Source organism: Pleurodeles waltl, chromosome 11 (assembly GCF_031143425.1).
Source record: "Pleurodeles waltl isolate 20211129_DDA chromosome 11, aPleWal1.hap1.20221129, whole genome shotgun sequence".
Taxonomy (NCBI): Eukaryota; Metazoa; Chordata; class Amphibia; order Caudata; family Salamandridae; genus Pleurodeles; species Pleurodeles waltl.
Window position 1 is genome coordinate 222,435,254 of NC_090450.1, and position 144,179 is coordinate 222,579,432.

Consider the following 144,179-nt stretch of genomic DNA (forward strand, 5'->3'; position numbering starts at 1 on the left):
AAGGTGTGCCAGATCATCGTGGCCTGCTGTATGCTTCACAACTTGGCTTTGCGACGCCAGGTGCCTTTTCTGCAGGAGGATGGTAAAGATGGCGGTGTTGTTGCAGCTGTGGAGCCTGTGGACAGTGATGAGGAAGAAGCAGAGGAAGAAGACATGCACAACAGGGACTCAGTGATCCAGCAATATTTCCAGTGAGACACAGGTAAGAATACAATCCTGCCTACTACATGTACTTATACACTACTACCTCTCTCCTGTCTGTCGTTTTCACCCAGTGTATGGTCACTGAGTTGTCACTTTCCCTTACGGTTTCACAGATGTGGGTCCCACTGTGTGACATCTGCTTAGATTCCTCATGGACTAGAGCTGTGTGACATAGGTATGTTGACATTACTATTTCAAAAACATTTTGTCACTGTAATTGCTAATACACTATTTCGAAATCACAGACAGACTCCAGATCATTTTGTGCTTTAGGTGTGTTTATTTAAATGCTAAATATTGGAGGGTAGTGAAATGGTGAGTGGTGATGGCGGAGGAGTGGCCATGGCAGAGTCCAGTCTATTATTCTCACAGGTGCATTGCCCAAATGGGCATAGGAAGTGGAGCTGGGGCAGTTTAATTATGAACAGGGTAACAAAGTGGGACAGTAGGATGACAATCAGGGTGGTCTCATTTCTTGGCGTGGGTCTTGGCATCATTCTCTGTCTTGTTCCTGTATCTTAGGGACTGTTTGTGGGGTGGTTCTCCCTCTGCAGGGGGTGGGGTGCTGGTGTGGTGGTCCTGTGGTGGGGCGTCCTGTCCACTAGCACCGTAGGAGGTGGTGGCCAGTTCATCGTCCATGCTAGTGTCAGGGGCCCCTTGTAGTGCCACAGTGTCCCTCCTGGTGTTGAGTACTTCCTTCAGCACCCCTACGATGGTGCCCAGGGTGGAGCTGATGGTTCTGAGTTCCTCCCTGAAGCCCATATACTGTTCCTCCTGCATGCGCTGGGTCTCCTGAAACTTGGCCAGTACCATTGCCATCGTCTCCTCGGAGTGGTGGTATGCTCCCATGATGGAGGAGAGGGCCTCGTGGAGAGTGGGTTCCCTTGGCCTGTCCGCCCCCTGTTGCACGGCAGCGCTCCCAGTTCCCCTGTGTTCCAGTGCCTCCATCCCCTGGACCGTGTGCCCACTACCACTGCCCCCAGGTCCCTGTTGTTTTTGGGGTGGTGGGTTATCCTGGGTTCCCTGTAGTGGTGGACACACAGCTGATTGACGTGTCCTGGGGACGGGGGTATGGGCCCGCTGGGTGGGTGCTGTGCTGGTGTTTCCAGATGGGGGAAGGTCTGTGGTGGCCTGTGCCTGTGTGAGGGGAACCGACTGTCCAGAGGTCCCCAATGGTCCGGGCTGGTCATCTAGATCCAGCTGGACAGAGGTGCTGTCATCACTGTGGGCCTCTTCTGTTGGTGGTGTGGACATGTGTGGACCCTCCTGTCCGGTGACGTTGGGTAGGGGTCCTGCAGGGGTATAAAAGGATGTTTGTTAAATCTGTGTGTGTAATGGTGTGCAATGGGTGGGTGAGCGTGTACCCCAGTGCTAGCATTCCTGTGTGGGAGCTTGTGTGATGGTGGTTTAGGGGGGCGCATGGGTATCTGCAGTGGCCATGCTTTGGTGATGGGTGTCCATGCTTTGTAGTTGCATGCAGGGCTGGTGTTGGGATGGGTGGTTTGTGATGTTGGGACATTTGTGAGGAGTTGGGGTGCTGGATGTGAGGGTGGGGGTATGTGATAGTCCATTCCTCCACCTACTCCTGCGAGGCCCTCAGGATGCAGAATCGCCAAGACCTGCTCCTCCCATGTTGTTAGTTGTGGGTGAGGAGGTGGGGGTCCGACGCCAGTCTGCTGAACCGCCAGGTGGTGTCTTGAGACCACGGAACGCACCTTCCCCCGTAGGTCGTTCCACCTCTTCCTGATGTCCTCGCGATTTCTTGGGTGTTGTCCCACTGCGTTGACCCTTTCCACTATTCTGCGCCATAGCTCCATCTTCCTAGCTATGGAGGTGTGCTGCACCTGTGCTCCAAATAGCTGTGGCTCTACCCGGACGATTTCCTCCACCATGACCCTGAGCTCCTCCTCCGAGAACCTGGGGTGTCTTTGCCGTGCCATGGGGTGGTGTAGGTGATGTGTGGGGTGGAGTGTGTGGTGATAAGTGTGGTGATATGTAGTGGTGTGTTGTGTGAGGTGCGTGGAAGTTGTGTGGGTGATGGTGTTGTGTGCCTGTGGATGTTGTTGTTCTTGCTGGTGGTGTCTCTCTCTGGCCTTCTTTTGGAATTTTTTGTCACGGGGGTTTGTGGGTGATGTGGGTGTGTGTTTTATATTGTAATGGGTGTGTGGGAGTGGTGTGTGTATGTGTCTCAGTTGTGTGTATTTTGAATTGTCCGATGTGGGAATGTTTTGTAAGAGTGTGTGTATTTTGAGCGCAGAGGAGTGTACCGCCAATGGAATACCGCGGATTAAAGACCGCCACGTGGATTCGTGTGTCATGATAGTGTGGGTGTATATCTGTTGCCGTGACGGTGGAGGTTTTGTTTTTGCCAGTTTATCACTGACCTTTGGTGTGGCGGACTTGTGTGGGTGTCTGACTTTTGGCGGATTCCGAGATGTGGGTCATAATAGCTGTGGCGGAATTCCTCGGCAGCGGCGGTGTGTTGGCGGTCTTCTGCGCGGCGGTAAGCGGCTTTTACAGCCAATGTTGTAATGACCGCCTATATTTTTATCTTTAAACTGACAAAAAAACTAATACAATCGGATAAGGGGAGCCGGAGATATGAATTTTTAAAGAATTATTGTTTTCTAGTGCCTAGAAACAAAAAGCGCCAATCTGGTCATCTGGTTGCACCTCGACCGGGACAAAGTCAAAGTTTAAGGCCGACCGCAATGGAGCCCGGCTCGGCTACAGCCCGCGGGAGGCCTCGGCCAAAAGTTTATCTTCGCACTTAATCATTTTTCTGAAGATTTTCTTCAGCGGGACGAACTTGCCAGTCCAATCCGACCTCCTGGAACTCTTCTCCGGATACTCGTCGAGGAGCTCTCGTGGAGATTTTTACCTTTGGACTTAGTCGTTTTTTCGAGGTGAAAATCCTTGGACCGGTGTAAACCTGGATCTTGATCTAAAGTCCTTGGAGCCCTCCTCGGATACTCTGGCTGGGAGGTCCCGGTCTACTTTCTAAGTTCTGACTTAGTCTCTTTTTTGGAAATTTTCTTCACCGGGACGAACCTGCAAATCAGGCAGGGTCGCGGTTGAGGCAAGCTGGCTAGAGTTGCCGCGGCGGGTCGTTCCCTCTATGGAGCTTTTTTTCAAACGTTCTCCAAACTCCTCCAAACTTCTGGATTTTCTCCCAAATGTTCCTAAGCTGTCACCAGTGTCAACATCATGGACACACCAATTGGTGAGTGCAGGGGTCAGGAAGAACAGACTAGCAAACTGCTCCAAAACTTGTCTGCAGTCTTTTTGTTGCTGGTCTGTCAACTTGGGAGAGATTTCACTCCCTCCACTGACCCATCTTGTTCATTTGAGGACAGGAGGTCTGGCAGAGGTTCACTCTCCTCCTCCTTCCCTTCATCAGTGACCATCAGCATGGTCATGTCTGCCCTGTCCTGGAGGGGTTTCAACCTATTGACATGCAGGATCCTATGAGGATTCCTGGGGGTGCCAAGGTCCACCAACTAGGTGACCTCACCCTTTTTTTAAACAATTGGATAGGGTCCAGTCCATTTGGCCTGAAGTGCCCTAGGAGCCATGGGCACCAAAACCCACACCAGCTGTCCTGGGTGATACTCAGGCGTGGTAGCCTTCTGGTCATTCCAGAGCTTCATGAGCTCTTGGCTGGCCTCCAGGTTTCTACTTGCCTTCTTTGTGTACTCAGCCATGCGTGACCGCAGGCCCAGCACATAATCCAGCACATTCTGCTTGGACTCTTTGAGCGGCTTCTCCCAAGACTCTCTCACCAAGCACAATGGGCCTCTTACAGGGTGCCCAAAATAGTAACTCAAAGGGGCTGAATCCAACCCCCTTCTGTAGCACCTCTCTGTAGGCAAACAGAAGGCATGGGAGGAGAATGTGCCATCTCTGTAGGAGGCTGGCCTGGCTTACAGTGGGTACCTTGTGGTACTTACAACGTGTGCCAGGTCCAGTTATCCCTTATTAGTAGAATAGAGGTGTTTCTAGTAGCTTAGGCTGATAGAAAGTAGCTATGGCAAAGCAGCTTAGGCTGAACTAGGAGACATGCAAAGCTCCTACTATACCACTTATATCAAATAGCACAATATCATAAGAAAACACAATACTCAGAGTTACCAAAAATAAAGGTACTTTATTTAAGTGACAATATGCCAAAAGTATCTCAGAGGATACCCTCACTTAGGAGGTAAGTAATATACACAAATTATATGTACACAAACCTAAAACAGGTAAGTAACAGTAAGAATCCTGGACCTGAGGACCTGTAAAAGAAGGGGACCGTGTCCAAGAGTCATGCAAGTGTCCCGGGGGGGCAGGAGCCCACTATACCCCAGATGAAGGTACAAAAGGGCTGCCTCCGGGTAGAAGAAGTCAAAGATTCTGCAACAATGGATGGTGCCAGGAACATCCCCTTTGGTGAGAAGATGTCCCACAGCATGCTGGGGGTTGCAGAAATGTTTCCACGCAGAAATACCACAAACAAGCCTTGCTAGCTGCAAGAGTTCCAGTTGAGGATTTTGGGTGCTGCTGGTGACCAGGAAGGACCAGGATGTCGCCCCTTGGAGGAGGAGACCGAGGGGGCACTCAGCAACTCAGAGAGCCCCTGCAGAAGCAGGCAGCACCCGTAGAAGTACCATAACAGGCACTTAGAAGATCTGAGGACAGCGGTCGACTCAGAGTCACAAAGGAGGGTCCAATGACGTCGGAGTCCAACTCAGCGAGTTGGGCAATGCAGGACGGATTGCTGGGGACACAGGCTTGGCTGTGCACAAAGGAAGTCCTGGAAAAGTGCACAGAGGCTGGAGCAGCTGCAAATCACGCAGTGTACAGGTTTGCTATCTGGCGTGGGGAGGCAAGGACTTACCTCCACCAAATTTAGACAGAAGGGCCACTGGACTGTGGGAGACACCTGGACCTAGCTCCTGTGTTCCAGGGCCCATGCTCGCCAGGATGAGAGGGGACCCAGAGAACCGGTGATGCAGAAGTTTGGTGCCTGCATTGGCAGGGGGAAGATTCCGTCGACCCACTGGAGATTTCTTCTTGGCTTCCAGTGCAGGGTGAAGGCAGACAGCCTTCAGAGCATGCACCACCAGTAAACAGTCGAGAAAGCCGGCAGGATGAGGCGCTACTTTGTTGCAGTTTTGCAGGCATCCTGGAGCAGTCAGGGGTCGCTCCTTGGCAGAGGTCGAAGAGCGAAGTGCAGAGGAACTCTGGTGAGCTCTTGCATTTGTTATCTGAGGAATAGCCCAGAGGAGAGACCCTAAATAGCCAGAAAAGGAGGTTTGGCTACTAAGAAAGGAGGCTTGGCTACTGAAAGAGGTAAGGACCTATCAGGAGGGGTCTCTGACGTCACCTGCTGGCACTGGCCACTCAGAGCAGTCCATTGTGCCCCAACACCTCTGAATCCAAGACGGCAGAGGTCTGGGACACACTGGAGGAGCTCTGGGTACCTCCCCTGGGAGGTACTGGTCAGGGGAGTGGTCACTCCCCTTTCTTTTGTCCAGTTTTGCGCCAGAGCTGGGCTGGGGGATCCCTGAACCCGTGTAGACTGGTTTATGCAGAAATGGGCACCATCTGTGCCCATCAAAGCATTTCCAGAGGCTGGGGGAGGCTACTCCTCCCCAGCCCTTCACACCTATTTCCAAAGAGAGAGGGTGTAACACCCTCTCTCAGAGGAAATCCTTTGTTCTGCCTTCCTGGGACTGGGCTGCCTAGACCCCAGGGGGGCAGAAACCTGTCTGAGGGGTTGGCAGCAGCAGCAGCTGCAGTGGAGACCCCAGAAAAGCAGCTTGGCAGTACCCGGGTTCTGTGCTAGAGACCCGGGGATGCATGGAATTGTCCCCCCAATACCAGAATGGTATTAGGGTGACAATTCCATGATCCTAGATATACGATCTCCTGAAACCCCAATACCCTGGGTACCTAGGTACCATATAAAAGGGAATTATAAGGGTGTTCCAGTGTGCCAATGAGAATTGGTGAAGATAGTTACTAGCCTGCTGTGACAATTATGAAAAGCAGAGAGAGCATAAACACTGGGGTTCTGGTTAGCAGAGCCTCAGTGACACAGTTAGGCACCACACAGGGAACACATACAGGGCATACATTATGAGCACTGGGGTCCTGCCTGGCAGGATCCCATTGACACATGGCCAAAAACAAACATACATACAGTGAAAATGGGGGTAACATGCCAGGCAAGATGGTACTTTCCTACAATCTCCTCCTGAGTTTTTCAGACAAACCCATGATCATACCCTTCAGGGTCTTATTAAATCTTTCCACCAGACCATTGGTCTGTGCATGATAGGGGGTGGTGAACTAATAAGTAACACCACACTCATCCCACATGGCTTTCAGATAGGCAGACATAAAATATGTGCCCCTTTCTGAGATCACCTCCTTTGGGAATCCTATTCTGGTGAACACACCAAGTAGGGCCCTGGCCACTGTGGGAGCAGTGACTGTCCGGAGGGGTATTGCCTCAGGGTACCTGGTGGCATGGTCCACAACCACCAAAATGTACCTGTTGCCTGAGGCAGTTGGTGGGTCTAGGGGACCAACAATGTCAATCCCCACCCTCGCAAAGGGAGTCCCAACCACTGGCAGTGGTATCAAGGGAGCCTTTGGCTTGCCCCCTGCTTTGCCACTGGCTTGGCAGGTAACACAGGAGCTGCAAAACTCCCTGACTTTTTCTGACATTTAGGGCCAATAAAAATGGTTGGCTAGCTTGTTCCAGATCTTGGTCTGTCCCAAATGTCCAGCTAAAGGAATATCATGGCTTAAAGTGAGGAGGAATTCTCTATACTTCTGGGGGACCGCTACTCTCCTGGTTGCCCCTGGTTTGGGGTCCCTTGCCTCGGTGTAGAGAACTCCATCCTCCCAGTAAACCTTGTGGGTCCCACTGATATACCCTTGTTCTTGCCTGGCAGCAGTCTGCCTTAGGCCCTCAAGAGTGGGACACTCTCTTTGTCCCTGGTACAAATCTTCTCTGGTGGGCCCACCTGCCCCTTGCAGTTCTGCCAAGTCAGGCAGAGCTTGCAGGGGAAGTGGCCCGCCCTCAGAAGTCAGATCCTCCCCCTCAGGTTTGGATTCCTCCTGATCCTCTGTACTTGTGGGGGCTGGCAGGCCAGACCCAGTGCCCTTTCTTTTCTTCTTGGTGGCATGGCCCATTGTTCCAGGGTCCAAGTGTCCAGCGCTTCCCTGTTGTGCTGCTTGTGACCTGGTCACAGCACACACCCATTCAGGGAGGTCCAGCATCTGTGCATGGACCCTTCTCTCCACCTCTGACCATTCAGATGCTTCAAAATCATTTCCCAGCAGACAGTCTACTGGGAGGGCAGGAGCTACGGCTACCTTCTTCGGGCCAGTCACACCTCCCCATTCCAGGCTCACCATGGCCATGGGATGGAGTTGAGTTCCTCTATCTGCATAAGTCACTTGGTGGAACACACCAGGTAAGACCTGTTCTGGAGAAACCAGCTTCTCTGTGACCATTGTCACACTGGCTCCTGTATCTCTCAGAGCTTCCACCTCAGTCCCATTGACTTTAGGCCTCTGCCTATACCTCTACATGCTGGGAGGTAAGGTGGCCATAGTTGCAATGTCCACCCCACCCACGGATACTAAGGTGAGCTCTGTGTACCCTGATCCCAGCCCTGGGCCAACTTCAACCCCCATCCCTACACAAGCAATCCCCTGGGATTGCCCACCAGTGGGGTGCTTCTTGGAGCAGATAGCATCTCCTCTTTTGTGTCCAGGTTGATGACACTCAAAACACTTGCCAGCCTTAGCAAGCTCCTGAAACTTTCCTGTTTTAACAGGATCATAATGCTTCCCCTGATACCCTTTCCCCTTAGAAGTGGAATGGCTCGGGGCTCCCCCACCCTGAGAAGTATTTGGGGACTCTTGTGCGGACTCCTTGGGCTTTTTATCATCTTCCCCTTGGTTCTTCCCCTGAGAAGAACCATGTCCTCACTTTTTCTGATCATCCCCTGGGGGTTTCTGGTTAACCCTAGTTCTTAACCAGTCATCTGCTGCCTCCACAGCTCTCTGGGGTTGGTCAACTTAGAGTCAACTAGATACTGGCGGAGCTTCTCTTGGACACAATTGGTTAGAAGGTGCTCCCTCATAATCAAATTGTACAGACCCCTCAAAGGTACTTACCTTGTTGCCCTGTATCCAGCCCTCTAGTGCTTTAACTGAGATGTCCACAAAGGACTGGGTGCTTGTCTTTTGGGTGTCCCTAAACTTGAGCCTATACTGCTCTGGGGTCAGACCAAACGTTTTAGTCAAGCATCTCTTCATACTGGGGTATGAATCTGCCTCCTCCCCCTCAAGGTTAGGAGCCTATCCCTCCCAGAGTTGGGGACCAACTCCCAAAGAAGTGAACCCCAGTACTGAGGCTTGACTCTCCTCATCTGGAGGGCCCTCTCCAAAGGCCCTCAGCCACTTATCTATGTCATCCCCCTCTACATTAGCAGGAACCACCCCCTTGGGTAATCTGGGGCAAACAAAACCACCCATGGACACCTCAGTTCTCTATCTCTGCCACCATCTCTTTTCTCTTCCCTTGCCCACGTTTTCTTTTCTAGGGCCAGCTTTTCTGCCTCCAAAGCTATAAATGCTAGCTGGGCCTCCAGCTCTCTTTCCCTGAGGGACAGATCCTCTCCTCCTGAAGGGACCCTCTTCCCCCAACTAGCTTTGGGTATGACCCTAGTGACTGTGTGCAGTGAGGACTGGTCTTCCTCCTCCTCACTTAGGCTCAGATGCCCTCCCTCCACTGAGTGGTTGGAGCTAGCATCCTCCCCTGCTTCTTCCTCCTCTGGAGCTTCCTCTGAGTCTACCTCTTGGACCTCAGCCCATGCTGTCAGGGATTTAATCAGGACATGCTTCCTGAGGTCAGTGGTTGCAGGCAACCCTCTTTCAGTACACAACCAACTAAGCTGCACTACTGTCAGTGTGGGTAGGCTAGCCAGATCAAGCTCCATGGTTCCCTAATTTTGTGTCAACAAAAACTTTTTGCAAAAATTGAAAACAAGAATTTAGAAAAATCACAAAAATTCAATAATTGAAATTATTCCAAATTAAAAATTAAAAACAATGTTTGCACTAGGACAATTTAAAGGATTTTTAATTTGTTTTACATAAAACTATAATGTGATACTGAACACAAGAACAGGATCCCACCACTGCGCACAAAATATGTTGGAAAAAGGGCTATTGGTAAGGGCAGATAGGTACGTACACTTAGCAATAGGCCACTAACTTCCACTTAGGTCCAGTTAAGTCTCAGTAAATTAAACCCAGCTCAACCCTTCGTAGCTTGGCAACGAGCGACAAGGCTTAGCTTAGGAGACAGAGTGTAAAGAATTCAAATATCGCAAAACAGTAATTAAATAAAACACAAGAAACTGTTTAAAAATCCAAAACCAATTTATAACAATTGGTTATATTTTTATCTTTAAAATGACACAAAAACGAATACAATCGGATAAGGGGAACCGGAGATATGCATTTTTAAAGAATTGTTGTTTTCTAGCACCTAGAAACAAAAAACGCCAATTTGGTCATCTGATTGCACCTCGACCAGGGCAAAGTCAAAGTTTAAGGCCGACCGCGATGAAGCCTTTCTCGGCTACAGCCCGCGGGAGGCCTCAGTCAAAAGTTTACCTTCGCACTTAGTCGTTTTTCTGAAGATTTTCTTCAGCGGGACGAACCTGCCAGTCCAATCTGACCTCCTGGAACTCTTCTCCAGATAGGTGTCGCGGGAGCCCTCGGTGGAGACTTTTACCTTCGGACTTAGTCGTTTTTGCGAGGTCAAAATCCTCGGACCGGGGTAAACCTGGATCTTGATCCGACGTCCTTGGAGCCCTCCTTGGATACGGTGGCTGGAAGGTCCCGGTCAACTTTCTACATTCGGACTTAGTCCCTTTTTTGGAGATTTTCTTCACCGGGATGAACCTGCAAATCAGGCAGGGTCGCGGTGGAGGCAAGCCGGCTAGAGTTGCTGAAGCGGGTGGGTCCCTCTATGGAGCTTTTTTTTAAAAGTTCTCCAAACTCCTCCAAACTTCTGGATCTTCTCCCAGATGTTCCTTTAAGGTTCTTTTGGGGTCCACAGCTCACCTCAAGGTTCCAGAAGCTCTGAGATGATCCTTGGGGGTGTGGACTACAACTCCCAGAATGCACCTGGCGCAAACTTTGTTTTGGCCACTGGACAGTTGCCAGCTGGTTGATTTCTTCAGGAGTTGGTGCAGGGGACTCTGGTTAGCAATTTTTTACCTGTAGCAAACAGGGAGTCCCTCCTTGAACCAGTTGAAGCCAGGCAAAGTCCTTCTTGTGGTGAAGCCCAAGTGTGCAGCTGGTGCAGTCCTTCAGAGTGCAGGGTCTAGGTGCAGGCCAGGGGTCCAGCAGGGCAGTCCTTCTTCTTCTGTGGTTCTTCCTTGTTGGAATCTGATGGGGATCTCAGGTGTGGGTGCAGGTCTGCCAGTTTTATCCTTGCTCCTGGGTGAAAAACATCGGGGATCCTGGCTCTCCAATCAGGTGTAGGGTCCTTCCCCCTGTGATGACCACTTCCTGGGAAGTGTGGCAAAAATCAATCCCAGGAGGCAACATTCCTCAAAAATCCATCATGGATGAAAGTGATTTTTGGAGGTTACATCTGGCTGAACCCACCCACTGGTATGGCCAACAATCTTAAACACACCACTCTCCTGCCCTCTCCTAATCTAATCAAGGGGGCACCTAGTTGTCTGGGTTTGCAAGATATGGGGGTGTTGCTGGGTTGCTCCAAATGTCCTTATCTGCCTTTGAAGACCAGTTTGGCAGCCCTACCTCTTCCTGCCTCACCATCTGCTGAGGGGAGATCTCCTCCAACAGGCACATCTCTTTGTGTGAAGCCATGCCACTTCAAACCTCATCAAGGCACACAAGAGGCTAGCCAATCAGAACACAGCAGCAAAAACAATGCAGGGCTGAAGTTGGCAACTTTTCAGGTAAAGTTTAAAACTCTTTACCTGAACAAGTTATATTAAATCCAACAACTGGAAGTTGTGGGATTTATCATAGCAATTAATTTGATACCAAACTCTTTGTTTCTGTCACTTAAGGGGACTTTTAAAATTAAAATAAAGTCTCCCCATTCTAGCCTATGAAGGCCATTCACTACAATGAGGGAAAAACGAATTTGGCTTTTTTTACCTCACCAGGGCCTATAAAACTATTTCTATAAGGTCCCGGCTTATAGATACATGGCACCCAGCCCTAGGGGCACATAGGGCACACCTTAGGGGTGACTTATATGTAAAAATAAGGTAGTTTAAGACTTTGGAACTACTTTTAATTCCAAAGTTGAATTTGCATATAACTTCAATTTAAAAGCAGCCAGCAAGGCAGGCCTGCCTTTAAAATGACACTGGGCACCTCAGCAGTGCACCTATGGGTGCACTACCTATGCTGTGGTCCCCAAACCTACATGCCCTACCATATACTAGGGACTTATAGGTAGGTTGACTTAGCCAATTATAATTAGCCTAATTTGCATATCCACCTTACACAGAGCACTGGGCCTGGGACAGGTAAGTAGTACCCAGGGCACAGCCAAGAGTCAGTAACCACCAGTACCTGTCCAAAAAGTGTGGGGTGACCAAGGCGAAAAGGAGGACTTTCCTACAGAGCCCATTGCCTCTCACTTGCATTAGGGCATTCCGCCATTCAGTCACAATCAGCTACACAAAGAGAAAGGGGACTACACTGCCCGTTGTGGTTTTGGGGTACTGTACCACTAATGGGCTGAGAAATGTGCTTGCCAATGAAAATCCTATGACAACACCACAAAGGTGGGCACAGGCCAGCACAGCCGATCCAGCTATCCAGGCCACTTAACAAAGATCAGTGAACAGTATGGAGGAATCCCTCCTTACTCCAAATGTGAACTGGTTACTTCAGGCTACCATAAACTCTTACTGAGAAGCATACACAAATTGAAAAGGTAGATTCCAGTCCATGTGTGTCTCCCACACACCTAGAGCAAAGAGATGTTGCATCTAACTGTTGTCTCAACAGGTTGCCCCTTAAGTCTATCACAAACAACAAAGGGTCACTGGAGGGATGGATATGAACCACCTTAAAGGTACTTGTTCAACAACAATATTAGTCACTCAGTGACAACACACACTGACTCTTTGTTAAGCGTTGAAAACTTGTTCGATTGCTATTTCCCTAGATCAATATTACATTTTATCTATGTCTCTACAAATACAGACAGATTTTACGTAACGAACAAATAGGAAACCTACGACACTGGAAATATATTGTTTGTCGCACATTTATTGATGTATCCTTCCCTCTTTCAAATTTCCCATATGTTTAATTGAAAAACATAGCCGTGTCATATATAACAAGTTGGGTGCCTGATATAGTAAATTGCCCGTAGTAAACCCATATTAGGCAAGAAGATGGTGGGAGAATAGTTACATTGCCTTGTTTCCTCCTTGATGAAATTAGTGTAAAAGTTTTCCACTGGGTGGACTCCTCTGTAAGGGAGTCGAAGCGTTTCGGCCAGGAAATTAACAGCCTCATCAGGACAATAACAAGGAAATGTGCTAACTCCGGTCCACTTTCAAGAGGAAGTGAAATCCTGGGGCTACAGTAATTAGAATCGCATTACTATGTTGAAGCGTTACTTTTGTGGCGTGACGTGGAGTAACTTAAAAGGCATCTTATTTTTATGCCCGTGCATCACTTAACTTTTAACTTAAAAATGGCGTCTTTAGACACATCCCGGGAAACTTCCCAAGTGAAGGAAGAATTGGGGCTGCGAGCTCTAGCTCATCCTAAAGCTGCGAGCCCCCTTACTGCTATCGGCCAGGGCTCCTGCTCCACAGCACCAGCTAAAGAGCTGGTCCACCTCTTTTACTCGAGTTCTGACCCAGCGAACAGACTAGCGGTAGCTCAGGATAGAGAGGAGTCGAGGCCCCTCTCCACGCAGGGACCCACTAAGGAAGCAAATTCTGTGATGAGGAGTGGGCAGTTGATCAATTCCTATTAGTCTTCTTCTCAGTCAATTAAGCAACTTTCAAGCAGTCACGCTTTCTCCTCACCAGTCAGAAAATGATTCTAACATGCTGACTCTCGGAGGGCAGAGTTTCTAGTTCCTCTGCACTATTTTCAAAACGAGATCTGACAGCAGTTTCGCCAGAACACAGTGTAACTATATCTCTGCCACCTTAATGGCCAACAAAGTCAGATAGGATTCACCCTCTTTCATTAGGCACAATGAAGGCCTGGAACAATATGCAAACACCTACCCAGGGCATGCTACAATTGGAGAGGGAGCTGACTCCTGACAGCAATCTGCCTGGGGCAGTCAATCAGGTGGGAGACCGGGTGGGCAGACACCACCAAGGAAACTCCACTTCTCATCCTGTATTAGGAAGAGGGTGAACTTGATTGGGCACCAATATCCTAATTAAAGTTCTACAAAAGGAACAGGTACTAAGACCCCGTTGATATCTAATGTCAGATGATCTAGTAGTGGCATGTAAACAGTCAAGAAAAATGGGGAGCCCCATAACAGAACCATGATGATGATGTCAATTGGATGGTGGTTTCTTTCCATCTCTGGCATTCTATCTGTGGAACTTTCAAACAGCATGAGAAGAAGGGGGCATTTTAGAAATTTTCCAACCGGGATCTATTCTATTCTCAAGGGACCTTGATAGGGAGAGGACCATACTAAAGTTTCTGTTCCTCAGTGATGAGGTTTTCTAACCCAGCATCGATCCTGCCGAAGGATGCAAAGGAAAGACTTGCACATCCTTCAAACTCCATACAGCTCGCACCTACGGATGTGTTTACTAAAACAGTTAAATCATCTACTTGTTTACACACCGCTCTGGGAGAATCTGTAAACCCCCAGAGAAGACCCGCAGGGTGGGAGTCATAGAAGGGATTGTGTATTCATCCAGGATAGTGGACACCGAATAAAGACCTTGCCCCAACAACTGTTTTTACATTTTTTCCATGGCTGGTCCCTTTGTTTCTTTGGAACTGATTGAGGTTCACCGATCCCCAGAACAAGCTATTGGTTTGGGACTCTTTGTTGTCTGCAACCTGTAATCCACCCAACAGACAGAGTGATGACACATAAAATCCTGTTTCCACAGACAGGCTTGGGGTATATCTAGTAAATTATCAGGATATAGCGGTATTTTCTTGAAGCGATTGTTTCAGGAATTCGAGTATTTCTGCTTGATGAACGGAAATGTTTTCTAAATGCATTCATTACTGGTGCAAAACAATCACTATTTTCTACTCTAATTCTAACATGGACATAGCTTGCATTTTAAAAAATAGGTTTAATAGTAGTTTGAATATTTTGTTTATATTTCTGTGAAATCCCACTACTCCTGGAGAGTAGGTTGTATTTTTATAGCTGGCAGGACGGGACAGTGGATTGTACACTGGCTGATACAAACACGGAGTGTACAGATCACAAGTTTAAATCGAGCCAAGCTCAGACATCCATCCTTCTGAGGTTGCTAAGTGAATTACTATCATATTAGATTATAATTACCCCTGTTTTTTTCACAATTTAGAAATGACAGAAGTGTGCTGTAAGGCACTATAAAAAAAAAAAAACAATATATTACAATATATATACATATATATACATACACCAACACACACACACACACACACACATATATATATATATACATATATATATATATATATATATGTATATATGTATATAGTTTTTTGTTTTTCTAATAACTTTGGTGCCGTTTGATGAATCTTCATTAATTTTTTCAAGAAAATGCGACGCTTCAGCTGCTGTCTGGAAAGTTTTGGGGTGATCTGTCAAGTGTGGGCCAAGAAAAAGAGGGGCCCCAAAACACATTCTCCTCATTCATGTTTCTATAGGGATTTTGAACAGCGATATCGCCCGAACCACTGGACGGAATTACACCAAATTTGACAGAAAGGTAGCCCTTGGTCCCGAAGGTGACCTTTTTGTTATATTGTGTAAATCCTTTCAGTAGTTTTTAAGAAATTAAAGAAAATCCAGATTTGTATAAATAGGGATCAAAGGGTCTTCAAACCCTCCCGATCTCCTACTGAGATCTGATTGGCTGTCAACACTTTAATAAGGACTTGTCGGCAGCCATGCTGGAACTCGGCTTCAGCTGAGTCTGAGAAAAAAGTGTGTAAAAACCAAAAGGGGCCAGGGGAGAGTCACCCTGACCCCATAGCTCTGGTGCTGGAGTCCCAAAAGGACCCCACCAGAGTTAAAAACCTTTTTTTATTTTCACCGTGATTCAAGTAGGATCTGCGGATCCAAGGAAATTAAAAAAAAAAAAATAAGTACGGACTCCCCCAGTTGTTTAACTATAGTCCCTGGGTGGGTCAAGTCCCAACGGCATTCATATTTTAATGCAGAGGGCCCGCCTGCCCCCCTGCTGCCCCGGGGACCACCAACTCATTGTGACAAATAAAAGTATGTGTGTAGGGGGCCACCCAGCCCCCGGTAGCCACGGGGATTGCTACCTCCCGGGGCTTAAATACAATTAAAAACAGGGTGCCATGTGGCCCCCCCCCCCACAGTCCCAGGGACTGCCACCTCCCCGGAGCTATAATAAAAATGGATGTGGAGGGACTGCCCAGCCCCCATGCAGCCCCGGGGACCACTACTCCCCCAGGACTATAATCAAATGGATGCAGGGACGCCATCCACCTCCCGCAGCCCTGTGGACTGCCTCCTCCCCGGCCTATATTTAAATAGAGTGCAGGGGTGGACCCGCACCCCCCACACACACCTCCAGGGACCACCAACTCCCCGGGGCTATATGTAAATAGAGTGTGGGGACGTGAGCCCCCGCAGCCTCAGGGACCACCACCTTCCTGGGGCTACATTTAAATAGAGTGCAGGGATGCGGGCCCCCGCACAGCCCCAGGAACCACCACCTCCTGAGGCTATAAGAAAAAGAATGATAGGAGGTCTGTTTCGGACCTACGCAGCCTTGGGGACCACCACCTCCCCAGGGCTATACTTGTTGGAGGAGGGCTGTGTGACCCAAACTCGTGTGACCCCACCTCGTGGAGCCATTGATGACCGTGGCACTGCCCTGCTATGTCCTATACACATATATATCCTGTTTTAGTTTTCTATTGCACAAAATGCAGTAAATACAATTCTACAGCAACAGAATTATTTTTATTCTTTTGCTGTAGAAGCAACATTTTTGGTAAAAACTTCAGATGTTCAAATTATGTGATGAAATATGTGGTAAATGTAGAAATCCATAGATATGAAGTAAACATTGCAGTCACAGAATTGCCCAAACTCTCTGACCTCTTCATTGCCCATTGTTGTATTAACAAATTATACAAAAAATGTAAGTCTAAATATTCTAATGCCAATTGGTATTTATTGATTAATGGGGATGGTATTTACCATGGGGGTCTGACTGATACCATTTAGATGAGAGAGAAGATTGAGTTATCTACAATGTAAATGATGTCACTCAGAACCCATGTAATTTTGTGAGTTGTATGGCCACAAAATTCCTCTGCTTTTAACTGATAGGAGGAGGAACAGGAATAAAGAGGGGCCCACACATAATATGTCTTCCTCTCACTGTTCACTATGTAGAAGAAAATATCTGGCCTTCTGCCACCCATCCCCACCAATCCCTGTGCATTCCCTTGCCTCCTCTCCAGAAGCTCTGATGCCTGTTTCCCAGTGCTGCTCTGACACGCTTTAGGGGAGCCCAGCCAAAGCATCTGGGATTCTTCCATTACATAGTTACAGTGATTAACAATGTCTGTTACTGAGAGTAGCTATATCATATCAGTGAATTACTGGATTTAGATTCCAGTTATTCACTCTAATGGCTCTCCTGATGTTTCTGATGTCCCCAGAACTCCTCAATAGCAATATTAGAACATATTAAAGAGTTTCATGTAGTGTATCTCTCTCTTTTATTGTAGATGCAACATGGCAGTCAACATTAATGTGGCCCAATAACGTTGTTTGGAGCAACTGCATTACTATACACACAGTCACACATTCAACGCTATAGTGCCTTTGAGTTTAATGCGATTGTACAGGGAAACTGACATGAAATAAATAATTGCTGCCTCACAAATTGCAGGCAACAATTACTTTACACAGGGAAACTATTCTCTTAATAGTCACCGTATGCTAGAGAGTGAGTGTACCTTGCTGCATAAACGTAACGACACCTTGCGTCCTATTTTTCTTTATGTACTCTTGCTAAAACAAATACACACAAAACATGCCGTTACGTAAACTATACATGCAGATGCACAGAGTAATGTGTTATTAATTACCATTGCTGAGGGAGAGATGGGGGAGCATGACTCTCGGGAAGCTTCAGCTCTTGTGAGGTACTGTCCCTCCTGGGGCGGGGTGTGTGTGTGTTTTGAAAAACAATTAATAATGTGTCTTCTCCAAGGAAGTTAGACATCAGGAGTGGGGTTGAAGTGGCTGGTATTGGCTATGGAAAGCTTATAAATGTGAACATTAGTATGATATCAATATGTGCTCTTAGAAAACCACAAGTAAAAACTCTCGGAAGGGTATTTGTTGTGGCCTCCCTATCAAATCAATAAAGGTGGATGCTACAAAGTACTGCTGCATCATATACATCTACTTGCTAAACATCGAGTCCTTAACAATGTGGATTGCAGGTGAGATGTCAAGAACCGGAATGATAAAAAGGTTGGGGTACAATCAAAGCTCCATAGGTCAAGGCTTCTGAGATTAAAGAGACATAAAATAAAATCTCCACAAAAACTACACATGGATAATAAAACTTGTCAGTCAAGCCTAAAAAGAGTAATATTATTCTAAAACGCTCAAGTGCCACGGATGACTTCCCCCAAAAAATGTTCATTGGTATAAAAAAGTATAATTTGAGATTCACCAATGACAGAGGAAGGATTATGAATGAAGTCTGCGCATCTCTTTCACCAAAGTGTATCAGGGTGACAACTCCAAAAGTATGGTACCAAATTGTTGTGGCCTAAATAGTGACTGACAAAATTATAGTGTCCTAAATATTGTTTTCCGAAATATCCCCATATTGGAGTTACCATAAGGAAATCTACACCCAATGGAACAATATTGTTGTAAATGATATTTATAACCTATATTTATGTTATTTTATATTTTTGAAATAAAGCTGGCACCCTGCCACCCCCACGACCCGATATTCTGGTTAAACTCTTAAGAACACTGACCTTAAATTTTGTTTTGAAGTACTAAATCATTTAATGTTAGGGATCTGGATCACTTATCCAGCAACTACCTGAACTCTAACTTTAGAGTTACTAGACACGCGAGTCTCTGTGGAGTACAGTATTTAGCATATAGAAATTACCACAGACTAGAATGAAGTTGTGCTGAAGCTTGTGTTAAAAAATTGAATCACCGGAATTCTGCGGACGTCTCTGTACTGTCTATAGTCAGCCCTCCTTTAAAATGTTTTGCAAGAATACTTTTAAACATATTTGATTTTAAAATTAAGGTCAAGACAGTCTTTCTTCTACCGTAGACCATGTGACTTGTGCTTGTAAGGCATTGGGTGCAAATGCAGGAACTCTGCATTCTTGATATCAACTTGACCAGTCCATTTGACTTGGTTGATTGTGTATTGTTAAGAATTAAACATGCTCAATTTGAGTTGTCATTTTTGATGCTTAACGTACTGAGGGGACCTATTAATTTGTGATACCCGCAGAAATATTAGTAGTGCGATGTTTATCAGACCAGGTAAGTACCAGGGGCAAGTGATTTTGGAATTCTGCTGAATTTCAGCTGCTCACATCTACCAGAAATTAACAGGAATGCCATGTGATTACTAGGACATGTGGAATTTGGTGAGGAATAGGCGCTATTTTTTTACATCCTCTATGTTCCAAACCTTGGGGTGTTGGTTTTTATTGAGTAAGACGAATACAGACTATCTTAGTAGGGCATAAAATCTAATGAAGTATGAATAGCCCTGCACACTCATAATATTGGCTTTGCGTATAGGGTGAATCCTTGCACAATCTTTATTTAACAAATATATTTCGGTGTCCTTTGTCTCTTGTTAAAGGTGACAAATAATGTTTCTCTTAAGATGGGCTCCATACGATCCTGTTCACTTTACAATGCTGATGTATTTCCTGTAGATCAGGCCTCAGTAACCCTCAGTGGTGTAACACACCCCATGAAGCCTCTGATGCACAGAGGAGTCCCCATCCCTTCATGGCCCCCAACCCTTCAGCGGGGCACTATTCAGGACAAGGTTAATGAATATCTGTGAGGTATGGGAAAACTCGGCCGCATTAAATTCTGCAAGGTGAGGTAGGAACCATCATTTTGAGTTACGCCATTGGTCTCACTACAGTGATCGATTAACACTACTGCCATGGGTGCTGCAAGTAACCAAATCCTGATAAACCAACAAAAAAAAGCTCACGTCAAGGTATTTGAAAGAGCACGACCAGGAGCTTGGGGAAAGGATTGCTTCAAGTTGTTGATGAGTACAATCTTGGGGTCCATTTTCATTCCAAGTTAGCCTGAACACATTGTCTGGCAAGGAATAACAAGTAGGTACAAAGCCTGTGTTGGTGTAATGATTCAAGTACTTTCTGGTAATTACACCACTCTGAGAAAATGTTGGAAAATAAGTCCCTAGTTGGCAGCGGTATACACCCTGTCCAAGTAGGGACCACAATCCTAGTAAGGGTTTAACCACAACACAACCCAAATTATCCTGTGCTCACCCTCTGGTAGCTTGGCACAGAGCAGGCAGGCTTAGCTTAGAAGTCAATGTGTAAAGTATTTGTGCAATAACTCATACAGTAACACAGTGAAAATACAACAAAAATACACCACACACAGGTTTAGAAAAATAGACAATATTTATCTGAACGAAATAAGTTGAAAACAATGAAAATCCAATATGCCCAAGTTGAGACATCACTTGTTAAAGGTTTAAAAGAGTCTCAATGCATAAGAATCAGTAGTTGTATCTTTGTAACACACAGTACCTGGGATGCATAAAAAATAACGCCCCCTGAAGGCCACAGAGAAGGAGATGGGTTAAAAAATAAGGTGCTGTGTCAGATTTTCTGGGGTGGCACAGATGATGCAACGTTTCATTCCATACTGCAAGGTGATGTGTCAATTTCCTGGAGCGCAGCCTTGGTTCCTTACTGTAATGCACGATATTTTGACCCCAAGGGACAATACGTTGAAAATTCTGGACGTGCTGGTAGAAGGGAGCAGGTACTGCATCAATCCAGTAGGTGCTGCAGTGATTTTTCAGCGAGATGTCAGCACTGCCTCAGATTTCCAGTTGCAGGTCAAGCACTGCATCGTTCCGGTCGGTGGTGCAGCAATTTTCCAGCCTTGCTGCAGGCGCTGTGGCAATTTTGGCAGGTGTTGCGTCGATTTTCTGATGCACAAGGTCTTCATAAAGGGGTGAAGTCTTTGTTGGCCCTGAGACTTCAGGAACAGGAGGCAAACTCAATCCAAGCCCTGGAAGAGCACTTTAGGAGGAAGGCAGAGTCCTTCCAACAGTCAGGAGCACAAGGCAGCAGGGCAACAAGCAGGAAAGAAGTCCTTCAGCATATCAGTCCAGATGAGTTCTTCGGGCAGCCAGGCAGTCTCTCTGACAGAGTCCTGGTGTAGGTCCAGAAGTGTCTGATTTGGTGGGGTCAGAGACCCATTATATATACCAATAAAATGCCTTCGAAGTGGGGGAAATTTCAAAGAGTGGTTTTGAAGTGCCCAAGTTCCCCTTTCAGCCAGTCCTGTCTGTCAGGATCCCTGGGGGGCGTTATCAGTCCTTTGTGTGAGAGCAGGCCACTGGCCTTTGAAATGAAAGAAAGAGACCCTTTAATCTTCCTGCCCAGTGAGACCCATTGAGTATGCAGATGAATGCAAGTGTGACTGTGTGTCCTGTGTTTATGTGTTGTCTGGGTGGAACACACAAGGGGAGCTGTCAACCAGCACAGACCAGACGTGCTTTGGAGACAGACTGTAAGGCACAGATGGCAGTAAGTGCAGAGAAACACCCACTTTCAAAAAGTGGCGTTTCTAAAATAGCAATATTAAATCCAACTTCACCAATAAGCAGGATTTTCTGTTACCATTCTGGCCATACTAAACATGACAGGGCTACCCCTTCCAGATCAGAATCTAACACTTAAAAGTATTTGAGAGCAGTTCTAATGCTATTCCGTGAGACGAACATGCCTCACACTAGTGGAAAACAAATGTGTGGGTTCTCCACTACCAGGACATGTAAACCACATAAGTACATGCCCTGCCTTTTGCCTACATAGTACCCTACCCTATGGGTTACTTAGGGCCTACCTTAGGGGTGACTTATATGAAGAAAAAGGGGAATTTAAGACTTGGCAAGTATTTTGAAATGCCATGTCGAAGTGGCAGTGAACCTGCACACACAGGCCTTGCAATGGCAGGCCTGAGACACGGTTAAGGGGCTACTTATGTGGGAGGCACAATCAGTGCTGCAGGCCCACTAGTAGCATTGACTTTACAGGCCCAGAGCAAACATAGTGCACTTTTTCTAGGGACGTATAGGTAAATTAAATATGCCAACTGGGTAGGAACCAGTGTTACCATGTTTAGGGGAGAGAACACATGCACTTTAGCACTGGTCAGCAGTGGTAAAGGGAGCAGATCCTACAACCAGCAAAAATAGGGTCAGAAAAATGGAGGGAGGCAGGAAAAAAGTTGGGGATGACCACCGTAAGGTTGTTAGGTCTAACATATGTCCCCACCAGCTAAAAGTGGGGAGACCTACCCAACCCCTTGGGAGCTCTCATCACTAAGGCAGAAGAATCTGGAGAGACCATCAGAATTGGCGTGGTCAGTCCCCGGGCGATGCTCCACTGTAAAGCCCTTTCCCTGTAGGGAGATGGACCACCTCAAGAGTTTAGGATTTTCACCCCTCATCTGCATGAGCCATCTGTGTGGCCTGTGGTCTCTCTGAACCAGGGAGTGAGTCCCAAACAGGAACAGTCTCAACTTCTTCAGTGCCCAGACCAAAGCAAATGCTTTTCTTTCAATGGCACTCCACTTCGCTTTCTGTGGAAGTAACCTCCCACTAATGAAGGCTACCGGTTGGTCTAGAACCTCCTCATTCAGCTGTGCTAAAACTACCCCTTTGCCATGCTATGAAGCGTCCATCTGCACTATGAATTCCTTGGAGTAATCAGGGGCCATGAGCACAGATGCTGTGCACATGGCTTCCTTGAGGGACTCAAAGGCTTTCTGACAAGCCTTTGTTCAGATCACCAACCTGGGCTGCTTTTTAGAAGTCAGCTCAGTTAAGGGGGCTGCAATCATGCATACCCCTTAACAAATCTTGAGTAGTAATCAGTGAGGCCTAGGAAGGCTCTCACCTCAGTTTGGGTTTTCGGTGGTTGTCAAGCTATGATGATTCAATCTTGGCCTGGAAGGGCTGCACCTTGCAGCCACCTACCAGGTGTCCCAAATACACCATGGAAGCCTGACCAATCTGGAACTTACCGACCTCGATTGTCAGTCCTGCCTGTTGGAGGTGAAGCAGGAATTCCTCAGAGCTGGCACTGCAGAAGGCAATGTTGTCTAAGTAGGCGGCACAGAACCCCTCTTTACCAGCCAGGTGTTAAGAAACAATTGGAAGGTAGTAGGGGAATTCTTCAAGCCAAAGGGTATCACCCAGAAATGGCAATGTCCCTCTGGGTTGAGAACGCTGACCTCTCTTTTGCCCCCTCTGTCAAGTGGATCTGCCAGTGCCCTGATGTCAAATCAAAGGTACTTTTAACAGCGCCTAGCCTGTCAATGAGCTCATCATCTCTGGGCGTTAGGGTGTGTGTCAGTCTTGGAACTGAGGGCTCAGTAGTCCACACAGAACAGACGTTCTGGTTTGGCACCTGGAGTGGCAGCCTTTGGTACCAATATCACTGGGATGGACCAGGGACTGTTAGAGGTTTCAATCCCCCCCCCAAAATCTAGCATCTGTGCACCCTCCTCCTTCATACTGGCTTTCACCCTATCTGAAGACCTCATTTTGTTCTTTATAGCGGACTGTCATCCGTGTCAGTGTCATGAACGCACAGTCCTGTTAGTCCAGGAGTGAGGGAAAACAGGGAGGAAAACTGTCCCAGTAACTGGTAACAGTCAGCTCACTCATCTAGTGTCAGGGAGTCAGAGAGGTTGACACCCTGCACCGACCCATCACTTTCTTGTTTAGAGAGGAGGTCAGGGAGAGGTTCACTCTCCTCCTCCACACTCTCATGTGTCACAAGGAGCATGCTGACTTCAGACCTCTCAAAGTGAGACTTTAGTCTGTGTACATGGAGCACCCTTAGGAGGTTTCTAGGGGTATAGACGTCCACTAAGTAAGTGCCCACCCACTTATGCTCCTTTATTTCGTATGGGCCAGCCCAGCGATCCTGGAGAACTCTGGGCTCTACTGGTTTGGTGACCCATAGTTTTTCACCAGGTTGAAACTCCGCCAGAGTGGTCTTCTGGTCATACCAGCGTTTCATTACCTCTTGACTGGCATCAAAGATGCTTTTGGCCTTTTTCCAGAATCGGTGCATCTGGTTGCAGAGAGCCAACATGTAGCTGACCTGTGGGGGTTCCTGGGAGCTTTCTCCTACCCCTCCTTGACAATGCTTAGGGGAGCCCTGACAGGGAAGCCATAGAGAAACTCAAAGGGACTGAACCCTACCCCTTTCTGGGGCTCGTCTCTGTAGGCAAAGAGAAGGCATGGCAAGAAAACTTTCTACTTAAGCCTCATGGCCTCATGGAGGCCTGCATTCATGCCCTTCAGGGTGTTGTTGAATCTCTCAACTAGATCATTGGATTGAGGGTGATAGGGTGTGGTGAACTTGTAAGTTACACCACATGTATTCTACATGGACTTCATGTATGCAGACATGAAGTTAGTGCCTTTGTCAGAGACTATCTCTTTGGGAAACCTCACACCCGTAAAGATCCCCATCAAAGTTCTGGTCACCACAGATGCAGTCACCGTCCCCAGAGGGATTGCCTCTGGGTAGTGTGTGTCATGGACCACCAAGACCAGGATAAACCTGCTGCCTACGGCTGTCCTGGGGTCCAATGGATCAATGATGTTAATGCCCACCCTTTCAAAGGAGGTGCCAACGACGGGAAGTGGGATCAGCGGAGCCTTCAGCTTTTTCCCTGACTTCCCACTGTTCTGGCAGGTGGGACAGGACCTACAGAATTTATCTGAGGGTGTCTTCATTTTGGGCCAATAAAAGTGGGTGACAAGCCTGGCAAATGTGTTTTCTTGCCCTAAATGTTCTGCCAGGGGTATGTCATGAGCCAAACCCAGTAAGGAGGCCCAGTAACACTGAGGGAATACAAGCACATGTGCGGCCCCAGTACCAGGAGCCTTAGGCTCACTATATACGAGATAATTCTTCCAGTAAATAAGGTGATCCTCAGAGGCTTTCCTTGCTTCATGAGCTGAGGCCTGTCACCTCAAGTCCCCAAGAGCAGGACACTCTTTCTGCACTTTGCAGAACTCCTCCCTGGTGGGCCCATCCTAAACTTGCCAACCAGCAAACTCAGGTAGGTCACCTAGGGCGGAAATGTCTTCCCCTTTTGGCTCAGGGTACTCCTCCTCTGGGACCCAGTCAACCGTGGGAACTTTGGAGACTGGTTTCCGCACCCCCGCCCCTCTCCTTGGCAGCTGTCTGGGCCCTTTTTCCAATCTCCGGGTACCCCTTGACTCACCTCCTGGGCAGCCATTGACCGTGTGGCAATCCTAACATCTAGGATTAGGAAATTGCCTAACAGACAACCTACAGGCATGGCAGGACTCACAGCTACTCTCAGAGTACCAGAGACCACACCCCACACTCAAAGGGGACAAGAGCCACTGTAGATGGCTCTTGCGATTGTCAGTGACTATGACTTGGTGGAATGTGTTTGTAGGATATGCTCTGCTGACACCAGCTGACCCTTGACAGAAGTCATGCTGGCTCCTGTGTCAGGTAGAGCCTCAATCCCTTGCCCATTAATGGTGATTCACTGCCTATACTTAAAAGTATTGGCAGGCATGTGGGGCTTTGGCACCATATCTGCACACCCCAGGGACACTGGGGTTACCTCTGTCTGTTTCCCAAAGCTATCTGGGACTACCTCCTCCCCATGCACTACTCTAGCCAACCCAGGTTTCTGCCCACCAAGGGGGTGGGGGGGTTGTGCCCTCTTTGGACATTTGGAGTCACCCTTAGAGTGACCATACTTGGAGCACTCTGCACATTGGGGATTACACCTTCCTGTCTTGTGATCAAATAACCCTTTCTTCTTAGGATGAGAGTGGGATTGGTTAACCACTATTCCCTTGGAATTATTTTGGGGTCCTTTTTGAGAACTAATTTTTATGTTTTTCTCCCCCTTCTTTCTTCTGTTAAGAACCCTGATCACCCTTGTGGGTGTACCCCCCCCCGATACCTTTTTGGACACTTTGGTGCTAGCCCAGAGGTCTGCCTTCTCAGCAAGCTTCCTGAGATTAGTCAGCTTACTGTCAACTAGCTGCTGGCGCAACTCTGTAAAACAAATACTGAGCATGTGCTCTCTCAGGATTAAATTGTGCAACCCAACTTAATCACTGACTTTGCTGCCCGCACCTAGCCATTCAGTGCCTTACTGGAGTAATCAATGAAGTCTACCCAGGATTGGTTAGGGAGCTTGTTACTGTCCCTGAATCTTTGGCGATACTTCTCAGGGGTCAGTCTAAATTTGGCAATCAAAATGGTTTTCATGGGGTGTACTTGTTCTGGGACCCAACCTCTAATGCCAAAAGTGTGTCCCTCCCAGGTGTAGGCATGTGTTTCTACAGACAGTGCTCTTCAGGAACCCCATGTGCCCAGAGTACAACTTTATATGCAGAAAACCACTTGTCAGTGTCATCTCCCACCACATACCTGGGGACCAAATCCTTGGGTACACAAACCATCATGTCTCCAGCCAGTCCTGCGTGTATGCTGCCACCATCACTGCTGGATTCAGACTGCCTGGCCCTGAGCTCCAGCTCTATCAAACTCAGTTCATGGGCCAAGATAGGCATCTTCTCAGCTGGGGCTCTTTCAGCCTCAGGCTGTCTTTCAGCTCTCCTCGCCTCTACCTCTATTTTTAATCTTGCCAACTACAGCTGGAATTCTCTTTCCTGCTTCCTTTCCTCTGCTGTCAGGCCACAACTGGAGACACTGCTTCCTGGTCTCACAGGAGGAACAAATCCAGGAGTGTCATCCTCTACTGTTGTTGGCAGCTCATCGGAAGAGCCCTTCTCAGGCTCCCCAACTCCTCATGCTCTTGGTTGCAGGATTCTGCCCAGGCCCTTATCTCCTTTTGAAACTCTCCCTTATTGAAGGCTCCACAGGCAGGTAACCCCATATATTTGCAGAAGCCCTTCAGCTGGGTAGACCTCCAGCATAGCCAGGTCAAATTCCCCAGCTCCACTTGTGGACCCAGCCACAGACATGATGTATATGATTTAAAAGAAACAAAGCAGGGAAAATTGCAGAAAAAAAAAACAAATCAAATTGACCTTTGACTGTGGGTGAGTAGTGTACACATTGCTATTGTATGGTACTGCACAAACACAAGTCCTATCATCACTGCTGATCGCCAGTGTTAGAATTTGGGTCTCTAGATGGCAGAGGTAGGCACCCTGTCCACAATCCTAGTCAGGGTAAGACAGAACACAACCCACACTGGTAGCTTGGCACAAAGGAAGCAGGCTTAACTTAGAAGGCAAAGTGTAGAGGATTTGTACATTAACTCATACGGTGACACAGTGAAAACACCACAAAAATACACCACACAGGTTTAGAAAAATAGATAATATTTATATGAATGAAATAAGTTAAAACAATGAAAATCCAATATGTACAGCTTCAGATATCACTTTTTAAAGGTTTAAAAGAGTTTCAATCCTTCCTTAAGAATCAGTGGTTGTATCTCTGTACCACACAATACATGGGATGAGTCAAAAATAACGACGCGCGGGGTCCGCAGAGGAGGAGATGCATTGAAAAATACAGTGATGCGTTGGATTTTCCTGTGCAGCACAGACAATGCATCATTTCTTTCCTCAGTGCAAAGTGATGTGTTGATTTTCAGGAGCACAGTCTTGGTTCCTCACTGAGAGTCAGGGATATTTTGACACCCAGGGATGATGCATTGAAAATCCTGGACACACTGGTAGAAATAAGCAGGTGCTGCATCAATCCAATACACGCTGCGGTGATTTTCCAGCCGTAGGACAGGCGCTGCCTCAGATGTCCAGTTGCGGGTCCAGCGCTGCATCGTTCCAGTTGGCAGTGCAGCTTTTTTCCAACCGCACTGTAGGTGCCGCGGCGATTTTGGCAGGCATTGCAAAGATTTTTCAGCACACGAGGATTTCCTAAAGGGGTGAAGTTTTTGTTAGCACAGAGACTTCAGAAACAGAAAGTAAGGTCAATTCCAAGCCCTTGCAGAGCACACTGGGAGAAAGACAGCGTCCTTCCAACAGAATCAGGAGCACCAGGCAGCAGGGCAACAAGCAGGAAAGCAGACCTGATGAGCCCTTTGGGCAGCCAGGCAGCCTCTCTGCTAGAGTCCAGGTTGAGGTCCAGAAGTATCTGATTTGGGGGGTCAGAGACCCAGTTTATATACCCCAAAATGCCATCAAAGAGTGGCTTTGAAGTGCACAAGTTCCCCTTTCAGCCCAGTCCTGCCTGGCAGGAAGCCTGTGGGGTTTTATCAGTCCTTTGGGTGAGGGCAAAATGATGTCCTTTGAAATGTAAGAGAGAGCTCCTCCACCCTTCCTGCTCAGGGAGACCCATTAAGTATGCAGATGAATGCAGACGTAACTGAGTGTCCTGTGTTTATGGCTGCCTGGGTGGAATGCACAAGGGGAGCTGCTGTCAACCAGCACACACCAGATGTGGATTGGAAACTTACTGTAAGGCACAGATGACAGTGAGTGCCCAGAAATATCCACTTTCCAACAGTGGCATTTCTAAAATAATAATATTATATCAAACTTCACCAATAAGCAGTATTTTCTATTATCATTCTGGCCATACTAAACATGACAGGGCTACTCTTTCCAGATCAGAATCTTCCACTTAAAGGTATATGAGGGCAGTTCTAATGCTAGTCTATGAGAGGAGCAGGCCTCACAGTAGTGAAAAATTAATTTGTGGGTTTTCCACTACCAGGACATGTATACCTGTCCTGTCTTTACTTACATAGCACCCTGCCCTGTGGGTTACTTAGGACCTACCTTAGGGATGACTTCTATGAATAAAATAGGCGTTTAATGCTTGCCAAGTAGTTTTAAATGCCAAGTCAAAGTAGCTGTGAAACGACACACATAGGCCTTGCAATGGCAGACCTGAGACATGGTTAAGGGGCTACTTATGTTGTATACTTTACTAGGGACTTATAGGTAAACTAAATATGCCAATTGGTTAGGAATCAATGTTACCATATATAGGGGAGAGAGCACATGCACTTTAGAACTGATCATCATCAAAGTGTGCAAAGTCCTAAAATCAGCACAAACAGGGTCAGAAGAATGGAGGGAGGAAGGTAAAAGGCTGGGGGATGGCCACCCTAAGGCTGTCAGGTCTAACAGTAAGTAATTAAGTATGTGGGAAAACATACAAAGATGTAATATACAATACAAAGATTTCTCAGAAGAGTGAACCACATAAAAGGTTCTCGGGGTTCACATGTGAAGCAGAGCTGAGGCTTCTCATTCTCTTTGTGACTCAAAACAAAGGCAGGGTTGGAAAACATTGCAACTAGCAAACAAACAAATGTCACTGGAAATTATGAGACTGGAGCAAAAAGGGGAGAAAAGACAGTGAGAAAGAAAATGAGAGCATGGATGAGATAGAATAAAATCGGGAGAGACATGACGAGAGAGGGCATAAGCGGGAGAGAGAGAGTATGGGAAAAAAGAGATACAGTTTATGAGAGAAAGATAGTTGAGGAGGAAAAGCAAGAGATGCAGGGTGAGGGGAGATAGAATGAAGATAGAAGGAGACAAAGAGTGGTATAGATAGTTTGAGAAATATATAGCTATCTCAAGAGATGAAGAGTGGTAAAGAGGTATAGAAGAATGTAGAGAAACAAGAGATATTCTATGAGAGAGATAACAAGATGGGGTGGGAGGGAGAATGCGAAAAGGGGAGGTAGAGACAGGAGAAAAAGAAGTAGAAAAAATCAGAAACAGAAATAGAAAAATAAACTAACAGAAACAGTGACTCAAGAATATAAAAAGGCAAAGGAGCTAAAAAGAAAGCAAGAGAGAGTGAAGATACAGGAAGAAACAGAGTGTGGATGAGAGAGAACAAGATGAGAAGAGCAAGGGTGAAAGAGAAAGAAAGGGGAGCAAGAGAGAAAGTAAGAAAGTGAGAAAGAGAAAAACAAAGTATAGGAGTATAGGAGAGAATTGTGAAGGAAGAGCGAGGGACAGAGAGAGAGAGGGGTGGGAGAAGAGAAAGAACCATAGACAGAGAAAAAGGTGAGGAATATATATATACAGGCAGTGCAGAATTATTAGGCAAATTAGTATTTTGACCACATCATCCTCTTTATGCATGTTGTCTTACTCCAAGCTGTATAGGCTCGAAAGCCTACTACCAATTAAGCATATTAGGTGATGTGCATCTCTGTAATGAGAAGGGGTGTGGTCTAATGACATCAACACCCCATATCAGGTGTGCATAATTATTAGGCAACTTCCTTTCCTTTGGCAAAATGGGTCAAAAGAAGGACTTGACAGGCGCAGAAAAGTCAAAAATAGTGAGATATCTTGCAGAGGGATGCAGCACTCTTAAAATTGCAAAGCTTCTGAAGCGTGATCATTGAACAATCAAGCGTTTCATTCAAAATAGTCAACAGGGTCGCAAGAAGCGTGTGGAAAAACCAAGGCGCAAAATAACTGCCCATGAACTGAGAAAAGTCAAGCGTGCAGCTGCCACGGTGCCACTTGCCACCAGTTTGGCCATATTTCAGAGCTGCAACATCACTGGAGTGCCCAAAAGCACAAGGTGTGCAATACTCAGAGACATGGCCAAGGTAAGAAAGGCTGAAAGACGACCACCACTGAACAAGACACACAAGCTGAAACGTCAAGACTGGGCCAAGAAATATCTCAAGACTGATTTTTCTAAGGTTTTATGGACTGATGAAATGAGAGTGAGTCTTGATGGGCCAGATGGATGGGCCCGTGGCTGGATTGGTAAAGGGCAGAGAGCTCCAGTCCGACTCAGACGCCAGCAAGGTGGAGGTGGAGTACTGGTTTGGGCTGGTATCATCAAAGATGAGCTTGTGGGGCCTTTTCGGGTTGAGGATGGAGTCAAGCTCAACTCCCAGTCCTACTGCCAGTTCCTGGAAGACACCTTCTTCAAGCAGTGGTACAGGAAGAAGTCTGCATCCTTCAAGAAAAACATGATTTTCATGCAGGACAATGCTCCATCACACGCGTCCAAGTACTCCACAGCGTGGCTGGCAAGAAAGGGTATAAAAGAAGGAAATCTAATGACATGGCCTCCTTGTTCACCTGATCTGAACCCCATTGAGAACCTGTGGTCCATCATCAAATGTGAGATTTACAAGGAGGGAAAACAGTACACCTCTCTGAACAGTGTCTGGGAGGCTGTGGTTGCTGCTGCGCGCAATGTTGATGGTGAACAGATCAAAACACTGACAGAATCCATGGATGGCAGGCTTTTGAGTGTCCTTGCAAAGAAAGGTGGCTATATTGGTCACTGATTTTTTTTTGTTTTGTTTTTGAATGTGAGAAATGTATATTTGTGAATGTTGAGATGTTATATTGGTTTCACTGGTAATAATAAATAATTGAAATGGGTATATATTTTTTTTTGTTGAGTTGCCTAATAATTATGCACAGTAATAGTCACATGCACACACAGATATCCCCCTAACATAGCTAAAACTAAAAACAAACTAAAAACTACTTCCAAAAATATTCAGCTTTGATATTAATGAGTTTTTTGGGTTCATTGAGAACATGGTTGTTGTTCAATAATAAAATTAATCCTCAAAAATACAACTTGCCTAATAATTCTGCACTCCCTGTACATTTGTTCCTGGAATTAGCACTTAGCACTTTATACTTTATATAGTGAAATAAAGAGTACCTTTGGACTTGGACTGGTGGTGCCGGTGTCATACATATGGCAAAAATCTGAGGAAGTCGGGTTCCCGTTTGTTGTGGAGTGACTTCATGTTATTATATATATATATCTATACATATATATATATATCTATACATATATATATATATATATATATATATATATATATATATATATATATATATATATATATATATATATATGCATATATATTACCTACTGGTGGTTGCCAGTAGGTGGTGATAGTTAGCACGTAGTTTCCATAGAAAAAGTGTTTTTTGACTTGTCTATGACAAATCTTGAGAACATTTTTCAAGAAAAGTGCCTGGTGATTCCTGTTGCACATGAAAAGTTTTGGGGTGATTCGACAAGCAAGGCCAAGAAAAAGGGGCGGAGGGTCAAAAAAGTTCTGTTTCCCATGGTGATTCCCATAGGATGTTTAGACACAACTACTGCCCGAACTACTAGATGGAATTACACAAAATATGGCACAAAGCTAGCTGTTGGTACGCAGATCACGCATTTACTTATTTGATGAAAATCAGTCCAGTACTTTAGGAGATATTAAAGGGAAAACAAATTTGTATATCTGGGCTGACTAATAATTCCTGTATATTTGCAAATTTCCACATATGTGTGTGGAAAAAGAAGCGCTGTATTTGGCTGACAGCCAACCATTTTATTTCACAGGACATAGTCCCCAGGGGTGAAAATTCTAATTGACTGTGGCGTAAGGAGTCAGGGTGAAGGTACCCCCACCCCAGGGCTGTGCTTTAGGGACAAATTATGGGTTTAAAATAATTTTGCATCGCAACGCGCGATATTCGCAAACTATTCACAAAATGTTCGTGAATATGAAAACATTTGTAAGAGAACCCACAGACTCATTCATACACAAATTCATTCACTTATACATGACCTCAGAGACTTGTGCGCCCACTTACACACCCACTAAAACACTGATGCACCTACTCAGACCCTCATGCACCCACTCACAGACCCACTCAGACACTGACGCACCCACTCACTGGCCCACTCAGACCCTCACACGCCCACTCACAGACGCACATGGGCCCTCATGCACCCACTCACAGTCTCATTCAGACTCTAATGCACCCACTCACAAGTCCATTCAGACCCTTAAGCAAACAGTCACTGACCGACTCAGACACTGTTGCGCCCCCTCAAAGACCCACTCAACCCTCACACACTCATTCACTGACCCACTCAGACACTGACACATCCCCTCATAGACCCACTCAGACACTGATGCACTTGCTCAACGACTCACAGAGTCCCTCATGCACCCACTCATAAATCCACTCAGACTCTCATGCACCCAGTCACAGAACCACACAGACACTGACACATCTGATTGGCTGCCAACACTTCAACCAGGAAGTGTTGGCAGCTATTTTGAGACTGGGCTTCAGCCGATTCTCAAAAACAAATGTTTACCCTAACCCCTGGCCTTGGTGCAGTGGTACCCCTGGCACCTCTCCAAGGTCAAAAAAACATTTCTTTTTTTAATTTGCAAATAAATTTGTGAATATTTGTGAATTTCACTGTGAATTTTAAACAAATGCTTTTTACTTCCCTCTACCCCTGTGAATCAGGACCGGAGGTCATGCAAGCTTGTAAAAAAATGCAGGGCAGCTGCACCCTCACCCCCCCCCCCAGGCTCCGGGAACTGCCACTTCCCCACTGCAAGAATAAACAGAAATGTGAAGATGGCATACGCTCCCCCACCCCCAGGGAAGGCCACCTCTCCCAGGCTAGACAATTAAATTATTAAGGGGGTCCTGGGGACCCCGCTACCAGGACCCAAGGACCACCACCTCTCCAGGACCAAATGTGTAGAATGTGTTGAGGGGGCTGTGCGGACCCATCCCCGAGCCCCGGGGACCACCACTCCAGGTTTACAATAACAAAATGAGAAGTGGTCCACACAGACCCCCTGCATCGGGACCATCACCTCCCCGGGCCAAATGTGGAAAGATGTAGGGCCATACAAGGCCCTAGGCCCCCCCGGGCCACCTCCCACTACCTCGCAAGTTGCAGAAAACAGTGGCTCTTCTTGGATAAATACAAATGGGAGGAGTCATGTAAATACAGGCATGTTTGCTCCTATTGTGGCCACCCCTCACACCCTGTGTTCAAATGCAATAAAAAGTCCAAAGGAAAAGGAAAGAATTGTGTTAAGCCCTGCAACTAGTTTTCAGTTGCCAACTCTGGTCCAGCTCACCAAGTTACTCCCATGACTGAATTTGTAGCCCAACTAGGAGGCTGCGAAATTGTTGTATTTGGGTTTTTCCACTGATTTTAAGATTCCTGCAGTCAGAATGGCACCCATACCTCATTGTAGCAACTTTGTTTTAGCTCACTTGCATCAGGCTATGGTCTCTAAAAAGTAAGTGAAGGTGTCAGGATACTTCAATTCGATTTCCTCAGAAGCAGAAGATAACTCCTCAGTCCCGACCCAAGCTACTCACAACAAATTGTAATCCTTCGTGCTGAGTACCCCGGAGGGGGAAAGCGGAATGGAATTGTAGAGAGACTGCCACAGAGATGATGAACGTCAGTACTCAGTCTGCCTCTTCACGTCTAAGATTGGATGCGACACCTGCAAGAGTCACAGTCGCAATTACTAGGGACATACAACATCAGTTTTACACTTTCTACTCTTAACACTTAATTCTCTTTAATTCTAGTTGGGTTGAGCCAAAGGAATAATAGGGGAAACCACATGAATTACTTGAGTGGACATACCTGCAGACTGTGAAGGGCTAGAGATTTGTGAAAACACAGATTCATTTGATTTAGCGGTGTTCCCTAACTCATTTATTCGCTGTTTTAGTTGGTCTGTTTCTTCTATGGTGTTATTTAATTGTTTCTGTAACCCTTCCAAAATGGTGGCTAAAGCTTTTATATCAATTCCTTCTGCCATTCTGCTCAGGAGGAAATCTGTTTTTTCCCTAAAATTAGGGTGTTGGCACTTCAATCTGTCTGGATACTTCAATTCGATTTCCTCAGAAGCAGAAGATAACTCCTCAGTCCCGACCCGAGCTACTCACAACAAATTTTAATCCTTCGTGCTGAGTACTCAATCTGCCTCTTCACGTCTAAGATTAGATGCAGCACCTGCAGGAGTCACAGTCGCAATTACTAGGGACATACAACATCAGTTTTACACTTTCTACTCTTAACACTTAATTCTCTTTAATTCTATTATTTCTTCACTCACCCTGAGTTCTCTGTAGCCTTGCTTCTCTCTGTGAATGATAAGCTCTTCTTAAAAATGCTTATTACTGATTCTGGAAGAACTTCTCAACCTTTGTTAGAGACTGGTTTTATGTTGCTATATATATATATATATATATATATAGTCGGTGATAATGCGTTCTCCAAATCAGCTGATGTTAGTTGGTTTCTACTTTACATTAGAGAGTTCAATTACATTTATTGCATTGGTAATTCTTGCTTGTGAAAGTTTGTTTCTCCTGTCTTATTTTGGCTTCTGTCAATACTTGTATTTGTAAATGCTTATTTATTAAAGTTCGCTTCTTCTTTCTTACTTCGACATGTGTTGATAACTTGTATTTGTAAATGCTTGTTTATTAAAGTTAGTTTCTCCTTTCTTACTTCAACATCTGTCAATAACTTTTATTTGTAAATGCTTGTTTATTAAAGTTCATTTCTCCGTGAAACTCGGCCTTTGTTTATAACCTTGGTATTTGTAAATACTTGCTTGTTAAAGTTTGTTTTTCTTTTGACTTTGGTATCTTAAACAGGATCCTTGTAAACATAAGGTTTATTCATACATTAAACTCTGTAGCCTCGCCAAACCTCCACTGGAACGGTCTACTATCAAACTCCTCAAATAAACCTTGACAATATTTATCACGTTTTCTGTAAAATAGTCTTCAAGTGTAATTTTACCTCACAGGAGTTTCTGCTCTGAAGCGCGCTCTCTCTCCACACAGCTGATTCCTGTCAGACCTCAGTTGAAGTGCCAAGCTTCCAGCTGGTGAGCTCGTAACCTAGCAACCAACCGATTGCAAGACTAGAACTGTAACTAACCTTCAGGACTCACGACGGCCATCTTGAATCTTCTCTTCTTGATTCTTCCTTTGAAATAAGCGCAAGATTACTCTGCAAAACCTTCTTCCAGTTTGGGCTTTGCTGTCTCCACTGAGGATATCTCTTTGCTTTTCTCAAGCATTTCTTTGATTTGATTTGGCAAGTTTGTGTGGTCATGACAGAAGGTGGGTGCCTTTTCCAGTTCCCTCTTTTGAGGACTTTGTTTTTTGTCCTCTACGTGTAATACCTTAGAAGGAACTTGGGCAGTTTAGGTTGATTTATAACCTCTCAGCAAGCAAGGGTTCTTCTGTGAATGATGCTATCGATCCACAATCATGCTCAGTCAGGTACCTATCAGTATATCAGGCGTTATGCAGACTGCAGGAGCTGGGCCCTTGGGTTTTACTAGCAAAAACGGACATAGAGTCTGCCTTTAGACTCCTCCCAGTCCACCCTGAGGTCTATCACCTCTTCAGATTCCAACCTGAGGACTCGTGCTATTTTGACAAGTGCATGTCAATGGACTGTGTGTTGTCATGCACTCACTTTGAACAATTCAGCTTGCTGCTGCAGTGGATTTTTATGGCAATGACTGGGCATCAGGGAGTGATTCATTACTTAAATGATTTCCTAGTTTTAGGACCGCCTGAATGTGGGATTTGTGCATGGGGCTGTATGCACTAACTGCTCTGTTCAAGGATCTGAGGGTGCCCTTACCACCTGAAAAGACTGTGGTCCCACCAGATGTCTCATTTTCCTAGGTACTGAAATAGATACCATGGCACGTGCCACCTTCCCTCAGAAAAAGCACTAGCTTTTAGACAGTTAATTGTCACCATGTTAGCCTTAAGAAAGGTGAACCTGCACTAGCTCCAGGTACTAGTTGATCAGTTCATTTTTGCCTTGCAGATTATTCCCATGACCCTTCCCTTTTCAATATCAATTGCAAGAGCAATGACTGGCCTCACACACAAACATCATCACACACGACTCCCAGGATGGCGAAGGAGGACTTGAGAATTTGGCACAGTTTTCTGCAGCAATTTAACGCCTCTGTCATTTGGCCTACATGCCCAATTTTCAAACATGCTCTTGGCCTTTTCACTGATGCAGCAGGCAGCATCGCGTTTGGTGCCATTCTGGGCATTGAATGGTGTAGGGGTATTTGGCCTGCAGTCTGGCATGCCAGCTGAGTCACTAGTAATGTGGCCTTTTTGGAACTGTTCCCCATTGTTGCAGCTGTAACTATATGGCAAATTGCTTTCCAGGTTACAAGCTTGGTCTTTTGGTCCAAAACCATGGCATTAGTTGAGGCTATTAACAAGTAGGGTGCTTCTTGCAAGTTTGTTTTGAGATTCCTGAATCACCTGGTGTTGTTGTGTCTAACATTTTGTTTAGAGCTAAACATGTGCCTGGGATTCATAATAATGCTGCCAATGCCTTGCCTCCTCCAAGCTGCAAGAATTTCATAATTTTTACCCACAGGCTGCCAGAAAGAAGATGACAGAGTTCCTGTCATATCTGAGGAGGACTGGAGTTCTGCCTTACTGGATCTAGTGGCAGGCTCACTGACTAAGAGCAAGCGACTGTCATATGAAAAATATTTTGAGCATTATGGATCCTTTTGAGTGAGCATAATGTTCCACGCTTGTTTACCGCTGACGACATCTCTCTCTCTAGATGCCCTCAGAGAAAAGTACAGGCCAGTCTCCTATCCAAGGGCACATCTTACAGCTATTGGATTCTCTGCCAAACTTAAAAGCATAAGGGATATGGACGTTTGTTTTCTGATTACGAAAGCGCTGTCTGGTTCGGCTTGACAGCAGAATTGAAGATGGCAGGCATCCCCTTAATAAAATTATCCTGGGCCTTCTGTTGAGCAATTTACATAAGGTGTATAAATCGCCTTATGAGATTACATTGTATGCAGGCCCCATTTACAGGCATTTTATGGTGCATTTAGGGTCAATGAACTGGCAGGGTTTTCAAAGTCTGATTATGTGGGGGCCTACAATGGGGTGATGATCTTTGGACCAGGATATGCACTGCATTTCGTTAAGGAAATCTAAGACTTATCAGGAAAGGAAGGGGCATCTGTCAAACTCAGACTGGCCACAGGCTCCCCTATTTGTCTGGTACCTGGCATAGGGTTCTACCTATCTGTCCGGCCCAATCTCACGGCCTCAGCATTATTCATTCATGTCAATTCAGGACTGCTTGTCACGCTACCAGTTTGACAAAGTCTTGTCTTGCACTTACACCAAGAACTTTCTGTCGCCTCACATCAGGAAAACCGGCTGGGATGACAGGAAATGCGGCGGTGTGCACTGTACTCGTCACTTCTACCTGCCACTACTGAGAAGGCCAGGGGTATATAGCATCATCTGCTCCTGGCCTCCCCCTTTTCAAGCAGAGTATCGCAGAGGTGCAGAGTGCACAAAGGATGGTGGTTTTCCCATGCACTCAGCCCCCTTCTTCCAAGTTCACTTCTCATCAGCAGCGCAGCCCTCCAGCAGGAACTCTATTCCCAAGTTCACTTTTAGTCAGCAGAGGGGTCCAATGGTACACTCTCCCCAGAACAGCCCTGTGGGTAGGTTGCAGCAATCCTGAGCCAACCAGAGGATGAACACACTGGCTTCGGGCTAGGGCTCACGGTTTACCTGGGGTGGACATTTGAATGTAGCTCCTGGTCACCTAATTGCAGACCCTCTGTCAGCCTTGTGTTCGGGGGGAGTACCATAGAATGCAGAGAAGAGTACAGAGAGGTGGGGACTGCCTCTCATAGATGCAAGTGGTTCCACCTGTGTGGTCCAAAAGTATGTGGGATTTTTGGAGACCCTAGTGCTGGAATGTTCATTGCTGGCTTCTATTATGTATTCTGTCATTTGCCCTTAGATCCTAGGCCTGTAATGTTTCCGTCACTTTTATCGCTTTATTGAAAACATTTACCGCATTGCCTACTGTGTGATGTTTTCTCATGTGTGTTTTGACTCTTCATGATGTTAAGCTAATTTTGTGTGCTTCACTTACCTGTAATAAATATGACTCTTCCATGAATCACTGTGTGTTTTGTCAGTGCCTCACTTGGGTTGGCGAGGGGCACCGACCAGACTGGGGGTATCCGTGTCCTAAAAGCCATGAGGGACAGGGTTCCCAGGGACTAATGAGGTTTGGGGAAGGGGGGTCACTACTCCCCGCTCCCTGCTCCCCTTCAAGATACATATGGACCTGGGGTTATGGGGTCTCAATGGCCATAATAAGTTCAGGGAGTGGGGGGGCATGCAGCCCCCCTTTAAAAAAAGGTCCAGGGGGAAGGGGTCCAAAGGGCTATAACAGGTTCAGGGAGGGGGCCATGGGGCCCGCCCTCTTCTTAAATTTAAAGTCCTATGGGATGGGCTCTGTGGCCAATGCCTTGCTGTGCAAGGCCATGTACAATGTAGGGTTGGCTGCCTTAGGAGGGATTAGCCAGAGAGCCTGACCGCAGGCCCAGTGGTCATCCCTCCGCCGAGCATGAATGAAGGCCCTGAGCAGTGTAGGGGTTGGCTGCCTTTAAGGGAGTTAGCCACACAAAAAATCGTAGAAATTCACTGGACAAGACAAAGGTTGAATTAATTATATAGTTAGATGAATTTGACAGTGACTTTGACATTTTGAACTAACAATACACCGAAATTTACGAGTTCAATTTATCAGAGCTAACTATAACTTGCAGCACCGCTATGCACTGCTTATAACATCACTCATGACATGTTCTATGACATCACAGGTGACATCTCAAATGACATCATTGATGACATCACTGATGATATCATGCAATTAATGTATTAGTTTGTTTTATACTTTACATAGTGGCAGGTAAGTACCATATTACTTTTCTACCTAACTTTTTACAGCCTGTGTCCAGCCAATCGGTATAAGTGTTTCTAAATAGCATGTACTCCTAGTGCACCATATGTGCCCATTTAAAGTAAATATATGGCCCTGGGGAGGTGTCAGTCCCTGGGGCTCAGTGGGTCCGCACGCCACCCCTATTTTTATTTTGTTGCCCCGGGAAGGTGATGGTCCGCAGGGCGGGGGTGTCTACATGGCCACCCAACAATTGTTTTTAAAGTAGCCCACAGGAGATGGTGCTCCCAGGGCCCGGGGGTCCATGTGGCCCCCACATATATTTGTTAAATGCTGCCCCGGGGAGGTGGTCACCCCAGGGGCATGTAGGGGTCCTTGCACCCTCCCTTAGAAAAGTTTCTGAGGTAGCCCCAGAGAAGTGGTGGCCCTGAGGGCCCGGGGGTCTGTGAGACAAAGAGAGAGAGAGCAGCCGAAGAAAGAGAGAGAGAACAAGAAGGATTACTCGATCAGGGAGAGGCCACGAAGAGGTGGAGGAGACACTCAGAAGGGGGAGAGAGAGAGAAAGAAGAACAGGAGAAAGAAAAAGAGGAAGAGAGAAACTGAGAATGATAGAGAGACCATGATGAGGTGAGAGGAAGAATGAAGGGATGGAGAGAAAAGATATTAGAAGAACAAGCGAAAGACAGAAAAAGAGGCAGAGAAACCTGTAGAGAGAGACAGAGAGTGAGAGGAAGCCAGGGAGAGACAGAGCGGGGGTAAGGTGGTGAACAAAAAAAATGTGGTGGAACTGAAAACGAATGACCGATAAATGACAAGACAGAATGGCAGAAGGGTGGGTGAGAGAGAAAGAGCATGGAAGAGGGTAGTGAGAAAAAGAACAGGAGAGACGACAATAAAAGAAATGAAGAGAGAGCGCAACAGAAAGGGAGTTTAGGGACAGAGGAAGTGTGAAAGGCAGATAAAAAGACACCTAAAAGGAGAGGGGTATGAAAGAGAAATAGAAAGTGGGGGAGAGTAGTGGAAAGTGTTGTGCCACAGAATGGGACCGAATGAGGCAAAAGAGCGAGGGAGAGTAAAAAGAGGTGGGGAGAAAGAGACAGGAAGAAAGAGTCCACTAATGCGTAAATGTGAGAGACTCCTATCCGCCATTCCGTTAGCATGCATATTTGTTGTTCAGCATCTTTTTATTGCACTTACACAATCAATACATTATTGCTGGTTTAATTGTTTGTTTTTCATATGTCGTGTAACTGTGCCTTGGCGGTATGATGTTATCCTACATTTTAGTAACCTGTGTTGTATGGTAGGCTTTTGTGGTTTGCTGCGATGTTTAGTAGCCTGCATGTTGTGTTAGTTCTGCTTGTTGTTGTGTGCTGTGCTATGGTATGGTATAACATATTCTTATAATATCGCAACACTAACATGTAGGATTACATATTGATATATCGGCTAGTATGATATTGTATGCTATGCTCTAGTTTGTTATTTTTATGATTTGCTTTAGAATACAATGATCTAGTAGTTTTTGCTATGGTATAGTATGTTTTAAGTTGTACTGTGGTGCGGTTTCATTCTGCTATGTTATGCTTCGTTGTGTTTATTTTGTGTGCTGTAATTAGCTATGAAAGTATGTGGTTTGCCCTAATGCTTACTGATGTTGTTTATTGTTATTTTATTTTATTCTGGTATGTCACATTATGTTATATTATAGTATGCTATATGGCAAATACTAGGGCATATAGATATATATATATAGAGAGAGAGAGAGAGAGAGAGGGAGAGAGAGAGAGATAGATAGAACAGATTATATTTGACACTAACAACCCGCTTTAGAAGCAACTGGCAGAAATAATTAATTCAACTAAAACGTAAGCTGGCTATGGGGGTTGGGAGAAGCTGACAGCACCCGACCAGAAATGGGAGGGTGGGTCAGCGTGTCAAGGGGTTGAGGTGATATTCATCTTGCATGGAAAAAAGAGCAGGGAAGACACATGGGGTTTGGGGTGGTCACAGATGAGGGGACAAAACGCAGGTACTCTGAAAGATGGTGACATAGAACACGACAAAGGGGCAGGTGACAAAGGAAAAAAGACAAGCGGACCCGTGTATGGAAAGCTAGGAAGGGTGGCGAAAAGAAAACTGAAAAGCAAAGGAAAAGGAAAATAGAAACTTGGCATATTAGACATTAAAGCAAAGTGAAAGTGAGACATTTAGGAAAAATACTAATAACAATGAAAGAAATGCAACCAAAAAGATAGAGAGAAGAAACAAAGAGCAACGGAGGCTAAAATATGGGAGAATTTAAATGGGAGAGACAGGAAAACATAATAAAGTAAAAAGGGAGGAGAGAAAGGCAACAAAGGAATGAAATGTCGAAAAATGAAGGGAGGGGTCCACGGGAGCAAGGAAGAGGATTGAAAGAAAGGAGATGAAAAAATAAACATAAGAAGGAAAGAAATAAATAAACTGCATTTACTAAATGCAACGTTAGGGGAAAAGGCACAAGCTGGGATGTAAAGAAGGTCGCTAGGAAACTGAACATTTCAGAAGCCAGTGTGTGTTCTGAGCAATAAGAAGCAATGCGCATTTTCTGCTCAATACAAGAAGAGATCTGCCGTACTAAAAGCAGCTGTCCCGCCCAAGTGCAGTGTGTCCCAGCCCTGCCATGCTACCTGCTGCCGCCGAGCTGTGTCTTTAAGGGCTGGACTTGGCCAGCCCAGCTCCTCCCTGGGCCGCCTGCCAGGGTGAAGTCAGCCGCCCTGAGCATTCAGTTCAGTGCTCGCTGCTGCCGGCTTCTGCTCCTTTACTACAGAGCCCCGAGACATGGCACAGCCTAGCAGCCCAGATCCTGCACCGTCCCGCGGGAGCAGGGAACCCGAGTCGCAGCAACCCAACCCCTAAACCTACCCAGTCTGACCGCACAGGGAGCTGCAGTGCTCCCCGATCACCATGGCTCCTAGTCCCCCAGAAAACGTAACTTTGGGGAACCTTCTAACCAACGCAAGTGGCTTCAATGGAGAAACCATCCCTCAACAATTTTTGGTGGGCACCATTTTTACTTTCATCATCCTGGTCATTGTCTTTGGTAACCTATTGGTGATTATTGCCATTGCCAAGACGCCACGGCTGCAGACCATGACCAACGTCTTCATCACCTCACTGGCATGTGCGGACCTGATCATGGGGGTGCTTGTGGTGCCTCCAGGTGCTACCAGCGTGATTTGTGGGGACTGGCTCTATGGCACCATCGTCTGTGAACTGTGGACCTCAGTGGACGTGTTGTGCGTGACAGCCAGCATCGAGACCCTGTGTGTGATCGCTGTGGACCGCTACATTGCCATCACCTCGCCGCTGAAGTACGAGATGCTGGTCACCAAGCTGCGGGCTCGGCTGGTGGTGTGCTTGGTATGGGCCATCTCGGCCCTCATCTCCTTCCTGCCCATCATGAACCACTGGTGGAGGGACACGGCAGACGAGGAGTCCATGGAATGCTACAACAACCCCAAGTGCTGTGACTTTGTGACCAACAAGTCCTACGCCATCACATCCTCCATCATCTCCTTTTACGTGCCACTAGTCATCATGATCTTTGTCTATGTGCGGGTCTTCATCGTGGCCACCAGACAGATCAACCTCATAGAGAAGGACAAAGTGAGGTTCAACGAGCCCCCGGATCCCAACAGGAACCGGAGGGGCTCTAGGAGGAGGCCCTCAAGACTGATGGCCATCAAGGAACACAAGGCCTTGAAAACATTGGGGATTATAATGGGGACCTTCACTCTCTGTTGGCTTCCCTTCTTCATGGCCAACATCATCAAGGTCTTCTACCGGTCCCTCATCCCACGGCAGGTCTTCCTTTTCATGAACTGGTTGGGCTATGTCAACTCAGGTTTCAACCCCATCATCTACTGCCGCAGCCCCGACTTCAGGAAGGCCTTCAAAAAGCTGCTCTGCTGCCCACGGAGCGCTGACCGCAAGCTGCACACGGTGCCTCGGGATGTGGCCCGGTGCCCCTGTGCCTTCAGCACCCAGCGGAGCTGTGAGGAGATCAAGCAGGTGACCAAGGGGCAGGAGGGCAATGGCAGCCTGAGCAGCAGCAGCCGCTCCAGCAGCAGGACTGACGAGACCCCGCTCAGGACCAGCAATGGCAACGCCAACCATGAGAAAGAGTCAGACATGTAAGGCACCCCACTCAAATGTACTGCAATTCCTTGTCCGCAAACAGCAGGGCGTTCTGAAGCCAAATGCTTCCTACATCACATACAAGTGAGCTCGTCCGGCCAAAGCATGCCAGCCAGCCTAGTAAGGAATCCTGCAACCCAATGTGTGTCTGCTTAAAATGAGGGACTCTCTATATCCCAAAACATGCCCCACAAAAACTTGGGTGCACTGCTGCCTCATGCCTGTCACTCTCACACAGTGAGGAGCCCACCACCCCAAGGCTTGCCACACAACAAAGCTTGGAGTACTGAAGCCCAATATTTTCCACCCCAAAAATCGAGGAGCCCTCCAGCCTAAGGCATACCACACAGCATAGCCATATATTCCACCCACCACACCAGCAGAGATCCCTGCCGTACAATGCCTACGCTCTCGAACAGGGGGATACCACTACCCGAGGCATGCCACCCAACATTGACAAGAGCCGAGACGCTCAATACATGCCACCCCATGCAGCATGGGATTAGTGCAGCCCAGACCAAGCAACCCACCTCTGCACTGAGCCCTCTAGTCCGATGCATAGGGAACCACCTTGAGCCCACCACGTTCCTTCACAGAAACCTGGGAGCATTTCAGTCTTATGTCTGCTACAGCACACAGAGTATGACACTCAGCAGACCGGGGGGGGGGGGGGAGGCAACTCAGTAGGTGCTATCCCACACAGTGGGCGACTTGTACCCCAAAGCATGTAACCCTACACAGCACAAGACCCAACAGGCGATGCACGCTGGGTGACAGAGCAGGGAGCTTGCATTTCAGTGCATGCTGCTCAGTTCGAGTACCCAGAGGCAGAACAGAGATGCAGTATCCTTTTGCGAACGTAAGTTTCCAGTGTATTGTATAGAGCTTATCCCACGCGCTTAACCTGCTTCTAGGAGACCCACTGTCGGTACTTAATAGAGCTAAGTTGTATGCAGCTAAGGCGGTTTGCCCCAGATCACACAGTGTGGGCAAGCAGGGTAGTTGTGATTAGAAGTGGTTTTTTCTCGTTTTCAGTTGGAAACGTATCCAACACGTCACAGCTCGTCCCGAAGGCAACTGTGCCCTTTTGTAGTACTGGCGTTTCGAAGTCAGTGGCATCTGTTATTGCTAAGCGAGATAGAACCGGAACGCAAGCTGCAAAAAGTGATAAAATGTCTCTCCTGCAGTAACAGTCGTGTAGGTTTGTCTTGTGATGTTTTAGCAACAAGAAGGCATTCGCATGGTGAAAATTCGCTAAAAAGTTACAATAGTCGCAATCTTTGAGAAAGCTCCTTTCTGCCAGAAACATTCGTAGGTCAAGGGTGTGTCAGAAAGTCACGGGGTCTGTGTGAGTGAGAAATTCAATACAGGAAAGAAAAGAAACAAAAAGATGAATGCAGTGTGATGTTATTTTTACTTACAAAGCGCGCGTATAGTAAGTACATAGTGGTGTCTTGGCGCTGTACTCAATTTACTGGTGATAACAACAATGGCGGCAGCAAACCGAAATAAATGATTAATGAAACTGCATCTACGTATAGAAAGCAATAGCAAATGGAAGGACACCACGATAGCTACACATACCGACAGACAAATAGATGGGCAGGTGGGTGTGTGGAGTGGGAAAAAGAGAGAACGAGAAAGAGAGAAAGAGGAAGAGAATGAGAGATGGAGAAAGAGAGATAGAGGGACGAGAGAGATAAAGAGAGAAAATGAGAGATGGTGAGAGAAAGGGAGAAATAGAGAAAGAAAGAGGGATAACAGAGAGAGAATGCGAGATAGAGTGAGAGAGAGAAAAGGAGAGAGAGAGAGAGAGAAATAATGAGGGAGAGAGAGAATGCATACATATGTGCTCGGCACTGACAGAGCCTTCCTTTCCACAAACATATGCACTTTTGCACGATAAGGGTAAACAGAACGTAGCGCGTCCCCGCTTCCTCACAGAGGAGCGTGCTCACTCACGTGCACTCATCTAACTGAAGGGATGTGTTTATTTTAAGATAACAGGGCTGTTGACACTGCCTGGGAGCGCAGCAAATGGACGGGTTATCCAGCCCAGCGTGAACATCAGGTGCCAAACATCGAATGCTAAGAACCAGGGGGGGGGGGGGGGTGCCGTACACCCAGGAAACATACCCTGAAATGTAGATATCCTAGGAAATAAGTATGTATTCCTCAATTTACCCGTTTATACCACCACCCAGACCAAAAAGTGTGAGTGTATAAAATAAAAAAGTGAGAAGCTCTCTGGGAAATATTAATATGGAACAGGAATTCAATTTCATAAGTTTAAAAAAGCGTACAGAAACCAGTCATAACTCTAGAAGCCGTGTTAAAGCGATTCTGGCACTGTAATTCCTGACAGATGAAAGGTGGAGTCGCGCTGCGCAACATTCGGTGTCTGTCAGTGACCTGCCGGGTGCGGTACGAATTTCGTCAAGCAAAAGCCCAAACCCGCCGAAATACCTTAGGTAAATCAGCTATCCTTTAAGTAAAACAGCTATCCTATAAGTAAAACAGATATGCTTCTGATCTAAAACCGAGTGCGTCTTGCGTAAACATATACAACAGCTCGAAAAGTGATGAAACTTTAGGGGGCTCTGGTACTTCACTTCTCCAACATCGGGATCAATATGTTTTTGTCCAAAGCAAAAACGTTTTTGAAACAGACTAGTTACTGAGAATTGATATAAAAAGCACCAATGCTTAATTTGTTTATAAAAACGTGCAGGTGCCCAAAGCCCTCCCTCCTCTTTAGCACGCTGCTGCTGCAATTAAATGTGAGAACACAGAATACTGAGGCGGTATAATCCCGAAGCTGTCTCGAGCCTCTTCAATCCATTTACAGCCTCTCCCCTTCAGCTCACTCTTGCAGCTTTCTGCTTTCTCCTTTCGTTACGTTTTTTATCTTCCTACGTCTTTCCTATGTGTGTCTTTTGCTCGCAGCAAATGCTTGAGGCAGAAGAATAAGCGCTGGCCCTCAAAAGTAAGTGCCGGTGCTCAGCACCGAAAGCAACAAGCACAAATTAAGCACATTCCTAGAAAGTAGGATGTTAACAGTGAATAAATATAGGTCGATTGGTCTTTCACATAGTTAATCATTGAAACATGTTTTGGTATAGTTATGTTGCACGAACCCAAAAATAGGAGGAGCACCGTGCGCTGCAAATCCAGGGAGGCATGTGAGATTATTCAGTATGGTGCACGTGAGAGAGGGTTCTGTGTGTACCATCACATTTATTTGTAATTGGAGGAAAGCGACTAGTGTTTGTCCTGGTTCACACAACGGCTAACTGCGGACGCTGGGATTAGAAAGAAGTATTGCGATTCAAATGCCACCAAATTAGAAACTCCTTTACGTCTGCTCCCTCCATAAAATATGTCCTTGTGTAATGTAGATGGTGCTCATGTAAAACGTTCCAAATCTTCGGGTCGAGCTCGCGCTGTATAAAAAAATCGTGTCATGCACTGACGTGAGGCAGGCCTTCCCTGTTTACACTTGGCATCCCTCTTGCATTGCAAAAAGGAACACGGGGATCCGAGGCGTGAACTGCAGTTTGGTCAATGTCTCGAGCCCCAACCCCCCCCCCCCCCCCGCCCCCTCCCCCCAATCTTTGGTGTTCAGGGAAAGCCTCATGCCTTCTGTGTACGTGAAGGGAAGGCACTGCCTTCATGTAATAGACACGCCACCCCCGTGCTCATGGAAGTCCATCCACTGTGCCCAAGAGGGATTTATTTATTTACTTTCCATGGTTACTATGCCTCTGCCTTATCACCCTTCATGAGGCATAAAGAGCGAGTTGTCAGTGTTCGCGCCATGGACCACGCCACTCCTGTTATGTCACGGACTGGCTTCGGGGACAGACACCTCTACCGAGCCCATTGACACGCTATCAAATGTATTCGTGATTAATCCCATCCCACGCACCAGGGGCGTTCCTATTACCGCGTACAAGTCTCATCACACACGACATACTTTCCCCCATTCTCCGCCCAGGGCCGTCCCCGAGGTCCAGAGAGGTCTCCTCGCTTTTGACCAGGGATAGTCTTGTCCAGTTCCCGTTACCAGGCAAAGCTACTTAACCCCTGCCCAGGGTGAGTCCCGGCGATCCATGATGTGTCATTGGACACTCTAATCTCCAAATCCTGGGGACGCCTGTCCCATGGTTTCTGGCGGGGCTATTGAACCCCGCACTCAAACACAACCCCAGGCGCTGTGCTCAAAGGGAGCTGACCTGACCCCTTTCCCAGGTGTGTAGCTTGGTCAGTGAGCCTGGGGGTGTGAGCTTCAGAATTTCTGACAATCAGGCTGACATACAGGGGCAGAGTTAAGAGCCCCTCATGCCTGTGCCAGGCATACTGTATGCAAAGTGGGAGTTCCCCATTGGGGGGTTGGGGAATGGTGCATGCAAAGAAACGTAAGAGATTTAGGGCCAAATTTAAGAAAAGTAGTGCTGCACCCAGTGCAGTGCCACTTTTTTGCGCCCCCCCCCTAACGCCACTGTATCTAAAATGCAGTGCACCATGGCAGTAGTTAGGGAGCTGGCGTGAGAAGTTTTTACGCTAGTTCGGAGACTTGCAGGATTAGCATAAAAAATATTGATGCTAATCCTGCAAAGCCCATTGAGGCGCATTGTAAATAATGATGTGCCTCATTTTAGCCCCAGATCTGAGCAGGCGTTAAAAGTGCTGAAAAAAATAATGCTGCATTGGGTGGAGCGCCACTCTACTTAAATCTGGGCCATAATGTTTAGAATCATTGGGCCAGATTTAAGAAAAGTGGAGCTGGACCCAGTTCAGGGCCCCTTTTCTTGCACCCCCTAGTGTAACCATGTGTGCACCATATCTAAGGTACGGTGCACCACGGCGATAGGTAGGGAACGAGCATCAACAATTTTGATGCTAGTTCAAAGCTTTGCAGGATTAGTGTCAAACATTTTTACGCTAATCCTGCAAAGCCTATTGAGGCCCATTATGAATATTGGTATGTCTTCTTTTAAAGTCTGCTATGAGCAGGCGTTAAAAGTGCCCAAAAAATGACATAATTTCTTTGTGCCATTTTTTCGGACTCATAACGGGGGAACATCTCCCTTGCATTCATTATGCATGGCGCATGAATGATGTAGCGCAAATGGCTACAAAGTGGAAAAATGCGTGCATTGCGCCACTTTGTAAATCTGACATGGTGTTTTTGGCCATATAAGGCCACATTAGCGTAAAGAAAATTATGCTAATGTGTTGTTAGATTGCGCAAGGGGCGCTTAAATCTGCCCCATTATACGGCAAGCAGAGTGCACAAGAGTGGCCTAAGGGTCAGTGGAAAGGGAGAAGAATAAGGATTGAAAGGCTAACTAAGGGAGAAAACACAATGGGGCATATTTAAGAGCACCTAGCACCATTCTAATGCCACATTCATGTCTTTTTTCATAGCTAATGTGGTGTTAGAAGGACAAAAACACTGCCCCATATTTACAAAGTGGTGCAATGCGTGTATTGAGCTACTTTGTAACCCTTTGCGCTACATTTTGCCTGCGCCCGGCATAATGTATGCAAAGGAGGCATTCTACTGTTAGGGGGGCAAAAAAATGGCACAAGGAAATCTAAGAGGTTTCTTTGCGTAATTTTTTTCTGTACTTTTAGCACCTGCTCAGAGCAAGCATTAAAAGGGGGCATGCCATTGAGTACAATGTGCCCCTATGTACTCTGCGGGAGTAGAGCCAAAATGTTGGGGCTACTCCTGCAGAATACACCAATGGCGTAAAAAAATGACGCTATTGCCCCCTACAAAGCGCCATGGTGCACCGTATTTTAAATTCGGCACACACATGGTAGAGGTGGGGGGTGTTAAAGGGCGTAAGAAAAGTACCATGCACTGTGTGCAGCACCACTTTTCTTAAATGTGCCCCGATTATTTGTAAAATAACCAATATTTTTTAGAATTTTCAAAACAGAGGGAGAGAGTGTTTGCGCGTTTTAGTCTGTGTGTAAAACGTCCTGCTGAAATCTGAAAGACATCTCATCATACACGACTGAAAGCACCTGTCTAACTATTTAATAGAAAATACTTTTATGGGGGGATAACAACCCAAATACCAACCCCTCCCCCGCTCCCTCAATCTACGATTCTGCCCTCTCCCTATTTTGAGGTTTTGAGAAGCGTCTCGCAACAGTACCGGTCGTCTCAGTTGGGGCTAGTCCAAGCCTAAGGTCCATGAGCTCTCAGGCTAGAGTATTACAAAACACACCCACCGGTTAGTGGCTATCAGGACAGCCTGAGCTCACACGCAGACCCCACACACTGCAGCTTTACCCTTCATTCATCGCCACTGTATTAGTAAGTGCCAGGGGTCAGTGGTTCCCCGGTGTGACACCTAGCAGGTGGTCAGATGGCAATCTTGCACGAGGAGGAAGGGGGAGGGAGAGCAAAGATCTCAGCCACCCTCGTGATGTCCCTTCTTGTTTCACTTTGGATCTGAATGATCTATTTTGGTCTCAAGGGACCTTGTGCCTCTTTCGTTTGGAAAGAATGCGCCGTTGCTTATGCGCCATCTAGCGGCATGCAGGAGAATAATGTATCTGAACATAGGTTTCAAATGATGTCGTGTTTCCAATATATTACATAAATCCACGTACTCGTCCAGCGACAACGACCCTGTCCACAGGAAGTCAACTGAAAGTCATTGTTGGTGTTTGAGCCATGAATCAGGAGTGTGACCCCAATATCTTTAAATATACCCCTTTCCCCCCGAAACCTGCTTACCCCCGATAGGGAGAGGGGAGGTCTTTCATCCAGGTCTCACCATAAAGTCATCCATAGCTGATAGGACAGCTCGCTCGGTTAATACACTCTTGAATTAAAGCCGTGACCCACACTGGCAACAAATTAGCATAATGTGGTGTGTTTTGGGCCCTTTCCCAAAACGATAAATAACAGATATTATTACCCACCGTGATGTTATTCAACTAACACTATCGAGATTGTGCGACAGTGATTCAGCCCGATCGATCGAATTACAATCTTTGATTTACAGGAACAAGAAATTTCTCTGCAGCGAGCGCTTCACCCGCTGTTCTACTTCTTTCACGCGTCTCACCTTTCTAAAGATAGCCAACCTTAAGAACCCATCACGGAACATGGGGCTCGCCTGAAAAGGAATTGTAAGGCTTCACGACAGCCAGCGGTAGGGCTAGGGTAGAATCTGGCGTTACGTCAGACCGAGCCTGACCTGTGACTGACCCTGCCCTTGCCCTATTGGTCTGGCGGAAGTACTGCCATACATGAAACATTCCCGCACATGTCGGCCTGCCTCTGCATGGAAAGGTGCTGAAAACCTGCTTAAACCAACGCCTCTGAATATGTACGGTCGGCCTGGGGTCCTGGACTACTTCCGGAGAGAAAGGCAAGTGTGAACCCGCCACGTACAGCTGGAGCAGCAAGCGCTACATACTGCTAAAAAATTAGTAGAGGAGGACTAGCCACACAATTATAAGTGAGAGCCCAGTAAAATGCCAGGTTTGAATAAGGATGCATAGTGCAAGCAGAGGCCTCAATATATTTGGCATGTAAATTGTGCCAATGTAAGATATTTCAAAGGCTCTTCAAATTTCAAGTTTCTTACTTCAACATGCAGGAGCGTTTTACTTTGGGGCACTCGATTGTATCACTGAATTCAGAGGCACTAATTAAAAGTGATAGCTTCTAAACATGAGCTTAAAAAAAAACATTCATCCCTCCAGCCACCATGACATCAATGCTATTAGTGAACCAAGAGGCGAATCAGTTGTTCTGTGCCACTATATGTGGTTTCAGTGGTTATTGTAGATGAAGCAACATCATAGTCTATTAACCAGATAAAAATCTGTAGAGGCCGCATCCCAGATAGGTGTATTTCAAGGTATTTTCAGATGTGAGGACGAAAGAAAAGGAGAATCAGTGAAATAACCCAATTGCCGAGTATGGCACAGTTTGGTCAAGTGGGAAAAGCCAGGATTGAGCTCAGTTTTTTGGTTTCACATTAAGCATTTCAGCCTCTAGATGGGTTTCTCTTTTTCACTCTTTCTCATTTAGCAACAAAGGCTAATTTGTTGTGTTTAATTATTTGAGGGGGTACATCAGTTTACATTGATAAATATGTTATCAAATGTTAAAACAAGTTGAAAGAAGCAGTCTTTCTAGAAAAAATGCCAAAGATTAGAAAAGGCTGAGTACTGTTTTAAAGTGGATAACATCAGCTTCCCTGACTTAAAAAGATACCCTTTTCAGAAGATTTCATGAAAGGCTCCTCACTGAAGGCAAATACAGACATTAACAAAACAAAGGTCTGGGAGAGAACACAATGTTCATATGAAACAGGTGATGTGTAACGCATGGAAGACTCACACCAAGACGACACCTTGTGGTTTCGCATTTTTACCCCACCCCCACCAAGAAGTATGTAGGCATAGGTGAAGCACACCAGCTGCCCTGTCCATCAAAACCCGGTAGAAAGCTTTTAAAGAGCTAAGAGATGGACGGCAATGGCTGTGTTGTTTTCTGTCAGCTCCCATCTCGGATTATTTGAAAACACATTAGTATTACAAGCCTGCCCGAACATTCTCACAGCACTCTGCAGGGGTTTCACTGTCAGGCAATCTTCAAAACAAACTCAGCACTGGACACCATCTCATCTGCTGTTGGGTTGTCAGGGGAGAGACCTTGGAACTGAGGTAAGAACAGGGGCGGTAGAAGCCACATAGAGGCTCGTTTCTTATTCAGTGGCTTTCCTTGTCCATCTTGTGTTGTCCCTCCCATGGAGCATAGCCTCTGTATTATTTTTCAGATAAGCTAACTCCTATCCTGCCAACAACCACTTTTTTGGGGAACTACTTTTTTGGTTTAGCACCAGAAGCCAGTGCATGTGTTTTCCAGTTTCCCTCCTCTTGTGCTTCTGCCTGCTGAAATACCCAAACCCCAAGGCTGCTGTCTTCTTCATGTGCTGCAAGCTTTGTCTCTTGTGCTTCTTTCCCTTACTTAAACCAGTCTCTGTATTAACTTCTCATTGGCTTCTCACAATGTCAAGCCAGATGGGGCCGTACCCCAGCATTGTTTGCCCAAGTCCCTCTTTTGCCCCACCACAGCAGTTGGTGACTGTGCCAAGAGGCAACACAGAAAACAAAAAACAACAACACTGCAACTTGCCAGTTACATTAATTTGTCCAACTAGCTTCACTTGCCAAGCCGTGCTTAAAATAGTTACATCTCACTTTGTATGTGTGTGTGTGTAGATACATTCAAAGTAAGATTTAAACACGTTAAGCAAACATATACATATATGTGTATATGAGGGAGCCATCTATAAAGGTTATTTCTCATCCTGAGACTTTGATCAAGAGAAAGAAGGAGAAATGCATATGAAGGAGAAAGAAGGGAGACTAGAAAGATTGGAAAACCACGGTAAAAGGAGAAAGCAGGATGAAAAAGAACATGCAAAAGTGAGATAAAGAAAGAGGAAGTACTGGGTGGTAGAGGAGAGTCATGAGGTAACATCAAGGCTAACCAGTCTTCATATTTAACTCACACCTTGCGTTGTTTGTGGCACATTTTCATGGGCGATATAAGTGATCACCAATGAGCCATATTCTCATCATCTCTCATATCATCACTGATGTGATAAATGGCGCCATTTGTGGCAGAGTCCATTTCTAATCCAAATATGAATTTATACGTGTGACATATGTGTGACTTTTAAGTAAAGTGCAGAGAATGGCTCCTCGGAAATGATGCTTATTGTTAATTTGTGCACGTTAAAATTGCATAAACATTAACCCTGAGAGCAAATGAAATTACATTTCAGGAATTTAGACTTACACTTGTTACACAAAATTCCCGACATGATGCCATAATCCACTTTAATTTAACACCATTTGCAGAAACAATATACAGTGAGCACATGACAACAACAGAACGTCAGCGGCTGTTGTGTGCTGTGCTTTTTTTAATACACTATTGCTTCAAAAATGGAAACAAGGACATATTTGGCAATAAAATATAGTGCAAAGTGATGGATTTGTATTTTGTGCAATTACTCATAATCTTGTTTAATTTGCGGACATTATGCATAATTACATGAAAGCAAATTACACATATTTTGCACACCACTGATATTCAGTGTTATGTTCTATTTTTTTCCGAAATATGACACCGTTTTTGTAAAGAATTCACTATATGAGTATGCAGCGTAGATTTGTGGCAAAAATAGTCTGGTTCTGATGAAACTCGAGATTTTTCTTTTCAACATTGATCATTCGGGTATTAAAAACTATATAGCAAGAATCAATCATAGTGTCAACAGTGATAGACCACTCGAGGACAACTGAGGCTCTCTTAAAAATTAATTCCGACCCACACATCACATAAAATGAGGAAGTGTTGAAAAAGACCATAGATGACTCCGATGACAAGTAAGTCTAGGTGGGTCTTCTGTGTTCTTTCTTCTATACCAGCAGGCCATTTATAACGAGACCCTCTCTCCTTTCAATCTTCCTCAGCCTCTTAAGCCGGGCAACACTCAGTTCAATTGAAGTAATGGATATTGGACTTAATAGTCTATAAGCAGTAACAATACATTTAACTATCATTATAAATGCCCAGATAACGCACAATAAAATCACAATATAATGATGGTAGTGAAACATCATTAATAATTATTATACTAAAACCACAGCATTAAAACACATGTTAAAATAAATCGTGTCTTACCCTTCTTACATGCTCTAGAAAATAAATCATACCCTAAAGCAACCCTTTCAGTGTCCAATGGGCTTCATAGTCTAAATGGGCACCCAAAGTATAGAGACTGTTCTTGATAAATAGAGCTTTCAAATATTTTCTCTTCAAAACTTTAATTTCTGGGCAGTGCAGTATAACATGTCCACTTATGTCATGTTTTTCCAGTGTTCAGTGGCATTTTGACAACAAATTTGGGCCTGCCTCAATATATTGATTTTTCTGGACACATATTCTAAACTAAAATAGTTCATGTTGAAAATTTGTGCTGGGAGCATAGTCAAGTATGTAAAAAGCTCAGGGAATATTTTATCTTGTACAACTGTCGCAACAATGTTTTATTTGTAATACATAACACATCTGCTTCAAAAGTCAGTACGATTGCTCTATGTTTAACTGGCCCTTCATTAACTATTAAAGACAATCAATTGGCATCAGATTTAAGTGGAACTCCATAATTAGAACTTAATCCACCCAAATTAATTCTTGTCTGGCTTGCAAATATTAGACAACATTGCATAAAACCAAGAAACAATCAACAGATCAGATAGGCTTTGTCTACCACTGGGCTTGGGAGAACATCATTTCTAAACTGTGGCAGACAAGGTCTGAAGTTTCTTGGCTCATAACCACCTCTCTCCGTGGGGGTAACCTCTGTAGGTCCTGATTTTTAATGAGTTATATTTACACACAAATAATCTGAAAGGGAGATGCTCACTCAGGTAACAATTGAATAGGCTGAAAATCAGACATGATGTGGTCCTTGCAGAACTTTACCAGGTATCAAAGTTTCTCAATAAAATGTTTAACATTTTGCTTTTTCTAAACACTGTTCTGCTGATATGATCAGTGTACGTATTTTTTACCTAATCAGGAAGTGTGGTCCTTCTAGTGTGCCTAAAACACCAAGTGGGTGATTCTAAGTCTGGCGGGCGGCGGAGGCCGCCCGCCAGACTTCCCCCTCCAAAATACCGTTCCGCGGTCGGAAGACCGCTGAGGGTATTCTGGGTTTTGCACTGGGCTGGCGGGCGACCGCCAAAAGGCCGCCCGCCAGCCCAGTGCAAAACTACCTTCCCACGAGGACGCCGGCTCCGAATGGAGCCGGCGGAGTGGGAAGGTGCGACGGGTGCAGTGGCACCCGTCGCAAATTTCACTGTCTGCAATGCAGACAGTGAAATTCTTTGTGGGGCCCTCTTACGGGGGCCCTGCAGTGCCCATGCCATTGGCATGGGCACTGCAGGGGCCCCCAGGGGCCCCACGACAACCCATACCGCCATCCTGTTCCTGGCGGGCGAACCGCCAGGAACAGGATGGCGGTATGAGCTGTCAGAATCCCCATGGCGGCACAGCGAGCTGCGCCGCCATGGAGGATTCAAATGGGCAGCGCAAAACCGGCGGGAGACCGCCGGTTTTCCACTTCTGACCACGGTCAAACCGCCGCGGTCAGAATGCCCAGCGGGGCACCGCCAGCCTGTTGGCAGTGCCCCCGTCATTTTAGCCCTGGCGGTCTTGGACCGCCAGGGTTAGAATGATCCCCTAAGTACTTTAACCCTTCTCTATTGTATCCCATGAAAATGTATTTATGTGCTGTGTCTGTTTTTCGGCTTTACAAAGGTCCTTTGAGAATTCAGGAGTGTAAGAAAAATCACAGCTTCAACGTGTGCCATTCACATGTCTGAGTCAAAGCCTATTGTCCATTTCAGTGGGAAAAAAAATTACATTTCGGCATGTGTCAGTAATTTGGTCTGTTTCTAGAGTCTTTGATTAGGGCTAGCAACTGATACTCTGTGCGTGCTCATTTTTACCCTTTAAACTGTTTTTGCTACCCCCTGTCTCAGGTAGTATCCTTGTTTTTCTCAGTAGTTCTCATTCCTCTTTTTACATTTGACCCATCATAACAAACAGGAGGCTGCTGAGTGGTTAGTGGTGGAACAACTGGTGAACTCTGACATCTGAACTTAAAGAGTGAGTGATATCACTTCTGCTACTGTCGTCCTTTTAGTGAATGATTGGCCATGGGTAGAAGAATGGATAAAAAAGGTTAAAGATATATGATGTAACTGTCAAGAGTAAGATTAGGGATTGAGGGCCATTGGTAAATCTTTGCCAGATTAATTGGATTCAAAAGATAACCAGTGCCAATAACTTTAGTGGATATAAAGGCTATCCGAAATAAGGGTGTCTATAAAGGATGTCCAAAAATGGAAACAGGTATATGTTAGTGGTATATGGTCGGAAGATGGACTGTGCTATTATTCTCGTCCTCTTAGGCTGTCTCCTTTGTCCAAAGAGAGGGTCTCTAGTTACCCATTTTTTGAAATTTGTATCATTCTGTGACCGAGATTCATGATCTGTGCGAATTGTTATCAGGTAAAGAATTAGACCAGTTGGGGAGCTGGAAAGGGGTTAGTTTGAGGGGCATATTTAAAAGCCTCATGGTGCAGGGCAGCGCAGAAAGTGACCTTGCTGTGCTGCCCTACGCACATGGAAAGGGCAGAAATGAACCGATACTGTGCATTTCTGTCCTTTACCCCACGCTGGTGCACAAATTGATGCCTAACGCCAATGCAAGGGTGTCTGCATTGTCAGAAGGACTGTTTTTGTGCAGGAAGGGGCACGCTCCTAAACAAAAACAACCCTGGGAGGTATTGTCCTCTTTCTATGTGTGCTGCAAAATGAAGCACACAGAGAGGAAGCAGCGAGGAGAAATAAAGATATTTCTCCACGTTGCACCTGCCCTGGGGAGGCATACAGTTTTGACTCATTCCCAGGTTTATAGATTCTTGTAATCTGGAAATGCATCAAAACCCATGTGTGCTGCATGGTAACACCCACGGCAAAGCCCATGGGATGCTTGCCTGACACAGTGTAACGCAACACAGCAACTTTCCTGCGCTGCCTTGCACCCTATCTAAAAGGCCATGGAAAGTGATTTTGCATAGCCTTGTAGATATGGGCCTGCACTATGCACCACCGATTTCTCCCAACAAGTGATGCAGTGGCGGCACACTGGGCTTGTAAATATGCCCCATAGTTTTTATATACTGGTGTGGCTTTGAGCTGGCTTTAAGGAGCAGCTCAGTACTTTTTAGGGAAGCTTTGTACCCCTGTTTGAGCAGTGATTGAAATTCCGAGCTGGTTGGTATTTACTTCATCCAGTAATGTCTGGGTGTGTTAATATCTCACCCTTCATTAAATTTTAGCAGGACAACCCGGCTGGAATTTAACCAGTGAACTGTGTATGGTATTTATTGTATCTTGTGGATTTTTGAGCTCGGAGCACCAAAATCCGCAAAAAATTGTTAATAGATTTTTTTTATCACACCCAATAAACAACGAATCTCACGGAATCATTATTTATTAGGTGTGATAAATAGCGCCTTTGTTCCGGCAAACTCTGAATCAGGGGCATAACGTCTAATTAAAGTGAGAAAAACAGTAAGTTGTATACTGCACCCATCATAAGCGAAACTAACAATTAGTAGTCATATATTTAGCAAGATACACACAGAATGCTTAGCTCCTTGAAGTGATCATATTTGAGCAGATAAGCATGCCACCATACACCATGCCACTAGCACAACACTAGGCCATTAATACATATCCATGTCACCATCTTCCCTTCCACTCTTCTCATATGTTCCGGCTTGTCAGAGAGCTCACAGTCTTTCACAGTTTTAAAGAGGAAACTGAAGTGCTGCTCCCACTTCAGTCTTCCATTGAAATGGTTCAGACTGAAGGAATAATTTGGAAGTCTATATCAGGTAAATTGCAATTTTTGAATTAAAACAGAGCACAACATGTCAGTCAGTTTCCATGAAACAATTTACCATTCTTCAGCCATGGCCCTCCAAATAACCAATTTTAAGTGAGGATAAAATGTTGGTCAGATCCTTCAAATTTGTTCTGCCTTTATTCAAAAAAGGCACATCACAGTTCTCTTCACTTATTCATCCTGTGGTTGGTTCAGTCCAGCTGGGCAACCAAGGGCATAGAAGGGGGATCAGGAGTAATACATATGCATTAGTGACTCAGTAGGTGAGCTCACCATCACCCACATCTTCAATAAAGGGGCACCCTTGTCCATCGCCTTATTTTTCCCCCCGGAGATTTGGATAACTGTAAGCAGATGCAGGGACAGGTGACCACTCAATTGGGTAGAAGGCTGTTTCTTTGTTTTGTTATCCTGTGTGGGAAGTGTTTCCATGTCACATTTACTGACCACTAAAGTGTGGATATTGTGTTCTGGGATGCAGTGGTTAGATGATGAGGTGAGAGAGAGAGAGATGTGTACTTTATGGTTTTCAGTGAACTGTCAGCTTTGAGGAGCTTTCATGCCCCTTTATGGGATTTCCTATGACCACAGTCTACTTAAATAGTTAATGTACTGGCTTGTCCAGCTTGAAATTTTGTTTATAATTTTGGTCCTGAGCTGGCATGGCTGGAAAGAGAGAAAAGTGAAGAGATCTGCTGGGATAGGCTTTGTTTCTATCATCCTGTTTTGTGATTGTGAGATGTAAACAAGCAGTCATGCTATATAGTTATTTGGGACATGCAGTGGTGGACTAAATTGAAGCCCTCAATTTAACCAGCTGCATGTGAGAGATCTCTTCAGTTATTCCATGCCTGTTTTTTAGAAATTAGGTATTTGATGCATCATTTATTTTCCACGCAGGGAAGGCGTTGCACTGCGTGGATCTTCTCCTTGCAAAGTCAGGCTGCATCATTCCGGTTTGGTGCGTGGTAATATTCTCACAGCGATGCAGGCTGTGCATCATTTCTTGCAGGCTGTGCGTCGATTTTCTCTGCACAAGGATTTCTTTTACAGGAATGACTTCTTTTTGGTCCTGAGACTTTAGGGAACAGGAGGCAAGCTCTATCCAAGCCCTTGGAGAGCACTTCTCAGCACAGCCAGAGAGCAGCAAGGCAGCAGGGCAACAGCAAGGCAGCAGCCCTTCTCAGACAAGCAGTCAGGTGAGTCCTTTGGGCAGCCAGGCAGTTCTTCTTGGCAGGTTGCAGGTTCAGGTCCAGGGTTTTATCACCAGGAAGTGTCTGATGAAGTAGAAGTGTCTCCCTCAGAAGTGTCTGAGTTGGTAGGGTAAATACATATGCACTTTAGCACTGATTAGCAGTGGGAAAATGTGCAGAGTCCTAAAGCCAGCAAAAATGAGGTCAGAAAAAGAGAAGGAGGAAGGCAAAAAGTTTGGGGGTGACCCTGCAGAAAGGCCATTTCCAACACTGTTCATTTGGTAATGGTTAGCTTATTGGCCGGTACTGGTGATGAACAACCCCCATAGCAAATATGTTTTGTGTGAGTCTAATAGTTGTAAAGTACAGTTGATTGAAAACAGCTGAGGTTCATGGCATTAGTATTAGTGTGAGACAGAAATGTTGCACATGAATTGACATAACATAAAATACCCATGTAAGCCATAAGTCAGCTCTTTTTACCTACCCTGAAATTAGAAAGTAGTTAGCTGGTTGGGTTGATCACTATTTGTGGGCTGTAAGCTGAATATTGATTTTAAAGGTGCCATTGTCTTTCTGGGTTCCATCGCAGAGATGTGGGATGATTAGTTATCTTGAAAATAGGCAAGTTTTCAACTGTCTACTGAAGTGTATTTGCTCCGGGACACTTCAAATCTTGGCTGGTAGAGAGTTCAAGAGCATGGCATGCTTGTGCTGAGAAAGTAGTGCCTTCCATATATTTTTTATGCTAGGTTGGTAAGTGTTGCAAGCCTATAGTTTAATGTCCTGTTTTGTTTGCATTGCTTGAATTTAACTTGCAGCGGTAGTGTTCCTTTTTTTGTGGGAGGCTCTGTGGTCGATGCCGTGTGCCTTAGACATTGTCTCTCTAGCTATAGTTTACAGTTTAATGATTGCAAAATTGAAGTCATCTGTTCTCCTGGGAGACGGTGGAAAAGAAGTCTTGTGGTAGCATTTTGGGTAAGTTGGTCTGTTGCATGCACAGGGTGCAATCTGGGTTCACCAAGGTAAAGGCTGTTAACCAGTGTGAGGATGGGTGCAGTTTCTGTTGTTAGCCAATGGATGGAAAGAAGCGACACACTTTTTTCATTGTTTTGAAGGCACTCTGTGATGTTCTCAACTTGGTATGTAGGACAGGTGTGAAACCATGGAAATCCCTAGGTTTCTGACCTCTATTTATTTTGTTGGAATGGCATCAAATTCTTTGGACTATGGCAGAGGGTGGTATTTTTGCTTTTGCTCGCAGGTCCTGATTTCTTTCTTCGCGACATTGAGCTTTAGATGCATATTGATCATCTATGTGTTTAAGGCATGAAGGCAGTCATGAGTTGGAGGTCTTCCAGGTCATCCACTTTTAGAATTATTTGGATATCGTTGGGATAGTTGTAACGGGTGAGGTTGAATGGGTTAATCATGTTTGGTAAGGGGGTTACGTTCATGTTGATTAACAGAGGAGATATGATGGAACCTTGAGGAACACACAATGTTTGGTATGAGGAACTGATGAGAAAGACGAAAAGTAAACTACACTTTGTCTGACCCAAGAGAGCAAAGATCTCAGCCACCCTCGTGATGTCCCTTCTTGTTTCACTTTGGATCTGAATGATCTATTTTGGTCTCAAGGGACCTTGTGCCTATTTCGTTTGGAAAGAATGCGCCGTTGCTTATGCGCCATCTAGCGGCATGCAGGAGAATAATGTATCTGAACATAGGTTTCAAATGATGTCGTGTTTCCAATATATTACATAAATCCACGTACTCGTCCAGCGACAACGACCCTGTCCACAGGAAGTCAACTGAAAGTCATTGTTGGTGTTTGAGCCATGAATCAGGAGTGTGACCCCAATATCTTTAAATATACCCCTTTCCCCCCGAAACCTGCTTACCCCCGATAGGGAGAGGGGAGGTCTTTCATCCAGGTCTCACCATAAAGTCATCCATAGCTGATAGGACAGCTCGCTCGGTTAATACACTCTTGAATTAAAGCCGTGACCCACACTGGCAACAAATTAGCATAATGTGGTGTGTTTTGGGCCCTTTCCCAAAACGATAAATAACAGATATTATTACCCACCGTGATGTTATTCAACTAACACTATCGAGATTGTGCGACAGTGATTCAGCCCGATCGATCGAATTACAATCTTTGATTTACAGGAACAAGAAATTTCTCTGCAGCGAGCGCTTCACCCGCTGTTCTACTTCTTTCACGCGTCTCACCTTTCTAAAGATAGCCAACCTTAAGAACCCATCACGGAACATGGGGCTCGCCTGAAAAGGAATTGTAAGGCTTCACGACAGCCAGCGGTAGGGCTAGGGTAGAATCTGGCGTTACGTCAGACCGAGCCTGACCTGTGACTGACCCTGCCCTTGCCCTATTGGTCTGGCGGAAGTACTGCCATACATGAAACATTCCCGCACATGTCGGCCTGCCTCTGCATGGAAAGGTGCTGAAAACCTGCTTAAACCAACGCCTCTGAATATGTACGGTCGGCCTGGGGTCCTGGACTACTTCCGGAGAGAAAGGCAAGTGTGAACCCGCCACGTACAGCTGGAGCAGCAAGCGCTACATACTGCTAAAAAATTAGTAGAGGAGGACTAGCCACACAATTATAAGTGAGAGCCCAGTAAAATGCCAGGTTTGAATAAGGATGCATAGTGCAAGCAGAGGCCTCAATATATTTGGCATGTAAATTGTGCCAATGTAAGATATTTCAAAGGCTCTTCAAATTTCAAGTTTCTTACTTCAACATGCAGGAGCGTTTTACTTTGGGGAACTCGATTGTATCACTGAATTCAGAGGCACTAATTAAAAGTGATAGCTTCTAAACATGAGCTTAAAAAAAAACATTCATCCCTCCAGCCACCATGACATCAATGCTATTAGTGAACCAAGAGGCGAATCAGTTGTTCTGTGCCACTATATGTGGTTTCAGTGGTTATTGTAGATGAAGCAACATCATAGTCTATTAACCAGATAAAAATCTGTAGAGGCCGCATCCCAGATAGGTGTATTTCAAGGTATTTTCAGATGTGAGGACGAAAGAAAAGGAGAATCAGTGAAATAACCCAATTGCCGAGTATGGCACAGTTTGGTCAAGTGGGAAAAGCCAGGATTGAGCTCAGTTTTTTGGTTTCACATTAAGCATTTCAGCCTCTAGATGGGTTTCTCTTTTTCACTCTTTCTCATTTAGCAACAAAGGCTAATTTGTTGTGTTTAATTATTTGAGGGGGTACATCAGTTTACATTGATAAATATGTTATCAAATGTTAAAACAAGTTGAAAGAAGCAGTCTTTCTAGAAAAAATGCCAAAGATTAGAAAAGGCTGAGTACTGTTTTAAAGTGGATAACATCAGCTTCCCTGACTTAAAAAGATACCCTTTTCAGAAGATTTCATGAAAGGCTCCTCACTGAAGGCAAATACAGACATTAACAAAACAAAGGTCTGGGAGAGAACACAATGTTCATATGAAACAGGTGATGTGTAACGCATGGAAGACTCACACCAAGACGACACCTTGTGGTTTCGCATTTTTACCCCACCCCCACCAAGAAGTATGTAGGCATAGGTGAAGCACACCAGCTGCCCTGTCCATCAAAACCCGGTAGAAAGCTTTTAAAGAGCTAAGAGATGGACGGCAATGGCTGTGTTGTTTTCTGTCAGCTCCCATCTCGGATTATTTGAAAACACATTAGTATTACAAGCCTGCCCGAACATTCTCACAGCACTCTGCAGGGGTTTCACTGTCAGGCAATCTTCAAAACAAACTCAGCACTGGACACCATCTCATCTGCTGTTGGGTTGTCAGGGGAGAGACCTTGGAACTGAGGTAAGAACAGGGGCGGTAGAAGCCACATAGAGGCTCGTTTCTTATTCAGTGGCTTTCCTTGTCCATCTTGTGTTGTCCCTCCCATGGAGCATAGCCTCTGTATTATTTTTCAGATAAGCTAACTCCTATCCTGCCAACAACCACTTTTTTGGGGAACTACTTTTTTGGTTTAGCACCAGAAGCCAGTGCATGTGTTTTCCAGTTTCCCTCCTCTTGTGCTTCTGCCTGCTGAAATACCCAAACCCCAAGGCTGCTGTCTTCTTCATGTGCTGCAAGCTTTGTCTCTTGTGCTTCTTTCCCTTACTTAAACCAGTCTCTGTATTAACTTCTCATTGGCTTCTCACAATGTCAAGCCAGATGGGGCCGTACCCCAGCATTGTTTGCCCAAGTCCCTCTTTTGCCCCACCACAGCAGTTGGTGACTGTGCCAAGAGGCAACACAGAAAACAAAAAACAACAACACTGCAACTTGCCAGTTACATTAATTTGTCCAACTAGCTTCACTTGCCAAGCCGTGCTTAAAATAGTTACATCTCACTTTGTATGTGTGTGTGTGTAGATACATTCAAAGTAAGATTTAAACACGTTAAGCAAACATATACATATATGTGTATATGAGGGAGCCATCTATAAAGGTTATTTCTCATCCTGAGACTTTGATCAAGAGAAAGAAGGAGAAATGCATATGAAGGAGAAAGAAGGGAGACTAGAAAGATTGGAAAACCACGGTAAAAGGAGAAAGCAGGATGAAAAAGAACATGCAAAAGTGAGATAAAGAAAGAGGAAGTACTGGGTGGTAGAGGAGAGTCATGAGGTAACATCAAGGCTAACCAGTCTTCATATTTAACTCACACCTTGCGTTGTTTGTGGCACATTTTCATGGGCGATATAAGTGATCACCAATGAGCCATATTCTCATCATCTCTCATATCATCACTGATGTGATAAATGGCGCCATTTGTGGCAGAGTCCATTTCTAATCCAAATATGAATTTATACGTGTGACATATGTGTGACTTTTAAGTAAAGTGCAGAGAATGGCTCCTCGGAAATGATGCTTATTGTTAATTTGTGCACGTTAAAATTGCATAAACATTAACCCTGAAAGCAAATGAAATTACATTTCAGGAATTTAGACTTACACTTGTTACACAAAATTCCCGACATGATGCCATAATCCACTTTAATTTAACACCATTTGCAGAAACAATATACAGTGAGCACATGACAACAACAGAACGTCAGCGGCTGTTGTGTGCTGTGCTTTTTTTAATACACTATTGCTTCAAAAATGGAAACAAGGACATATTTGGCAATAAAATATAGTGCAAAGTGATGGATTTGTATTTTGTGCAATTACTCATAATCTTGTTTAATTTGCGGACATTATGCATAATTACATGAAAGCAAATTACACATATTTTGCACACCACTGATATTCAGTGTTATGTTCTATTTTTTTCCGAAATATGACACCGTTTTTGTAAAGAATTCACTATATGAGTATGCAGCGTAGATTTGTGGCAAAAATAGTCTGGTTCTGATGAAACTCGAGATTTTTCTTTTCAACATTGATCATTCGGGTATTAAAAACTATATAGCAAGAATCAATCATAGTGTCAACAGTGATAGACCACTCGAGGACAACTGAGGCTCTCTTAAAAATTAATTCCGACCCACACATCACATAAAATGAGGAAGTGTTGAAAAAGACCATAGATGACTCCGATGACAAGTAAGTCTAGGTGGGTCTTCTGTGTTCTTTCTTCTATACCAGCAGGCCATTTATAACGAGACCCTCTCTCCTTTCAATCTTCCTCAGCCTCTTAAGCCGGGCAACACTCAGTTCAATTGAAGTAATGGATATTGGACTTAATAGTCTATAAGCAGTAACAATACATTTAACTATCATTATAAATGCCCAGATAACGCACAATAAAATCACAATATAATGATGGTAGTGAAACATCATTAATAATTATTATACTAAAACCACAGCATTAAAACACATGTTAAAATAAATCGTGTCTTACCCTTCTTACATGCTCTAGAAAATAAATCATACCCTAAAGCAACCCTTTCAGTGTCCAATGGGCTTCATAGTCTAAATGGGCACCCAAAGTATAGAGACTGTTCTTGATAAATAGAGCTTTCAAATATTTTCTCTTCAAAACTTTAATTTCTGGGCAGTGCAGTATAACATGTCCACTTATGTCATGTTTTTCCAGTGTTCAGTGGCATTTTGACAACAAATTTGGGCCTGCCTCAATATATTGATTTTTCTGGACACATATTCTAAACTAAAATAGTTCATGTTGAAAATTTGTGCTGGGAGCATAGTCAAGTATGTAAAAAGCTCAGGGAATATTTTATCTTGTACAACTGTCGCAACAATGTTTTATTTGTAATACATAACACATCTGCTTCAAAAGTCAGTACGATTGCTCTATGTTTAACTGGCCCTTCATTAACTATTAAAGACAATCAATTGGCATCAGATTTAAGTGGAACTCCATAATTAGAACTTAATCCACCCAAATTAATTCTTGTCTGGCTTGCAAATATTAGACAACATTGCATAAAACCAAGAAACAATCAACAGATCAGATAGGCTTTGTCTACCACTGGGCTTGGGAGAACATCATTTCTAAACTGTGGCAGACAAGGTCTGAAGTTTCTTGGCTCATAACCACCTCTCTCCGTGGGGGTAACCTCTGTAGGTCCTGATTTTTAATGAGTTATATTTACACACAAATAATCTGAAAGGGAGATGCTCACTCAGGTAACAATTGAATAGGCTGAAAATCAGACATGATGTGGTCCTTGCAGAACTTTACCAGGTATCAAAGTTTCTCAATAAAATGTTTAACATTTTGCTTTTTCTAAACACTGTTCTGCTGATACGATCAGTGTACGTATTTTTTACCTAATCAGGAGGTGTGGTCCTTCTAGTGTGCCTAAAACACCAAGTGGGTGATTCTAAGTCTGGCGGGCGGCGGAGGCCGCCCGCCAGACTTCCCCCTCCAAAATACCATTCCGCGGTCGGAAGACCGCTGAGGGTATTCTGGGTTTTGCACTGGGCTGGCGGGCGACCGCCAAAAGGCCGCCCGCCAGCCCAGTGCAAAACTACCTTCCCACGAGGACGCCGGCTCCGAATGGAGCCGGCGGAGTGGGAAGGTGCGACGGGTGCAGTGGCACCCGTCGCAAATTTCACTGTCTGCAATGCAGACAGTGAAATTCTTTGTGGGGCCCTCTTACGGGGGCCCTGCAGTGCCCATGCCATTGGCATGGGCACTGCAGGGGCCCCCAGGGGCCCCACGACAACCCATACCGCCATCCTGTTCCTGGCGGGCGAACCGCCAGGAACAGGATGGCGGTATGAGCTGTCAGAATCCCCATGGCGGCACAGCGAGCTGCGCCGCCATGGAGGATTCAAATGGGCAGCGCAAAACCGGCGGGAGACCGCCGGTTTTCCACTTCTGACCGCGGTCAAACCGCCGCGGTCAGAATGCCCAGCGGGGCACCGCCAGCCTGTTGGCAGTGCCCCCGTCATTTTAGCCCTGGCGGTCTTGGACCGCCAGGGTTAGAATGATCCCCTAAGTACTTTAACCCTTCTCTATTGTATCCCATGAAAATGTATTTATGTGCTGTGTCTGTTTTTCGGCTTTACAAAGGTCCTTTGAGAATTCAGGAGTGTAAGAAAATTCACAGCTTCAACGTGTGCCATTCACATGTCTGAGTCAAAGCCTATTGTCCATTTCAGTGGGAAAAAAAATTACATTTCGGCATGTGTCAGTAATTTGGTCTGTTTCTAGAGTCTTTGATTAGGGCTAGCAACTGATACTCTGTGCGTGCTCATTTTTACCCTTTAAACTGTTTTTGCTACCCCCTGTCTCAGGTAGTATCCTTGTTTTTCTCAGTAGTTCTCATTCCTCTTTTTACATTTGACCCATCATAACAAACAGGAGGCTGCTGAGTGGTTAGTGGTGGAACAACTGGTGAACTCTGACATCTGAACTTAAAGAGTGAGTGATATCACTTCTGCTACTGTCGTCCTTTTAGTGAATGATTGGCCATGGGTAGAAGAATGGATAAAAAAGGTTAAAGATATATGATGTAACTGTCAAGAGTAAGATTAGGGATTGAGGGCCATTGGTAAATCTTTGCCAGATTAATTGGATTCAAAAGATAACCAGTGCCAATAACTTTAGTGGATATAAAGGCTATCCGAAATAAGGGTGTCTATAAAGGATGTCCAAAAATGGAAACAGGTATATGTTAGTGGTATATGGTCGGAAGATGGACTGTGCTATTATTCTCGTCCTCTTAGGCTGTCTCCTTTGTCCAAAGAGAGGGTCTCTAGTTACCCATTTTTTGAAATTTGTATCATTCTGTGACCGAGATTCATGATCTGTGCGAATTGTTATCAGGTAAAGAATTAGACCAGTTGGGGAGCTGGAAAGGGGTTAGTTTGAGGGGCATATTTAAAAGCCTCATGGTGCAGGGCAGCGCAGAAAGTGACCTTGCTGTGCTGCCCTACGCACATGGAAAGGGCAGAAATGAACCGATACTGTGCATTTCTGTCCTTTACCCCACGCTGGTGCACAAATTGATGCCTAACGCCAATGCAAGGGTGTCTGCATTGTCAGCAGGACTGTTTTTGTGCAGGAAGGGGCACGCTCCTAAACAAAAACAACCCTGGGAGGTATTGTCCTCTTTCTATGTGTGCTGCAAAATGAAGCACACAGAGAGGAAGCAGCGAGGAGAAATAAAGATATTTCTCCACGTTGCACCTGCCCTGGGGAGGCATACAGTTTTGACTCATTCCCAGGTTTATAGATTCTTGTAATCTGGAAATGCATCAAAACCCATGTGTGCTGCATGGTAACACCCACGGCAAAGCCCATGGGATGCTTGCCTGACACAGTGTAACGCAACACAGCAACTTTCCTGCGCTGCCTTGCACCCTATCTAAAAGGCCATGGAAAGTGATTTTGCATAGCCTTGTAGATATGGGCCTGCACTATGCACCACCGATTTCTCCCAACAAGTGATGCAGTGGCGGCACACTGGGCTTGTAAATATGCCCCATAGTTTTTATATACTGGTGTGGCTTTGAGCTGGCTTTAAGGAGCAGCTCAGTACTTTTTAGGGAAGCTTTGTACCCCTGTTTGAGCAGTGATTGAAATTCCGAGCTGGTTGGTATTTACTTCATCCAGTAATGTCTGGGTGTGTTAATATCTCACCCTTCATTAAATTTTAGCAGGACAACCCGGCTGGAATTTAACCAGTGAACTGTGTATGGTATTTATTGTATCTTGTGGATTTTTGAGCTCGGAGCACCAAAATCCGCAAAAAATTGTTAATAGATTTTTTTTATCACACCCAATAAACAACGAATCTCACGGAATCATTATTTATTAGGTGTGATAAATAGCGCCTTTGTTCCGGCAAACTCTGAATCAGGGGCATAACGTCTAATTAAAGTGAGAAAAACAGTAAGTTGTATACTGCACCCATCATAAGCGAAACTAACAATTAGTAGTCATATATTTAGCAAGATACACACAGAATGCTTAGCTCCTTGAAGTGATCATATTTGAGCAGATAAGCATGCCACCATACACCATGCCACTAGCACAACACTAGGCCATTAATACATATCCATGTCACCATCTTCCCTTCCACTCTTCTCATATGTTCCGGCTTGTCAGAGAGCTCACAGTCTTTCACAGTTTTAAAGAGGAAACTGAAGTGCTGCTCCCACTTCAGTCTTCCATTGAAATGGTTCAGACTGAAGGAATAATTTGGAAGTCTATATCAGGTAAATTGCAATTTTTGAATTAAAACAGAGCACAACATGTCAGTCAGTTTCCATGAAACAATTTACCATTCTTCAGCCATGGCCCTCCAAATAACCAATTTTAAGTGAGGATAAAATGTTGGTCAGATCCTTCAAATTTGTTCTGCCTTTATTCAAAAAAGGCACATCACAGTTCTCTTCACTTATTCATCCTGTGGTTGGTTCAGTCCAGCTGGGCAACCAAGGGCATAGAAGGGGGATCAGGAGTAATACATATGCATTAGTGACTCAGTAGGTGAGCTCACCATCACCCACATCTTCAATAAAGGGGCACCCTTGTCCATCGCCTTATTTTTCCCCCCGGAGATTTGGATAACTGTAAGCAGATGCAGGGACAGGTGACCACTCAATTGGGTAGAAGGCTGTTTCTTTGTTTTGTTATCCTGTGTGGGAAGTGTTTCCATGTCACATTTACTGACCACTAAAGTGTGGATATTGTGTTCTGGGATGCAGTGGTTAGATGATGAGGTGAGAGAGAGAGAGATGTGTACTTTATGGTTTTCAGTGAACTGTCAGCTTTGAGGAGCTTTCATGCCCCTTTATGGGATTTCCTATGACCACAGTCTACTTAAATAGTTAATGTACTGGCTTGTCCAGCTTGAAATTTTGTTTATAATTTTGGTCCTGAGCTGGCATGGCTGGAAAGAGAGAAAAGTGAAGAGATCTGCTGGGATAGGCTTTGTTTCTATCATCCTGTTTTGTGATTGTGAGATGTAAACAAGCAGTCATGCTATATAGTTATTTGGGACATGCAGTGGTGGACTAAATTGAAGCCCTCAATTTAACCAGCTGCATGTGAGAGATCTCTTCAGTTATTCCATGCCTGTTTTTTAGAAATTAGGTATTTGATGCATCATTTATTTTCCACGCAGGGAAGGCGTTGCACTGCGTGGATCTTCTCCTTGCAAAGTCAGGCTGCATCATTCCGGTTTGGTGCGTGGTAATATTCTCACAGCGATGCAGGCTGTGCATCATTTCTTGCAGGCTGTGCGTCGATTTTCTCTGCACAAGGATTTCTTTTACAGGAATGACTTCTTTTTGGTCCTGAGACTTTAGGGAACAGGAGGCAAGCTCTATCCAAGCCCTTGGAGAGCACTTCTCAGCACAGCCAGAGAGCAGCAAGGCAGCAGGGCAACAGCAAGGCAGCAGCCCTTCTCAGACAAGCAGTCAGGTGAGTCCTTTGGGCAGCCAGGCAGTTCTTCTTGGCAGGTTGCAGGTTCAGGTCCAGGGTTTTATCACCAGGAAGTGTCTGATGAAGTAGAAGTGTCTCCCTCAGAAGTGTCTGAGTTGGTAGGGTAAATACATATGCACTTTAGCACTGATTAGCAGTGGGAAAATGTGCAGAGTCCTAAAGCCAGCAAAAATGAGGTCAGAAAAAGAGAAGGAGGAAGGCAAAAAGTTTGGGGGTGACCCTGCAGAAAGGCCATTTCCAACACTGTTCATTTGGTAATGGTTAGCTTATTGGCCGGTACTGGTGATGAACAACCCCCATAGCAAATATGTTTTGTGTGAGTCTAATAGTTGTAAAGTACAGTTGATTGAAAACAGCTGAGGTTCATGGCATTAGTATTAGTGTGAGACAGAAATGTTGCACATGAATTGACATAACATAAAATACCCATGTAAGCCATAAGTCAGCTCTTTTTACCTACCCTGAAATTAGAAAGTAGTTAGCTGGTTGGGTTGATCACTATTTGTGGGCTGTAAGCTGAATATTGATTTTAAAGGTGCCATTGTCTTTCTGGGTTCCATCGCAGAGATGTGGGATGATTAGTTATCTTGAAAATAGGCAAGTTTTCAACTGTCTACTGAAGTGTATTTGCTCCGGGACACTTCAAATCTTGGCTGGTAGAGAGTTCAAGAGCATGGCATGCTTGTGCTGAGAAAGTAGTGCCTTCCATATATTTTTTATGCTAGGTTGGTAAGTGTTGCAAGCCTATAGTTTAATGTCCTGTTTTGTTTGCATTGCTTGAATTTAACTTGCAGCGGTAGTGTTCCTTTTTTTGTGGGAGGCTCTGTGGTCGATGCCGTGTGCCTTAGACATTGTCTCTCTAGCTATAGTTTACAGTTTAATGATTGCAAAATTGAAGTCATCTGTTCTCCTGGGAGACGGTGGAAAAGAAGTCTTGTGGTAGCATTTTGGGTAAGTTGGTCTGTTGCATGCACAGGGTGCAATCTGGGTTCACCAAGGTAAAGGCTGTTAACCAGTGTGAGGATGGGTGCAGTTTCTGTTGTTAGCCAATGGATGGAAAGAAGCGACACACTTTTTTCATTGTTTTGAAGGCACTCTGTGATGTTCTCAACTTGGTATGTAGGACAGGTGTGAAACCATGGAAATCCCTAGGTTTCTGACCTCTATTTATTTTGTTGGAATGGCATCAAATTCTTTGGACTATGGCAGAGGGTGGTATTTTTGCTTTTGCTCGCAGGTCCTGATTTCTTTCTTCGCGACATTGAGCTTTAGATGCATATTGATCATCTATGTGTTTAAGGCATGAAGGCAGTCATGAGTTGGAGGTCTTCCAGGTCATCCACTTTTAGAATTATTTGGATATCGTTGGGATAGTTGTAACGGGTGAGGTTGAATGGGTTAATCATGTTTGGTGAGGGGGTTACGTTCATGTTGATTAACAGAGGAGATATGATGGAACCTTGAGGAACACACAATGTTTGGTATGAGGAACTGATGAGAAAGACGAAAAGTAAACTACACTTTGTCTGACCCAAGAAGAAGTAATCCACTCTATAGCCTTTTCACTTACTCCAAGATGATGAAGTCTTTATAGAAGTGTGTGAAAGTGGACAGTGCTAAATACAGCTGATAAATCTAGATAGCATATGGCGGCCACTGTTCTTGTATTCTATGTGTTTTAGATGCTAGTAAATGGAGATGATGGCTGATTGTGACCATGTGTGGTCTGAAGCTGGAGTGTTGGTATAAAACACAATCTTAAATAGGTGCACACACTGTTGTTAACTAGTTTTGTTAGCTACCTCACTGGTACTCATTTAATCACACTTTGAAGGATGAAAAGCTCAATTGACCGGAACAAAATTGAAACCTATAACCCTCCACTTGTCCACAGAATTCTATAGTAGGAAGGTGAATCCATTGTGCTATTCTGCTTACTCCATATGCTGGTAAGATAGAGTGGAAGAACACACCCTCTGCACAGTTTTAAGTGTTTACAGCAGCTAGCAGCTCTCAGTTTCCAGCACTGCCAAAATAACTTAGGTGATTATTGTGTCTGCAGTAGAGCACTGGGTGTAATTTGTAGGCATAATGTTTGAATTCATATAAGAGAGCTAGGTAGCTTCATGCTTTGTTACAGAGTTTTACGCGTACCCCACATTTCCCAATATCAAATTATGTTTAAAAAGTAGCTCAGTGAGTTATGTGCCTGCTGTCACGACCTGCATGCAATGCACGGGACAGGGGTTTAAATCTAACTGGTGTTCTTCTGTCGCCAATTATATGAATACAATTCAGTTGCATGGTAAGTAAATCTGTTATTGGGCTTCAAGATTAAAATTGTGTTATGTCCTGTGTGTGCAGTCATTACCAATACACTTATTCACCTACATCTGCATAATTAAACATCACCTGGTGTGTATTTAGCAGCATGTTATTTTTCATACCTACCCTTAAAACAGGATGCAGCACATTGTTGGAAACACCTTCTGCCTTTCCTTGTTCACTCACATTATGTTAATCTAAATGTGGAAATGGGATTGGCTAGTCGCTCTACCCAGTTCTTAACTACTTGTGGCTTGAATGAGTGTGTATCAGAGGGGCGTGGCAGTCTCTTTCTGACACCTCACACCTACTCTCAGCCAACACAATTAGCTACCAAAAAGACACCTGGTAAAGGCTGTCAATTGATTGTCAGTGATTACTAAGAGGGCTCAAGGTCATGTCTCTTTTAATTCATCCCCAACTCCATTCTTAAAACACAACAGCCTTTAATTGGGAAAAAGGGGGAACAAAAGGGTGGAACAGCCGTTTCAAGGCAGCTTTGTGGCTAAGTCAGTGATTTAAATTGAAATCTAAAAGTGCAGGTGCTCACTATCCCAGAGTAACAGTTTGCCACTGAGAAGTTCAGGCACTCTGCTATTTAAAATAATTCACGCCGGCTAGAAAGTGCAGGGACTTTACCTTCCAAAAGAAATAATTTCAGACACTCAGTAACTGTGAGTACCTGCCTTTTTAAATCACTAGGCCAATCTAAAGGCACATAGGGGTGGGGTGTAAGTAATTTCGGAACTCTGGCTACATGAATGTACGCCAAAGTACAATTAGAGAATGATCACTGTGAAATTGTGCTTAAAAAGTGCATAACTGCACAGTGGCTTTGTAGAAAATGTAGTGTAAGCACGCCTGGTTGTGGACAGTAATTACCTATTCAGATGATAGGTGTCCCAGCAGGAACGCTTAGAGTGGTTTTGCTGGATGAAATGGCAACACGTCTTAATTCCCACAATACGTTTTGCATTGCAGAAATCAAGAAGGAAAAGAACAGCATAGTAAATGGTAAATGCATATATTCAGGTTGCTAAGATGATGGTACCATTGATGAAATTTGATTTCTGCTCCGAATTATACAAAACGAAACCTGCTGTTATATTTTTGAATGTTAACACAAGTAGAAACACACATCCTACAATGACACAGTTAAGAATAAGGTCTTACAACTGCATAATCTGAGAAAAAGTATTCAATGTATTTTCATACAGCTCTGTCAAAACATAATGCATAGCCATGATACTTAGATAAAACTACAGTTACAGCTCATGTATATATAAACCTGAAATTGCCAGCACAACTGCAGAAAAAAACAAAATTCTGGGACTAGATTGATGTTAGGCCTCAGGATAAGCAGCCACTTTTCCAACAGTTTGAACTCATTGCATTGTTTCCTCTCCCATCCAGAATCACATGTAATGCCTTGTGCTCAGTTTATAAAAGAGTAAGTGGAATGGAGCCAGGAAATCGTCATGGAAGGATCGCACACTATGTTCCTATCAGAAAGCTATCCTTAGAGGTGGCACAGTCCCCTTTAACCCGCCAGCAAGGGAAGTAGTAGCTTTAATCATATGGTGGAGAAGATATAGAATAACACGCCTGGGACCCGGTATGAACTGGCAATGTTATACTGGAATTGACATAACTTTAAAATACCCATGCAAGCCATAGGCCAGTTCTTAGTGGACCCGCCTTGTTCAAATTGCAATGGGTGTGTGTAGGAAAGTACCATCTCGCCTGGCATGTTACCCCCATATTTCACTGTATGTATGTTGTTTTAGTCCTTGTGTCACCGGGACCCTGCCAGGCAGGGCCTCAGTGCTCATAGTATGTGCCCTGTATGTGTTCCCTGTGTGGTGATTAACTGTCTCACTAAGGCTCTGCTAACCAGAACCTCAGTGGTTATGCTTTCTCTGCTTTCCAAATTTGTCACTACAGGCTAGTGACTAAATGTACAAATTCACATTGGCATACTTGTACACCCATATAATTCCCTTGAATATGGTACTGAGGTACCCAGGGTATTGGGGTTCCAGGAGATCCCTATGGGCTGCAGCATTTCTTTTGCCACCCATAGGGAGCTCTGACAATTCTTACACAGGCCTGCCACTGCAGCCTGCGTGAAATAACGTCCACGTTATTTCACAGCCATTTACCACTGCACATAAGTAACTTATAAGTCACCTATATGTCTAACCTTCACCTGGTGAAGGTTGGGTGCAAAGTTACTTAGTGTGTGGACACCCTGGCACTAGCCAAGGTGCCACCACATAGTTCAGGGCAAATTCCCCGGAGTTTGTGAGTCGGGGACACCATTACACGCGTGCACTATACATAGGTCACTACCTATATATAGCGTCACAATGGTAACTACGAACATGGCCATGTAGCATGTCTAAGATCATGGAATTGTCATCCCCAATACCATTCTCGTATTGGGGGGACAATTCCATGATCCCCCGGGTCTCTAGCACAGAACCCGGGTGCTGCCAAACTGCCTTTCCGGGGTCTCCACTGCAGCTGCTGCTGCTGCCAACCCCTCAGACAGGTTTCTGCACTCCTGGGGTCCAGGCAGCCCTGGCCCAGGAAGACAGAACAAAGGATTTTCTCTGAGAGAGGGTGTTACACCCTCTCCCTTTGGAAATAGGTGTGAAGGGCTGGGGAGGAGTAGCCTCCCCCAGCCTCTGGAAATGCTTTGATGGGCACAGATGGTGCCCATCTCTGCATAAGCCAGTCTACACCGGTTCAGGGATCCCCCAGCCCTGCTCTGGCGCGAAACTGGACAAAGGAAAGGGGAGTGACCACTCCCCTGATAAGTACCTCCCAGGGGAGGTGCCCAGAGCTCCTCCAGTGTGTCCCAGACCTCTGCCATCTTGGAAACAGAGGTGTTGGGGGCACACTGGACTGCTCTGAGTGGCCAGTGCCAGCAGGTGATGTCAGAGGCTCCTTCTGATAAGCTCTTACCTCTCTTGGTAGCCAATCCTCCTAACCTAGTAGCCAAACCTCCTTTTCTGGCTATTTAGGATCTCTGCTTTGGGGAATTCTTCAGATAACGAATGCAAGAGCTCACCAGAGTTCCTCTGGATCTCCCTCTTCACCTTCTACCAAAGGATCGACCACTGACTGCTCCAGGACGCCTGCAAAACCACAACAAAGTAGCAAGATGACTACTAGCAACATTGTAGCGCCTAATCCTGCCGGCTTTCTCAACTGTTTCCAGGAGGTGCATGCTCTGGGGGTAGCCTGCCTTCACCCTGCACCAGAAGCTCAGAAGAAATCTCCTGTGGGTCGACGGAATCTTCCCCCTGCTAACGCAGGCACCAAAAGACTGCATCACTGGTCCTGTGGGTCACCTCTCATCCTGACGAGCGTGGTCCCTGGAGCACAGCAACTCTGTCCAAGTGACTCCGACAGTCCAGTGACTCTTCAGTCCAGGTTTGGTGGAGGTAAGTCCTTGCCTCCCCAGGCTAGACTGCAAAGCTGTGTACCGCGTGATTTGCAGCTGCCCGGCTCCTGTGCACTCTTCCAGGATTTCCTTCATGCACAGCCTAGCTTGGGTCCCCAGCACTCCGTCCTGCAGTTCACAACCTTCTGAGTTGTCCTCTGATGTCGTGAGACCCCCTTTTGTAACTTTGCGTGGACTCTGGTTCACTCTTCTTCTAAGTGCCTGTTGCAGTACTTCTGTGGGTGATGCCTGCTTCTGTGAGGGCTCTTTGAGTTGCTGAGCACCCCTTCTGTCTCCTCCTCCAAAAGGCGACATCCTGGTCCTTCCTGGTCCTCAGCAGTACCCAAAAACCTCTACCACGACCCTTGCAGCTAGCAAGGCTTGTTTGTGGTATTTCTGCGTGGGAACACCTCTGCAAGCTTCATCGCAACATGGTACATCTGTCTTCCAAAGTAGAAGTTCCTAATCCTCTTCTTTCTTGCAGAACTCCAAGCTTCTTCCAACCGGGGGCAGCTTCCTTGCACCTTCATCCGAGGTTTCCTGGGCTCCTGCCCCCACGGACCCTGTCGCGACTATTGGACTTGGTCCCCTTGTCTTACAGGTACTCAGGTCCAGAAATCCGTTGTCAGTGCACTGCTGGTGTTTGTTCTTCCTGCAGAATTCCCCTATCACGACTGTTGTGCTCTCTGGGGGTTGTAGGTGTACTTTACTCCTACTTTTCAGGGTCTTGGGGTAGGGTATTTTTCTAACCCTCACTGTTTTCTTACAGTCCCAGCAACCCTCTACAAGCTCACATAGGTCTGGGGTCCAATCGTGATTCACATTCCACTTTTGGAGCATATGGTTTGTGTTGCCCCCTATACCTATGCTTGCCTATTGCAACCTATTGTAATTCTACACTGTTTGCATTACTCTTCTTGCTCTCACTTACTTAATTTTGGTTTGTGTACATATAACTTGTGTATATTACTTACCTTCTTACTGAGGGTACTCACTGAGATACTTGTGGCATAGTGTCATAAAAATAACATACCTTTATTTTTAGTAACTCTGTGAATTGTGTTTTCCTATGATATTGTGCATATGATGTAAGTGGTATAGTAGGAGCTTTGCATGACTCCTAGTTCAGCCTAAGCTGCTTTGCCATAGCTACCTTCTATCAGTCTAAGCTGCTAGAAACACCTCTTCTACACTAATAAGGGATAACTGGACCTGCCACAAGGTGTAAGTACCTCTGGTACCCACTACAAGCCAGGCCAGCCTCCTACAGTGGGATTTTCCCTACCCCTGGATTTACTGATACCCACAGTATGAGTGACGCTAGGGGGCAAGGACTCACAATGAGGCTGATGGGCTTTGGCCTTCCAGGCACTCATAATGAGGCTGATGGGCTCTCATTATGACTTGGCTGGAGCAGTATCATCCCCTGGGATACTGCTCTTGGCAACTACAATTTTATAGTGTCTCTGAAGCTAGAATAATCAGTTCCACAAACTTTGGACCAAATAATTCTGCCCCTCGGAGACACCAAACCCAGACACTCCTAAGGAGCGCAGGGGCTGCAGGCACCTGCTGCGCTTGACCCAACACTACATCTTGGGAGAAAAAGAAGACACTCTCCACAGCTAGAGTAAAAGGATTTCTACCCTCCTGATGCCCCAAGACTCCGCCGCATAGCCAAGAAAAAACCCACCAAAACGTTTATCATCTGCTCTAAGCACAGGGTAACTGTTTGCAGACTTGGACACATTATTCCCCTTCCAGAATTGAATCCTGTGTAACTGGGTCCTTATGTCATTCCCCGTTCTGGGAAGAAATCTTCTAATCTTTATTATCCCATTGGCAGATACTTGTCAATATTGTGGTGTGTGTGCATCCATACATGCATATATGATCTAAAATGTTGAACTCATTTATTTAATTTAACATTAGTTCCTGTGGGTGTTATTTTAATTGTCACTTCCAATAATTTCTATGGGAGTGTGTTCTAGTATCGGTGGCAGGCCATATGTGGTGCTTGGCATACACCAAACCTCGACTGCAGTACATTTACACCCGTTATGACACCTTAGGGTTGTTGTAACTTCAGGAGTGCATTTTTTGAATAGCATTTTTCTCTATTGTTGGTGTGTGTTTGCTTTTCTCTCCCAAATCCCTCCTTAAATTTCCATAAACTCCTCTCATTTAGTAGCAAGTATTCTCAACCTTTCAGCCACTCCCCAATGTCCCTGCCATATTTAATACAACAATGTATACCTACCTGTGTGGAGCTCCTTGTCACCTTTTAGAAGGTCATCGTACCAAGCCTGGACTGCAGTACATTTACACCTGTTATGACACCTTGGGGTTGTAGTAACTTCAGGACTGTACTTTGTGAATAGCATTTTTCTCTTTTCTTGGTGTGTGCTTGCCTTTCTCTCCCAAATCCCTCCTTAAATTTCCATAAACTCCTCTCATTTAGTAGCAAGTATTACCAATCTTTCAGCCACTCCCCCAAGTCCCTTCCATATTTAATACAACAATGTATACCTACCTACCTGTGTGGAGCTCCTTGCCGCCTTTTAGAAGGTGATTGCAGAGAAATGAATGGAGCGGTGGAGGAGGAGGTCTCAAATCCATAGGTTTGAGGATTGCATCGTGTTGTACATGAGTAGTAGTACTGTGCTGTTACATCAATACTACAAAATAGAGCTTGTGATTCTGGTCCGATGGCTGGTACTCGACCTTTGATTTTCAGATCGCATAGAACACAGTTTATAATGACGGCCATGGAGGATGTTTGGTCTCGCAAAGGGTCCAAAGTTGATGCGGTATTTTTCAAAGAATGCTTATTCAAGAGTATTCTGTTACAGTTTTGGTAATGCCTCCTTTTTTTCAAACAGTACGTTTTGGGGATAAACTGGAAGATTACAGCACTTGTCAGGTTTAAATAGATTGTATCAAACGCTTTACTGAATGGCTACAATTTCCTTAAGTCATCCGAGTTACACAGTGTTATGACCAGCCTGTGTCCATTTTGAATAATTACAGTTCGGCCATGCAGACGACAGGTGTCCTGACCAACAAGTCTGAATAGCCATGTTCAAGAATTATATTTTAAAATGTGAGTGATATTTTATTTGCACCATTAATAAAAACCATTGCAATCAGCGACAGAAAATTAAAAATGTGTGTTATCAAGGGTGCCAGAGAGTGGGAAGGAAAATAAACCAACTTGGATCCCTAACAAGGCTGAACATTCTGCATTGTAAGAGTTTTATTGTGCTTGCTCCGGAGTCTAGCAGTAAAAGTTAGTGGCAGATTAAAATGCAGTGCAAGTTTATCTTACAGTAAGGCACTTGACAAAAAGGAGGAAGTCAGACATGGGGTGAAAATTGTTAAGCTACTATGTTCAAACTTCCTTTTTGGCTGTTTGACACATGCTTAAGGAGACTTCAGCTTTTAATATTAATTTTTCAAAACATGCCATGTGATGAGGTGTTAGCCCTTTTAGTCAAAACAGGATTGTGTGGCGGCAAGTCCTAATGCCATTAGCATTTACGATGTTTCTGAGGTAGATTTTCCACCAGGGAAATCGAGAAGGGGGTATGTAACGAATACGTAAAACGTCCTCCCTCGGGTATGCACATAGGCTGGATCTCTCGCAGTTTGAAGGCCAAAGCCATTTTGGAGCTGTGTTGAGCAATGGGAGTAGGTCAAGTCTAACTTGCAGCACCTTTGTTTTATGTGCTTATTTAATAAGACAGCCATGTATGGCTGAGCCGATGGTACCTTATAGGTGTTGATAGTCATCCATGCATGGGAACGGAGGCTGAGCTCATCTTTGTCATTGCTCCAAGAAAGCTGATTGATTTGTTTATTCAGTAATTGCTTGAAGGATTTGTGTGGTAAACTTCAGTGAGTTTGGCGATGCCTGTCTTAACGGTAAGGCATATTTGAGAGGAGTACCCTCTTGTGCCAGTGCTTGCTCCTGGAGTCCAAATTCCAATCTGAATTGTGCTAGAGAGATACTGTGTGGCAATGAAAAAGGAGGTGAAAGACTTTGCTCTGAGAAGCATTCAGGAAGTTGACAAACTTGCCTGGGAAAATTTCCAGACCATACGACAGCGAGGGCAGAAACTTTGCCTTGATCATGGTGAGAAGTGGGCATCAAGATAGACTTTGCAGTTTCGTTGACAACACGTGCAAGGATGCAATTTGAGATGCCATCCTTGCTTTCAGCGTGTTTAAGTGCAGGCAGTGAGACCGGCGCTCCTGTAGCCAGTTGCAGTGGTATTTATAACTGCTGCTTCTGCCCACCGGCCAATCCCCACAAAGCCATTGCTTTTTCTCGATTACTCGCGTCCTGAAGATGACTACCTTGGTTTTCTCCTCATTCACAGACAGCTTATTTAACTTGCAATATTGATGGAAAGCATTTAACAAGCTTTAGATATCTGTGCCTGAGAGATTTAATAAGACAATATCATCTGCATATAATAGTGATATTATTAATTGTTGTCCCATTTTAGGGGGATGAGAGCTGGTGGTGGCCAATTGAATGCACAGGTCTGCCAGGTATGAGTCGAATACGGTTGGGGCCAGCACACAGCTTTGTTTGACACCTCTGTCTATAAGGATTTTGGAAGTTACTCTCCAATTACTGCCAACTATGACCATGGTCCAGTTTTCAGAGTATAAGAGCTGTATTCCTTTTAGCAGTTTTGGCGGACTATTGTAGTTCTCTGACTTTCTCCACAGCTGATATCTATCTACCAAATCAAAAGCTTTGGATAAGTCCACAAAGCAAGTATACACAGCTTGTTTCTTCCTTGTGTATTTTTCAGTGAGCATAGCCAGGGCTTTGAGACTGTCAGAGGTGCTTGAAGAAGGGCCTCCATATTTTGCTCCTCAAAGATTAGTGGGCTGGTTCGCCGGAGGTAGTTTATGGTAATTCAGCTGCCTTCTGACTATGGTATAGTTTAGGGATGTGGTCTATCCAATGATCCTCTGACACTGTGTTCCTTAGGACTCCCACAGCCCCTCCCTCTAGTTCATTAATAATGGACCAAAGCGACTTGATATTGTTTACGTTACAAGCCTCCACAATTTGATCCACTCCTGTTCCATGTGGGCCTACCTAGGGTCCCATACTGTCTTATATTTCTTTCTTACTTCTAGGCAGGAGCCAAAATGTTTGCTTTCCATGTATTGGACCTTTAGGATTCTGGATTCTTTATTAAGTTGTTGCCTTTGTTGCTTTAGGGCCTGTGTAAACCATCATTTTGTGCCTCTTGAGCTGTTAATAGACTAGCTTTCCATGACTCATAATTTTCCATGCATGTGTTCATCCATCTTGTTCATAGTGAATAGCTTCCTAGATCCTGTTCTCCAATCTTGTTCATATAATCTGCATATTCATTGTTATTCATCATTATCATAATTTGTGGGTGATGGTTACTTTCACATCCCACCTCTATGCAAAAATCCTGTACATGCTTGAAGATTACCAAAGAGGCAAAGGTGTAATCCACAGTGGATGCTGATTTCTTTGATTTATGAGTTGGAATCTTTGGTAAACCCTGGGGAATCAGTAATTAAGGGCCCTCAGCCCTAATGCCTCTACGACTCGTACAAGAGGGTTATCACATTTATTAAGGGACATGAAGTGTGATACTTGTGGCAGGATACCCAAACTCTGATCCTGGCAATGTTCCAAGAAATTATGTTTATGTTGCCAAGCTTGCATTTGGGTGAGATTTGATGAGTCTGGATTTTCTTGGATTTACTAATTGTGGTGCTGTCTCTAGGGATAGCACTTGTGCCAGGACTGGAGGTGGGTAAGTGCCCTCTGGCGGGCATCCTCATTTTAAGGGCTGACTTCCTTACAGTATCTTGTCCCTTGTTGACTTAGGGCGATGTTGTTTAAGAGCTCTCTTGGCACCATGGGGAAGGCCGATGTTGCCCCCTTGTCAAGGTACAAGACTGACCTGTTGTCCACCTTGGAGTTTGTTGTGGAGACACCGTCTCTTATTTTGTTTACCCTTTGCGGGATAAGAAAAGATAAATATTTCACTCTATTGGCTTTCTTTAACTCTATTCTCCAATGTTCTAGTACTTCAGTTTTGGACAGTAGTAACTGCACGATCTCTGGGTTATCGAAGTGAACCTCTGTGCTCTCATTTAGAGCACCATTTTCTGAGGCTATGAAGACTATGAATTCTAGGTCTTTGCTCTTTACCAGTTCTAAGCCCTGAATTGCATTACAGATTCTCACCACATTCCCCCTGTTGAGAGCATCCCAGGAGCCCTGTGACCTGTACTTCAGGCAAAAGAAGAGACTGAGCACCCATGTCTTTTAGAGTCAACGAGTGGTTAGGAACATTCTGTTATCTATTTGGGGCATGCGGTGTAGATGTAATCATGGCGTCAATGGAATGTTTTCGATCCGCCACAGTGAGAACTGGATTGCTAGTAGTAATATAGTTGCTAATCTGATAACCTGGTGAAGTTTTGCAGGGTCACATGGGTGCCTGAGATTGAGTTTCAGTGGTAGAGGGGACTTTCAGATCTCCTCTTATTCCCTCCGGGGTCCCCTAGGGATGAGATGTCTGGGTGATGGCCTCATGGGTATCTGGCTGCAGACAAATCTCGCTGTGCTGCACTTCCTCATGCATGATGACTCTTTGATCCGCTCTTGTTCCCTCCAATGCCCTCCAAGAATGAGATATCTAGGTGGTGGTCTTGTATGTTACCAGCTGCTGGTGGGCCTCTAGCATGTGCTACCTTTGACGCGACCCTCCGGCTCCCCTTATTTGAGTTACCAGGTTACCAGGACAGTGGCACTGATGCTCTCACAGCCGGAGGATTCCCTTCTTGCCTGGTTGAGATTTCTCTGGGGTTCGTTTTCTCATCGCAAAGTGGACGGCTTTTCTGACATAGGAGAATTCTTGGAGTCTGCAAGTTGAACAAATAACACAGTCTCTGTCCTGTCCTCCTTTTGATTATTCTTTTGCATGGGGTTCCCTCGAGGAGTGCTGTCTCTAACGATCTTGTGGAGTTGGAGATTGGAGTTATACTTAAGTTATGGGACATTCACAGGTAAGTCTCATAACCAAAGTATAACTCAAAGGCGCTACACTAGCTGATGAGATGGGAACACGCCAGCGCACTCCAATGCTTGATGATGGAAAGTTGGACACTGTGGTAAACTGAAAGGAAGAGAGGGTCTTTCTTATACCTTCACTTCATCTCAGATGTGTTCTTAAGAGAAAGTAAACATTGTAAGTAGAATTGGGACCAGTTCCATTTTTCCTATAGTATATCGAGCACCACTAAATTATTCAACAAGAGAGGATGAAATTATACAGCATGAAATGACAAATTATGTGGCGTAATGTGACACATTTTGAGATAGTAGTACTTTATTATTTTGTCATTTTTAGCCATTTTACTACTACTTTCGCAAAGCTTTCACCTCATTAGTACCACTTTAAAAAAAACAAATACACCAATAAGCTAATGAAAAGATGACCAGTTTGCTGTGAAGGGCATTCCACTGCATGCCAACACGTGTTGTTGATTTTTATATCCATTTGAGCTACAAACAATTTTATTTTTATTGAAGTCCACAACTTATGCAACAGGTAATGGATTATGTGGCAAAAGCAGCAAATCCATAAATGTTCGTAGAGCTCTGTGGCCCTAGAATCGCATAAATCCAGTGGGCATAAGTTTACCACAAACACACATATGCGTAATTTGGGTAACTCGGATGTCATACACAGAAACAGGGACATAGGCTAATGGGAGGGAGAAGGGGGAGGAAGCTGGAAATATAGAGCGAAAGGAGAGAATATGAGAGGGAGTTAGTGAAAAGGGGAAAGAGTGAGTAGAGAAAGGAAAGGTGAGAGCTTTAAAAAAGAGTTGGGGTCGGTGAAAGAGGAGGGATAGGTAGGGTAGTGTAATATGAAGGAACAGCAGGAAAATGGTGTGCAAGAAGGGAGCGCAAAGACTGTCCATCCAGCTTCTGCTATCTATTCAGTTCCTCTGTCAGAAGTGCTGTGCCTGTATACCTACCTTTGTACTTCTGCAATCTTTGGTCTTCTACTATATGACCTTTCTGCATACAAAATCTAGTGCATCTCTTTATTTTGCTTGGTAAACATTTGAGTTTAGTAAATGTGATCATATTTCTTCATCCCCCTCAGTAAGATGTACAGTGCCTTATAGGGTGCCTGCCCTACTGCCTTTCAATGTTTATTCCTTGCTGTCTCATTTTGTGCCAAGCCTAACAAATCACAATAACTTGTATTTCCTCAGTACATTTCACTTGTAAAGATATACTAATAAAAAAGGAAATCTGTGTTGTACTCAGCATTGTTATCTCAAAGTCCGTTATGAAGTTCTGTGGTTTGGTTATAGTGAATAAGCAGCTACCTACATCATTATCATTTCTCTCTATTGATGTCATAACTACACTTCCACAATTGCCTTATTAACCTTCTGCATTCTCAAATGTACTTAAAAATGCACAATTTACCCACTCTTTTTTCGAATTTTTCCTGGGGGAGAAAACCTCCTTATGACAGTCAGGCTCGCTCTCTATGCTCGCTTGCGACAGGTCACTCATCACAAACTTTACGCTCCACCACTCTCAAATGCCACCAGCAACCACTGCTGTTTTTTAAATTACACCAGCTTGAATGGAAACCTTTAAAGTTACTCTAAGATTGTTCCCCTCTATTCTGCAAATACCCCATTTTCTTTGAATCAAGGCAAGGAGTGAGGTATGGTCAGCTGGGAGTGAGCTTCCATCCCTTTCATGGCCTCACCTCTAAATCCTCCTCCCAGCTTTTACTGAAGGCAGCAGACATTTAATAGCTGTTGCACAGTTGCCATCAATCTGTGACCAAAAAGTATGATTGTTTTAATCTTCTAAAACCAGACATTAGCTAGATGATGGGCATCAACCAAAATGACATCATAAAACCTTCAACCAGAGTATGATATTGCTGAAAATAAAATCAGTTTGCATTCACTTTAGACGTGATTCAGGTCATTGTACTACATGTCACTTCTCTGACTCAGATTGAGTCATGAAATCCATGTTTATTGTTTTCACATCTCTCCCACTTCGATTTCCATGCCATTTGTGTCCCTCTGTCTTCTGATTACGTTCTTTCTCTCCATTGCCCTTTCTCTGTCTATACTCTCATCTTTCTCACTTTCCTCTGTCCTTCTTTCTTTCTTCTCTCTTTCTGCCCCCCACCACAGTGCAACCAAGCCTGGTCTGATCTCTCAATCCCTTGCTTTCTTTTTTTTAATCTCTCTATCTTTTGTTTCATCCCATCCTTGATTTGTTCACCTCCCTCTCACTCCTAATTTATTTCTCTATCTCTATCTTGATTGTTGTATTTTTCTGCCCCTCTCCTCTTCCCATTCTTTCACATGTCTCACTTTTTCACTCTCCTGATCATCCGCTCGGCTCTCATTTTTTTCTGATTGCGTATTGACCTCCCCATCATACCCTGTTGCTTCTCCTATCCACTCCTCTATCTTCATCAACTCTAGCTCTTTTCTTATTTTTTTTTCTTTAATCCCTTCAAACACTGTGCCCAATTTCCAATGTGCCTGCCACCATTTGGTCAATTCCCCCAGCACCCCCAGCAGCCTCAGTTGAAAAATAAAACTATAATAAAGCAGGTTTATTATTGTTTAATTTTTCAAGTTCAAAAGGCCGGACTGAGTCTTGGGGGCAGGGCCATCGCAGTGATAGGGATGGAGAGGGAGTGGTGTGCACAGCTGTTAGTGTGCATGTTGGTTTGGTCGGCCGTCTCAGGATGGCCAAACCGAAATGCGCACTGAGCTGTCTCCAACCTGAGCTACATTGCCGGTTTGGAAACAGCAGGCATAGGCTCCCATTCTCTCTTGGAAAGCAAAGCCAGGGAACTCAGGCCAACCCCAATGCTGCTCTCATGCTGCCAACAGCATTAGACAGTGTCTGGATTGGCCGAAGCAGAGTCTTGGAGCATGTGCTGCAGTGGAGAGGAGCAGAATAGCACCGATGCAGCGGGCGTCAGGTAAGTTCTTTTATTTGTTTTTTTGTGTTCATCTCGTCGTCCTTTTTTTTTTCTGTCCATATAATTCACCCCTTGCCCGGCCACTCTGCCCTTACACCAGCCTCTTCTGATTTAACTATCCCTTCCTACTCCCATCCTTCTTCCACTATCTCTGACACTGTGTTATCAGTCACATTATTGGACCAGCTGAGTCTCAGAACTCTGGACTCATGGTCTAAAAGTTTGGCCTAGTGTTCCCAAACATTATAGGGAACTAGAGGTTGGAAAGCCACTTAACAATTGAGCCAGGCTTGATCTTGAGACCTGGCTCTAGCTCAGGTCGAGGTCCTCTTGAATTCTCAAGTCCAAAACTAGCCAAGCTTTAATGTGGCTTTTGCCTGCCACCCACATTCTACCACATGAAAAACAAAGTGTAAACCTCTGGTGTTATAAAGGAGAGAAAGAGGTAGCCATCTAGTGGGTGAATTGTATAATGTAAAATTTGAAAAATCTGGGACCTATCCTGGCTTACCTGCTTAACGAATTTGTGGGATCCTAGGCAAAAATGTTATTCTAATTAGCCTCTTTTTTCTTCCTTACCAAATATGAGAGTGCACCCACTACATAACTTCAGCATGTGCTCTGTCCACAAATAAATCTTATGTATCAAGGTAAAAGGTTTCTGCATATGAAAAAAACACTTTTTTTAATTTTAAAGAGACTTTCATATTTTTACATGATGATTGTTGCATGAGTTAGATGTCACCTATTGTTGGTACTCGGTTCGTGCTTGGTTTCTTAAAGCCCAGTCAGTCCCTTGGCTCGGCTCTGGATCATCTCTCCCTGTTAATTTGTTGACTGTCCCACCTCTATAAAGAACATTATTCACTAGCAACGTAAATTCCACAAAGATCTTGCGACCAAGATAGCAGTAAAATGTATAAGCTGTGATAAAAATGCATACTGTAGTAATAGCATTTGCTGAGGAGTATTTTAGCACCCCATATGGGAAACACGTATTTCTTTAGCTTTGAGTAAATATGAGGACAAAAATCACTCTGTAATCACTGTTATGCTACAGTAAATATTTACCACCACGAGACGCATGGTATCTGAGAAGTCACAAACTGCACAAAAACAATGATTTAAAAATATAACTTATTTACTTTGTTTTGTGACTTTTCTCTTTCTGTTGTTCCTGTGTTCGAAAGGCTTGTCCACAGGGATGAAAAGAAAAATTCCAGTCCGTGATTGAGGCCAGCCGGAGGGGCTTATGCGGGTAAGTCGCACACTGATCACCAATTCTGTGCCAGTAATCGAAGTGCATTAAAAAGTATGGGAACTGTGACAATGAGTGCAATATGGGCGAGATCGGTGTGAGTGGGAGAAGGGCCAAAGACTTAGCTGAAGAGAACAAAATATTTCCTGACTATTTTGTTGATCTTTCATGTAACTGCTTTAAAAGTATTGAGAAATAAATACAAGTTAAAGTAATCTGTGGGAAATGCATTATTTTACATTTTGAAACCTCTGTTAGTATATACGATCTCTGCATGTTTTTATACCCAGAGATTCACAGAACTAAATTCTGGTTGGTGCACTGGGGAAGCGTGCCCTGTGTATTTATAGTGCTACTGTTAATATGCAATAGATTTTAAAATTGCATTACAGACAGTACAGACTTCCATATAATGCGTCACAGATTGTGTGTTGAAAGTATATAAGTGCTTTTAAAATATATATTTTAGTAATAGGCACTCTGTCAATCAGACTAACGAATTAATTTTGTTTTATGTGTCCATTAAGAGGTCTCACTCCAATTATATATATAACCACAAAAAGCCTCAAATGACTCCACCAATTAAAGACGCATTTTCATTTGCTGATGAGCCAATTGAACACCTTTACATTTCTTTCAAGGAGCAATAACTCTAGCAAGTAGGCTTGTTCCTTGTCTAGCTGTGTGCCCCCCCCCCCCTTCACAGCACAGAAGACCTCCTTCTTTACATTTCAGCTCAATCATCTCAGTTGTCGGAATTAACAGTTCTGGGACAGTATATCATCACCTGAGAGAAACGGATTTATGCAGAAATGAATATCAAGCATCAGTAAAGCTGGTCGATTTGGTTTTTGTGCAGTGAAAATGTCTTCTGCAGTTGTGCTCCGAGAAGGGATACTACATAAAAAGCATCATTGCCAGTTTCCCTTAAACACAGAACAAGTACTACAAAAGAGAAAGAGTACAGCAATCCCTCACACAAAGAAGCCTCAGCACAGGCAGTGCCAATTAAATCTTCTCTATAAAAATGGAAATACGTTTCTCACATGCAACCGCAATGCAAACATCCATCGTGTATGGAGAAAAGTTTTAGCATGACCAGTAGCAATGCAAGGTACATGCAGAAAACATACTTATTTATTGCCTTGTATGCCATCTTGCACGTAAGGCAGCAAGGAGGAACCTCCACTTCTATCTATCTTGGTCAGGTTTCTGTATGGTGCCCCAGCTGTGGGTCAGGGTCTTTATTTTTTTCTACAGTTTGCCTTCATATACTCTTTCTCCTGCCTCTCTTGCATTTTCTTTCTGGGGTCCAGTGGAGAGCTGTACTTGTGATGGAGTCTTGTTCTCTTCCGATGGTGTGTCCTATTGATCTCTGTCTTTTTCTCATAATGATCGTGTCCACGATCCCTTGCTTGCATCTAGTGAGCAGTTCCTGGTTGGAGATGGTTCAAGGCCTGAAAATGCTTGAGATTTGTCTCAGGTTACTGGTGTGGAAGGGTGACAGTTTGGAATGTTGCTCTTCATTACTCACAGCTTTCTAATCCATATTGGAGTGTGAATAGAATGCAGCTCCGGCAAACCATCAACTTAGCGTGGTGCTGTACTGAGATGGCAGCCACAAATTGTTCGGCATCCTGAAGACATTCCTGGCTTTGTTCAGTCTGATCTTGATATCACTGCCTGCCCCTCTGTCATGTCTGGTATTACTGCCTAGGTAGGTAAACTCTTCAGTCACAGGTAGGTCCTATCCATCCACCTTGATTGGTGAGGGACTTGGGATGCTGAGTGGCATGACTTCGTATTGCTTTGTTTGGAAAATCAGGCCCAATTGATGTGCATAGATGTTGAGGAGAGACGTCTTTTACTGTATATACTGGGCGGAGTGAATGAGCCAGGCTAGGTCATATGCATAATCAAGCTCCTCTAGTGTAGAGAATAAGGTCCACCTGATGTCTCTTGTTTGGTCTACTGTTTCACGTTACATCACCCAGTTGACTAGATTGAAGAGCAATGTTCACATTGGTCTTGACTTCAAAGCTGTACTTACAATTTCCCACATTGCAGGTAAACTTATTATAGAAGATCTTGATGGGGAGAACAATTTGTTGTGGCATGCCAGAGGCTCTTTGGCCCGTATTTATACTCCGTTTGCGCCGAATTAGCGTCGTTTTTTTCGACGCAAATTCGGCGCAAAACTAACGCCATATTTATACTTTGGCGTTAGACGCGTCTAGCGCCAAAGTATTGGCAAATAGCGTCATTTTTTTGCGTGAACGCCTTCCTTGCGTTAATGAGATGCAAGGAAGGCGTTCCCGTCTAAAAAAATGACGGCGACGCAAATGCGTCGTATTTATACTCCCGGGCAAAAATCACGCCCGGGAGTTGGCGGGTCAAAAAACCCCGCATTTGCGCCACTATTTAACGCCTGGGTCAGGGTAGGCGTTAAGGGGCCTGTGGGCTCTAAATGAGCCCACAGGTGCCCTCCCCTGCCCCCAGGGACCCCCCCTGCCACCCCTGCCCACCCCAGGAGGACACCCAAGGATGGAGGGACCCACCCCAGGGACATTCAGGTAAGTTCAGGTAAGTATAATTTTTTATATTTTTTAATTTTTTTTGGGTGGCATAGGGGGGCCTTATTTGTGCCCCCCTACATGCCACTATGCCCAATGACCATGCCCAGGGGACACAAGTCCCCTGGGCATGGCCATTGGGCAAGGGAGCATGACTCCTGTCTTTACTAAGACAGGAGTCATGAAATGGCGTCTGGGCGTCGTAAAAAAATGGCGCAAATCGGGTTGAGGCGATTTTTTTGCCTCAACCTGACTTGCCCCATTTTAAGACGCCCTAACGTCATTTTTTCCCAACGCCGGCGCTGCCTGGTCTACGTGGTTTTTTTCCACGCACACCAGGCAGCGCCGGTCTGCTTGCGCCGGCTAACGCCATTCCATAAATACGGCGCCCGCATGGCGCTTCAGAATGGCGTTAGACGGCGCTAAATTTTTTGACGCTAAACTGCGTTAGCGCAGTTTAGCGTCAAAAAGTATAAATATGGGCCTTAGTATATGCCAGAGGCTGTCACAGTGGATACTGTCAAAAGCTTTCTCAAAATTAATGAAGTTGACGTACAGTTGTTTCTGCCACTCCTTGCACGGCTCTATGATGTTTTGTAGAGTAGGGATCTGATCAACGAGCCCTCTGCGCTGTGGAACACAGCCTGTTCTTTTCTTAGATGCTTGTTCACAGCTTCAGCAATACACTGAATATTGGTTTTCACTAAGCTTTTATTGGGTACTAACAGAAAGGTGACCCACCCCAGATGTTGCAGTTGATTAATGCTTCATTCTTAGAAATCTTGATGATAATATTTTGGTTCCAGTCAACTTGAACATTCCTCCTGTCCCAAATCAACGTAAACAGTGGTTGGAGGATCTTGGCTGATGTTTCAGGATCTGACTTGAACACGTCTGCATTCAGGTTGGTTTGACCAAGAGCTTTTCTGTTCTTGAGAGATCAGATGGCAATGATGATTTGTTCCTTCTGTGGTGAGGCGGTGTTCACATCCAAGTCTGTCTCTGCATGTTGGCTGTCGGCTTCGCTTGTTGGGACTGACCTATTCAAGACTTCTTTGAAATGCTCAACCCAACATGTTTCCTCCTCTCTCTCTGTCTCTCTCTCTCTTTTGTGAGTAGTCTGTCTTGCTTGTCCATGATAGGGGTATTGTATGTTAAATTAAATTTACCATTGTCTATCTTTGTGATCTTGAACACCTTCCCCTGCCCTCCTCTCGAAGCTGCCTCTTCTGCTTGGGTGTCAAGGTTACTCATGTACACCCTCTTGTCTGCTCTTGTTATTCTTTTGACTGCTCTCTCTGCTTTGTACAAAAAAGACACAGTACAATCAGCATTATAAATACACACACACACACACAAAAATATTTGTATAGCAGGGACATCAATATTACAGTCTTTTTCATAAGCATTGATCTGGCACTGCACTAGTAGCACAAGTGCCGGCTTAAACTGAAAGTAACTGTATTTGCAATGCAAGTAGGTCTTGCTTGCGCTATTGGTCTTGCCATAAATTGTACAACTGCAAAACAATAAAAATGGTGGCATGCTACTTCTTTGCTGATGCTTGTACAATTGTGGTGCCAGCACTGGCAAAGCCAATAGCACTAGTCAGCCAAATTATGCTGGTATTTTGTCTACTTTAATATTGTTATACCCTTTCAAGATGAGCATGGCATTGCATCTATGGCATGTAGAGGCAATGTCACAGACAACTTGGAATGATATAAGAATAATGAAGTTTACAAGATATAGTTCCAAGATAGTCACCCGTTTGTGTTGCCTTTGCCTTTGTACCACAAGTGTGCAAGAATTCCAAAGACAATACCTGAAGAAAGCAGGTGGCCCTCTCTGTTGTGTGCAGGCTCCAAAGAGTAGTATGCACATGAGACTGCCTCTTTTTTCTTGCCAGGGGTGAGGAGGAGAAAGAGTGAGGATGGGTGGGGAATGAGGGGGAGGCAGAGAGAGGGAGGGTAGAGGTGGGCAAACCAGAGGAAAAGATATAGGGCTTTTCACTCCCATCAAGTTCCAAAAGTGACATTTTATAGAACACTATAAAAAGAAGAAGAATAGTTTTCTGATATCAGCAGTGGAAGGATACAGTCATCCAATAAAAAAATAGGGTTAAAGCAAAATGCTACAATGGTGGGGTAAGCTCAAGACTAGAGAGAACATCAAATCACGTCTGACATATGGAACTGAAATAGAAAAGAAAGCCATTCATTCAGGAGCAAGGTTCGACCCTAAGCCCACTCTAAGTACATGTTAAAGGACTAGTTGTAATGCACTCTGTAATAGACAGTTAAGCTGTCTATAAAGAAAATGAAAAAAGTGACGGCAACACTGCAGTAGTGCGTCCTTGTGCCCATATAAGTGGGTCAGTGCAGAGAATAATAGCATAGTAGATAAATACAGCATTTTGAACCAACCACTGGAGGGTGGAGTTACCCCATGTGTGCTAGTATCACAGTAATTTCCTAGTGGTCATCCATGTGGGCCTGCCTCTTTAGGTTGGTCTTGAAACCTTTCCACAAGAGTATATGGGTCATCACAGGACCATTTCTTTTGTGCTTTTTCTTCATGCTGAGCTTGCTGCAGCCAGAGCTTTTTGAATACTTTATTATTGTTTACAGTTCCAAAATGTATGACAGGTTGAAAGCACATCAACCATCTTGGAAAAGTAAAGAAATATAACGCATTTCAAAAACCATTCAGAGCATCTTGGAATTTGTTTTATTCCTATGATAAAAATCATTAAAGTAGGCCCAGGGCACCACCATGGCCAGGGTGCAGTGTAGTTAGAAGGTAGGACATGTTGTGGCATGTTTTACCTGTCCTGATAGCGAAATACTGCTAAATTCATTCTTCCCTATTGCAAGGACTATCTCTCCCATAGTGTAACATGAGAATTACCCTGAAATTTCTCTGAACTCACAGTTTAAATATACATATTTTGGTGAAGTTGGTTTTTGAACTGTGAGTTTGAAAATGACACTTTTAGAAATTAGGCATTTTCTTGTTAAAGCATTCTGTGCCTCTCTGCTGAATACACATCTGGGTCAGGATGACAATTGGGCTGTTTGTACATTCACTCTAGACAGTCACACAAAGGGGCCTGAGGCGTGCCCTGAATATCTAGATGGCCCATCACCAGGCTGATGGGTCTTCCTGAGTTAGAGTGGTGGTAGGAGTTGACACTTCCACCTGAATAGGGCTGTGTCTGTCCTCACACAAAGCAGTCTCCAAACCCCTGGAGTGTTTCTGGGGCCAGGGCAGGGACGGGCAGGGTCTTGCGCACTACAAAGACTTCTCTTTGAAGTTTGGCTTCTTAAAAGACAGGAAAGGGGTATAAGTACTGGACCTCTGATACCACATAGTTAGAATCCTTCAGGGCTGTGGAAATTCTGCCAGGAAGAAAAGATGGATGCCGTAGGAGGGACTGCCACGCTGCCTGTTGCTTTGTTGTGCTGGCCTGTTGCTTGCTGCTTCTGTCCTGGGAGTGAAAGGACTGGACTTGGCTTTCTGCTTTCTGCTTCCAAAGGTTCTTCAAGGGCTTCGAATGAGCTTCCCTCCTGTTAAGACATCTCAGGGACATCACAGATTTCACCTGCCAGTGCCTGGGCTCTTTTGATGAGAGTCCTGACTTGCCAAGTAGTGCCAAATCCAGTTACTGGGCCCTTGGGAGTGAGTTCTGGTGCAACAAGCAAGATACTAGTGCATCGACTTCCAGAATGACTCCAGAACCTGTGCCTCTCTCCAATCCTGCACCTTTACCTGCCCCAGAGCCATTGTCCCCACTGAGTGCAATGACCGCGACCTCCAATGCAGGCTGGATGCCACTGCTGCATCTCTGAAGTTCCACTACAGCACAAGTTCAGAGTGCCGCGTCATCAACGTCTGTGGTACCCAACTCTGACTTGTGGCCCAGTGGTGTGATTGTGACACCGCAAAGTCTACACCTCGCATCTTGACATGCTGGATTCATCAACCCCGCCTTGTCGTAAGAAACCGATGCCTCACCGCCAAAGCCAATTCACCTCCTCTGCAACTGTAAGGAACCTACACCTCTCCTCCCCTAACTAACAGTTAAGAACCGACACCTCACCTCCCCGTTGGCTGTAAGGAACTTATGCCACACCGGCTCCAGCGACGCATCACCTCATGTTTCCTCATCATTTTCAAGGTTTTGTAACCGGGATCTACACGGCTCTGTGGCCAGCAAGCTCCTTGTTGGGTTGCACCGGACTGTTAGAAGCAAATCCATCAAGCTGTTTTGATGGCCGCAGCTGGAACTATTGTGTTCCTAAGTTCTATACTACATTTAATATTGGACCATTTGTATATTTACTTGTGTATGTTGGATTTTTGTTGTTTTGTTTTACTCAGATAAATATTAGCTTTTTTTCTAAACTGACGTGGAGTACATTTAAGGTGTTTTTACTGCGTTACTGTGTGTGTGTGTTTGTGTGTGTGTGTGTACAAATACTTTACACATTGCCTCTGATATAAGCCTAACTGCTTGAGCCAAGCTAACAAGGGGGTGAGCAGAGGTTATCTCAGCTGTGTGACTCCCTTGACCTGGCTAGGGTGAGGGTCCCTACTTAGACAAGATGCAACCCACTGCCAACTAGAGATTCCTTTTCTGACACTTCCCACAGTGAAAAATAAGCCCAGTGCTTGTTGAGACTGTCAAAGCAGTGTAACAAATAAGCACATTTTCTTAACCATAATTACAATTTGAGAACACTCCAGAGAGACCTCTTTTATATACCTACTACAGCAGTCTAATCAATACTATAAAATATTGTTACACTTTATGCAAATCAACTGCACCATACATAAACTACACATATAATATAAAACATATTTTATATGAACACCCACCAACTTAAAAATATAACAAGACAACTGACCATCACTTTGCAGCAATCATTAGTATATTCAGTGCATGTTTGTGACCCATTTAATGTCTGATTTGAAAGGTGCTCTCTACTGCTTCTACCAAAAGAGCACCCCCACAGAACAGACGCGATGTCCAGCACAATGGATGTGTCCAAGGTCTCTTTCGCTTTCCAGCAGCCATTGTGCCTGGTAACTTAAAAAATGTCATATTATGTGTTCTACGTGGAATTCCTGAAACCGTACCAATTATTCCACTGTGTTATGCCATCATCCCTGGCAAATTTATAGTACAGAAGTGTGGAAACAATTTGAAAAACTGGAAAGCTAGTGACTGGTTTTTGGTCCATTTTTTTAGCGAAGATGAATCATTGTGTCATAACATGAGGAAGTATTTCATGCTAAAGTATAGTGCTAAATGACAGATTTGCCATTTGCATATTGATGCGTATTTTCTATTAAATATTTTCTATTAAATATTCCAAGATTTTGCATAATTACACAAATCCAAATATTACGAATTTTGTCCAATCCTAAAATTAATATTAAGAGCAGGATGCCACACACAGAAATATAACTAAGTGAGCCAGTAGTAGTGTAGGTGGAGGAGCTAAGCCTTCACGAACTAGATAACTAACTCTTAAAAACATTTATGAGGAACTATTGTCCCATAAGCCCTGACACTAAAGAACACTATTTCATGTGGGGGGTGACCACACTGTACAAAGGCAAAATTTCGTCACTCAAAGCGAGAAAGCCAATTGCTGAAGTGGGCTGACACATTGTCCAATATTATATACTAAGATGAGTGGGTGAAAACGTGATTGACAGTTTGACAGGCCAACGAAACAATATCAATGATAAACATCCCCAAGAGCTGCCTATTATTATGTATATAGATATTAACAGAAACTATAGGCTGATGAAACAGGTAAAGCTGTCTCAAAGACCAGACCATCAAAGGAATGGAGCAGAGACAGGGGAGCTACAGTTGAGCTCCCATCCTCGCCTTCGTTCTACATGCAGGTAATGTCTGTGAATCAGGAGGTACATGTAGGCAAAGTGCTGGCTACATTCTCTGTATCCCCCCGAGGCCTTCATTACGTGTGCATTTTTTATCCCAGTGTGGTCAGTAACAAGAGTTATTGGCCCCATTTGGATTACAAGACCCACTGTAACTAGCTTATGCTGCGGGGAAGTCTCCAGCTGCTGTAAGAAGGCATAGTCTCTGGGTGAAACATCGGGGTGAAATGAGGAATTATTGGGGAAATCATAACTGACATTGCCAAGTTACCTGCTTATTCTATTCAATTCAAATGGCTTCCATTTGTACCCTTCCCTAAGACCCTATTATAGAAGTTACTGATACACCCAGTATCAGTAACCCGAGTTGCCAGATCGTTACTAGGAACTTAGTAATGAGACCTTACGTGATTTGCCTACCATCACACATGTGAAAGCAGTCATAGAGCTCTAGTTTTCAAGGCCCTTAGTTTACAATTAACCATCCAATAATAACGCCACCTAATTCATCAGAAGGTTAAACCGTGTGTGAATGCTAGTGAGCTGTGACAGTGATGTGTGAAAACTGATTTATGTGATTTCTATAATCATGCTTGACTGGTCTGATTTACAGACATTATCTGTGCTCTATTTTGTAATCCCGATATTGCCCTGAAACTCAAGGCCTAGTTTGATTATTGCATAGCTGGATTATTGGCCTCTCAAGAGACAACTCAAGACCTCTTCAAAGAGTATGTCTTCCATACTGAAATATAACTCCAAAATGCATTTTAAATGACAAATTCCGACACCCTAGTAGCAGAGATCGAGCATGTTTGGGATATAGTGAGTCAGAAGATGCCAATTGAATCAACAGGAGTGCAGGGAACCACCGCCCTGGTTAAACAAATGTAGTTCATCTTTTAATATGTCCTTAACTGCCAGTTCAAGGGCGATATTTGTTCTGGTTCTAAGCATATCTTTCAGAAATGTTAAACTAGTTTGAATTCTTCTAGACATGCAGAGGTCCCCACCTCAAGCACAATTGCTGTGCTTGCAACCATTGTCCTGACGTTCCACATACAGATACAAAGTAACAAGTGCCTCACTTCCACTTGAAATTTGTCAGTGAATATAAAGGCGAGAGAAAGATGGTGGTTGTCAAGTGTTAACAGCTGGAAAAATGTAGCAGAGTTACACTGGGAAAAAATAAATGGGTATATGATATTTTGATTTTGTGTTGTAGTCTATTCTTGACCAAAAAAATATGTTCCATGGAAACTCGATGTTAAAGTCCATCTCTAGTCTAATGTGCACCAATTTAGAGGTCACATCTGTAGTCTTCTGTTCAGTTCTGGAGATCTTATTGGGTGTATTGTATCAATTGCTTGAAACTTTATCTTGAGTATTGCCTTGTTCTCGATGTCTTACCTCGAGTTTTGATCCTACATTTGAGAACCATATCTGCCCTTTGCTGTCCCAATCTGTTGGGCAGCAAGAATTTGCACTGGTTACGATACTGGAGGTCACCTCTTGCATTCCATGTCAGGTTCTGGTGCCACCTTTGTGTATATGGTGCACAGTTTCATAGAGGTCAGCATCGTGGTCAAAAGGAGCATCGTATAAAGTGCACTAAGATGTCTTAGGATTGATAAGTGCATGGATAGTGGATTAATGAATGATGTATCGGCAGATAAATTGTGAATGAATGTAACATGGTGAGCATATGGTGACAGGATAGATCTAAATGGGGATTTGGTGGACGATATCTGGTGAATTGAGTGAATGGACATATGGGGAATTTTAAATGAATTTTGATTTGATGGTGAACTGAACAGAGGTGGATTATTTCTGGATGGTGAATTGAATGAGGTGGATGGCTGATTTATGAATTGTGAATGCAGAATGAAGTATGAAGTATGCTTGGTGAACAGATGGTAAATGGATTGTGACTGTGTGGTGAATGGATGTTAAAAAGTGAATGATGAATGGATCTTAAATTGCTGGTGGATGAAGAATTAGTGTTGAATGCATGCATGAATGGTGAATAGTTGGTAAATTGTGAACGAACATTACAGCTGCACCAACAATAGTCAAGACATGTCAAAACTCCTTATTGTAAAAAAGGGAAATTGTGTTTTCCAGTAAGCCACAAAATTCCAGACTTAAGTGACTAGTACAATAAATCAGCCAAGTACGCTCAACAAATAAAATTACACTTCACCAGCCCAATTGTGACTCCACCCTAATCCTCCATGGCACTCAATATCAGCAAAAGAAATGTCCTGGAAGAAAAGGAAAACCACTCCATAGCATACACTGGAGCAGACCCCCCCTGGACAGCAAGTTACACCACCATTTGATGTAAAGTTCAAAATGGGCAGCTCAGCACAAACTGTGGATCTCCAATCTACCTAAAATGAGATACATAGAGGCAAATCTACTTCAAACATTTTTAAAGAAAATGTGAGCAGCACCTTGTCAAAAACAGGTGATGCATCCATGATGCATGTTGCTCTCCACCCTCCACACCACAGGAGGGCAAATCGCCAAGCAGGAATCTACCACTAAACACCAAGGAGGGGGAAGTGGCCCCTTGGCACAAGGGCTTTTTCTTCCCTTAGGTATTTTTTTAATTCAGTCTTTCTACCCCTCCAGGAGGTAGATGGGAGCAATAGCCTCCAATCAGCACCCCCACTAGGGTGCAGAAAGTACGATAGACACCAGGAATAATTTTTTTAGTAAGGTATAGGGGCGGTGGCTGCCCAGAATGGACATGGCAATGCCCAACATGCCCAAAAAATGAGCAGTCTTTCTGCCCTCCTTGGAGGCATAGGAGGGTTATAACCCCTGATCTGCCCCCCGTGGGGGGACAAAAAGCCCACTAGACAGCCTAGGACCAAAGTCTTTCTGTCCCCGCCCCCCTCGGGGAACAGAGCAATAGCCCCCAATCTGTCCCCCTCCCTGTGGGAGGGCAGGAAGCCCCATAGGCATCAGGGTTTTTTTTTTGTAAAGTGTAGGGCTGGGGGCTGCCTAGAATGGGTATGGCAGTGCTCCCCCCCCAAAAAAAAATAGGAACAGTCTTTCTGCCCCCCAGATGCAGAAGGTGGTAATTACTGCCGATCTGCCCTCGGGTTGCAAACAACCCACTACATGCCAGGGATTTTAAAAAATCTGGGGTCAGAAAGCCCACTCCCCCGAAAAATGGGCACAGTCTTTTTGCCCCCCCCTCCCCCACAGAGCAGATGACGCCAAGGATTTATTTTTTTTGTAAAGAGTTGTGGGGGCTGCCCACCATGAGCATGACCGTTCCACCACCCCAAATATATGGGGACAAACTCTTTTTGCTCACCCTGGGGACGGGGGGTAGTTACCATTGATCTGCCCCCAACAGAACAGACAGCCCACTAGTCGCCAGGGATCTAAAAGGAAAAAATTGAGGGGTGGGGTTCTTCCCACAACTCTGGGCATGGTCCTGCCACCACCCCAACAACTCTTGCGGACTGAAGCATCTCATCCCAGTGGCAAGCAAGAGGACATTTGACTCTTTGGGTTTTGATTTTACATCTGGTCCAGGAGACCTTTGCTAACTTTCAATATCGTCCCACTTGCGATGGTTACGGCTGCACATTTTGGGCTTGGGTAGGCTGCACCCTTCAAAAATCTACCAGACCCAGACAGTTTAGAAAACTAAATATTTAGGGGAGTCCAGGGTGGTGTGCTTCACATGCCTCCATACCATTTTCTAACCCACACTGCCCTGCTAACCTTAAACAATGACTAAAAACACACATATTCCTCACATTTCTGTGAGGAAAACTTCTGGAATCTGTGGAAGCCATAAATTTCCTACCACACAGCATTCCCCCAAGTCTCTCGATAAAAATGGTACCTTACTTGTGAGGGTGGGCCAGGGAACCTTGACACAAAAAGCCCTAAAGTGTTACATGGAGGGATCAGCAATAGGGGCAGCTGTGGGATTTGGGGTCATGTTTGACTGTCATCCATGGAAACCTACCAACCATGGACATTTTTTAAAAATAAGACAACCTGGGAATTCCAGGGTGGTGTGTTGTGTGAATTCCATTAGGTTTTCTTACACACAGTGCCCTGCAAACCTCCTACTTTGCCAGAAGTAGCTCATTTTCCCTACATTTATATAATGGAAACTTCCAGAATCCTCAGAAATTCACAACATTCCTACCACCCAGCAGTGCCCCACATGTGCTGATAAAAACGCAGCCCCACTCGTGTGGTTGGGCCTAGTGCCAGCGACAGGAACGGATCCAAACAAGATCAATAGAAGTCCCAATCCAAGGGCTCCCATTGCCGTTGGTTTAATTTGTTCCTGTCGGGGACACTAGGCCCAGCTACACAAGTGGGACAGTTTTTTTACTTGCACAGGTGAAGGAAATGCTGGGCGGTAGGAATTGGTTGGATTCCTGTAGATTCCGGACGTTTTCATCACAGAAATGTAAGGAAAATGTGCAATTTCAGGCAAAGTTTGAGGTGTGTGCAGGTCATCCTGGGCAAAAAAACTAATGGGGTACATGCAAGTCATGCCATTCCCCTAGGTGTTTAGTTTTCAAAATGTACAGGTTGGATAGGTTTCTCTGGGTGCCGACTGAGTTAGGGTCCAAAATCTAGAGCTACTGACATCTGAAAAATAGGGTCAGTTTTCAGTGAAAAATTGTGATGTATTCATGTTGCGTTTTTGGCCTTTTCCTGTAGCAAGCCTAGGTCTTCCCACACAAGTGAAGTACTGTTTTTATCTGAAGACTTGGGGGAATGCTGAATGCAAGGACGTTTGTGGCTCCCTGCAGATTCTGAACTTTCCATCACAGAAATGTGAGGAAAATGTATTTTTAGTCAATGTTTGAGGATTGCAAGGGATTCAGGGTAAAAAAAGTATAGTGAATGCCATGCAAGTCAGCTCACCCTGGATACCCCTAGTTGTCTAGTTTTAAAAAATGTACGGGTTGGCTAGGTTTCCATATGTGTCAGCTGAGCTAGGGTCCAAAACCTAGAGCTACCCGCATCAGAAAATGAGAATCCGTTTTTGGTGGAAAAAAATTGATGCGTCCATGTTGCATTTTGGGTGGTTTCCTCTCCCGGGCACTAGGCCTACTCACACAAATGAGGTACCATTTTTATCAAGAGAAGTAGGAGAATGCTGGGTGAAAGGAAGTTTGTGGTTCCCAACAGATTCCAGAACTTTCCATCACAGAAATGTGAGGAAATTAGTTTTTTTAGCCAAAGTCTGAGGTTTTGCAAGGGATTGTGGGTTAGAAAACCTGATGAGAGCCACACAAGTCAGCCCTCCCTGGATACTCCTAGGTGTCTAGCTTTTCAAAAATGTACACGTTGGCTAGGTTTCCATAGGTGAAAGCTAAGCTAGGGTTCAAAACCTAGAGCTACCCACATTGGAAAAAGAGGATCAGTTTCCAGTGGAAAAAGAAGTGTGGTACCATTTTTATAGGAAAACTTGTGGAAGCCTTGAATAGTAGAACGTTTGTTATTATCAATGAAATTTCACTGCATTTGTGCCTTTCAAATTTAAGCCAGTGTTCACAAAAGATGATATTTTGAAATATACCCTCCAAATCATACAATAGAATGGGTACCCACAAATTCAGAAATGTAGAAATAGACACTGCTCCCAAACTACATATCATGTGTCCATTTCAGAAATACATAAGTTTCCTTGATACCCATTTTTCAGTCTGCCTATTTCACTATAAGAATTGGCCTATACTCGGTCCTCAATGAAAAATCATTGTATGGTGCAGCTCAGTTGTTGGCTCTGGGAACCTTGGATTCTTGGAGAACCGATAAACTCTATAAATTTACTGAACTAGAGAGGTCTATGGGACGTAATGGAATATTGCTTTTGGGAATCGGCCATCTTGGCAAAACGTTACAGATGAAAATGTTATTTCTACAGTTATTTTCCATGGGACAACCTTGAGGTGTATACATATGACTACTTGCTGAATTCAGAATTTTTCTACTTTTCAGAAATCTATAGGTTTTCAGGCTCACCCATGAGTTTCAGACTGGTTTCAACCACAAACCGGAAGTAGGTTGAGGCACATAAAATAGGGAAACCGGCTATCCCTTAGATAAATACCAAAACTGTGGTACAAACTGTGTTTTTTTATTCAGCATTGCATGTTCCTGAAAGCTATGAAGGTGGTGACTTTAATACAGTAATCGTTCTTGGGTACCATTTTTAAGGAAAAAACAGACACTATTATCTGGTGTACTTTGTCCTTATTTTTTTCAAAAAACATAAGATTTTGCTAAATTTTGCCTATTTTTGTAGTTCCTTCCAGGGGAATCCACAAACCCTGAGCACCTTTAGAATCCCCTGAATGTTGGAAAAAAAGGAGACAAATTTGGCACAGATAGCTTATGTGGACAAAAAGTTATGGAGGCCTAAGTGCGAAATATCCTGAATAGCCAAAAAAATGTCTGAGCACTGGGTAGGGGGATGGCCCAGCAGGGAAGGGGTTAAAGATCTATTGCCTTCAACACTTGCTTTTCACAATAAATTAATTTGACCTATTGTTGTTGCATTGACATTTTATAAGAAACAGATGTCTGTTGATGATTGACCTTGATCACCGTTGAATCTCGGTGCTGTAAGAGGAGACCCTGTTGCCGGACTCCCTTTTCAGCACCACAGCACTGACATGTTTAAAGCACACACTTAAACAAACTTTTTAGTTTTTAGAAAGGAAACTCCCAAAGCGGGAGTTTGTATTCCTTAAACAACCAAAAATATGGTTCCTATGCATAGGAAGTCATTCTGTGTATTCCCAGCCTGTGTCCACCATGTCTCATTGACCGCTGGGCCAGGGATAAAGCAGTGGCGCAACGAAACTTGAGGGCGCCATCCTGCACAGTATTTGGAGGGTCCCCCTCTCAGACTCACTCTTGAAGGCTCGGCCAGTGTACTGTGCTGAGGGCCCTCCTGGAGGTCAGGGGCTGAAGGGGCATTTGTTACACCATTGGGTCGGAGCCTGCGCTGGCTTCACCACTGGTAACCCAATTGTCTCTAAATAGGGCAGGAGAAAACAAGGTTGGTGGGCAGGCAACCACTGCTTTACAGCGTTTCTCCCACTCCACCAAACATAAATGAGGCCCTATACAGGGTTGGACTGGGTCGAAAAATGGGCTTTGGCACCAAATTAATAGATGTGGTGCCCGTTACAAAGTCAGATAGCCAAGACAAAATCAGTTAGCCAAGATAGTAAAGGTTTATAAGTGTTTTGCAGCGTATGGGAGGCGGAATACATTTGTGCTTCAGGCAACAGGCAATGTTTGTATTATTATAAGAGCAAGCACATTTAAAACAGGCCCACCAAAACCATAAAACAGACCTACCCAATAGGTAAGCAATTCATATACACCGATCTGTGAGACCAGCCCTTCCAACACTGCAGTACTGATATATATGCTAAACGTTAGCCTGGCCTAGTCCTTTAAGCATACTTAGCGCTATTTACAATCACGCTGGAATCGAACACCCTAGCATGACGGCTTTCCCTGTTGTTGGAGATGCTGTCATCAAAACAAGCGGCATCAGCCTTCTGGGCAGTGCTATGCAGGTATGCTTATGAACAGGCGTTGCTTCTGAATTGCTAATTGTAGCATCGCAGGCAATCCATCAATTCCGCGTTGGCACCTGACATTCGCCACAGGCGGAAGCCCTGACAGGGCACTCATCAGACGGCCAGGCCGCATGCCATTGCATGTTGCGCCTGCAGAGAACAATTCTCCTAGGTGTCAACCAAGAATGCGCATTGTTTACGTGATGCCCAGGCGGCGGGCGAGCCGGGACAGGTAGGCTGCCTTCCAAGAAATATGTTAAGCCTTACCTCAACCGGGGGTCGAGACTTTGTACAGGAGAAACATTCATTTTCAAGCATCTGTTCCGGGTGCAAAATTTCCGAATTGAAGTTGTTGTGAAACCAGTGTTTGGAAGGGACGGTTAGAAGTTCACGAACTCCTCACGACACAATACATCAAAAGAGGTGTAATTGGACGCCCCCAGAGCTTCCACAATAACGCTTCTCAGGTGCGAGCTTCGCATCTCTCTGCTGAAACTCCGTCATTGGGTGGCCTGCTGCAATACACAATGGTCATTTTTCCCTACAGAAGGACACGCGTCTGTTGGTTTAGGACTACCTTGTCCTGGCCAGGCGCAGAAGACAATCACTTTAGCAGTACAACAGGGGCGCAGGAAGCACAAAAAGTCATTATGGGGAAGGGTCAGGGCCGGACTTGGAACTTCAAGCTGCCCTGTCAAAAATACATAAATTCAGCCTCCATTTACATTAAGTGAGTCCTCTCCTCACAGGCTACTAATCCCAAGAATGACAGCACATCTCTAAGGGCCAGATGTATGAAGAACCCACTTTGCGATTCTCTAATAGCGATTTTTAAGACATCGCTATTTCAGATTCGCAAATGGTATGTATCATATATGCGATTCGGTAATGGCGATTTCTTAAAAATCGCAAATGCTATTACCGAATCGCAAATAGCGATTCTGAGCCCATTCGCCCATATTTGCGATTTTTTGCATTTCCCAAATTGCGAATTCCTAACTGGAATTCGCAATTTAGGAAATGCCAAACCCCAGGGTGCTGGGGGCCTAAGGCCCCCTCTGCTGCACCCCAAAAAATATTTTAGGACATGTGAGACGCACACATGCCATAGGGGCATGTGTGCGTTACATGTCAATTTTAAAATGCATTATTAATGCATTTTAAAAATTTGCACATCGTTTCCACCAAGTTTTACTTGTCGTTAATTGTGATTTCTTAATGCCCAATTCGCATCAAGGAAAAGCTTGATACATGTGCATAAGAAATCGCAAACAAGGATTCCTTCTTTGCAATTTCTTATTTAGAGAATCGCAATTTGCTATTCTCTAAATGGGCTCGCAATTTTAAGGAATCGCTATTTTAACTATTCCTTAAAATTGCATAGCGAATGCCTTTCATACGTACTGAAAGGCATTTTTGCATTCTCAAATGGTCATTCGCTCCGTTTGCAAATGCAAAAACGCTTGATACATCTGGCCCTAAACCCTTCTGCTCCAACTCCAAGCTGTTCCCTTATTATCCACAATCGCTCCCTCCAGAATAAGCAACAAATTGACAGATACTCACATTGCTATAGCTGCATTTTTTTTCCAGAGATTCGCATAACTGGTTGTTTCAGTTCAGATTTTTACTTTGCATTCTGGTACTTGAGTATGGGTGTTTTAACGGGTTAGATGGACATTGACTAGCCCATTTTCTTTTTTCACGTTATTTAACTAAAGGGTATTCCATTCATAGTTTGCTGAAGTCTTCCCTCAGTCAATGATGGTGGACTTCTTAATGGCGAGTCTGTCCTCCCGGATAGCTATCTTATCTGGGGATGACTCTCCAGGGAATCCTGTGGCCGGAGGGTGGCGACGATGGTGAAAAGGTCTTATGCTGCCTCCAATTTGTCCATTAGACTTTCTGCATCCCTTTCTCACTCCATTCAGTCACTGTTGAGATCAGGTTGAGGAATTGAAAGCAGATGAAGCACGGTGGCATTGCTGACGAAAGTCCCATTCACCTAAAATTTGACAGGGTTTTGATACAAAATAGTAAAAAATAAAATAACATTTTGCAAAATAGTAATAATACACAACCCCTAGTACCATGAAGGCAGTGTTAGGTCATTTGGTTCTCCGTTGGGCCCTGAAAGAGTAAGCAGGCACTAGTGAAGGAAGGTTATACTAAAGAGATCTATAAGCACCACCAAAATCAATATTAAAATGCCAACATTTTCAAATTTCTCTAGAAATGTTTGTATATTTCTTTTTTTATTTTCATGTCTGGTGTTAGCCAAGACCTTTATATTTTACTAAAGTTATGTATAATATACTTATATATGTTTTCAAAAAGCCTATTCATTCAATGATCTGTAGCCCACTTCAGCCATTGGCTAACTTCACTGGTAGTGATGTCATTCTACTCTTTCTCAAAGAGCACCTCCCCAAACAAAGTAGCTCGCTTGAGTACCAGGGACTACTATGGCAATATGTGTTTTGAGATTAAAAAGATACCTTTGCTTTTCTTTCAATTCATTGTTTAAATATTGTTGAAGGCCTGGCAGCTCCCAAAACGAAGTTTTAACAGTCATGCACAGCAAGGGTTGACTACTTGACCTTGCTTCTGCAACCTTCTTTCACGGGCCAAACAGAAGCTGGTCTCCTTTTCTTTTGTGAGGGTAGTCATTTGTGATCCAGAACTCACACAACTTCCTGGATTCTTGTCCCCAACTCTGCAGGGTGTCCATCAAGTGCCCACAAACCTTTGTGGATTTAGCAGTGGTGAGCTAAGGTTCATGGGCCTGAAAGGGGTCCATCATGGGTCTTGGAAACTTTGTCTGATTTTTCAGATTTCAAATCTGGCTTCTCAATCTTTGGAGTGGCACTGGGGCTCACTACCGCTGCCTCTTCGTCTGCAAACCATGCAATAAAATGTTCTTTTTTATCTTGATTGAAGAGGTCCCTCCACCTGAACCAGGGGCTAAGAAACGCCACCAGCCCTGTATAACTACTTAATTTTTGTTTTTCAGCAATGTAAATCGAATAATGGCAACACCAACATATTTTTCTCTGTTGTACAAGCCAGTCAAAGAACTTTGGGCCAGATGTATCAAACATTTTTGTGATCGCAAAAATGCATTTTGGCATGTAACAAGTCCACTTTGTGATTTGGTACCTTGTTACCGAATCGCAAATTGGATTTGCGAATACATACTGATTCGGTATTAGGAAGGGGTGTGTCAAGGGCATCCCTTCCTAATACCGAATCGCAGAGGTATTTATGATTGTTTTGCGACCGTGAATGCATCGCAAAACAACCGCAGTTACCACCAATTTCAAATTGGTGGTAATCCATTCACAAAGGGGAAGGGATCCACAAGCGACCCCTTCCCCTTTGTGAATGTATGTGAAATCCTTTTTTAAGAGCAGGCAGTGGTCCCATGGACCACTGCCTGCTCTTAAAAAATGAAAAGAAAACTTTTCATTTTACATTTTTAACTGCATCCCGTTTTCCTTTAGGGAAACGGGCTGCATTTAAAAAAAAAAGAATGCTTTATTGAAAAGCAATCACAAACATGTGGTCTGCTGAGCCCAGCAGTCCACCATCCCTGTGATTGTAGCCATTTGCAATGGCTCGCAAATTGCGACCTACCTCATGAATATTAATGAGGTAGGTCCATTTGCGAGCCCTTGCAAATCGCAGTATGAAACTCCTGGAGTTTTATAAAATAGCGATTACTTAATTGTGATTCGCAAAAAATCGCAATTAGGTAATCGCTATTGCTAAGAATGATACATCTGACCCTTTGTGTCCACGGTCCAGCTTTGAGTTTTCAGATCCACAATAGACAACAGGAGAAAAACCTCTCTCGTCCAATCAGATGTTAATATTTTTTTAATTTAGTCCGCAGATGGTCAGCGAACCTGGGTTTAGGGAGCATACTCAGACTAACAGTCACAATATCTCTCAATTTCAATCCCTTCCAAGGAACTCCAAAACATTTTAAATGCTCATTCCGGAAAAACTACTGAACATGTTTAAATCAAACCAATGAAAGGTACATTTATGAATAAATGCCTACTTTCATGACAAATGTTGTGTAATTCTGTTCAACTTTCAATTTATTTAGTAGTTAGATTAGAGGAAATCCTTTTTCATGACAGATTTGCATAGAACTTCACATGCCAAACCCAAATTTTAAACTATTTTGAGAAAGTTTTGTGGCATCAAAGTTATTAAAGTAAACAAAATATTAGTTTTTGATGGAAACTGTGAGTTAACCATAACTACAGTCACCACTGCTGAATTTGTAACCTAGATAGATAGATAGATGTAATTTTCTTACTTAAGAATTTGTGTATGTGTTTAAGTAAAAGTGGTTAATTGTTGGGAATGTTGTGAACTAATCGTAGGTATGTTTGGCTATGCTAAATATTTTCTTTATTTTTTATCTTTGTTTCAGAAAACGTCAGCAGATCTTTTGCCGCACGTTCCCCCTCTTCGGACTGCACGTTTAGCTACCCCTCACTTGGGAAGCATACCCTCGTTGTTCGAACTCTGCTCAGGTATTCCGAAACGCACACTCCCACAAGCTCCGCCCCATCCTTGCGACGTCACAAATCTGACATTTTGTAGAGGACGCTGTATATAAGAAACCGGAGTCTATTTTTTTTTTTAACAGTGTTAAATATAAATGGCAAAATGTAAAAAGAACATGTTTATTTTCATATTGTTCAGGTAGCAGAATGAAATTATTCTTTACTCTATTTTTTTCCGTTCCTAAATAAAAAAAAAATGGTGGAGCCAGTGACGCCGTCTAAGAAATTGCCAATGTACCATCTCAGATGAGCAATTCGTCCCCAGATACAGGTGTGGTCAAAACCACTGTCATCCCTTGGTGCCCACAGTACACACCGTAGAGGGTTGAACCCTTGCTGGTGATAGCTGTGTCATCCTGAAGTTCACAGGTTCCAACCCAGGAAGGACCAATTTAAACAGTCATCCAGAAAAAGACAATGAAAAAAGTACTGTCCAGTGAATCATAACACCTGTCACAGAGAGAACGTTATTCCTGTGATAATGTCGTTTACATTCTCTATGTTGACTTGTGATTTGCAAAGCTGTGCGTGACTTTTGGCAAGGAGGCAAAACGTGAAGGTTCATGGACAGAAAAATTGAGGCCAGCTACCCTCGTACATTTAAATTGTCCCGTAGTAAATTTCTAAACCCTTGACATGAGAGCTAGTGCAGAAGGCCATGATGGAACTCGCAGTTTGTTCTCATTGGCTCGTGGGGGTCCTCTGGATGTCCTAAAAGCATGGAGAGTCGGCGAAGGCGCTTCCTGTTCTGTCTCTTCAGCTCTGAAAGGTGTCTTCATGCATAACAAGAGGGAGGCCTGGCACAGACCAGGGGGCAGATTATCTGGATTTCAATGGCACTTCCTGATTTTACACTTGGGTTGTGAAATGTTTTACCTGTAAACCGAATGACTCATGCACAAAACAATATTTTCACTAATTGAACCAAGAAAAACAACATTGGTGAAAAAGTCAGTGACAAATTGTCCAGCACCTTTGGATTGCAGCAGTGAAAATTTCACACATTAAACAATTGTAAATGGCTTTGCTCTCTCACTAGACAATAATGGTTTAATGTCAAGGTCACACATTAGACATAGACTAACAATTTTACTTCACCAGTATCACTGTGTGGAAATGGCGAGGACGATTATCTTGAACTGTTCAATAGGGGTTCGTACTTTCGGTCTGCAGTGCAAACAGTTGACTCTGTGGCGGTATGACTCTCTAGGTTGCTAAAATTACCCTGCAACAATATCACATCCACCACACTGCCTACTATTACATCTCCATGAATAATATTTAAATACCATCCTTACCTCTGCATCTCCTCATCTATACTTATCTTGCAGCGTTGTAGAGGTGATATCATCTCCATGTCATATACCTCGTGATATAGGAGGGTAAACCATCTGTCCCGGCCATAGAAGTCCATCTCAGGGAGACTTAAGATCTGACGTTCTAAGCCTCAGGTTTGCAGGCCTTTCAGAGGACATATCCAAGCTCAATTGCTCTTTGAACAGGAGAAGATATAGAAACTCTGTCATGCTTTTTATCATATATTGTACAAAGGGCTGGCTTATAATAGTCTATTTTGGTTGGTTTCAGGCACTACCTATTAGAAATTACCTTAGCAAAGATTCACTAAAATTCACACAAACCTGGATGAAAAATAGCTGCTTTGTGCAAGTTCCAAAAATAGCACCTTCCCAGATTTATAACGTGCTGTGTGCTGAGGGCAACATTGGAGATGCAAACTCTCATAGTGCCCCTCTCATGCAACCCTAAATGCTGAATAGCATTGGGCCAAGGCAAATTGGATTATGGGTAGTAAATTTCAGCGACGAGTTGCGTCACTTTTCAACTTGTGGTATCTGCTGGAGTACATATTACTCACATACAAGTAGCCAAGCAAGGGTATGCCAGGTAATCTATGGAATTTACATAAAAAAATCTATGTTACAAATTGAATAAAAATGAAGCAACAGTCCCCATCCCCACTTTTACCAATCGTGTGGGACTGGTTGTATTTGGCGTTAGTTTCCTATGCAATCCGTGTAGACGCCACTATGCTTTACTCTATTACATTTTGTTTTGAGGCCTATGGGTGTTTGCACTGTTCTGAACCCATCACAACCTCTCAGTGTGTGATTAATCAAGTGTTTTGCCCTAAAATGCGGAATGGAATGAAGCACTGTGCTCGCGTTAACTTTCTTTTTGGCCTGAAAGAGAATCGCCGTTACTGTCGGTGCTGCTCTGTTTCGCTGTTTGGCAATTCTTCGATGCTGTAGCTTTCGGCCGTGAAGAGAACGGCGTTCTTTCACACAATAGGTATTTTAATGTTATGGCAGCACTGGCGAAACAGTAATTAAAAGGGCCGATAAGGTCTTTTTGTGTTTACTTAAGTTTAAATTAGGAAATTGACATCAAATGCTTAGTACAACCAGGCCGTAAACACAGCACTAGTTATGCTTTACACTCAATGTATATGGATACACATATTGGGACGACCATACTGTTTAATCCTAGAGTCAGTTTAAATAAATATTGGAAGTGGGCACAGTGCTTTCAAGCTATCATTTTAGGTCACTTCTGCCATGGTACAATCCAAACGCCAGAGACCTTCGTTTAGTGACCATTTTACATTTATTTTTAGTCAAAATAAAACTATTTATCTACTGCTTCCCATCCTTTAATTATTCCAGTGCACGTCCACAAAAGTTTAAATTGGACAAGCATCTTCAATGCCGACGATCATCTATTAATGCGAAAGGTTGGGCGCTTCAAGAGCCACACTGGTGGAGGGGTGTCAGTAGGAGTGGCACAGTCCGCAAGCATGCGTAGCCCTTCCCTCTCACACTGGTGAGGAGGGGTTGCCTGTGTAATGGTAGATCCCACGTTGTGGGCGTTGGGATGCAAGAATGCACGTGCTGTGTAAGTCGCCAGTTGACAACTCCACATGGACGTCAATACACCAAAATGCCAGGGGTAGCAGGCATGACATCACGTGCCCTTTGACCTCCACTTTTAATCACACTCACGCATAAATTCAAATTCAAACTTAAACGCACTCTCTCACATAAACACACACTCACCTGCAAGCACGCACACACCATAAATTTAAAAGCATTTCACTAACCTCAGCTGCCATGAAAGGGCGTATTCCAGCTAGTTGTACCCTATTGTTATTACACTTATAGTGAATAATATTTCATGATCTTTTATTATTCGCTATTAGTATAATAAAAAATAACAGAAAACAAAGAGAGTGGAGCCCCAACTGGCGTGAGGAATGGAGGAGCTGCCACGGTGTTCCTGGCACTGAATTTGCCACCTCTAAAGCCAATGGTCGCAAACGCAATGTGGGGGTTGCCAGGGGTCACGGCTGCGACCCATGGCGACCACTAAATGACGTCCATGCAACCCCATGGCAGCCAGAAATAGACCTGAACGTGTTCCCCCAAAATACATTTGATGACGGATACCCCCGTGCTCAGGGACGTAGCGTCCATTTGTGCAGCAGATGCAGTGGCACCGAGACCTCAGAGGCCCACTGAAATCTTATTATTAATGTATTTTTTTATTCAGACAGAAGCTAGAACCAGTCCAGCGCATGCTCCAATCCATTACGGGTTTGGTAGATATAGCAAAAATTCCACTTCAACAGGAAACTATTCCCTCGGAAACTATCAAGAAGTAGGGTGTGTGTCGCAGACGGGTGGGCCGCTTTGAATTTGGGAGTTTTTTAAACAGACTGTTGAATCTGAAAGGTCTCTACAGCTGGGAGACAGTCGCATGTGAGGTGTTAGGAAGATTTCACAATATAGGTCTCTACTACTGACAGAACGAGAGGCTGTGGGCGACTCGGGCTGTGGAAACCGCATCTGCCTCCTGATGGAATGAAAGGTCTTGCCTCAGTGAGTGAATAAAGCGACACCTGGCTGAGTTCCCACCTAGCATCTGTCTCTCTGCTCTCACCGAGCACAGACAAGCTGTTCCCTCGTCCAATTCTCCGTGTCAACATTTCGTTCCCGTCCTAAAATATCACAGGGACCACGTCAAGCCCCCCCTTGCGTCACATCGCCAGAAAGGCCTGTTTAAGCAAGCATTTCACGTATAGCTCACACTTTCAAAACAATTGTCAGAAAAACATGTATAGTCGTGTGCGGCCTACCCAGATGTCAGAGTGAAATGTAGTATTTGCGTAGTACTGCGGCAGTTGTGCCAGAAAGTGAATGAGCCTGACGCCATGCTTTTTTGGTTTTATTTATAGCGCTAACTCTGCCCATAGCTCACTTCAAGACCTTAAGGTGGAGCAGAAGAGGGAAGGGAAACAAGAGAACGAGACCTAATGAGGAAATATGTAGGTGGGATATGTATAGTTGAGAGGGGATGAAACAAACCTGGGTCCAGATTTACTAAGGCTTTGTTGTGTTGTAAATTTATGCCACCCAATGCAAAGCAACTCATTATTACCTACTTTTAAGTGCAAGAGCTATTTTGCAATAGAAATGCGCCCTTTTCTCAGCACACAACTTTTTTAGCGCCGCATTTGCGCCGTTTTTTGACGCAAAAGCGGCGCCAACATAGAAAATACAATTGTATTTTCTAAGTTGGCGCCGCTTTTGCGTCAAAAAATGACGCAAATGCGGCGCTAAAAAAGTATAAATATGGGCCAAAGTGTTTTGCGCTGCTTAGCATCACAGCGGGATACTGGGGTATTACTTGGGTGGGGGAGCAAAGCAAACACCCATAGAGAGTGACTCCAACCCCAATATCTCTAAGATACCCAGAAGATGCTGTGCATCAAAACATAAGTCCTACTTTAAGCAGGTGTTCAAAAGGGAAATGTTTTTATTTAAAAAAAAAAAGCAAAACAAAAGCACTTGATTGAATGTGTGCTAAAGTCCACACAACAAACCCAATATGTGGGATTCTTCTGAGGTTGGCAGGCAAACAGAACTTGTACTGGATGGGACCGCTTCCTGTACAAACCTATTGACAGACGGTAAACGCACACAGCTGCACTATGGTGCTAGGCTGGTGCAAGGCTGTACAAGTGCAATCCAGTTTTAGCAAAACTCCAGAGCAGGGGATAACAGCAGCACCAGGCCAGTCTTGGTAGAGATGCCTCTATGATGTGTTCCTCACCCTCCCCGTGCAAATCAGCACAGCAAACTTGGTTGGTGCACTGCATGACGAACAATTAAAACTGCCCTATGATGTCATTTATACTGTGATTTGTGTTTTTCATGAAGCAAGAGGGGGTTTCGGTAGACTAGTGGACCATGCAGGTAGAATGGGGGACCTAATACAAAAGGAAGGAGTCCCAAGGGCTGAAGATGGAGATGCAACAGGAACCAAGGGGCATATTTATACTCCGTTTGCGCCAAATTTGCGTCGCTTTTTTCGACGCAAATTCGGCGCAAAACTAACGCCATATTTATACTTTGGCGTTAGACGCGTCTAGCGCCAAACTATGAGTAAAGAGCGTCATTTTTTTGCGTTCACGCCTTCCTTGCGTTAATGAGATGCAAGGTAGGCGTTCCCGTCCAAAAAACTGACTGCGCCGCAAATGCGTCGTATTTATACTCCCGGGCAAAAATCACGCCCGGGAGCGGGTGGACCAAAAAACCCTGCATTTGCGCCGGATTTTAGCGCCTGGGTCAGGGCAGGCGTTAAGGGACCTGTGGGCTCAAAATGAGCCCACAGCAGCCCTCCCATGCCCCCAGGGACCCCTCCTGCCACCCTTGCCCACCCCAGGAGGACACCCAAGGCTGGAGGGACCCACCCCAGGGACATTCAGGTAAGTTCAGGTAAGTATATATATATTTTTTTTTAATATTTTTTTTTGGCATAGGGGGGCCTGATTTGTGCCCCCCTACATGCCTCAATGCCCAATGACCATGCCCAGGGGACATAAGTCCCCTGGGCATGGCCATTGGGCAAGGGGGCATGACTCCTGTCTTTACTGAGACAGGAGTCATGTAAATGGCGTCTGGGCGTCGTTAAAAATGGCGCAAATCGGGTGGAGGCGATTTTTTGCGTCAACCTGACTTGCACCATTTTTAAGACGCCCTAGCGCCATTTTTCCCAACGCCGGCGCTGCCTGGTGTACGTGGTTTTTTTCCGCGCACACCAGGCAGCGCCGGTCTGCTTGCGCCGGCTAACGCCATTCAATAAATACGGCGCCCGCATGGTGCTTCAGAATGGCGTTAGCCGGCGCAAAATTTTTTTACGCTAAACTGCGTTAGCGCAGTTTAGCGTCAAAAAGTATAAATACGGGCCCAAGTGTGGCACAGAAAAGGCGTAATTAAAGATGGTCTCTTTCCCAGGGATTAAGGTAAAACAAACCTTGTGAAGAAGTATTTTTTTTTGTTAACTGCAGGGAATTTAGCTGGTGATAAAGATTGGAAGGGGCAGAGTTTCATAGCGCTCACCTCAGATTAAGTCCTTGGTAGAAAATAGCAACCTCTATTTTTCAAAGACCGGTGATTGGTAGCCTCTTGTTACATGCTACCTGGCTACTGTGCAGTGACATAGCACGTGCTTCATGGGCCCTAATGCAAGCAAGGAAAATAACCCTCTGTCCCCTGGTTTGGTAGTATAATACAGCCCTAATTGTGGTACCGTGGGTCTCTAAACTTCGCTGGGCCTGGTGCCACTGCAGTTAGCTGGTGCTGTGGCTTAAAGTTACAAGATACAGTTGCATGGTATAAAAGTGCCAACACAAGAACTTTGACAAATCCTGTTCCGTGTTTCAGTGACCCCTGAATAAAGCCCCTCAACATGGCTCCACGTCACCTTGGGGCTGTAATGAGCTGTAAACAGTTTCCAGGCGAAACGCAAGGGCAGGTTAGACCAGAAGGCAAATCTGGACGAATTCCTGACAAGCCCCTATTTCTGAAAGGGTTGGTGCACTGAGGTGAAGTCAGAAAGGTATTGGACATGTGGCTGACTCTCCTGGAGCATTCTACAGTAAAGCACTTCTGGGTGGCACCCTAAGGGTACCAGTAGGATGCTCCATTTTGTTCCTACAAACAACACAATCCAATTACCCAAACTCCCAATTAACACTGCTGTATTCTTCCCTCCTCTATCCTTCTATTACTCTAGTCAATCCAACTAATAAACTCACATATCCTCTCCTCAAATTAACTCATAAAAATACTGAAGCTGAACTAATGTTTCCCTGTACTAATCCATCACTAATTCATCTTGGGTTCCAGAGTAGTGTGCTAATCACCGAAAAGCGCTTTGACGCCTCATCAGGGGGAGTAAGCGCTATATAAATACTTTTAAAGTACAATTACAATACATGTGATACCTGTGCAAGTGAAATGGGCATCAAAATGTCACTTCATATAGAAAGCCATAAATCTTTTCAATATACAACAGAGACTTCCAGACTAGTATATCTTTCAGCTCTAGGGGTCTGTCAGAAAAACTGCACAAGTGGGTCTGTTCTGTGTAACTCGCTAGTACCTTACAATGTGTTATTAGGACTTGCTATGACCTTTCATTGTCTGTTGAAGTGAGCGCTTCAAGGCAGCCAGGACTCAGTGTTAACTGGAAGATTTTCAAGCAGGTCCAGATTAAAAAAAAGGTCGGTTGGGCCATGGCAGAATACAGCACATATCAGGCTGATTCCAAATACGCCAAGCGCCATTGAAAGACCTATAAAGCTGCCTTAGTGCTATTCCCGCACGCCCCTATCAAGAGGTGCTCTAATAACCTTGCAGAGGCCTCAGGGTTGTCACCAGTCTCCTAATCACTCCACAGCCCCGCCCACCTAACAGCAAACAAGCTTCCTTCTACTTTAATAGTTCCATTAGCTCCTTTAAAATTAGAGTTTCTCAATGATTGACAGCAATGCCATTGGGTGAAGGTACATGTCCGCGCCATTTTAGTTGTTTTATTTTGAAAATGAAATTTCATATGCACAAGTATATGCAGAGAGCTGCACTTAAGCGGTGCTTCATATGTATGCCGTAGAAATGTTGAAGAAAAGACCTTCTGAATGGAATAAATAAATCGAAAAGATAAACAGCACTTGAAAGAAAATGCACACGCATTTACTGGCATATATGTGAAATACATGTGCTATTTATTTTTAGATATCATTTAATTTTTGCAGTTTTGCAGGGCCATCTCGATGTTACAGTGCTTTAAATAGAATTCTGACAGCAGGAATCAATACATAACAATAAATCACTGGAAAAATTACAGAGAGAAACAGAGAAGCATTGATCTCTGAAAGATAGTCAGGGAACCAGATGAGTGAGATAAAAATAACAAATTGCCTGAATATAATTGAACTATTTACAATTAACTAAGAACATAAAATTCGTTTCAGTAACAATAATGAGCAAAACGACTGTATGTGCTAAGCTAAGGAGAGGAAATGGCGTTGGAAAAGAAGAGTTTTCATTGACATTACAATGTTGGGTATTAACATACGACCAAAGCAGGGCAAGGTCCCTTCTTCAATTAGCAATTATGCCTGTAAATATAGCATAAGCAGAAACCCTAGGTACTGACTATTAATACTAATTTCTAATACTTTGTGGTCTCTAGAAAGGCCACCAAATAGTACAAAAATCTGTTTTTTACAGGATTTACTAATTGCATACAAACTGCAGCACTTCTAATTTAAATTATGGATGTGAAAATTTTACTTAATTAGTTTTTACTTGATAATGCATTTTTTTTTTGGGATGGGGGGGTGGAAATAGTGCAAAAACATCCAGAATGCAAATCTGGAAATTAAATTATATTTTAGCATGAAACTTGTCCCCATGCCCATTTTATAACACCAAAAAAACGTATGTGAACAACAGCCACACATGTTCTGGTTATTATTGTTGTTGCACCTTTCCCATGATATTTTTTTTTTGCCATAAATGAAACATAACTACGCAGCATGGCATCACTGCAGGAATTCTGTATAACAGGCATTAAGGAGAAATTCCTGACATTTTGGGAATTATACCATCATAATTTAAATATTTCGCCCAGGCCTATCTTAAATATTCTTGTTTTAAAACAAATGGGATGCTTTGCAGAGCTTTATTAGGCCATTTTATGAAGTTCTGCTCTTCCATCAACCCATCTAACTGAAGTTTTTGCTGGAAGATCTATGGGAGCATATTTACAGAAATAGTGGCAAAGGCAGGGCAGCAAGTTAAGTTGTTGCGCTGCCCTGTGCCACAGGGAAATTGCAGGAATGCACTGTATTTATGAAATACGGTGCATTCCTGTCCCTTTGCCCTGCTCTGGAGTCGAATTGGCTGCCTAGTGCCAACGTAGGCACCTTTGCACCACAGTGCAAGGGTGCCTCCACTGCATGCAGGATTGTTTTCTGCAGGATGGGGCTTTTTCCTACACACAAGCAATCCATGGAGGCGTGTTCCTCTTTCTATGTGTCCTGCAGCGATGCATCACACATAAAAAGAGGAAAAAAATGAGGACAGATAAATATATTTCTCCTCAATATGCCTCCCCGGGGAGGCATAAGATTTTGACACATTCCTTAAAGTCCTTCTTTGGGGAATGCATCAAAACCCATGGGTGTTGCATGGGAAAACCCACTGCAACGCCCATGGAACACCTCGCTGGCACAGAGTAAGGCAACACAGCCACTTGCGCTGCCCTGACTTACTCCATATCTATAGGGCCATGAAAAACCTAGCAAAGAGAATTTGTGTTGCCTCATAGATATGGGTCTTCTGTCTGCGCTGCTGGAGCTGGAGCTGCTGGAGTGTCAAAAAAGGTGATGCCTCAGCTTCACAAGGGGCCGGCAAATATGCCTCTAAGTGTCAAAGACAATATTTAAAGACTGAGGGGCATCTTTATACTCCGTTTGCGCTGAATTTGCGTCGTTTTTTTCGACGCAAATTCGACGCAAAACTAACTCCATATTTATATTTTGGCGTTAGATGCGTCTAGCGCCAAAGTTCATGGAGTTAGCGTCATTTTTTTGCGTGAACACCTTCCTTGCTTTAATGATATGCAAGGGTGGCGTTCCCGTCTTAAAAAATGACTCCGATGCATATGCGTCGTATTTATACTCCCGGGCAAAAATGACGCCCGGGAGTGGGCGGGTCTAAAAAACCCGCATTATCGCCGGATTTTAACGCCTGGGTCAGGGCAGGCGTTAAGGGACCTGTGGGCTCAGAATGAGCCCAGAGGTGCCCTCCCCTGCCCCCAGGGACACCCCCTGCCACCCTTGCCCACTCCAGGAGGACACCCAAGGATGGAGGGACCCACCCCAGGGACATTAAGGTAAGTTCAGGTAAGTATTTTTTTTTTATTGTTTTGTGTGGCATAGGGGGGCCTGATTTGTGCCCCCCTACATGCCACTATGCCCAATGACCATGCCCAGGGGACATAAGTCCCCTGGGCATGGCCATTGGGCAAGGGGGCATGACTCCTGTCTTTGCTAATACAGGAGTCATTTCAATGGGGGTTGGGCGTCGTAAAAAAATGGCGCAAATCGGGTTGAGGCGATTTTTTTGCCTCAGCCTGACTTGCACCATTTTTGGACGCCCATACTCCATTTTCCCCCTACGCCGGCGCTGCCTGGTATACGTCGGTTTTTTTCACGCACACCAGGCAGCGCCGGTGGCTAACGCTGGCTAACGTCATTGTATAAATACGGCGCCCGCATGGCGCTTCAGAATGGCGTTAGCCGGCGCTAATTTTTTTGACGCATAACTGCGTTAGCGCAGTTTTACGTCAAAAAGTATAAATATGGCCCTTAATCGACAGTAAACAGACTGGCTCGATTAAAGCACCTCTTTATTATAATGTCCTTTTCATATACCTGTGGTATCTGGTTAAGCACGATCACATTTCACATGTATTCATTTTGTGATTTATGGCCATCAAAGCAATATTAAGGGAAAAACAGTGGTTTATTAAAATGTATCACCTTACCATAACAATAAATTAGAATACATTTAGAAACCTAATAAACAAACTAAAAGACAAGAACTTTTGAGTACAGAAATAGACATACATATTCAGGCTTCTGAATGTTATTTCCCAATTGAACATCTACTAAAACAAAAAGATGACTTGGAATAGTATATTAAATAGTGCACACAGGTCAGGCTTGAGTAAACAGGGTAAAAGGTGGTTGGAATTTACAAAAGGTTACAAAGAAATTGTTCTACAACACAATATTGGATAGCGTAGGTCAAGATGAAAAGGTGTAACATGAGAATGTTCAGGGATGTGGCACTGGAACTGTCTTTGCCTCAGAAAGCATCTTCCAAGTGGAGCACCACAGTCTGAAGTGGCAGGTTCTTCTAAGGGTACTTTCAAATGGCAGCATAGGCTGTAAATTATGTTAACTAAGATGATATTTTGCTTTTTGGATTTTTACCTAATTATGTAATAGAAGATGACAGTAGCCAGGATCATCTTTCATGAACTGGATGTCCCTAATGATGTGATTTAAAGGGTCACTTGAATGGAGTTTAAGGAACCGAGCTCCGGACTTACTGTCCTTCATTCAACGGCTGCTGCATGAAAAATTCCTCTGCTGTGTTACGTAAAGGCAGAAAATAGCACATCACCGGAGTTATTATGAGTTGCCTGCCAAAAACATCAGCGACAGTAAATCTGTCTGTTCTGCATGACCCTAAGCCTCCTGCTACTGCTACAGGCAAGTTGGCAGTATCTATTCTCGAACTTGGAGTGGACGTACCCCCTCCCATGCAGATTCCTAGGTGTGGACAACAGCCTCAGGGTCAGACGTGTAAGATGTGTGCTTTAGGATAAAGCGAGCATGTCAGAGGCAGGTACATCAGTCAATAAACCACGTGACTCATTGCTCATGCCATCTTTTACTAGACATCAGTTGCTATACCAGGTCATGGTAATGTAGTAGACATGACTTTGTCCTCAAACGTAAGGGTTTTTCCACTGGCCCGCCCCACAGTTCTTCTTGCCTATGTTGACAAGAGATGCTACAGCAGGATTTGGGCACTGCTCAAGGGTCAACTTTCAGCACAACAAAGCTTTTACGTGGGAAAGATGACCCATTGCTGCTGGTGGGCCACCTGGTGATGCTTTGATTTGCCCAAGTTCACAGCTTTCATGAATCTAGGCCTGAATTGCTTATAAATATCGGTTCATAGAGATCATAAAAGCAGAGTTACACGAACATTGGCACTGGACACCTATGGAACCCCCAAGCAACCAATTGTTGGATACAGAATTGGGTTCAAATCAAACAAATGTAATAACTTGCAGTCCCCAGTGTGGTTTTCATCTGAGGCAGAGAACATGACAAAAAAGATTCTACGTTGAAAGTGCACCTCAGTCCATTTTTAAGTGAGCAGCACATTTCTAGCTGGCCTTCCGGTTACCTGTGCAATGTACTTTATATACTCTATTTTCCTTAATGTTCTGAGTACAGCGCAGTGCATTAGAAACACAAGAATTACGATTTTTTGCTCTGCAGAATTAACATTAGAAAGCACAGCAAAGCAAATATCAGGGATTGTATTTTTCCTATCACATCTCATAAAGCCTGGTTAAAATTTGCAGTGCCTTTGTGAAAAGTCTGATTTCTACTGAAATGAAGAGCTATTTCCCTAAAAGTAACATAGATGTGTGTCAGTTCTTTACTGATGTGTCAAAAACAAGAATCCCCTTTAGCGCTCTTTTTACTATTATTTTTTGGGCTATTTTTAAAGTCCAAACTCTGCTTGTCGGTTTGGAACAGGGGTGTAGTTACCACTGATGCACCATGTTCAGTGGCACTTGGGCTGGAAGCGCAGAGGGACCTATTGAATCTTATAATAGCCGCATTTACTACCCCAGCAGCAGTCAAAAGGGCAGTTTTCCGTGCTTGCACCAGGGCCATGGCATCCTTGCTATTTGCCCTTACAAAGTGGAGTCAGGTCAAGCAAATATATACTTACCTTTCGATATTTTGGTTTCGATATATTTTACTCAATATTGTTATACTCCGATGTTCAATCTTCGATATTCAGGGCACACCATGCTCTGGGGATCTTGATGTTAGACTAGTACACATTCACACAGGGACCTTGTACATCCCAACTAATTTCCTCTCATCCTCAAAAAGTCATTGTGCAGAGGGGTGGCCGCAGCAAATCTCAAGGGGAAGGGTGGGGAACAGAGTCAGATAGGGGAAAAAAAAAATACATACATTTACCTTACCGCTGTCTCCTGCCAAGAAGTTGTGCCCCATCTACCTTAAAAACAAGTTTAGCAACGTATTCTCCGTAAGGATGAAAACAGGCCATCAATAAATCAAAGGACAGACCTGCCCCATAAATTCCATATACTTATTGATGGTCAAATGCCCACTTGACTATCAAAAAGTATATTGAATTTGTGGGAGATGGGGCACAAGTTGTTGTTTGGCTGTGATAAAGATCGTTGAGATCGAAACGCGTTGCTAAATAAAAAACTTTTCACAGAACTCCGGCCCTGGAGTGCGCTCCTTTGATGTTCATAGGATTAGAACGGCAATGTTTGAATTTATTTATATTTATATATATAATAATAATATATACATATATACATATATATATATATAGAGAGAGAGAGAGAGAAAGAGAAGACAAGACATTGGAAATTCCTGAACTGTATTTCTGACAAGCAGTGTCATTTGGGTTACTATAATATTGAGTATGCCAGTAAACAAACTTGGCTACAATGTTGGGGTTCTGAGTATTGCCCTAATATGTAAAACACGGTTTGCAAGATCTGAAGAATCGACTATTTCCATGGACAGCTACATCTTTTCTGACCAAGGACTCTACTATTTATTGCAAAGTCTAGCCTTGAACACCAGATAGAAGCAGTAACCATAAGCCCATCCACCAATGTAATTGATTAATTAGGGAAGCAAGCAATTAAATAGCCAAATCATATTGATGATGGTAAGGCATTAAGACAATTAAACTGTCTTAAGCATTTGCATTGATTCTCCAACAGGTCCACTGCCCATTACTGCCCCTTTTTACCTTGTGTTGGCTGACAGTGAAAACTTGCCATTTGTATGTCTACTCTAAATAGGGTGGGCAGACAAACCTACACACCTGCCCAAGCGCATGGACACCCTCTTGGGTGATTAGTGTGTAAGTTAACACTATACCCTAACGAATAGCAAAAGCTTTGACTGTCCTTTCTTTGTTGGGCCGTCACAGTTGAATATCAGCATCGGACATGGAGTAGTCTCCGCTGTCGACATACGGAAGGTCTCACTATCTACATGACACAGGTGGACCTTCACTTTTGTGGAGAAGGAACGCCGTCAACTTTGCGGCTGAATACCGTCTCTGCAGAACTCAAAATGAGGCCCTAAGTCTTTACATGCCCTAGCATATTGGGAAACAAGAACTCATGGTTTAATTGAAGTGAGCAGGTGTATTAGGATATTGGGGCCAGATTAGGACAAGCTGGTTTCTTAATAATTCTATGTTGAGGTATGATCATTTCATGTCCAGGTAAAGCCTGACACTGCAAATACCCAACCAACCTTTCTAAGGCAGAACATTCCAAAAAATATCCCAACTTTTATGTTGGTCGGTTACGATATTCTGGGCCAGACCTAGTATCCATTTGGGGGCACCAGGATGCTAGACATATCCTATGTCTGCAGAGGGCTAATCCTTCTCTGAGCACCAGAAGATATATAAAATAGTTTCTGTCCCTTGTTCTGCTAGCTTGTAGGCCTAAAATGTTTTTAACGCTGACATTCTCGCACTCCCAAGTACAACTCATGCTCTCAGAACATGAGGCAAATTTCAGTTCGAGGTGCCCAAACGTCTCTCTGCAACTGGAAGTCATTAAGCAATCTCCAAATGGGATCAGCAATGTCAAATGCTTGGGTTCTCTGAGCTCAACTTTCCCTGCCCACATTTTGGGCATTTTCCCAAAAAGTCAGATGTGTATACAATTATAATGAAGCCTTGGGGCTCTGTAGACTTGAGACTCCATACTGAGTAAAACAACCTTAACCCAGTGATAGATTTTTAATGCAGAGCTACAAAGTCTCTAAAATGACGCATTCATCATACGAGGATAAAGCGTTTCCAAGACTTCAGTTTGTTGTGGTTGTTTGTAATGATGCCTACTGCCGTTTTCCAATTGATTGCACATGGTAGAGGTGCTTTGTCGTCCCTTGCATTGGTCAAATACTGAAATTAGCAAACATAGCTTCCAAACCTACATAATAACCGTGGTGGTATTGCTGTGACCCTTGTTGATCACTCGTGATGGAAAATGCGCTCTTACATAAGAGAGCTTCATCTAAAGCATGAGTGTGCTATATAGGTAGCCCTGGTTTGCGACTCTCATGTTTTCAGAATAGCCATTAGTTTGCCCTCTTTGCTCACCAAAACGAGGATCAGCTGATTAAAATGGCAAATCTAACATATTCGAGCTTTATTGTTGAAATTCTGCAGGGTATTTATGAATGAAAGGTTTTGTGATTTGGAGGATAACAAAAATCTAGGCTTCATTATGTTTGGTTGTTACTGGAAAATGCTTTGATTTCTGGAGGAAGTGGTAAAACCCACCAATGGAATTTCGCCTGGGTGCCTTTCTTCTGGAGGTGGAAATTCTGCCCTGGATTCTTTCGGATGTGTGTATTTCTTACATACATTGGAGGTTTTTACGTTGCCACCCAATTCTAAATTGAGCCTTTAGCTTGTTACAAAGCATTTCGAAAAACAAAATATGTGTTATAAGCGGCCATTTTAAAATGTAAATCAAATTATATAGTGCTGGCAGTGGCTAAATGCTTGTACCATACAGTCCAGGGGCTTTTGTCTGATTTTCTAATTTACGTTTTTTTAATTTATCTTATTTTTGCTATTTATAAAAAAAGTTGCACCCGAGAGCTTTGTTGGAGAGGCAGGAGGAGAGTCATGTAGGATTCAGGTCAAGTAGCAGTAATGAGCAAAGGTGTTCTCATTTTTGAGCTTCCGGTGCAAGGCGGGTTTTCATTGCCAGATCACCTCTGGGAATCCTCGGGTTTTGGTATGCATAGACCACATGACCGTAAAGAATCTGGTGGAAACGACAGGGAATCATGACCCTTACAGAAGAGGACAATGGGTTGGTGGGAAAACTCTGGCGGTTCCTACTCATCTGGCCGGTGAACAATATACTAGGGTATTGCTGTCCCTATAACCCATGAATTCTGTTCACTAATAGATGTCTACTGCCATCTATTCATATGCCCAGAGTATAGGGTGTTTTTTCAGTCTCATGTGAGGCTTGTGGTAGTCTAGTCTCCGAACATGGAAGCACAAGGGAGAGTTTCTTTAAGTCAATATGAATCAACCAGGTACCAAATTAGCAAATCTTCCCTGCTGGGTTCTATGAGGTTCTAGGAACATGGAACCCGTGTTCCTCTTCTAGCTGCATGTTACGCTGGTAATTACTCTTAAATCAACAATCATCAACTGGTACCACTAAACTGCTAAGGCTTGCATAGATTAAGCCGACTCTCTATGAGCAAATACTTCACTTTGTTCTTCTTTTATTGTGCCATAATTTCACCTCCATGTTGAGGGGAACTAAAATTGAAGGTATTGAGAGGCATAATTATAGGCCCCTAGTGCCACCTTGAGCCACATTAACGTAATTTATTCTGACGTTAATGTGGCCCGACGTGGCCAAAACCCCTGCGCCGTATTTACAGCTTCTTTATGCCTGCACCAGGCACAATGTATGCAAAGGGGGCATTCCCCCATTAGGGGAACTGCAAAAGTGGTGTCAGGAAATCTATGAGGTTACCTTACCCCATTTTTTTTGGCACTTTTAACACCTGCTTAACAGCAGGCGTTAAAAGTGGCCTTCTATTCTTTAGAATGGGGCCCTATGTACTCTGCAGGAGTAGCGCAAATATTTTGGCGCTACTCCTGCAGAGTACATCAATGGCGTCATGAAAGATGACGCTATTGCCCCCTACCCTGTGTCATGGTGCGCCATATTTTAAATAAACCGCACACATGGTGGCGGTAGGTGGGGAGGGTGCTAAGGGGCACGGGGAAAGTGGCGCTGCACTAGGTGCAGCGCCACTTTCCATAAATCTGCCCCTGACTTTGTGGGCTAAAGTCAGGTGCAGAGCTAGCAAAGGATTTCTCATCCAGGTTTAGACTGCTTGGTTTTGGAAAAGGGAAATGGTTTCATTTTGAAAGTATCCACAAAGTTATACGTAATATCTTGCAGGGATATCTTACACTTCTCACAATCATAATAGAAGTTTGGCCGATGTTGCACTATACAGTTTCCCATAATTGAGGACCGGCTAGTTAGGGAATTGAGATATTTTTCCACACGATGTTCCTCTGAAAGGCTTGAAGGGCTGAGGTGAAGTGAGTCATATGGCAGGACAAGTAACCATTTATTTTCATACCACAACTGCATTTCATTGGCATTTCCTTTGAGAGATTCTCCTTCAAACGTGTCTTCCTGTGTTTCCCCTATAAACAGAAGAGTTTCAATCAATCAAAGCATGGCCCCTTCCAGCTCCTCCTTCTGAAATAGACAAAAAAGGCAGACTGCATCCAGGTTGTGGCCCTTACCTTGTTTTTCACAAGGCCTTCAAACATGTTTGGACAATTTGATGAAAAATAAAAATTTTATGATTATACAAATGTACATAGTGTGTGCAAAGACCTTCAGACGGAGAGGATCCACCGTTCACCATTCATTGAAAGAATTAGAACAACGCACAAAAAAGGAGTGTATACATTTTATTATATTGTACAACATACTCACTATGTAAATAGATGCCACTGTGTACAAATCTGTATTTGTATTTATGATGGTGTTCTCATATGTTAGCAACAACGCGATATAATATTAGTTGTAAATAATATGTTCAACGGAATAAAATGTTTATTTCTTCCAATATAAAACAGGAAATTTGCCTTTTGCTTGTGAATACTATGTCACTTGCCATAAAAATATAATTTCCCTACGAAGAATGCTGTGTTTGTTCTGTGTTTTTCGGCTGATTATGGGCCTGTTGATCCGCAAAGAAGTTGAGTTTAGATGCATTTAAGAGTAGTGATTGCATGATTACAAAAACTATCAGAGTCCTTTGCCCCTGCATGGTTGGTTCTGATAACGCGTCCCGCCCTAGGTAAATTTACTTACTCAGGGACTCGTTTTTAGGCCAATGAACCTTTTGACCCTGATTGGAGACACCTTAAGACGAGATTTCTGTCCAGCTTGTCAATCAATCGATCAATATTCTCATCAATAGTCACAGTAGCAAATCAATCAATTTAGTTAATCACATCAATATGAATTTGAAACGCAACATGACCTTTCAGCCATGAATAAACACACAAATTTAGGAAGATTTATTATTTTATTCCCTATTGGTTACACTCTACTAGCAAGTTTATTAGTCTCAACACCAGAAAACACATCAAGAGTGTTATAATGTGGCAACTCGATTAAGATTATAAACATCAGGACAAAACACAGCGTCAACATGTATCTATTTGGCAGAGTATCATTAGCGCATCTATTCAACACAGCAAAGATTCAGTCATTTTGTCTGTTTGCATCCAATATTTGTGAACTCCTTGACTAACCTCCAATTAGCATCAGCATGTTGGGCTTCATGCAAAACAATTTAGTAACACAAATTTGGAAAACATATAACTATGGTCTCTGTCAAAAGCAGTTAGCACCTAGAAAGGAAAGGCAAGCAGACAATTACAATTTCATTATCATATAGTTACCATCCGTAATGGGTCAGCATACAGAGTAGTCTTCGTCCTCAGGACAGTAGTCGATTCGTCATCCGCCAGGATAGGACAGCAAAGTTTCAGAAACTGGGGCAGAAAGTTCTTCCCTCTTAAGGAGGAGAAGAAATAGATATCAGGCAAGACAAGGTGAGGATGGTTTTGAAGCTTCAAAGTAGCAAGGGTAAAGACGAAATGGCAGAGTAACAGCAGGGGTCTCCCTCTAATAGCCAATGTCTCCTTGTGACACGACGTTAAATTGAATTTGCCAGACAAGTCTTTAATTTCCCATTGGTCAGTATTTGGTGCACCACTATCTCTGTCCAATGGTTGAGTGGTCACCTTACTAGAAATTCACTTAAGACAGTTCTCCTACAGTTCATTGGCTCCTGCAATTTACGTCTTCATGTGAGATGGCAGGTAGGAAAAGTTACACACACGGATTCAGTCAGTAGCTCTATTGTCTTTACCAGTTCAGGCGACCTTGTACCTGTTGCGAATTACACTGTTGCATTAAACAAGAATGTCTCCTTGAGCAAGTCGGGTCTCGTGAGAAAAAAATTACTACGGTTACACACATCTCTAACTTCTGGAAAAGTACAGCTTTATGTCTTTAGGAAGACAGCACATTGCACGTTAGAAAAACACATTTAATATGAGACCAGGCAACTAAGCCCAGGCTCTTGCTAACTAAGGCCTTATGATTTATTCAGCAAAACCTTAACATATAGCTCTTAATGCTAAAACAGAATCATACAGTAGTACATTAATAATTCATTATTAGTCAATTTCATCAATCATCGTATACAGTGATGGCCACTCCCCATGGGCACATTTCAATTGCTTACATTAGAAACATATTAATGCGTTTTCTATGCAGCTTCATTACACATTTTGCAAGCAGTTCATGTTAAATTTTAATTATAAAAGCTACACTCCAACAATCCCTCCTCTGATGACACTTGTCATCACACAATTCCTTCCTTTAACAAACTTTTCACTTCTTTATCTCCTTCATCTCAATTTCTTCCTTTTGTTTCGCCTTTTCATATTTTGCTGTGAACGTTTTCTCCCTTTTCCTTTTTTCCCTCCTCACTTTATGTTTTGCCAAATTTGCTTTAATCCTGTTGCTAAGTTTGCATGATAACCATAGTCCAAATAAACAAGCTAGAATAATCCCTATCACCTGTATTAATTTTCCCAATATTCCATGCCACAGACTACTAAACCAACTCCCCGCACTAGCAAGTCCTTTTCCAACCTTTTCCCAAACTCCTGGTTCCTTCAGTTCCTTCAAATCTGCACTATCTCTTGTTAGGTTAGTAAGCATACTTCTAATCTCATTACTATTGTCAGGTATGTAGGCACAGCAGTGACGCTCATTAAGCATCTCACAGACTCCGCCACTTTTCGCTAAAAGAATGTCTAAAGCAAGCCTGTTTTGAAGAGTCATAGCCCTCTCCGCAGCAAGTTCAGTATCCATCAGGAGTATAGCCCCTGTGAAGTTTGTCAACATGTTATCCACAATAGTAGACAACTTTTGAATCTTTATGGAGTTTAAGACAACCCCTTCGGAAGGAATTATCACTCCAAATATGTCTCCTACTTCACCAGCAGCAGTTTCTCTCTTTTGTCTAGCACAAAGTAATTCTGTCACTTTCGGAAATTTCTTTAAGTCCTCTAGCTGATAAATCTTTGGGAAAACTATTCCCAAATAACATGTCCCATACCATCCCTTTGGAAGACGGTAATAAGCATTAAGGCCACAAATATAATAGACCCCTGAGATCGCCTGATTCATTCCATTTAACATGAAAGTCCACTTATTTTGAAACAAAAACACATGCTTACACTCACTCATTCCCACAAACACATTGTCATAATATGACTTCGGCCCTGTTATGCAAAGCCTACCTACATGTTTCGCATCTAGAGCTAGCTTCCCTTGTTCCCTAATTCCATTGTTGCTATTGCTAAGAAAGGATCGTTGCTGCAAGCTCTTTTCTAATTTCCCTTTTAAAACCCTCCTTCTATCTTCAGTGTGATCTAGAAAGATTTTCTCTACCGGTGTAAACAAGCATGTCAAGTTATTGCGGTGTGCATATGATGTACTAATCTCTACTCTAGGTTCAAAGAACCCTTTAATCAATTTTATGGCATAATATTTAGCTACACCATTCAGATCTTCTATGATAGGCACATAAGAGAACACAAGGTCATAGTTAGAGTAAAAATATTGCACTTCTTCTTGGTTATAGAAACGCGTGAGTAGCAGACTACAACTAATCACATAGGTTAGTGGCAAGCTGTGATATGTAACTCCCTCTTGGACTGAAAGAGGAATTTGTGTACACACATAACAAGCCTTAGCATCCATAGTGTCAACATACTCACTCAGCAAGCGATAGAAAACGTTAGTAGGCAGTTCTCCCTTTGTGTTAGTTTCGTCATGCAGATACTTCGTATCTTGCTCAAACTTCTCCCAAGGTGTTAGTGTAGCGGTCTCAGAAACTGTAGCATTGTTAGCTTCATTGTCATCCACCAAACGCATTTCCACAAACAAAGCTATAATGAATATCACACACACACAACACCCAAAGCAACACCCAAATATTTACAACGCCTACACCCCTCACTATCATCTCCCGTACTAGGCATGATCTGTAAAGAATCAGAAAGTGAAGTACTACAAATGACAATCAACAGAGGATGGCAAAAACTTTTTTTTTTCTCAAAGCAAGGCTAAGCAAAGTCTCTCTTTAGCAGATATTTACAGCTCTCTCATTCATTCCTAGGGTCCTTTGTCAATCAAGTTAGCAGCTTGTCACTATCAGTTTTCAAAAGTCAATTCAGGTTACTAGCAACACATCCGGTAATTTATCAGTCTCATTTTTTCGATCTTTCTTTAATTCAATTTCAGCTCAGCACAGTCTCTCTATCTCGTGGTTGAACTCAGGTTCCATACTATTGAACTGGGACTTCTCTATCAAAGCAGAATGCTAGGAACTCTTGTTGCCACTCAGCCGACGTTGCAAAAGCCCATTCAGGACCTGCGTATCTTCGGTTTGCTATTCTCTTTCTCTTCAATTTGCCATCAGCTTGCAATTCTCCTTCGCTCAGGTCCTCTTTTCTTGTTGTATCTATCTCCTCCTCAATTGTGTCATCAACGACCACTTTCCCTTTTGCTACTCGCGACTCTGGACACTTATCTCCTTTAAGTGTCCCTTTATCGTTCAGCCTTTCTGGTTGCTGTTCAGTGCCCTCCTCTTGTGCTATGGTGTTTTCTCTTGATGGACCTGCAAGTGGCTCAGGATAAGTCTGGATACTTGGACCTCCTTCAGTATCACCTCCTTCGCCTTCTGGATCTGTCAAGGGTTCAACTTCAAACCAGTATCTGTCTGCTTCTGGGAGAACGTCTCTCTGGGTCGGTTCTCCTGGTGCCTCAGTTGAGATAGGCCCACCGTCACCCCTCTGGATCTCATTTACTGTTTGAGTGACCGAGCCATCCTCAACGGGCTCTCCTTCAGTTTCAGTTCCCCTTCGATTACTCTCCGGCCCCGAGACTTCCTTTTCTGTAGCTGTTATTTTCGACAACTAATTTTCCTAATCAGTTGAACACGTCACCTTCTTTGTGTGACTGGCATGGATCCAATTTGGAATTCCCGCACATGTCACAGCAGTGGTAGTTGTTAGTATCATTTGATATGGCCCCTTCCAACGTGGCTCCAAACACGACTTCCTCACATGTTTCTTTTTTTTTTTTTTAAGATACATTGTCACTTTCAGAGAATAAAACAAATAGAAAAAAAAAAAAAAAAAAAAGGATCAATCAGGCTTGTCCAAGAAATAGTTTCCCCAGATTAGAGAGAACTTTTTGACAATGCCTATTCTCCTAGCATATCTCATCTCCTGAAGTCTAACTTGAATCATCCTATTGTACCATCCTTGACTAGTAGGAGATAATTCAGACCGCCAGTTTCTTAGCAACAGTGACCTAGCCACCGCCGTGGCTATAAATACGAACTTCTCGAGTCGAGGGGAGAGTCTTGCCTCGGGATCATAGCCCAGACTCAACAGGTGAATACTCGGAGATATGGGTACCGACACAATGGATGTTAACGTTGCAAAGACCTCTTCCCAGTATCTCTGTATACATTTACATGTTGCTATCTTATGTATCCAGCCAGCTGCCCCAATTTCCTTGCACAGAAAACACATATTTGGGTGGCCGATCCCCATACGGGATAGGGCTTGCGGGGTTCGATACAGCAGCCATTTGCTAAAAAATATAATTCTGTGCCAATTAGCCCCACGTAGCGCAGAGAAATTTAGGCGGTTAATAGTCTCCCAGTATTCACTTGAGAGCGTCATGCCCTCCTGTCTCACCCATTTCTTCTGAGCTATTATCCCCAAATCCACTTTAAACCTTTCTGCCAAGAGCCTTCTCCATGACCCTGCATTCCCTACCCGCAAAGGAGTGACTAATTCTGATACCAATGATTGGGTATTAATGATAGAATTAGTATCTAAGTCTTTAAAAACCCTCAGCAAAATATTGTAGGATCTGACCAGCAAAAGATCATTATTGACTGTGATCATGATTCTCCATGGGGCTTCCCAGTTACCCTCAACCCAGAGATCTCCAATTTTACTATATCCAGCACGCTCCACCTTTTCACTGTGATTTTGTTAAGATGAGTCCCTGAACCTAGAGAAATCTGTGACAGTGGGGTGTCAAAATGTACAGAGGGGATTGAATATTTTCTAGCGAAATCCACTCTTCTCTTAAGAAACCATTTAAGAATTTTATAACAAACTTTTTTAGGCGATTTGGTCAAAAGGGCTGGGTTCTGAATATTATGCTCTTGGCATATTAGCTCCCGAAAATCAATAAAAAAACTTGGAGCCCACGAAGTGTTCTAACTTAAAGCTAGCATAATAGTGTGCAAAGAAAGCATAGTAATAATCTTTGAAATTGGGTAAGGCCAGTCCCCCCTTCTCTTTATCGGCGTACAGTATACTCAAAGGGGCTCAAGCTTTTCGGTTCTGCCAGATAAAGGAGCGAAATAGGGATTCCAGTTTTTAAAAAAAGGGTTGCGTTAAAACGCACGGAATAGCTGCGAACAAGAAATTAAAAAGTGGTAAGATTGACATTTTAATTAATGTGATGCGGCCTAATATTGAGAGAGGAAGAGGCCTTCAACGAGTGAGCAAAGCCTGAGTTTTCTGAAGTAGGGGAGCGAAATTCAGCTCATAAAGATCACTTATATTGGCCAAATAGAAAACCTCCAAGTATCTTTTTGGGTTGGGGTTTACGCATTCTCTTAATTCAGGAAGAAGACAATTAGGAGTAGTGCTGCAAAGAATGATGTCGGTCTTGGTCCTATTAATCTTATAGCCACCAATTTGCTGAAATTCTTTAAATATATTAAAGGTCGCTTCCTGAGAGGAGTATTTTGTGTCCAAAAACAAAATAATATCATCTGCATAAAGTTAAATTTTTCCCATTGATTTTAGCGGTGCCTGAACCTGGGTATTCTGTCTAATTTTAATGGCAAGTGGTTCAATAAAAAGGGCAAATAAAATAGGGGATAGTGGGCACCCTTGTCTTGTCCCTCGTTGTATTTGAAGCTGTCCAACAGACCTTGAGTTTATAATAATATTAGCCTCAGCATTTGAGTACAGCCTTTGAATTAAAGAGATCACTTGAGTGGGTACCTTATAACTAGATAAAATTAAATAAAGTGTGTCCCAAACTACCAAATCAAAGGCTTTCTCTGCGTCCAGCAGAAGAATAATGGCAGGGATTTTATTAGTCGTAAAATAATCAAGAGCCTCTGCTAAATAGTGCGTGTTTGTAGCCAGTTGTCGACCAGCCACAAAACCATTTTGATTGGGATGCACCAGTTTACTAATTACCCCATTAAGCCTATTAGCCAATAGTTTTGTCATTATTTTATAGTCTGTGTTTAACAATGAAATTGGACGGTAAGCATTTGGATCCTCCCTATCTTTATTTTTCTTAGGGAAGCTAACCACATTCCCTGTGTGCAAAGTTCTGGGGATTTTCTTGCCTTGTAATATACAGTTTAAAAGGGCTAAGAACTCCTCAGCAAATCCATTTATGAAGGTCTTATAGAACTCATCCAGGAAGCCATCCGGGCCACAGGTTTTCCCTGTGGGGAGATCCTTGACTACATCTAGAAGTTCCGGCTTTGTAAATGGTTGAGACAATCCCCTACGGTCCTCCTCTGAAAGAGAGGGAATATTAAGGCCCGACAGGAACATCTCGGTGGTCCTGGAATCTATAACTGAGACGTCACTATAGGTTTGTTTATAGTGCTCCAGCATGATTTGGTCAAGGTCCAGAGGCTCAGTGCGCCTAGCCCCAGTAATCGGGCATCTTAAAGCGTATATAACATTGCCAGCGATACGATCTCTAGCTTGCCATGCCAAGAATTTTCCCGTAAAATTGCTTTCTTCATAACTTTTTTGTTTATAAGATCCATATTCTATATCAACTTTTTTTTTAAAAAATCCCGCTAACGCTTTCTTGGCAGCTTCAAACGCCTTTCTATTAATATTTCAACTGAGTGTGGGACCATTACTGTTAAGGGATGTCCCATCACTATGCCTTCACACTGAGTGAGGCTTTGACCAACTGCTGTAACTGCACACAGACAACCCTGTAAGGCTGCTGCGACTGGGTCAAAAGTAGCTGAAAAATATGCTACTGGTCGGTTTGCACTTCCATGGACCTGGGTCAGGACAGACAAAGAACAAGCATCACGTTCATGACAAAACAGGACAAAAGACTTTGTATAATCAGGCATCCCTAAAGCTGGGGCCCTGCACATACACTCCCTTAACTCAATGAATGCCCTTATCTCTTTCTCAGACATAGTTAGGGTATCTGGGCCATCCTTAAACTCATTAGCTGTCAGTCTCACCAAGGGCTTAGAGATAATGGAGAAATTTGGGATCCACAGTAGCCCACCATTCCCATAAACATCCTGACATCTCTCCTGGATGTCGGGGGATTCATCTGTAATTTGGCAGTCACTTTTCCTTAGATATTTTCCTCAACCCTTTCTCGATCAAGTGGCCTCAATATTTCACCTCTTTCTGACAGTACTGCAGCTTCTACGGGGACACCTTGTGTCCATTCTTTCCCAAGTGATTCAATAGGGCAATAGTATTGTATTTGCAATCATCTCTTGTTTTGGAGGCAATCAACAAGTCGTCAATGTACTGCACTAGAGTCGATTGGAAAGGCAATTCCAATGACTCAAAATCTTTCTTTAGAATTTGATTGAAAATAGATGGTGACTCTGAAAACCCCTGAGGGATTCGACACCAACTGTAGACCTTATTCAGAAATTTGAAACTGAAGAGAAATTGACTGTCCTCATGAAGAGGTACAGAAAAGAATGCTTGGGACAAGTCAATGACTGAGAACCATTCTGCGTAGCATGGGACTTGAAACATGATCACAGCTGGATTTGGCATTATAGGGCAACTCTTCACCACTATGTCATTACTCTTTCTCAAATCTTGAACAATTCGGACTTTCCCACAGGGCTTTCTTAGACCCATTATAGGTGAGTTACATGGGCTGGTCATCACTTCCTTCAGAACTCCCTGCTTCACAAAGTCTGCAATTATCTGTGTCACCTGTATAAGGACATCTTGTGCCATGTGGTACTGCTGTACCTGGGGAAACACGCCATTTGGTTTCACATCGACCTTGACTGGTTCTACTCCTTTTATCAATCCTACTTCCTTTCCTGTCAAGTCCCACACCTTCTCTGTGACTGTCCCCTGCAGATCTGCGGGCAAATCAGTCATTGTGAACATCGGGAAAAAGCTTATCAAAGGGTACTCTTCATCTGTAGTCTCTGTTTCTGGCTCTGAAATCTGACTATCATCCCCTCGTCATCACTGTTCATCTGCACCTCTATTCCCTCATTCGAACAGGTGAGAGAACACCTCGTCTTACACAGTAAGTCTCTCCCCATTTGGGGCATGGGACTTGAATCACAGACTACAAAACTGTGCAATCCCTGAAAGGTACCAATTTTGACTTGAACCGGATCTGTGATCGGGTTGGTCAGGAGCCTGGTTTGCCACTCCCACTACTTTTATTGTGCGTCCTGAAAGGGGCAATTTCGGAACCTCTGCACTCCTGACTGTAGAGCGTGTAGCTCCTGTGTCAACCCAAAATTAGACCTTGTGACCCATCACCTTCCCTTGCACATAGGGTCCCCTCTGATCTACTTCCAGGGACGCTGCAAGCCTGCACTCCTCACTATTTGAACTGTCATCCGACCATTCATCGTTTATTCCATTCTCACCACGCTATGGGAACTGTTGTACTGTGTTATTTTGACCCATTCCTTGACTTGTGACCTTTGAGGAAGCATCACCTGTTGCTGTCCCATTGGCGCTAAGGGCAACTGCATTTGCTGTCTAGGTACTAGTGGAATCTGCTGTTGTACTTGCTGCATCTGCACTGGTTGCATACTTGGCATCTGTACCTGATGCATGGGTTGAAGACCCTGCATTTGAACCATGTTATTCTGAAAATTTGGATTAGGACCACTCATTCTTGGTCCTTTAACATTTTGAAATGCACCAACATCATTGCTTTGTTGAACTGCACCTTCCTACACCATCATCGGGCACTCCCGCTTCCAATGTCCCACGCCCCCGAACGCATGGCATGGTAACACCTTCTTTATCCCTTTCACGTCATTTTGTACCACAACGGTATTCAAATCTGGACCACGTTTAACAAAACCTCCTCAACCACTGCCTCTCGTTTGCGTCTGAAACATTAAATTTCCCTGTGGCTGTTGTACCATCTGTTGTACTCCGTTTCCCTGCATCCCTGCTTGCGCTGCCTTAATTTGCATCACCATCACTTTCTCCTTCAACTTTTTCTGCTTCAACTCAATCTCATCACTACAGTATTTTGCATACTGTATCACCTCATCAATCGGCTTCACTTGCCAGCAAATTAAATGATTCTTAATCATTCTGGTCTCAGCCCTTCCACAAACCTGAACACAAGGTGATTCATGTCTTTCGGCTCTATGATCTCTGTGCCACTGTAATGCTTGAATGCCTTCAACAACCTCTCATAATAAGCATTTATCGACTCTGCCATCTTGTGCCGTTCGGTCAATCTTTTGCCAATCAACATTCTGCGGTGACACTTTCTGTTTCAAAAACTCAATTACCTTTTAGTAATGCTTCATAACCTCCATAGAGGGTGCTCCGGTAGCCCTATCCCTTGCCGGTTCTGCAGTCGGCCAGTCAACACTTCTCTTGCACTCGAACCATAAATCGGCAGGAACTATAATCTCAAACAATGTATTCAAGTCTTCTCAAAGACACTTCGCAAGCTTCACAAATCTGCCTGTCTGCTGATACCACTCCATCAGCTTTTCCCTCAGCCTGGGAAAGTCATTTGTGAATGACAGAATGTCACCCCTGGACCATGGTACATGGACAAGAACCCCTCCAGCTGTTTCTCTCATGAGTAGCATCTTTATGGTACCGGTATCTGGCACTGGTTTTGCCTGCTGCTGCTGCCTCAAGCAGTCACTTTACCTTTTGTCTCTCTTCTTTGCCCATCTGCCTTCCCACTTCTCTAAGGCTCCCAAAACCTGCGCGCTCTGTAAAATTTCTTTAAGGTGTTCTTTCATCCCAGTAGACCTCATGTGATCAAAATGTTTAGGTTCAAAGTCTAATCTGTAACTCCTCTTTAGATGCTTAGTATTGTCCAAGTCTATGCCATATTTGTCTCCTAGGTTCGCCAACCTTTGGTGCACCTTGCTTACTTCTTTGGTTATTTTTGGACACAGATATCTCAATTCTGCTTCAGTGTATGACTCTAGCCTATTCACTCCCATGCTACCCTCAACTAATTCAGCTGCTTCCACACCCAACCTTACAAAATTCAGGTATTCCTCTCTCTTTGACCGCTCTGCTGTCGCAGGGGTAGTCTGTTGTGAACTCAGCTTGTCTAACCATTCATTCAATTGTTGCGCAGTTAAACCTTGCAACGAGATATTTCCAGCCTGCATCATTGGTGGTTGCGACATGTTCATACTGGGTATCTGTGGAGTTAGTAATCCCAACCCAGCCTGTCTCATTGTCTCTAGAGGAACCCCAATCGGACTGAAATCCAACAGGGACCTAGATCTCTCTGCTATCTGTTCTCCTGGTCTCATCCCTTGGGAACTTCCTGCGAACCCTCCTCTTAGCACCTCTTGAGTCATTACCCCTTGGTCACATACTCTAGGCTTTGCCTGTGCATACAGAGGTATGGGTGGAATGACTGTAATCGCCTGCCTGTCTCCCAGACCCTGGGGAGCATTAGCTCCCATAGTCTGATTCATTACGGGTGCTGTGACTGACTGCGGTCCTGTGACCGAAGTGTAATTCGGAACCATCTGCTGCTGCAGCTGGGGCAGCAGAAGTGGAGTTGGCTCCATCTGTACCAACTTTGATCTCGCATAAGCTTGATCGGGTGGCACCATCAAATTCGTTGTGGTCTGTAATACTGGAACCTCAGGGTAGAGCCTCCGAACCGGTGGTGGCTGCAACTGTGTCTGCATCGCTAATGCAGTAGATACACTGCCACTTTTCTGCACTGGAGCTGGTGTCACAACTGCATTTACCTGAGCTGTATGCGCTGTTCCCTGATTCTGCGTTGAATTTACAGGACCCGCACTAGTACTTGGTTTGTTGTTATTCGTGGCATATGGCGGTGGACGATCATGTAACAACTGATTAAGGAACTCATCGTCCTCTGAGTCATCTGCATCTGCCCAAGACTTGTTATTCTCTCTCCCTCTTCTCGAACCCTTGTCTGTTTTACAAGTGGCCTTTCTTCCTTGTGTGTCGGCTTCTTGCGTTATTGCGGGAAACATCCTGACTCCATCTATTATTTCTCTTCTCCACATCCTGGTCTCGCTATCCCACCTAGCCTCCGCTAGCGTCTTTTCTGCTTTTCTCATTCTCCTCTCAAACTTTTGCTGTCTTTGTCGTATGGCCATTAATTCCCAATTTGCTAACGCCTCAAACTGTGCTGGCCTTGGAGGCGGCTTCTGCTCATTTAGCGCCTTCTGCAAATTCTCTAGAACCCCTATGTTGAACGTCCCATTCTCTGGAAACGCCAAACACCCATCTTTCTCTGCTAATTTGCACCATTGCTTTAGCCAAAGACTCACTTCTCCTCCATTACGGCATAAGCCGGAGTATCCTCTGGCGGTGTAGGCTCCCCCACACTTGCGGTAATGTACACATTTCCCCTCAAAGGGCTCTTTAAAGCCTTGAAGAATTTCATTTTTTTGCGTCTTTTATTTCGTTTATGACTGAATCAGGAAGTGACTTTAATTCCCAGAACACCCTTTACCTGCCTTCTCAACCAATTGCCTCTCACGGACGGCTGCCAATCCGTGCGCGACCCCTCTCACTAACTGACCTATCCCAGCGCGGCTCCAATGTCGTCACACTCACACACTGCGGCTGACAAAGTCCTGCGGCTTGTCTTCCTCACTCTTTATTCACGCAAAACTAATGCAATATATTGCGAGCACTTTAACAACAAAACTCAAATTTGCCGGTTTACTACAGGAAGGGCAACACAATCGATTCAGAACTTTACAGAGATTTCACTTGAAGCCTCGGCCGCTACTCTCTCCTTCTCAGATCCCGCATCCGGAAGCAGAATTTGACCCGCAAATTCTACTCTCGACTTGTCAATGGTTCGTCCTAGTGCACTTTAGAACTTACCAAATCTCCATCGAAGGTTTTTACTCACACACTGTGACTCAAACTCGACTTGTCAATCACGCCCGATTGACCTATTAAACCGCGCAAATTACAACATAAACCGAGTCTCATACACTTATCAGTATACTCCGGAGTCCGAGACCACGCAGGGTCCGTACATCACCAACAACCACGTGGCCAATTTTCTTTTTAGCACAAAGCGCCACACTCACATGAAGTTCGCCGACTTCCCTACTCTCATACTGCGGAGTACGCCCACTCCTACTGAAACATCACCTGGCCTAAAATTCTCACAGATATGCATAAGCTGTGCAAGCGCAAATCCTCCTTCACTCACACCATCACCAGAACGCCGAGAACACACCTAACTCACTTTGGCAAGCTCCGGGGTCCCGGGAAAGTCATTTGGGGCTTAGGGGAACATCATCTTTCCAATTTGCATCATTTCAAAAAACAATTCTAAAACAATGGACCCTCGTCCTAGGGCCCCAAAAGGGCTGAAACCGTCCTTTGCCACCAGAACTGATAACGCGTCCCGCCCTAGGTAAATTTACTTACTCATGGACTCGTTTTTAGGCCAATGAACCTTTTGACCCTGATTGCAGACACTTTAAGATGAGATCTCTGTCCAGCATGTCAATCAATAGATCAATATCCTCGTCAATAGTCACAGTAGCAAATCAATCAATTTAGTTAATCACATCAATATGAATTTAAAACGCAACATGACCTTTCAGCCATGAATAACCACACAAATTTAGGAAGATTTATGATATTTATTCCCTATTGGTTACACTCTACTAGCAAGTTTATTAGTCTCAACACTAGAAAACACATCAACAGTGTTATAATGTGGCAACTCGAATAAGATTTAAGCAAAGCAAAGATTATAAACTTTAGGACAAAACACGGCGTCAACATGTATCTATTTAGCAGAGTATCATTAGCGCATCTATTCAACACAGCAAAGACTCAGTCATTTTGCAGGTTTGCATCCAATATTTGTGAACTCCTTGACTAACCTCGAATTAGCCTCAGCATGTTGGGCTTCATGCAAAACAATTTAGTAACACAAATTTGGAAAACATCTAATTATGGTCTCTGTCAAAAGCAGTTGGCACCTAGAAAGGAAAGGCAAGCAGACAATTACAATTTCATTTTCACATAATTACTCTCCGTAATGGGTCAGCATACAGAGTCAGTCTTCGTACTCAGGACAGTAGTCGATTCGCCATCCGCCAGGATAGAACAGCAAAGTTTCAGAAACTAGGGCAGAAAGTTCTTCCCTCTTAAGGAGGAGAAGAAATAGATATCAGGCAAGACAAGGTGAGGATGGTTTTGAAGCATCAAAGTAGCAAGGGTAAAGATGAAATGCCAGAGTAACAGCAGGGGTGTCCATCTAATAGCTGATGTCTCCTTGTGACACGACGTTAAATTGAATTTGCCAGACAAGTCTTTAATTTGGTCAGTATTTGGTGCACCACTATCTCTGTCCAATGGTTGAGTGGTCACCTTACTAGAAATTTCACTTAAGACAGTTCTCATGCAGTTCATTGGCTCCTGCGATTTACGTCTTCATCGGTTGAGATGGCAGGTAGGAAAAGTTACACACACGGATTCAGTCAGTAGCTCCATTGTCTTTACCAGTTCAGGCAACCTTGCACCTGTTGCGAATTACACTGTTGCATTAAACAAGAATGTCTCCCTGAGCAAGTCAGGTCTCATGAGAAAGAATTTACTATGGTTACACACATCTCTAACTTCTGGAAAAGTACAGCTTTATGTCCTTCAGGAAGACAGCAGATTGCACGTTAGAAAAACACATTTAATATGAGACCTGGCAGCTAGGCCCAGGCTCTTGCTAACTAAGGCCTAATGATTTATTCAGCAAAACCTTAACATATAGCTCTTAAAGCTAAAACAGAATCATACAGTAGTACATTAATAATTCTTTATTAGTCAATTTCATCAATCATCGTATACAGTGGTGGCCACTCCCCGTGGGCACATTTCAAATGCGTACATTAGAAACATATTAATGCGTTTTCTAAGCAGCTTCAGTACACATTTTGCAAGCAGTTCATGTTAAATTTTAATTATAAAAGCTACACTCCAACAGTTCTTATCCGGCTCTCATATGATGGTTGTATATCAGAGCACTGAGCACAAAAATATCATGGTACATTACTCTGGGCCGCAGTCCAATCCATCATTTTTTGGCCCATCATGCCTCTCCAAACAGCGATCGGTCACATGCAAATCTACCTTGATTCTGCTCCCCAGGATTAGTCCAGGCAGTACTGCCAGGTGAGGCAGCCTCTGAATGGGAATGCAAGCAACCCCAGAAGGGTTTAGACAAAGTATTCCTTAAAAACAGAGGGCAGCTTGAGTCCTATAGCAGAGTGAGCAATTGACCCACTTCAGGCATACCTTTCGCACTTAGGGCTTGGCACTGAGAAAAAAAAAAGTTAAACAAAAAAATAATGACAGGCTGGATTGCCCTAATTAATCTCAGCTAATAATAATTACTTTGGGCCAAAAGCCAATCAATCTTTTTTTCTTGTCCACTATGCAACCACAGACAGGAAACAGCCATACGGAAAACATCCTTTGTCCTGCTCCAACAAGAACAGTTCAGCCTAAACAGGCAGGCTACGCCTCAAGTGAAAAGACAACCGACCAGTTTCAGCCTGCTTACGTGGCATCAGTAGTCTGCAACTTGTATACTATGGCAAAGTAAGCATGAAACCCACACCCGAGCATACCAGTCTCACTTACGAAGTCGCACTGAGAAAAATAATAAAGTGATTGATGGATTGTTTGAATAAATCTCAGTCACTGGTAATTATTCTGGCTAAAATTCAGTCCATTGTTTTTTGTCCACTGCCCCTCCTCATAGAGGAATCAGCCACATGCTAATCAGCTTTGATCTTGCTCCTAAAGAAAATGTCTAGCCTGAACTGCTAGTCCAGGGACCCGTTAAATGGAAACACACACAACCCCAGACCATTTTCAGGCTATTTGTGCCTCATTGGTGGTGCGTCATAGCCCGAATATGGTATACTTGTGTAAGTATAGAGTTGTTATTCTCAACTACACAACTAGGAACACTGAAGATATATATATTTTCATGAAACCTAGATGTGGAGTTAGATATAGTAAACGTATCCTACCAATGTATGCTCACCCTTACAATATTTTTGTAGGGATATTCTGAATATGACATTTTTGTAGCACAATATTCGATTTCTAATATTTTGCTTCATGGAGACCTACATTTTCTGAAACCTTTGTGCAGCATTTTGATAGGCATAGCTTTCATACAAAGCCATTCGTGTGAATATTGGATTGTAGTCCCGGTTACTTTCTTCTGTAAAGTTACAAATGTGAGGCACAAAACAATCTACATCTCTTAAACCGTCTTCCACTGCCACCCATGGCTCCCCAGGGATCTAGGAGAAGAGGGGGAAAAGGAGAATGTTCATCTACCAACCACTGGCCCACATAGTCCCCTTACTCCTCTGGTCTCTAGAAGCCAAAGGGAAGGATGGAATAGCGCAAAGGCAGAGGCAGAAATGGTAGCAGGTGCAACAGCACAGGGACCGTGGATATGAGTGGTCCCATTGCACCCTATTAGTGCTGTTTATTACTGCCAAATAAAAAGGGATCCCATTTCCTTCATTAAATTAGTGTCCATGGCATCCTTGCTACACCACTAAAACGGAAGAGGATGTTTGCTATTCGAAAGTCTGTCAACCAACAGTGACGTTGAAAAGCAGGGTAACCTCTTATTGGGTAAGAGTGACGAAGAGGGTTACTGAGGCTCCCTCTTCCATGAAAGCTTACTTAAAGACAAAGTATGGTCATTGAGAAAAAATGATCTAGTATAATATACATACATTTATTGTTCTTTCCAATTTTCTTTACATGCGTTCCCACTCCCACACTAATTAGATTAGTAATTAAGAGTAGAAAGAGCAACCATTGGGCTCTTTGCTTCTGGTGAAAGCCAAAGGCTACATACAGGCTTTAGGAAGTTGGCTGAAACATGTTGACCTATTGATGTGATGGGCAATTGATGCACTTAAAGGTTCCCATGTACTTTAAACTTTTAATCTTACTGTACGGTACACTAATAGAAACCATCCTAATTTACCTACAGATAATTTCACCTTAATAGCTCAAGTTGCAATTACTTAGTAGTTCCAAAATCAGGAAATAGTTCTCCGTCAAGTTCTTCTACAATGGAGCCCCCCTGGACAAACTATTACCTTGGTGATGCGAAGAACAGGCCCTATGATGATGCATGCCACTTAAGTGAGTGAGGGTCTTGCATCCTAATAACTAAAATTTCCTCACGACCCAATACCACCAGGTAAAAAAATCACATTTCCCACTAGCACCAAGTGCTCTCCATAGTCACAGAGTTCTCTGGACTGTTGTTCTTTTGAGATGCTTTGCCTTCACCAGACGCCTTTTTCCCTGCCTTAGGCTTGCCTTTAGAAGCAGCAGATCTCTACGGTGCTCACTAGCAGCTCATTATCACTGTCATGGGAGAGGATAATGCTATATCTGTTGTCTCATGGACAGAGGGAGCACAGCAACTTGGAGGAAAAGCCACAGAGAGATGAGGAAAGGACGCAGGATTCCAGGTATTTTTCTTCAATACAGGTATAAGGTGAGAGGGAGTTAAGGCAAGAGGGAAGGGGAGGCCAACGTCAGACCAGCAGGCGGAGGGAAGCCAGAGAGAGGTGAGTGAGCAACAAATCAAGGTGAGGGTGGATTTGGAGGTCATGCATTAGTGAACAAAGACAAGGTGAACTGTGTTCAAGGAGGTTTAATTTATTTTAAAGAAGGGCATATATTATTAGGGTCCCCTATAACTTCTACCTTTAGTCCCAATCTTTCTCCATCACTCATCCATGGAATCAGCATGAGGATGAAGAGCTCATTAGGGAGTTGGAGAGAACATAAAACTGCACATGTGTAGGCATCAACAACAAGCATTAGAAAAGCCAATACGTCTCACCTCGTTGTGATCTATGGGCTTTGTCAATGTATTTTTTAACAATGTTGCACAGCAGTAAGTTTTTTTGAGTTGCACTATGAATTTAAACTGTGACTTCAAAAGAAGAGATGGCTCAAACCTTTAAATCTTATTAATGAGGCCACGCAAAGCCACTTTGCATGGCTTTGAATGGCCTCATAAATATGGAGTAAGGCAAGGCAGCGCGAATCGCTGCGATGCCTTAATCTGCAGTAGGAAGGCATTCCATGGGCATTGCGATGGGTATTGCCATGCATCACCCATGGATTTTGACACCTCTCCAGATTTACAAGACCCCCGGGGATGCGCCAAAACCTTACGCCTCCCCAGGAGAGACGCAACAAGGAGAAATATCATTATTTCACCTTGTTTTTTTCTCTTTCTATGTGTGCTGCACACAAAGAAAAAGGAAAAACTCCTCCCAGGATTGTTTTTGTGCTGGAAGGGGCCCCTTTCTGAACAAAAATAATCCTGCATGCATTGCAGGCACCCTTGCACCATGGGTCAAGAGTTCCTGCATTGGTGCTAGTCTGCCTAAATGGCCCTATCGCAGGGGAAAGGACAGGAATGCACTGTGTGCCATACATACGGTGCATTCCTGCCATTTTCCTTTGATGCTGGGCAGCGGAGC

At 44.1% G+C, this 144,179-nt stretch overlaps 1 protein-coding gene across 1 annotated transcript; it reads left to right on the forward strand.

The window, feature by feature from the left end:
- Nucleotides 1-42,144: 42,144 nt before the first annotated feature.
- ADRB3 (adrenoceptor beta 3) lies at nucleotides 42,145-112,505 on the forward strand. Its single transcript, XM_069213448.1, has 3 exons — nucleotides 42,145-43,553; nucleotides 87,222-87,289; nucleotides 107,824-112,505. Exons 1-2 carry the CDS (start codon nucleotides 42,325-42,327, stop codon nucleotides 87,259-87,261), a joined length of 1,269 nt encoding a protein of 422 aa, XP_069069549.1. The 5' UTR covers nucleotides 42,145-42,324; the 3' UTR covers nucleotides 87,262-87,289; nucleotides 107,824-112,505.
- The last annotated feature ends 31,674 nt before the right edge of the window (nucleotides 112,506-144,179 follow it).

What these genes read in the sequence shown, in the direction of transcription:
- ADRB3 (XM_069213448.1), top strand. Translation starts at nt 42,325, where the DNA reads ATGGCTCCTAGTCCCCCAGAAAACGTAACTTTGGGGAACCTTCTAACC. An exon ending in CATGAGAAAGAGTCAGACAT is followed by an intron (nt 43,554 to 87,221) that starts GTAAGGCACCCC and finishes TGTGTTCGAAAG; the next exon opens with GCTTGTCCACAGGGATGAAA.